General features: G+C 31.9%; 6 protein-coding genes, 1 long non-coding RNA gene and 2 other non-coding genes across 9 annotated transcripts; 5 read left to right on the top strand and 4 right to left on the bottom strand.

Moving 5' to 3' along the window:
- The first annotated feature begins 11,044 nt into the window (after positions 1 to 11,044).
- LOC123662315 lies at positions 11,045 to 16,215 on the top strand. The gene is made up of 4 exons (XM_045597176.1): positions 11,045 to 11,060; positions 13,519 to 13,642; positions 13,979 to 14,036; positions 14,109 to 16,215. The coding sequence occupies exons 1-4, from the start codon at positions 11,045 to 11,047 to the stop codon at positions 15,681 to 15,683; spliced, it is 1,773 nt and encodes a 590-aa protein (XP_045453132.1). The 3' UTR covers positions 15,684 to 16,215.
- Positions 16,216 to 22,066: 5,851 nt separating this feature from the next.
- On the top strand, positions 22,067 to 26,586 carry LOC123661090. Its single transcript, XR_006744290.1, has 3 exons — positions 22,067 to 22,124; positions 24,936 to 25,161; positions 26,245 to 26,586. It is a non-coding gene; the product is annotated as an uncharacterized LOC123661090 (long non-coding RNA).
- A 4,740-nt stretch (positions 26,587 to 31,326) lies between these two features.
- Positions 31,327 to 80,061, bottom strand: LOC123666157 (fizzy-related protein homolog). The gene is made up of 10 exons (XM_045600366.1): positions 79,920 to 80,061; positions 56,740 to 57,017; positions 43,719 to 43,829; positions 42,394 to 42,516; positions 37,497 to 37,631; positions 36,595 to 36,709; positions 35,767 to 35,888; positions 33,188 to 33,356; positions 32,461 to 32,570; positions 31,327 to 32,173 (listed from the first exon to the last, which is right to left on the bottom strand). Exons 1-10 carry the CDS (start codon positions 80,059 to 80,061, stop codon positions 31,997 to 31,999), a joined length of 1,482 nt encoding a protein of 493 aa, XP_045456322.1. The 3' UTR covers positions 31,327 to 31,996.
- Positions 41,764 to 41,837, top strand: Trnai-aau. The gene has a single exon. It is a non-coding gene; the product is annotated as a tRNA-Ile (tRNA).
- Positions 80,062 to 81,194: 1,133 nt separating the features above from the next.
- LOC123666147 (RNA-binding protein 45-like) lies at positions 81,195 to 82,750 on the top strand. The gene has a single exon (XM_045600357.1). It carries the CDS (start codon positions 81,213 to 81,215, stop codon positions 82,635 to 82,637), a length of 1,425 nt encoding a protein of 474 aa, XP_045456313.1. The 5' UTR covers positions 81,195 to 81,212; the 3' UTR covers positions 82,638 to 82,750.
- Positions 82,751 to 82,946: 196 nt separating this feature from the next.
- On the bottom strand, positions 82,947 to 92,167 carry LOC123666138 (histone-lysine N-methyltransferase SMYD3). The gene is made up of 9 exons (XM_045600350.1): positions 91,650 to 92,167; positions 90,157 to 90,241; positions 88,307 to 88,466; positions 86,986 to 87,113; positions 86,477 to 86,653; positions 85,721 to 85,820; positions 84,857 to 85,183; positions 84,171 to 84,333; positions 82,947 to 83,270 (listed from the first exon to the last, which is right to left on the bottom strand). Exons 1-9 carry the CDS (start codon positions 91,775 to 91,777, stop codon positions 83,063 to 83,065), a joined length of 1,476 nt encoding a protein of 491 aa, XP_045456306.1. The 5' UTR covers positions 91,778 to 92,167; the 3' UTR covers positions 82,947 to 83,062.
- Positions 92,168 to 92,579: 412 nt separating this feature from the next.
- LOC123661078 (uncharacterized protein C1orf131 homolog) lies at positions 92,580 to 94,679 on the top strand. The gene is made up of 3 exons (XM_045596089.1): positions 92,580 to 92,917; positions 93,523 to 93,710; positions 94,543 to 94,679. The coding sequence occupies exons 1-3, from the start codon at positions 92,659 to 92,661 to the stop codon at positions 94,603 to 94,605; spliced, it is 510 nt and encodes a 169-aa protein (XP_045452045.1). The 5' UTR covers positions 92,580 to 92,658; the 3' UTR covers positions 94,606 to 94,679.
- A 774-nt stretch (positions 94,680 to 95,453) lies between these two features.
- LOC123666129 lies at positions 95,454 to 143,620 on the bottom strand. Its single transcript, XM_045600338.1, has 3 exons — positions 143,391 to 143,620; positions 128,042 to 128,389; positions 95,454 to 98,828 (listed from the first exon to the last, which is right to left on the bottom strand). Exons 2-3 carry the CDS (start codon positions 128,156 to 128,158, stop codon positions 95,619 to 95,621), a joined length of 3,327 nt encoding a protein of 1,108 aa, XP_045456294.1. The 5' UTR covers positions 128,159 to 128,389; positions 143,391 to 143,620; the 3' UTR covers positions 95,454 to 95,618.
- Positions 104,745 to 104,817, bottom strand: Trnak-cuu. Its single transcript has one exon. It is a non-coding gene; the product is annotated as a tRNA-Lys (tRNA).
- Positions 143,621 to 144,179: the final 559 nt, after the last annotated feature.

The following is a 144,179-nucleotide window of genomic DNA, read 5'->3' as shown; positions in this document are numbered from 1 at the left end:
TTGCCGGGAAATTTTTGTGACACACTGATTTCAACGCGGGCGAAGCCGCGGGCACAGCTAGTTAGTAATATATTTGTGTTGAAGAATCGCTTATTTCTAATCTCTAATAATATTATAAATGTGAATGTAAGTTTGTTTTGTTACGCTTTCACGCGAAAACTACTTAACGGATAATCATGAAACTTTTGTACACATTTTCTTGGACCTATAAGAAGTAACATAGGACACTTTTTTAAAAAATTGCAATGCAAGCGACACCGCGGGTAAAAGCTAGTGAAGAATAAATAAATAAAACAGTTCTACTCTTTCCTGTCACATATCTTTTACCATAATTTATACACACTTGGAAATTGTACAAAATTATTGTGAAGCAACTTTTAATAAGATAAGTAATTTAAATTACATTGCAACGACAGATCTAAATAATCAACGAATATTTTGACCTCTGGTTGTATCTCTACTAATACAATAATTGAGAATTTATTTATTTCATTAAATGCACTTATTTATTTTATTTATTTATTTATAGAACACCAATAAAGTATACAACATATTTCAAGTACATAAACAATAACAGTAAAGTCTGAGTGTAACTTTAATGATAGGTGATAACTACATTAAACTTGACTAACATACACTAATAACATACTTAAATAACATACATATGGCAAGAACCTAAGATAGTATTTTACAATTAAATTAACTAAAATAAAAGATTAAAACAAAAGAAATCAAAGAATTAAAGAGAAGTAATTTGTAATAATTGTGTTTTGCAGCGAAACGAAGAAAAACCGCTTTCAATTATATCGACAAGTAATACAACGTAGGTGAAAAAAAATTGTCGGTTAAATACGCATTATCAAAGATTACTCCAAAAGTTGTTATCAGATCTCAATGAAATGTACATGTGACCACATGATAAACATCGGTTTTCGATTAAATTAAAAATCATCAAAACCGGTACACCCAGTAAAAAGTTATGCGGCTTTTCGAGAGTTTCCCTCGATTTCTCTGGGATCCCATCATCAGATCCTGGTTTCCTTATCATGGTATAAAACTAGGGAACTAAACTAGGGATATTTCCTTTCTAACGAAACAAGAATTAGCAAAATCGGTTCATAAACGACGGAGTTATCCCCGAACATACATTAAAAAAAATACGGTCGAACTGAGTAACCTCCTCCTTTGTTTGAAGTCGGTTAAAAAATACTAAAAACTGATCACTTTGCTAATAAATATAATTTAATCATTATTTTAAATTTAAAATTTGTGTCGTTAGAAATATCTATGTCCAGGTTTTTTGAAATTACACCACATTCGGCCAGGAGTTGGTCCATTAAGATACAGTAAACGATATTAATTTATCTACTAACATTAATAACGATCAAAAGCTATCTCGGAATGTTTGTAAGTTTAGAGGTGAAAATATACTTTTCATTACCAAATTCCGAAGAAACTAGTAAAGTGTATTTATTTACTTTACTAATTCAAAGGTTTAAGTCTTAGTCTACATTTAGCGCTAAACAGTATACTAAAAATGTTTTATTTAGCTGTCCTTACCAAAATCGAAATTATAGATTGTCAGTGTAAACACTGTCTTATCTTAATAATTACTAATTTAAGATACTTATAAATATCAATTGCTAGTAATGTTATAGTTAAAGTACTATTCTTCTTGAAATAGTTTAAGATTTCCTTGTAAGTAGAGTACAGTGTTTCATAATTGAATCATTAATCGTATTTAGCGCGTTGTGGAATGTGTGGTTCCGCTGACGAAATGCGTTGGAACAAAGCTAATTCTGCAAACAGTCACTGTAACGTGACCATAGCACTATTTAGAGCCAAACGAATAGCCATCTTTATAGTTAATATACTTTGGTTATTTGTTATTCTGGACAGTAATTGGGAGGACCGAATTGGCATATTTTCGCTGAAATTCAAACAACGGATATGACAAAATTAGCTACTTTTCAAGAGAGCGAGAGAACTATACTTTTATATAGACACAGTTACTTTGATCGGTACTTAGTTCTTTATTTTAAAAGTTGTTTATTCGGCGTTACTTGTTTCTGATTAGCCACAACTATGCATTTTTCGATTTTTTATCGGATGGTGTCAAATGTTAAAACCAATATCAGATCAATCTGTCATCAGGAAGGGAGTAAAATTCTAAATACTACATTTGACTCAAACAAACAAATAAACTGATCAAGCCAAATAAAACCGTTTAAAAATAAATAAATTTCTAAAACAAAAGTATTTATTTTTTCTATAAAACTTTACGCAATCTGTATTTAGTACTCTATGGTTCTTTGTTTTGTCAGCTTTATCAAATGAGATTAGAGAATATTAAAATTTCAAAAGCCATTATAGATCAATAAACCTATATTGATGGAAAATATATAAAACCAGCTGTGCCCGCGACTTCGTCCGCGTGAAATTAAAAAATAATATTGTTCTATTCGCAGAGATACAAAATAAATAAATTTCTAAAATAAAAGTAGCTTAGTTTATACCTTACTACATCAACTATCTGCCACTGAAAGTCCCGTCAAAATCGGTCCAGCCGTTTCAGAGATTAGCTGGAACAAACAGACAGACAGGCAGACAAAAATTGTAAAAAATGTTATTTTGGTATATGTACCGTGTATACATCCATATGCATTTAGTAAAAAGCGGTTATTTTAATATTACAAAAAGACACTCTAATTTTATTTATTTGTATAGATGAAATATCTACAAATATTCTTAATGATATATATATAACGATGTCCTTGTAAAATATGACTCTATTCATCATTTTCCTGTCATTCCTTTATACCTACTACGTATTCCTTGTCCTTCTCTTTTTATATTAGATATATTTTTGCTACTTTTACCCACAAATCCATTAACTAACATTAAATTCATCACTCAGCATTCATCGTTCCTCAGAAACCAAATATATTGCGACGATAACGCTGTTATTTCCCTCAAAAATAATATCAAACAAAAATCTCCTTGGCCTGACTACAACATTATTGTCTGCAATCAATCTTTCAAAAAGACGTATAGTTCTTCAAGTCATACTGACGGGCGATTCTATGTGTGCATTTTATTTGTATAGATAGAATTAAATGTGTGTGTCATGAGGTACAGTCAACTACTGTCATACAATACTTGTTGTTGTTGGCGCAGTTTGTGGTGGCCCTGCGTTCTACGCAGTGAGTTGCGGGTTCGATTCCAGCCTGAGTCTGGGTGTATACTGTATTTATATATGTATTATTTCTATGTATATTTATCAAAAAAAAATTAGCTATAACAGTTGGATGTTACCTATAATTATAAGCATTAAGTTGCTTTCAGTATGAACAGACGACCGTGTCTATGTTATAAGATATTTATTTATATGTACTGTAATATATTCTTAGACTACTTTTTTACTTTTTTATCGTTTTTTTAAATGCATCAAAATTAGCAAAAGTTAAATTTGAATCTGTGAATATAATTTTACATGCACATTGTTATTAAAATTGTAATATGAATAAGCAAGAAATAAAAGGCTTTTTTATTTTTATTTATTTATTTATTTTATATTCTTAGACAAAACGTGTTACTCGGGTGAGGGCTGCTGCGTAACTATCACATAGAACAAAATTGCCTATTTACAAGTATACACACACATGCATTTCCATTGAGGCAGAGCAAAGCAGGAAATATTCTGCTCAAAATGTGGAACAGTCCGTCTGGTTAAGTACCTCAACTTTACAGAAGAACACAGCTAAATAATACTGCTCCAAAGTGTTGTGTTCCTGTGATAAGATAGTTAGAGCTCCTGGGGAGGGTCGGGATGTGGAGTCGGTAACGCGATTGCGATGCTTTTGGTGTTGCATAGGTTTATAGGCTACGGTAACCACTTACCATAAGATTAGTCGTACGCTTGTTTGCCGACCTCGGCAAAAAAAAAACATGCACATCCTCTACAGTTTTATACTAGCTGTATATGTATGTGTGTGTGTGTGTGTATAAAATCAATAACGAGGTAGAGTTTTATTACGTATTTACAACCATAAACATTTTTTAACATTACCAATACATGTGTACGTAACACGTGAACTGTATTTTCGCATCCCTACATCACAGAAAATCAGTCTGTAAACAATAACCTTCGCGTGTAGTTTATTGGTAGGTACGATTGATTGCCATCTGGACAGTGTTTCCACAGAGTATCTAACATTTAGATATATTATTATCCATATCCTGAATCTGATATGGTATGCTATTTCTTGAATCAATTAAATATAAATTAATGTCACAAATCTAATTAAATAAATCAATGAATCGGAATTATTTCGAAATAAATAAAGTTATTAATACTTAAATATGGACACAAAACATGATTATGAAAACTTATTCTTCTCGTTAGGTATGTTATTATAAACACTATGTTTGGAGTAAATGACCGCTAACTCTTGTACTTCAGATTTCAAAATATGAGATTTTATTATAAAAATCGATTGTAATTTTAAAACTATTACTATACTTTATTAGGACTTTTTAATCGCGTCTGTGTATATTTCTATACTTTATGAACTATATTAAATTTTAATATTCGATTACAAATTCATGTTTATTTCATTTCTATAAATTTTATGCTCTATATAATCGTAAACTGACTGAGGTCGTGACTCATGACGTCTTGCAAAGGTCTTATAATTAAATCTGATCAAGGGTCGCCAACCCCTAAGTAATATCACATATATTTATTGTGCAGTAAAAAATATGCAGAAGCAATGAAATACAATCAAATAACTTTCATAAAAATTAATATAAATACTGAATATTATGAAATTAAAAATATCGTTTGTCCACCAGTCCGATTTTTCTCAAGTTGTTTGACAAAGCCCATATTTTGAGGGTAGTGTGAGATAAATTAGAAATAAGTAAATAAAAACACTCAAAGCCACTGGTCTGATATTAACTTTTGAGTCGAGAGTTCGCAAAACACCCAAACAAAACACAAAAATCTCTATCAATTAAAATGTCTCTATGGTTTATACAAATATACAAATATCTGTCATCAACCCGCGAACGTCAGCGAAACAGCTTAGGCAATTATAAATATAAAACTAAAGTTTAACGACTTTAAAATTTTTATAATTTTAAATTATCTGCGTGATGAAAACGATAATTATTATTTATACTCATTATAATTGGTTTATATGTATTATCATTAAATATTTTACTTGTAATGAAGTTTTTTTCTTGACAAGCAATATACATACATTACGTGTAGTACTTAAGTTTGATGACAACACTAATAACATTAACAAAATGAAAAACAACTTTATTGGAATGGCTGTAATTGTAATTGATTGAACACTTCACAGCACAGTGCTGTGTGGGCTACGGCACAAAAGAATTTAGCCACCCCCTCTCTTCCCGTGGGTGTCGTAAAAGGCGACTAAGGGATTCCAAGGTTCCACTACCATCTTGGAACTTAAGAAGCCGACCGATGGCGGGATAACCATCTAACCGCTGGCTTAGAAACGCACAGGCCGAAGACGGGCAGCAGCGTCTCCGGTGCGACAAAGCCAACCCTGCGGTCACCAACCCGCCTGCCCAGCGTGGTGACTATGGGCAACACACATGAGTTCATGCATTTTTGGCGCGAACTTGTGGAGGCCTATGTCCAGCACTGGACTGCAATAGGCTGGAATGATGAACACTTCAGCGTTTTTATTGATATGTCTCTGAATGCCCACAGAAAATCTTTAACTGGCCTCCATCATAGAAAAACTATTGTCTATAGCCACTAGTGGGTTGTTTTATTTCTGTAATAGCTAAGTAAAATTAGGTTCACCAAAATCTCTTGTTACGCATGTGTTTATTCACGTATTTCTAACACTATTTATTCAGCATCTAATAGTACACTACTAACATGGTCCAGAGTAAACTTCCTCAGAGAGAAAGAATAAAAGAAATAATTAAAATACTTGAAAATGACTTACGAGCAGGTTCAATGACAAAGCGGAGAAGGAACTTTCTCGTTATAACTTCAACAGCACCTTAATGAGGAAACCCTATGAACCTACTTACACTTGCCTTTGACCTTTACTATTGTAATGTAATAGTAAATAAAATACGATTTTATGTTTTTTTTTTTTGATGTATACTTATGATATAAATATCTTTAAATCTATAATTCTTGTATCTTCTTGACTTTCGGCAAATTAAAGAAAGGAATTTAACCCATTTAAATGTGTATCGTGTAGTTATTTAAAATCAAGTTTTTTTGGAGGTGTGATGAACAAGGTGTAAAGTTACTCATCCCCATTGAAAAGGAAAGATCCTCCGACCAGGGTTTCACGGACCTGGTGGGCTACTGCGCCGACGGTTGTAGTCGGCTTCTTGTATATATACTCAATCGCTCTGATAACTTTGATATCGCGATGTAGGATACGTCAGTTCTTAGTTACGTAGTTCGTATGTCACACGATAGATGTCACTACATTTTCTTAAGGATTTTACAACTTTATACCAACATGAAATCCTTAAAAATTTATTATTAGCAGTTATGTGTATATGATAATGTGTATTAAATCGTGTCTACGTTGATGTCGTTTTGCTAACTGAAATTGAAAATCTAACAATAAACATTATAGTGTATAACAAAAAAAGGAAACAATTACCTCCATCTCAAACGATAAGATTTAAAGATGTTAGTTTTGTTTCTTGAATGAGGAAAATCGAAAGCAAGCGTCCCTCTCTTTCCCCGTCCAGAGCCCCTTTCCTCTTCCCCTCATAATTTCAAAGTAAGCCAAGCAAAGACTACGATCATCAATCAATGACATAAAAATATTTAACATAACCACACGTTCTGGTGTTGACGATTAAAATGAGCCTAGGAAAAGCTTAAAAAAATTATATATGTTTTTAATATTTCATTTATGTATAGTTTATAATTAAGCAAAAATACCATTAAACATAAGAATAAAAACAGTTTTGGACTAATCTGACGTTTTTCGTCGTGAAAAATCATTACAAAAGTTGATTAGGGATTCTCCGTTTACCCACTATTATAACTGTAATATACCACAATTACTAATTGTATACAAGATATACAATTTTAATGTTTATATTTATATGTATTCACTTCATTCCTGTAACATCCCACGGCTGGCCATAGGCCTCTTTCTTCGTATTGGTGAAGGAACGGAGCTCACGCTGCTCAGGCACCGCGATACTGCACTGTGGATTGGCGAATATATTCCCGACTATGAGTAACGATCGCTATCAGGTGTCTATGATAACAACTGAGACCGACAGTTTAATTTGCTCAGACACGAAATTCGAAGAAAACTTTAATTGAGTCTACTTAAATACGCCTACGTATTTTAAAAAGTTCGATTGCTACTTACCCGAGAAGTTTCACGTTTAAAATGGTCAATTAGTACGAGTAACATTAATTGATTTAATATACATAAATATTAATGATGAAATTAATACTATGATAAAGAAAGATATAACATTATTAAAATTAAGTAGTAGCCGGTTGTCTGATGATATTGGACTTACAGGATTTGGGTTATGAGAAAGGGCGTTTATCTAAAGACTTATGCATTTAATTATAATAAGTAAGTTAGAAAAATATAGAGAGTGAATCTACTAACTGGTAATTGTAGTTTTAAGTGTTACCATCAAAAAAGAACGATGTCCGTTATATATTCTGCATACTGCTAAGGATTTTTTTTCTAATCTCCAGATTTGATTATAAATTAATTTTGCATCGTTTAATATATATTTTTGAAAACTATTACTTTAATATATGATACGATACGATGATATAATAGAATACGCAGAGATATACCTAACAGTAAACATAGATAGCCACACGAGTCGAATGCTTCTGTTATAAAAGTAAAATAACTCTACTAGTTTTTTTAGTAGCAGCTTACATCGCTGACAATAGTAAAATATAATTGTGTTTGCTCACAAACGGAAAAAACCGACTTCAATTTCATCTACGAGTAATACAACGTAGATCGACGAAAAAATAGTCAAAATCGGTACACCCAGTAAAATTATTGAGAATTTTCGAGAGTTTCCCTCGATTTCTCTGGGATCCCATCATCAGATCCTGGTTTCCTTATCATGGTACCAAACTAAGGATATCCCCTTTCCAACAAAAAAAAGAATTGTCAAAATCGGTACATCCAGTAGAAAGTTATGCGGTATAATACAACGTAGGTAGGAAAAGTAGTTGTTAGATCTCAAATAAATTTAAATGGGACCAATTGACACACACACCACCTTTCGATTAAAAAAAAATTGTTGAAATCGGTCCACCCGGTCAAAAGTTCTGAGGTAAATACATAAAAAAAAACTACAGTCGAATTGAGAACCTCCTCCTTTTTTGGAAGTCGGTTAAAAATAGAGATAGCTTAAGGCTAAAAAGTACAAATGATAAACCCCTCCGAGTAAATAAAATATTTCTTCAATAAAATATTAAATTTGATACAACAATATTTTGTAACTGAAGTAGAATTTCTTTAGAAATGCGACACTAACGATGCGAACATTTCTGTACGGAAAAATGATATTATCATTTTATATTTTATGTCCTTTCGAGAATTCCATTATTGTTAATCTAGTGACATACCTACTACAAAGCTATTCATACTAAATAGTAATACTCGTGCGACTAATTCGCACTAAATAAGAAAAAAATTTACTGACCGTCAATCATGTTGACGTTTTTACAAAATTAAACCCGTCATATATATAATTTTAATAATTAATAAATTTACAAAAACAAAAGTAATAATAATGCCAGATAATTTCGATGCCAGTGGAGCAAGAAATTATCATTAAAATAATATATATTTTATGTGGTGTGATTGTGAGGTTTTTTTTCTAAAAGGCAGGCAAACATCTTGACGACGCTGGCGTTGGCGACAGACATAATTATGTATCGACCATATGGATGTTAGTCGTGGTCTGGGCGTTGTGTTTGTGTATTGTATGTTTCCGGCCCCCCAACATAGGAGAATCCTAACTGGGGGATCCGTTGAGTGTTAAGCGTATAAAAAAAAACATCTTAACCTTAGCGTATATTATATATAATGAATAGTATTTCAAATTTTGTCTCGAATACCCCTTTGCGGACAAATGACAGATTGGTGTCACAAGACGTAATTAAGATCACGAGAAACCTCATTACTTAAATTAACCAAATATGACAGAGATAAAAATTGTAGCCTCTACTCGTATATGAAGGTGGATATTTAATGGATAGAAATACTATAATTTTACAACACTTCAAAATTAATTAATTCTTGGGTTCAATGGCTTTCAGTTCTGTGTGAGATAGAAAAGGCACAAAGGAGAATGATCAGAACATTTCAAAATTACTGATGTAATTGCATGGACCGTTGTCACAGCGTGTCCAGTGGTCGAACTGTCATATTATTTCGGTTTCTTTCTACCCTTCATCTCCTACTTTATGTAACCCGACCGTCAGGATCGCTATTTCTAACATTTATACTTTTTTAACAGTTTGTTTAGTTTCTTTGTTATGTTCAATAAAAATTATTGTTTCGTCAATTTTACATTTTTTAACCCTTAAATTCTGTGTGACCTGCTGTCTGGTTCGGACCACCTCTTTTCTCGTGGGTCTTGTAAGAGGCGACTAAGGGATAACACGCAGTTTCACTGCCACCTTGGAACTTAAAAAGCTGACCGATGGCGGGATAACCATCCAACTGCCACCTTTGAAATTCATAGGCCGAAGACGGGCAGCAGCGTCTTCGGTGCGATAAGGCCAGTACTGCGGTCGCCAACCCGCCTGCCCAGCGTGGTGACTATGGGCAAAACACATGAGTTCACTCCATTTTTGTCGCGAACTTGTGGAGGCCTATGTCCAGCAGTGGAATGCGATAGGCTGAAGTGATTATGATAATGAACCCTTGAATAATAATAAAACTTCTTCATCTTACTCTTCTTCTTATCTATAACACTTTTATATTTTCAAATCTTTAAATTTAATTCATTGTAATAAATCTTTGTGTTAAGTCTCAAGTTTCAGCTTCTGTTTTCTCTCTTTGTTTTAAAGTATCGAGCATTTAGTGTACTAATGACAAAAGCTTACTTACTAAGGATCACGGATTCGATTAATTCTCGGATCAAAATGTTGTTTTTATGAATATCTATATTTATTTTTTCCGATTTAATTATTTTCCTCGTGGCTCATCGAACTTCTTGTATAAAATAACACACAAGCCAAAAAAAGGATTAATAAAAGAGATTCATTAAAAGACAGTCAAATTGCAAAACTCATTAGCTTTTAAAGTCGCCTAAAATATTTTTGATTTCCTATAATGGTATAAACTAATGCTCCTGCACTCCGATCATGTGTTCTACACGTTACACTAAACTTTTAACATCAAAACAAATATTTATTTGAGAAAATGCTATTTCGTAGCCAGTTCTCTAGGGACATAAAGTAAATGTTAATTTAATTTATTACACGTATTGGTATAGTTTTATTTTAATAATCCAAAGGAAAATGATTGAAATATATGTAAGACAGAATACAATTTCCGTTTATGTAATATTTAACTAATTTTAATATTACAATTTTGATCTTAATATCTAATGTAACACATTCTATATTCCGTTGCACTGCATATTTTATCTAAATTAATATCTAAATCGATGACATGGCGTTTGTACATAGCTACTCCATACTTGTACTCCGGAATCGAGTACTGTCTTTATGAATTTTAGAGTAACCCTTGGCTTAGCTAAGATCGGATAAATTGCCTTCGGATTTAAGTATTATAGTTTAAACTTTTAAGCTTAGGCATCAGGTGAAGGAACCGTCTGCTTCATCTTTGCTAAAATTGGCATTTGCAAAGATGAGACTGATATTTGAAAAAGATCTGTGTCAATTTCCTCAAAACTAATTTTGCGCCAGGATTAAAACCTGTTTTTAATCTTGATTTAACATCAAAACATTTAAATATATATTACTGGTAAATATTATTCTTAACACAACATAATCATGGAATGGTGGAATTGTAAGTAATTAAACCCTATCAAAGAGTATAGTGTCATGTCTGTATGCTGCTACACCTCGGCGTAAATTACCTCACTTACCTCGGCGTAAAATTGTGCTTGTGTTTTTCTTTTAGCGTGTACAAACAGCAAGTAGATAGTTACGTTTAGCGTAGGTACTTGTGTGCGTAGGCGCGTTTGTTCATGCTTGCATACGTGTATGATTGCTTCTTTCCTTTTCTTTGTGCGTGTGTGTGTGTGTGTGTGCATGCAGGATTGGGTACGTGCATTTTTAAATATTTATAATGTATGTATACCATGTATACCATAAACCAAACTTTGTCAGAATTAAATAAGAAAAGTATCAGGAAAAATCGATACGACATTAAAATCCGATCTGTTCTTCAGACGCCTACTACTGTTTATCTAACAGGACAACCCCCTTCTCGTTTGTGACGAACTCGAAGACATTATCTTTATTTTTTTCTATTTGTTTGTACTATAGACATGTAAATATTCCACGGGGGGATCAAGAACACCATTGGGCAAGGGTACGATACTAAAAGCTTTTGCGCTTTGTTATAGTTTCGTTAAGGTCGTACATGTTTTAGACATTATTTCTAGATATGATCTCTCAATGTTTTTTTTTTCATTACTGATCCTCTTGTTTATGGTCTGTAATTAATGACTCTAAAAAAAATTATTCACTTACCTTAAGTGCCAAATTAATTTGTAACTATTTTGTGCTAATTTGTGTGTTTATTGAAGAAAATTATTGGCTAGAAAACTATACGCAATTAAAAGTAAAATAAAAGTTAAGTTATCAGTATAAATGTAAGTCTTATATACTAATTAAAATTAAATCAGATTTATACGACATATAAAATTTAATTGATAATAAGTTACAATTTGTTTATTAATTTGTTAGTTACTTATCTAACTAATTTTGTTAAGTATTTACAAAAATTTCCGTAGTCGAAAAAAATTAGATACACGTTTTTTTTTTGCTTTTATTTGCAAACACAAGTTACAAGGTGACTATTTGAAAATATTATAAAATATTAATTGGTAAACATTATTTTAATTAAATTTGTTGACAATACACTTCTTTCTGCCACAAATCACTTCTTATTTTATATATTGAGGTGGTAAGAATGCAATTTTTAAGACAGGAAACAAGACATCACGGTCTGTGAACAAATTTTGCAATTTTTAATTGTGTCGTGAACGTAACTCACCCAAAAACATTACATACAGGCTAACGCAACATCGAATGTTTCGTAATATTCACAGATACAGACATAAATAATATTTATTTAATAAGAAAAATCACTTGCATAAAAAGAGGTGACAGTGATCTCCAAGATAACCTTTAATCAAAAAAAAAAAATGAAAAAGAAAAATAAGCCGAAAAGAAGAAATCTTAATTGATATACATAATTATGTGATGTAATTATAAAATGATAACAAACGGGATGAACGAAAATAGACACTGGAAGAAAATATTTTGTATACATACAAATATATACTCCGAGCGGGAATCGAACCCGTAACCGCTAGTGTTTAGGCGCCTACACAGCACACGCAACACTACACTAGAGTCGTCGGTATTGTTACCACAGTTACCTGATAGCGATTGTTACTCATAGTAAGAAATATAGCCGCCAACTCACAGCGGGCCCCGTGTTGGATCCAGCACTGAACTTTTTCAATCAATCAATCAGTCCATTACTTATAAAATACATATAATTACTGAAAATATATCTGAAAATGTATCAAATTAACCCATGTTAAATGAAGCGATTTAGAAAAAATATTTGGCTTCTAAGCACGGCCAAACTAATAATTTAACGACAATCATAATAGACTACAAATTGTAGTCTACAATCTATAATAATTTAACTTCAATCTATCTTTAGACACCAACTTACCGACACGTGTAATAAATAGTATATTCCTCTTCTAGTGTCTAGAGTCTAATCTAGGTTTAATAAGTTTCAAATTTTCTTCAAACTCACTACCATTTAACTTTTACGCTTTATGGAAGTTATAATGATCTGAATTATTGCCTTACTTCGTGGATGATGTGAATGGACTTCGTGGATGGACTGATTCAAATATATGAAATAACAAATAAAATAGTGGTATCTATGTGATATCCGAAGTTAGTGCCAACTTTCAACTAAGCCCGTAGAATTATACATAATTATTGCTCTTGTCTGTTAGTATGTATTTTATAAAAGTTATATATCCAAGTACATAACTTACTCAGTGTATAAATATTTCCACCACTGCTATTTACACAACTTGAAAAGAAATATAACTAATTCAAAAACATTTTAATTTATTTTTTTAATCTTACTTTTGTATAAACAGATGTATAGTCTAAAAACACAAGTCTCCTTTTAGGCTCCGACTCAATCGTCTGGAATATAAAATTGTTTTAAAGAAATAAGGATAGAATTTCGAATATTATTTCAGGCGCAGCAGACAAAGAAGCAGATGAGGAAGAAGGTAGTGCAGGAACGGGACCCACTGACGATACGGAAGATGACACCGAGCATGGAAAACACATTCTGCCTCTTAGTTCACACGCGACCAGTATGTAAGTAACGAAAATATTCATAGTAATACAAGCTAAGCTGCTGAGTGATATGTTTAGGTAGAAATAGATTTATACTTTGTTAATACTGGGTATATAGATAAATTTAAAGGGCGAAATAAAGTCCGCCAGCTACTATGGAAAGCCCATTAAGTGTATAAGTACTATTAAGTGTATAAGTACTTTATTGATTTTATCGATTTAATAAAAACTTGATTATTTTTTCTTCTTACGTTAAAGATTACGCATATAACAAGATATTATTTAAGAAAATAATTTAAGATTAAAATAACGATAAAAATACGTTAAAGAATAATAGGTTTTTTTTTCAATCTGCAGTGAGGTGTCGGCCAGCATGCAAGACTTCTTTAAAATGTTGGACGAGAAGATTGAAAAGGTATATTTTGACTCTGTTACAACTTTTTTAGACTCAGTATTTCAATTTTTAATCACAATGTATGTGTTTTAGGGAAAAGACTACGATTCATCGAGTGAGTCTGAGGTGCGAATGGAAAAAGAACGAAGGAAAAAATTAATTGATCAGTGGCGATCTGCATCACTATCAACTCAGTCTTCACAATCTCAACCCAGTCCTCCTACTCCAGCGAGAAGAAGAATGCCGAGGCCTATACCACAACCACCAGAACGTCAAAATAGTCCGGGAGCAGTCAAAAGATGTTACAGGCAACAACACGTTCCAGATGGGATGTCTCCACCGCCGAGAAGAGCGCATAGTGCTCAATCCCACCATCCACCAGATGCACGACAAATCAACGGTGACAATTGGCATGATCCAACAAAATCACCAGTCAAGAGACCGCAGAGCGCTGGATCTACATGGAAAAGTAATCCCAAAGTTGCTCCATACAACCAAAAACCCAAAAAGAACGAAGTAAATGAAAACCAAAGAACAAACCAAAAAGACTCAGACACGTCCACTTGTCAGTCAGTTAATATTAGTCAAGACGTATCTCAAATTACTTATAATCCAACATTCCAAACTCATAGTCCTGCACATTCAGCTAAGTCTCAACAACCATACATAGCGCAGATAATAAGTTACCCTTTGTCACAACAAGTTGCTCCTCCATCACCACCAAAATTCATAGCGCCACCGGAGGAGTATCAAGATCCTCAGAATCACGTGACAGATAATAAATATAGTGCAAGCCAAAAGCAGACCCCAAGTCAATCGCCTCAAATGAACCCTCAGTCACACATTTACTACATCCACGGTAACACATCAACGAACGTTTCTAATCAACAAGACTTGGCTCAACAAAGACAACAAACAGCTATCCACCTACAACAGTACGTGGCAATGAAACAAGCCCAGCAGCATATGTTCACATATTTACAAAGGGGACCTCATACCGTTTTCCCTAATGTAGACTATGTTCAAATGCCAACAAATCCTAGAATATACGAGGGAGAAGAATTTACAGCTCAATACGGCCATCCAGCTTTAAGGCCACACAGTGCCCCAACACCAGTAGGAGTCGTAAGGCCGATGCCACTTCCTCCAGCATTCAGTCCATTACCCGAGGGATCGCATATGGTTCAAATGCCCATATGGCCTCATATGCCTCCCGTTGTCTCCACGATGGGTCCCTGGTTACCAGGGCAAGGACACGAACTACAATACTACCCTCAATCTCAATTTATGCCAATGTACAGAGCGACCTCTGCCGGTTCCGCTGGTACACTAACCAGGTATCACAAGAAGGAAACTAGCGACGGTGAAGTCAAGAATGTGTGCCAAAGTATAAACTTAGTGAGGCAGAAACAGATTGGACAGATAGTGTCTTTACCTGGCCAGGAATTGACCGTGTGTAATAACACAAGCGATAGCCCCAGTCCGGCGTCCGTGAGCACTGACAGCGGCGTGTCACCTGGAAACAGTGCTCCTAGTTCTAAGGCGTCCGTCTTTAGCCCATCTCCAGTGACGTCGGACACTTTCGTCGCTGTAGAAAGTAAAACTAAGAAAATAAAGTCTGCACCATTCACGCGATCTCTAAAAAATTCTAAAAGTTTAGATTCTTAGTGCAACTTTGTAATTATGTAGATTTTCTAAGTGTACGTAGATTCTAGTCGGAGTATGTAAATTATAGTGAAATTAGATTCGTATGCTTATCATTGTATAGTTCATTTTTATTCGATCAATGTTAAAGTCGATATCCTCTTACGTTTGTAAGTTTGCGTCAGTATCACTAAATTTTAGACTCGCTCTGTGATTTTCCGTTGAGATATAATTTAAATGTCCACTTGTGATTTTGTCATACCCTAGTAATTTAACTTTGTGCCTTGCAGTCATTGGTTGGTTGAGTGCTCATTTTTGTCTGCTCTAATAAACATTTATTATTGTAAGCAGTAATTTGTAAACACTGATTTCTGCAATGACTGCACCACTTAGTTTAAGAAACGGGTACGTAAGTTTATCATTATTTATTAATTTATTAACAAAATTAATAATAAATTATTCTAAATGTATGTTTAGATAAAGACATGTAAATGGTACCTCCAAGTGCCGAACGCTGCATTTTGAATTATCCATTAATTATAATAATTAAGAAAGAGTGGGTTGTTTTATTTCATTAAAATATGATATTTTCAAACAGTCGTACTGAATAAATTAACATTATGAGCTTTAAAAGTTTTTTTGTCCATTTCAAAGCCTGAATTTCAGAATTACCTATCCAGTTTCAAAAATAATTTTTACTTTAGTAAATCCATTCAACAATTCATATGTAATAAAGTCTACATATCGCCCTACTATATTAATAGGGAACTCAACTCACAGAGGTAGAATGGAACATTTCCAGGAACTTTACGAAACTTTCACTATAGAAAAATAAAAATAAAGATACAGTAACAATGCTTTGTATATTCTGTGATATTTTCATGAGTATATAAAAAGGTAAGTTTATCAAACATTGAACAATTAAATTATAAAATATTTTTTACTCTTTATTCTTGGAAAATAAATAATTAAAATAATTTTTTCTTCAATTAAGTGATCCTTAACTTGAGTGAAACGTAAATAAAGCCCGCCTTTTATCCATTATCAAAGCGAAGGGGAAACTAATTGTTCTAGATCTTTCAAGTTAATTAGATGTTTCCTGAAAAAAACGAAGCACTCTATTAAAATGGAACAACATTTATTCATTTGATACATGAGATGTATATCGTTAAATTTAACTACAACCGTGATAAATTTTAATACTTGTATCTAGAATTCGACTAATACACAGTTTTTTTTTTTTAATGATTTATGGCAAAGATTTTCATATATGGGAGTTCTGAAAGTTTCGTGGGCATGGATCGACTACATTTTTTTTAATTTAAATAGCAGAGCATACAATAATTATTATTATCTATACCTATAACAAATGTATGTATATTAATACATTTGTTACATGAATAATTGCTGAGCTTTTTGTTGTTCTAATTATAACCAACAATGCAATCATAGAGACAACGATTTATAAGTATAATCTTGAAAACGAAAACGTGAATTAATTCTCATTATAAGTTCTTAGGTCGGATACTGACCTATTGTTAGCTTTAAAAGTATAAAATTTAACATTTCGAAAAAGATCTCTTTGATATTAAAGTCCACAAAGTTCTCGAAAATCCAATTTATAAATTTAACTTAAAGGTAGGCGGAGGTAACGCGGGTGTAATTAGACCGGCGATAGTCGCTGCTTGCCATTTGATACGAGGAGTTTCCGAACATTATTTCTAAATTTAACATATAAACCAATGTGTCTGGCGACCAAGAAGGTGCCATAAAATTAATATTGAACCAAATAAAAAGTTGCAATCACTTTATCTTAGGTTTTGTTTTGTTTTAATTTTATATTTTTTTGCGTTTAACTTTAAATGACCCACTGTTGAGTGTTCGACCATTAGTGACATTTATATGAACACGAGCTGACCCCGCAAACGTTATTTTGCCATATATGTTATTAACCCCCTTAATCCCCCCCCCCCCCCTATAACTGAGGGGTATGAAAAATAGATGTTGGCCGATTCTAAGACCTACCCAATAAGCACACGAAATTTCATAAAAATCGGTCTAGCCGTTTCGGAGGAGTATTGTAACACGAGAATTATATACATATATAAGACTAGCTGTTCCCACGAATTCATCCGCGTGGAATTTAACAAAAAAGTTATTGTACTGTTCGCTATGATAAAATAAATAAGTTTCTAAAATAAAAGTATCCTAAGTTATTCCTTATTACATCAGCTATCTGCCAGTGAAAGTCCGGTCAAATTTGGTCCAGCCGTTTCAGAGATTAGCCGGTACAAACAGATATACAGACAGACAGAAAAAAATTGTAAAAAATCTTATTTTGGTATATGTACCATGTATATCCATATACATTTAGTAAAAAGCGTTTATTTTAATGTTACAAATAGACACTCCAAATTTATTTATTTGTATAGATTAATACTTTAAACTTTTTATTACAAATTATATACGTATACGATATATTACGTTAGTACTTAGCAAATTTTAGAAAACTATAATATAAATTACTTATATCAAGTAAATAGTCTTCAACGTAATCTAAACAAACATCTCCGCAGTTTTATTTCGAGGCTGGAATTCATTCGTCTAGGGGCGCGGAGTGGAGGTCATTGAACCCCACCCCCGTCTCAGTTGCGACGGCGTGCTGCGTTTGAATCATTATATAAAATAAAACTTGTGTTGCTATAAAAAAATACGAGATAATTAAAAAAAAATCAAAATTCACTTGAGGTATAATAACTTTTTTGACTAGAATACTCACACAAATGCAACAGTCTTTGTTATTCTTTGATAAATAAGTATTCTAACGTAATTAAAATTAAAGAAAAACCAGATCCCCATAACGTCTATATAATTTTAATATGAAATAGAACAAGCGGTCATTTCTTAGATCACTTTAATGAAATATTGTACGAACTTCTGTGTAAAGATTACTTACCTAAAACTCAGATTCATTATTAACGGTCTAGATATTTTACTAACAAATTTAATTTAGTCATTTCTGACTGATTTTTCCTGCTAGTGGTAAAATTTTTACACATATGTACAATTGTATATAATTCATAAAAATTGCGACAAAAATTTAACGCCAGGAAGTGAAATCAGAAACTGATGATTTATTAGTAAAATTTACCGGTACAAATTTATTCGTTAGGATGGTGATAGCCGAAAGTCCCAATATTGCACGAATGATTTCGTTTCATTTATATATGAATGTATGTATAGTGTCCTTTATAGAATCGTAAACGATGCATTTGATCATCTCATGATCTTCAGCAAAGTGTTATGCATGAACCCATAAAAGTTTCTGAGTTGGTACGGCAAAAAAAAGCGTAGCAACGCGCGCAGGGTACAGCTAGTAATAAATATCTGTAACAAACACATGTGGTCGTCTGTTCCTATGACAAGCAAGTTAATGATCGTGTTATAGGTAGAAGCTGACTGTTATCGCTAAATATATATTTTTGATAGGAATAATACATATATAAATAAATACACCCAAACTCAAGAGCAGGAGCAGTAAGGAAGGCCACTACAAACTGTGCCAACGGGCTATTCTGCCATAAAGTACGAATGGTATTTCCAGTGTCACGGAGAAACACTCACTACATGTCTGTCTTGCCTTTACTGTCAACATAGACAGTCAGTGCAATATAATGACTTCTTATGTTATTTTTTTAATTACGCAAACCACAGAGCTGATTATATTTTAAGCTTTTTTGTAGCTCTCGTTTACTTAAATTAAATTTATATATTTAGAATGTAAATAAATATAAAACTGAAAAAAGGTTTTATGTTTTTTTTTGTTAAAAAAAGAATTTTTTTTTAAAACGAGTCAAGTGATTCAACACAGCTATAGTGAACGCAGCACGAATCGGGTCACCCCGGGGTCAGGTGGCAAGACTTTGACTATCATCGTTCAATTAAAAACTATTAAAATGCAACCTATTAAAACGTTGCTCTTGTAAACCCCACGGCAAGAAAAGGCTTCACTGAATAATTTCTAGAACAGAATATTTTTCTATTGAATAGAAAGTTTTGATGAATTCGTAAATTTTTTAAAATGTAGTTTTTTTAGGTAATTAAATTTAACCTAAATGATATTGATTAATTATCAATTGATTGATTTATTTAGTCTGTAATACTGCAGGCCTTTTGCTCCACAAGAATATGGTCAACGAGAAGGATATTAGCTTAATTCATCTGTTGCTCCACTGCGGGTAAGCAGATGTATTTTCTACTACCACTGATGATCGGTATCAAATATCTATGATAACAACCGAAACCGACAGCTTTACGAGCTCTCCGAAGCACGTTGAGGAGACTCACAAATACAGATTCCACCCCGATTAGGAATCGAACCTGCGACCTATTTAGGTAACACACACGCCACTACACCAGATCAGTTATTGATTAGTAACTTAACCTAATTTTGAAGGCTCATTAATTATTATCAAAGAAAAATCGCATCGTGATCTCAATCCATACGTTGAGGTACCATCAAACATTTATTTCACTACACAAATATTATGAAAAATTAAAATAAGAAAAATGTCGCATTTGCCCAAAAAATTTATTATTGAACACTAAGACAAGACCTAACCATCTGCTACTTTATCTTGTACGCAAAGCCATAAAAAAGCACTTAACAAAGTTAGAAAACTCGAGTCTCCGATAGAATAAATTTGGCCAATTCGTAAAGTTCGTTCGCGATTGGCGAAACAAAATTTACTACGTTTAAAAGAGGACGATTTATGTAGCTTCGTTCTGATTTCGAGTGTGTTTTTAATGGCTTCTTTTTACTTATTTTTTCTATAAAACTTGACGCAATCTGTATATATATATATATATTATTAAGTAAGCCATTATAAAGTAAGTAACCTATTATAGGTATATTAACGGATAATCTATACTAATATTATAAAGAGGTAAAGTTTCTAACTTTGTTTGTTTGTAGGGGGTAATCTTCGCAAATACTGATCCGATCATGAAAATTCTTTCACTAACAGAAAGCTACACTATTCAGGAGTTATAAAGGATATAATTTATTGTCATTGAACAAAAAATTCAGTGAAAAATAATAGTATATGTAAATCAAGTCGGAGATGTGCGAGCGAGATGAAACTCTTTACTATATATTTGCATCACAAAAATAATTAACGCCCAACGAAGTGGGCACGGATCGGCTAGTATATAATATAAAGGAAAGCATTATTATGTATATTTATTATTTTATAAACGACAAAGCAAAATAACAAATCACATATGTATATGTATTTAATTGCGTAAAATTTGCACAACGACAACTATTGCAATCCAACCGGTTAACATGTCTATTGTTATCATTTGTTTCATTTAATGAATTATTTTATTAATAATTCTACATGTTAACGCATTTTATATGAGTATGTAATTATTTTTTAAAGTTTTTTTTTTTATATAAATAGTTTATTAAACATTACATATTTACAATTCACAACTTAAGAACTAAATATTTACAGATAGTTTTGGTATAAATCATGTCCGCGTGGAATTGTGCCAAGAATGCTGGCAGCATTTCCCCGTTGAATCGCTATGCCGATTCTCTGGGCAAAAAATGCACCAGCCCTCTTTTCACCAGTGTGTTTTTTTTAAGTAAAGTCACGTTTATGATATAAAATAATAATGCGCCAGTTTGTTGATTTTTTCGTCTGAGCGTGCTAATCGCACGATCTACTGGTCCAATTCGAAAAATTCTATTTACGTTAGATAGCCTGTTTATTGGAAAAGGTTTAGGCTATAAATCGTCACCCTGTGCCTCACAGGAGCGTTACAATTATCATAAATTTCAGCGTAGGTAATGAAGCATAGGTCGTGTTTTTTTATTAATGTTGTTAATTGTTGATTCAAAAATTATTATGTATTGTTACTATACCTTCATATATATATATATATATATATATATATATATATATATATATATATATATATCTTTTATACATATTTATACCCCTGAGCTAATACAAAACTAGGTGATCTAAAATAATAAAGAGATGTTTTTAAGGGTGCATATTTATGTTGGTTAAGTAATATAATTCGTCACATAAAAGTTTATTATAATATTTATAGATCACCAAATTTTATTAGGGTGATTTCACCACCATGATTACTCTCCTAAAACTTTGATTTGAAATTATCGGCATCGCATTCGAATTCTTATAAGAGAAAGTTCTGACAATGTTCGAACATCCTGTCATTTTGATTTGTCATAAACAGTTCATAAAACTCATATCTTCAATACAAATTCGTAATACTATATTAGTACCGTACAGCGCCATCTATTGAAAGTTTCCTACAATGTCGTCCTCGTCCGCGACAGATTATTTCCGGGGCTTGTCAGCGCGACGCGCAGTACAAATTGCTTCGTCTGCATTAAGCCCTAGACGTAAAATAACGGAAATGAAAATGGTATCTATTGGATTTATTTTATTTAATGATAAAATATACAGTTTCAGTTATTATTATTTTTTTAATGATAGCTAAACAATTGACTTCCGTAGACTTTTTATTTTGTAGAAGTTTTTATTACATAAGTACTTTGTTAGAAAGAATGAAAATTCGTATTCGTAACATAAATAAGAATAAGGATTATAAAGTAAAAATAATTTGTTATAACAAACAAAACGAAAATTGAAAAAATGATTTTGGGTTAAGTAAATACAAAGTACAATATTAAGTTAGTACCTATATTGTTTCTTATACATTTCTTACAATTTGGCAAAGGCGCATTGATTTATAAAAAAACCGGCCAAGTGCGAGTTGGACTTGCGTACCCAGGGTCCGTACAAACAAAAGTATTAAAAATATTTTTATTATATGATGGAACTAAAAATTTACGCTGTTCGCAATTTTTGCTTTATCTGTGCTATAAGACTTTTCCAAAACCAAATTTCAAGATTGTTAGTTCACGAGAAGTACCGCGTAGATTTTGATTCCCTTACGAGTGTCAAAAATTAGTAGCATAAACGGCTGTATCTTTTGATTGCGTTGGCTTAGAAATAATTTTTTTCACAGCTCCAAGGGACAGTAGGCTTGAGTATTCGATATGACCGATTTCTACCGTTCGATAAAGTTTCATACTTCTGAAAATTTATTCAGATTACAATCACAAACATTACAGAATACAATTGCAATTAACCATCATTATCGATATTCATTTATCATTGAATATAATTTTAAATATTGTGAAAATAGGTACTCATTATCGCAATTATCGCGGTTTAATTACCTTTAATAATTCACCCCGAGGCAGATTTTGTCATACGCTAGTGTTATCCACTTTATTTCGGACCGACTTTAAAGAGTCGACATTTTTATTTTATTTTTACGTAGTTATTTGGGGGTAACAGGTGTATACAGGTGTAATCTTTGATAATATTACTTATTATTGTTTATTTAATTACTATCGAATATGTGAAACATATGCCTGAACAAAAATTATCTTATATATATTTATTTATTTCATAAAATAACACTTCTGAGGATTGCTCCGTAAAATAAGCTTCAAGCGTTTTAACGTAATCGATAAAGTTTTTGGAGTTACATACCTAATTGATGTACAAAAAATTATATTTCTCTATATTACTAACATACATTCAACAATCAAACTTACATCTACTATGTGACTCGTATATTTTTTCCACTGACCATCACCACCTTAAGCTGTCGGTCGTGAGATTACAATGTGATTTGAAAGTAGATTGTAATATTTTAATAGTATTTCAATGACCGTTTAATGATGATATTGATATTACTTTTTCACCTCAGATACTAAGTTTTACTATAACTACCTTGCGCTGCTAGAAAATAATGTACCAGTAATTATTTGACGGTATAGATGAATTTATGTTTGAAAGTAGTGTTGACTCTCTGACACGATAATATAGAAAAATATTCCACAGTAGAATTATGTTAATACGATATTTTTATTTTCGTACTATCCGTAATAATTATACTTAAAATATACTTCTATAACTACTAATTTAGTTACAGCTATACATAATTACTGCGCTGTTAATTAAGAATAATAAGTATGATTAAGCAATAGGTATATTGTTACGCTATACCAGTTAGTTAGTTCAAAAGGTTAGTAGTGTATCGTCTTCTGATACTAGTAGTTTGCAAGAACTACCATCCTAGTAATTATTTCTTAACGATATTGTAAAAGACCTGTACAGGTAAGTTAATAAAAGTAATATGAGGAGCTTTTTAGAAACATTAATGTTGTTTATGGCAGATATTTTTATATAGTAGTTAATTGATGTGCTAGCGTTTGTTAGAGGTAAAAAATGTTGGTATAGCTATCGATGTTTATCGTTGTCTGGACGTTTGTGATTGTAATGTATTTGTTTACGAACGCCGGACCAAGAACTATGACCCAGTAGGGTATTAACTGGATGTTGGACAGTTTGAACACCCTCACTTACACAGATTTTTGACACGTTTGTATTTTACGCTTCTTTAAAAGTCGCCTGCATCATATTATCACTTTCAATTTCAAATCATCTAGACATACGATTTCGTCTCGTCTAGCATTTTAACGGACTCTGAAACATATGGAACATATTGGCTGCACGCATCGCAAAAGATGGCAAGTACGTGATGATCAAATCTCCCAGTGTATCTTCAAGATAAAGTGTCAGCTTTTATTAATTATTAGTTATTATCAAAAATCCTATATAAAATTGTAATTTTTTTCTCTTCCAGAAAGAAACCATGCTGTGTATATTAGGGATTATTTTGTCCGCGAGGTTTTTAAATGCTATCAATTTAAAGTCGGATGGGATATTATCCCTTTCACATTACTATATTCCGCAGTATCTGGAAGCTAATCAATCTTTTCCACAAGCGAAATTTTATATACAAAATAACTTGTAAGAAAGCAATATTTATATTTATTTTAAATTTTTTAAACTATTATTTTTATAACGCGCCGCAAGTTTTTACTTAATTTCAATGCCATATTTAATAATAATAATACTCCTTATTTTACACCATTAAAATAAACAACAAAATAAATAAACAAAATAATAACACAAAATGAAAGATGTACAAAGGCGGCCTTATAGCTGAAAGATCTTTTCCAGACAACCTTATATAAGAAGGCTTGTAAAATATTTAATTATTTATTATTATTATTTATAAGAAAGCTGGATGAGGATTGCGGATAGTAGTTTACTAGGCTATTTTCAAAGCAAACAATAAAAAATTTCGTTTCAGACCAAAAAACATAACTGACCCAAGAAATGTAACAAATAGAGAACTTGCCTTTTCAAGCCTCGTAGCAATATTAGGAGGTCTCGTTGAATCCTATACAATCAATCCTAAGCAATACGAACCGACCGACTTAATACATTATTACAACGAAAACGGAAGAAAAGACTATACTCAAGTAGTCGAAGTAACAAATAAATTATTAGAGGAAGCTAGTACCAAAGTTACACCGGTAAGTTAAAGAATAAAAGTTACTGTAAACTAACATTTCTTAAAATATTGTTATACAAAAACAAAATTATATACAATAGTATCTATTATTATTAAATTAGTCTTGTATCTAATTGTTTGTTACTGACAACTTTTTGTCTAGATAATTTATCCTGAATGCCTTAATCCGATCTTGGTCCCAGCCAACAGATAATAAAATAGTTATTATAATATACAAAAACTTTGATCACGATCACAAAATGTATAAAGTATTGTTATGTTTCTGTGGTGTGGTTTCGGGGCTCTAATTGTTGTCTCTTGTTGCTAGGCTACAGTGACCACTTACCATCAGATGGACCGCGCACTTGTTTGATACCCTAGTGGCATATAAAAAGCAGAGTTGCTCTTTTTAAAGTACATAAGCATTTTTCTCGTTATTTTTTTTTTTTTTAATAGAAATCAGCCTTTATTAAAACATATTTCTATAAATAGTGAAGCAATAACGATATGGATTACTGCGGATTAATGACCATTAATCAACGAACAGATACTTATCGGATTTCCAATGTATTTATTATCTAAAATCAAATAGTACTCGTTAGTACGTAAGCCTCAAATTTATTAATCATACTTTAACCACATAATGGCCAGTAATTTTACAACATTGTCACATTCTGTCTTTATTTTTGTCTTTTTATCTTTCAAAAGAAGAAATAATGCTACGCTGCTACGCCGTAGATTAAAGTACATATAGTAGGTATACATATACCTTTATTCAATTAATGGTGCATTCTAATAACTTCATTAAACATGCACACTTCATTACCATCAAGCAAGTAATATTTTTTAAATTAAACAACCTGACGAACGAAGTAGAAGACATTACCTTTGTTTATGTTCTAAAATGCAGATTCAAACAAAAGCGGTCTTATTAGAAAATCAATTATTTACAGAAAATGCCTAACTGACTGTTACATAAATGTTGTCTTATTGAACAATCATACCAGGCAAGTTGTCTAAAACAAATTACTTTGTAACCGTTGCATATTAATTTGGCTCTTTGGGTCATTTTATTTCAAACACCAGACTTAAAATGATTTTACAGATTGTAAACCTCCTGAACTCCCTATGTATTGAAGCAGCATACGGAGGCTGTGACAAAGCTATGGACTCGGCCATTAGATCTAATTACACATACTACATGCCTGCCAGACTCTTTGTACATCTCGGAAGAATATCCAAAAACATCTTAAAAAATCAGATTATACTAGATAAAATGATAAATAATGATGAAGTTGTATCTTATCTATCAGAGCACGCTAATGATAGAGGCATCATGAAACTTATCAAAAAGTTTTCAAAGGCGTATCTTATTATGAAAAGGATGAATACGTATTCGTAGAGGGATATCAATGTTAATAGCACAAAAATAAAATGTTATAATTTAGTTTTTTGTTGTTTTCTTTATAATATTATAATACAGTACCTGGGTGACCGAGCTTAGCTCTGTATTTTCAGTAAATCGTGTTATTTGGAAATAATAATATTTGGGAATATATATATACTAGCTGACCCGGCGAACTTCGTATCGCCTAACAGTGACTTTTAAGTATTATCACAAATCTTTTGTATGGGAGTATAGAAAAGTGTTGTTTTTAGACTTTTTCAGGAAATTTAAATTTTTTTTTTTATAATTTTTCTTTCCGTAAGAACCATCCTCGTACTTCAAGGAATATTTAAAAAAAAGAATTATCGAAATCGGTCCAACCGTTCTCGAGTTTTGCGCTTAGCAACACATTCAGCGACTCATTTTTATATTATAGATATATATCCATTACAAAGTCTTAGGTCAAAACCTCAGGAAATAGCTAGTACTTTAATAAATTCATTAAATTATAGAATTATTGTTAAATTGTGCTTTTAAAAAAATCTCGACGCTTTTCTTTTGATATTATTTATTGATAATCGAAAGCAAAAAATCTTTCGTAACTACTTCTTATTTACAAACTTTACAAAAGCAAGGGTGGAAGACATTATATGGGTAGACGTTATATGCCCTATGTAAAAGACAAAAAACGCGGAAAAATACCCAATGGGCTGTCTTGCTTACAAATCCTTACTTATAAATGTATAAAGCGAGTCATAGTAACATAATAACAGGGTTATTAACGCATAATAGGCAGCGCTTATCTAACAATAGAAATAATAACTTCGAAGCTACATTTTGTAATCATAATAACAACTATAAAAACGTTTAAAGTAACTAATTATTAAAATTATTTTCGGAACAGCAATCACTAGCGGTATAACATTCTTTACGATCTCTTCTCATATCAAATATTACACAAATAAAATCATCAAATCGGTCGAATCGTGTACTGTGTGGTTACGGTACTAAAGAATATAGCCACCCCCCTCTCTTCCCGTGGGTGTCGTAAGAGGCGACTAAGGGATAACACAGTTCCGCTACCACCTTGGAACTTTAAAAGCCGACCTGTGGCGAAATAACCATCCAACTGCTGGCTTTGAAATACACAGGCCGAAGACGGGCAGCAGAGTCTTCGGTGCGACAAAGCCAGTACTGCGGTCACCAACTCGTCTGCCCAGCGTGGTGGCTATGGGCAAAACACATGAGTTCACGTTATTTTTGGCGTAAACTTGTGGAGGCCTATGTCCAGCAGTGGACTGTATAAGCTGTAATGATTATGATGATGATGGTCGAATTTTTTCGTTTGACACAAGATTTTCTCATACAAGATGGACAACTTCTAGGCATAGAACTAGGAACTTTACTCCAGCTGTATAAAAACAAAAAGCTGGTTATCAATAGTTTTTATGAACACGTTATTTGGACATGTTTGAACTGGAAGACGATTCAGTCAAACCATCAATTTTGTGGGAAAATCAGTGGCGTATTTTAAAAGTCAGCGCCCCGGCCCATTTTATTTGGCGCCCCATAAATTAAGGGGAAAAGTAAAAGCAGCGTATGTAATAGGGATGTGTTAATAATCAATTATTTTCGGTGAAATTTTTCGACTAACCTTTTCTTTTAGATGGATATCCGGAATATATTATCACTGACTTTTTAACCGACTTCTAAAAAAGGAGGAGGTTCTCAATTCGACTGTATTTTTTTATGTATGTTACATCAGAACTTTTGACCGTGTGGACCGATTTCGACAATTTTTTTTTTTTATCGAAAGGTGGTGTGTGTAAATTGGTCCCATTTAAATTTATTTGAGATCTAACAACCACTTTTCGAGTTATATCTAATAATGCGTTTTTACTTGACGCTTTTTTCGTCGACCTACGTTGTATTATACCGCATAACTTTCTACTGGATGTAACGATTTTGATAATTCTTTTTTTGTTGGAAAGAAGATATCTCTAGTTTAGTACCATGATAAGGAAACCAGGATCTGATGATGGGATCCCAGAGAAATCGAGGGAAACTCTTGATAATCCGCAATAACTTTTTACTGAGTGTACCGATTTTAATAATTTTTAATTTAATCGAAAGCTGAAGTTTGTCACGTGGTCAGATATAAATTTTATTGAGATCTGACAACTACTTTTTGAGTAATCTTTGATAACGCGTAGTTACGTGACTTACTCGTCGATGTAATTGAAGTCGGTTTTTTTTTTTCGTTTGCGAGCAAACACAATTATTGTTATACATTCTGGTCAAAGTCGATAAATTTTTCACATCCCTAGTACGTATGCTCGGCTTGCGCCGCCCCTCACAGATTGCCGCCAAATCGACGCAGGTTTACAAGTATATACAAATTATATTATTTCAAAAGATTTTTAACAAATTTTTAGTTCAGATCCTTAACAAGTAGGTAAATAGTACAGGAAAAACTTTTCCAAATTTATTCTTACCAAAATAAAATGAAACTACAATTCGTAAATCACACATTTTAATATTCTATTCTACAATACAAGTTACATGAACACTTACAACGTGTGAACAATATCAGTCTGTTTTACATAGGTGCATTTAATATATTATATCTTTCTCTATTCATAAATATTTCTTTTACTTTAATTATAATGGACCTAACTATCTTAAAATATTGATTATTATGATTAATCAGTGCAAAATAACATACGTTAAGCGTTCAAGCTACATCTGTTTATATTTAGACATTTTAAATGGTATTTAGACTATGTATATAATGTGTATGTAACTAGGAATAAAAAAAATACTACGTACTAAGTTAGGTTTCAGTTAGGTCCAAATTACGACACTTAAAAACTAAATATTGGGTCAAGTTAATCGCTTTGAAAAATATTAAATTTTTTTGAAAACCAGGGACTAAGAAAAGACGAGAATTAACGTGAAAAAACAGAATTATTCAGGTTCAGATCTCACAAAAATATATTAGTCAAAGCAAATAAACTTGTTTGCCCAATTGTTGGTAAATGACCCCTAGTAGTGTTAGACACTAAATTTAGAAAAAAACAGATACATGTGTAACACACAATTTCTAAGAATTTTAGGTTAAACGAGCGCGAATCGTTAATATTTGGTGTAGTTCGTATCATTGTTATTACCTAATAAGCATTTTCTATTTCTGTTTGAGACAACTTATTAAAGTATTCCATTATTCGTTACAACTACACAAAACTAATTTTAGTCAAATCAATAGTTTTACATCAAAAAACAGTTCCAAATTATGTTATACAAAATGGGGAAACTGATTCATAACAATATATAACGATATTTTTAAACATGACATTGCCTTGGAAAATAACATGTTTTTTACTATCCATTTACTAAAATATATATGATAGAAACGGTTCAAAATAATACTAAAATAATATAATATATGAATAGTAATCCTATTTATTTATTTTTTTCTTTAAATAATAAATTAAAAGCCCTACTATAATAGGCAGATAGTATCAAGCAAACAGAAAACGAAAATGCTACCACACAAATATACCTACATTGCACAATTTTTAATATGTTAAACATCTAATATAAGTAAAATTTCAACCACCTTATATTTAGAGGGTACCTCGAAAAAATATAAATTTTGCTCGAAGCGGGAGCGCTTCGGTATTTCCCTCTTTCAGCCAAAGTAAATCAGAAAGAGACAAGCTGAATAAAACGAGTCACGTCCCGAGCAAAATACAAATCACTTTTATTAACTTATAACTAGCTGATTTCTACTATAATAATTTTTCACAATTTTCGATGGGAAATAATTAACAGCGTGCTTAGAAGTAAAAACGCTAAACGCTAAGACGCCATGCTGTATAGTTTTGCGTCTAAACAATTCTATCTTTATTAAGCTCATTTAATATTTCACATCTGTCCACTAAAGATTTTTTTTTTTTACTAAATAAATAATTGAAAAATAAATAAAATTTAACAAGTTAATAGTACTCTTCAAAATGAAATAAACACTAAACAAAGGTTGCCATATAATAGTTGATTATGAGATCATTAGAGGTACCTCTAAATTATTATTTTTTTTTTTTTAATTAGCCGTTATTTTATTAACTAATTCAATCTCCTTGCTTGTAGCAGAATTTATGAACAATTATTAAATGCCAATTCAAATGTACTACTCAAGACCGAGTGTTATTATTATAAAGGCAAGGAAATTGAAAATTTTTAAATACCTATACCTGTCAACATAAATAGTGAATCTTTTTATGTATACAGAATAGAACATTCGAAAAATGCTATCTATATATTATAATTCGATAATACCTAACTTAAAATTGTTATATCTTTACAGGTGGTAATTATTTATTATAATAAGTTTTAAGCAGATATATACACAAGAAATTTTAAGGTTTCGAAAAAGTTCAAAGAAAATTCTATAAACTATGCTAAGCAACATCAAAAATGAGTCCAAAAAAATTCATAATACAAGTTAGTCAAAGTAATATTTACATAAATAAGTACAGGCATCTAAATTCGTAGCTGTTACTACAATCCCAGAAATTGACTCAAAAATAAAATCATTAGAAAATATTTGTATGCGTAGATTATACAATATTTTATATTTTTAAAATCTGCAAGTGTAGTGACAGCTAATTATAAAGAAAATATAACAAACATAATTTATATAAACACATTCAGGCTGTGTTTACAATCGTATGTATTTGAAAACTAATATTTAATTTTCTTTCTGTTTTTTCACTTAACACTACCTAATTTTTTTATTTCTATCAACTTATAAACTATATAAAATCTGATTGAATTTTTTTTGACTAGTTTAATTATAATCTTCAATAATCCATTGCCTTTTAAGCTTTATTATAGTGATGAAAATTAAGTATACTTTGTTCGATATTTTTATTCAAAAAATTGCATTTGTTTTGGAAAAAATATAGAATTATAGTATAGTCACCATAATCACATACAAATATAAACACAGCCGATTATAAATGATTAAGAAACAGATATACAATATGTATATTAAATAGACAAACCAATGTACAGTTTTACAAAAACGAAATCACGTAATTATTAGCTTGATTATGTAGTGTGTTATGTACCAATATAATATGACTATGTTTATAGGTCGACGAAAATATGTTCTCTCGACGTATCACTCGTAGTAAATTCATGCATTTTTAAATATTGTTAACACTATACAAAAACAAAAATATATATTCCCAAAGGAAAAAAAATATAAATACATCTAAGAGTTCGCAATCAACACGGCAACTACAAGTTGCCTGCATAGCCATACACACCAAATCAAAAATCACATCCATGATCAACACAAAAGTCGAAACGAAAAATCTAAAAACTTAGTCACTTTTTGACACTGCATCACAGTCACGTGTTGGCATATAGAAACTTTTAAATCACTTTTTGAGCTGGCAACAATTTATCTCAATGCCGTGTACAGGTTCAGGACGCTTTTATTTTCTTTGTGCGACGGAGTTTTCGAGAAAACATTCCAGAATCTTAAAGTTTCGTCTCCAGCCCCTGTGACTATAGCCTCTCCGTCAGGCGACAGAGCCAAGTATAGGACTCTGTACGAATGACCGGTGAGTTTGGCCACCTGTAAAAAAAGATTTTCATTACGTGATAATTTTAAATCAGCATTACTACATTTAACTTTATTTGCGTAGATTACTCGTGTGCCTTTTATGATAGTTCATCTCCAAAATTAAGACAATTTTTTTAAAATAAAAACTTAAGGAAGAAAAGATAACTAACATCAAATAAAAGTCTAAAAATTAAGCCACTCAGTTTGACAAAAACTAAACAAGTATAGATTGTAAAAACTTTTTCCTGTACTGTTAAGTGTATATGTAATGTGGGGTAAGAAGAGAATGAGATTCCTACCTGAGTAAGAGACGGGTATTTCCAAACCAAAATCTGGTTCTGCGAGTAGCCATGAGTTGACACCAGCTCGCTGGAATGTTTCGACCACGCCAAATTGCACACTTGTGAACCTGTAACAAATTTATTTTACATTAATAGTAATACAAAATGCTACGGCAACATAATAAACGACAAAAAAAAAAACATAACATAAAAAGGATAGTGGATAACACTTGAAAGTTATTACACTATACACATCCATAAATTTATAAGCTGTTTGAGTAGGTTTTATCAAAATTAGACTTCACTAACTACTCTACTAGTGCATAAAATGCAGAAAAGTGAAAAAATATCAAATTAGGTTAAATGATTTTTACACTTGATATCATAAAATAAGCGAAATGATAAAATTAAAATGTGTCAAAAGCAATGAAAAACGATTACTGCCTTTGATCAGAGCACGACAGTAGTCTAAGGATCCCCCCCCCCTCCCGCCACAGTTAAGTTAGAGCCCGACTCACCAGTGTCATTCATCAGAGCACGACAATAGTCTAAGGATCCCCCCTCCCGCCACAGTTAAGTCAGAGCCCGACTCACCAGTGTCATTCATCAGAGCACGACAATAGTCTAAGGATCCCCCCCCCCGCCACAGTATAGTCAGAGCCCGACTCACCAGTGTCATTCATCAGAGCACGACAATAGTCTACCCCCCCCCCCCCCCCGTCACAGTTGTCAGAGCCCGACTCACCGGTGTCGACGCACTGCATCGGCTGCGACGTGAGCGTGTTCCAGAAGCGGATGCAGCGGTCGGCCGTGCCGCCGCCCGACGCCAGCAGGCCGTGCTGGTGCGGCGACCACGCGATCGCCTTCACCGCCGCCACGTGCGACGAGTACGTCTGCACCGGCGACGTCGAGTGCTGGAATTTATAATAGACATATATAATATATATCATCTCAGGAAAAGGTACCGGAAAAGAAAAAACGCCTCACACTATATAAACGATAGATATATATATCCCTATATATCCTGTTCAAAACCTGGAACAAGCCACCTGGATAAGGTATCATAAGACATTAAAGCTTATTTATTGAGTTAGGGCACAGCTATTGAGACAAGACACCGCAGAATATATTCTGATAAAAATTTAGAGCAACCCGTCTGGGAAAGTACTTCAACCTCGCAAGAAATCACAGCTAAATACCACTGTTCAGTGTTAATGTAGCGAGTAAGGTGATGAGCTCCTGGGGAGGGTCAGGGGGTAGGGTCGGCCACGCCACTGTGATGCTGCTAGTATTGCAGGTGTCTATAGGCTACAGTAATCGCTTACCATCAGGTTAGCCACAAACTTGTTTGTCAACTTAGTCTAATAAAAAAACAAGCCTTACACTCGACCCCCACTAGGATTTTCAGGGTGCAGAAACATACAATATGCAAGCACAAACACCCAAATCACGGCATATAACTAGGGGAATTACAATTGTTTATAAATGAAATAAAAAAATAATAATGATATACTTATAACAAACTCGAAACGGCACTTTTTAAACTGTTAGTGTTGGGTTACTGTGGTGAGTAAGATAACCAGATATTTTCTAGACAGTTTCATAACGACTTATATTACATATTAAAAATTGTTCAAAAATAGGCAATGTTTTCATTACAGTAATATTTCTGCTCCTATAAGCCGAACCGTAATCTAATATAGCCTATATTATTTTTGAATAATGTAAGTTTTTAGTGGTGAAATAATTATTAAAAATCACACTTCTATTATGTTATTATAGCCGATAAGTGACTTATTACTTATCATACACATTTTTTGTCTACAAATTTCAGCACGCTATCTGAAAATCATCACCATTATGACGTAATTAAAATATTAGTATACCAGTACTAGTAAAAGCAACCATTATGAATTTATCGATCAACAATCTGTCATTGTGATATTGTAAAGATCTGCGAAACCGGGTAGGCATGGACTCTCTTAAAGTTATTAAATTAATTCCAGTTGTCAAGTAGAGTTGAAAAATAACTCAGACATGATTTATAAAAATAAATTTAAGTAAAGAGCTATAAAAATATCCTCCAAAAAAACAAAACTAATTATTAAAAACGCACGCCGCAAAGATTAGTGCAAAAAAGTACTCTTCATGAGCACAAAAACTCGTAAGCATTTTAAGTGCATATTTTTATCGTTAATTTAATTTTTAATTGACCGAACCAAACAAAAATTATTCTGCAATTTCGAGGTAGCGACTTTTATCGAATTTTTTTGTATTTAATTTAACAAGAATTCCGTAATAAGTACCGAATTTCGTACTGGATACGAAAAACTAGTGACATTTATAAAAACTGAATAATCGTTTTTTTTTTTTACAAAAAGACAAAATTAAAATTTCATTAGCAGAATTCGTATTTACGGTTAGTAATTACTGATACATGACTGAAAATAAATACAAAAATATTATTGCTACTTGTACGTATAATATTAAAATAACTAACTCTTTACTAGTCTTCAGGAAACAAGGTCACGATAAAAACAAATACCACAAAGTTATCTAATAACACAATTTACCACAAACTTTATTTCACACGCTTTGTCCTAACATAATATTATAAGTTAATAATATCATAATTAATTACTATCAAGTTAGTATTTCATATACTAACTACTTATTTTAAAATAAAAATCATAATAGAATTTAAAAATCAAAGTCGATAAAAAATACTTAATTGTTTCCGCAAGAAAACAAATGTTTTATCATTTCCGCTTTTATAATTGTTATGAATAAATAACGAGATAGAATCTAGACTAAATTAACAAATACTAGACTATTATGGTTTTATTATATTATTTTATTAAAATGAATATAACATTGATGACAATCCGGCGAACGAAACAGATCGAATGATATCTAAAGGAACGTAACTGAAGTATTTAAAAAAGTTTGGATGGCTCTCCATAATTGTTATTGACGCCAAATAAACTGTCTATATGTTTGTTTATTTTTATCGTACACTACGCTGAAACTACAGATGAATTTTAACTAAATTTGTCATGACATTCGATACTTTTTGGAAATAAATTAAGTTCCCTTAAGGGTATGAAAGTTAAAACGCATAATCACGAATAAAGCCGCAGTTCAAGTTTGTAATTAATAAAATCCGAGAGTTAGATACCTAACTCCGCACTTCCCTTTCATTTCATATAACATTAATGTACATAACGTTCTTTTTTTGCGACTAAATGACTGGCACAATAACTGTATATAGGACCTCCACAAAAATGAAAAAAAAAATGTGCCTATTAAAAATTTAAAACATACCATAGACCACACGAAGAGTTTATTGTCGTTGCCGCCCGACGCTAGCGACTGGCCATCCGGCGACCATTTTAATCCACATACTTCTTGCCTATGCCCTTGTAGAACTCGAGACGATTGCAACGCTAAAAAAAATATTCATTACATTTATTTACAAGTGAAAAATTCTATAACATTTGATGAAATTAAACGTTACTTTAGCTCTTTATGTAACAACATGTAATTTTTTTTCGCACAGCTCAGTATTTGTTAAACATTAAAGATATTAATGTTTTAATAATTCATATGTATTCTTCATGTTATATTTACATCGTAATATTTAAAATGAGTAAAAAGTTTATATTACTAAATAAAAAAAAAAACATTTGGCAGATGCATAAGTGTTAAGATAATTACAGTCGACAAAAAACAGTAATTTAGTATAAAATAATTACAGAATTTTTGTGATAAACTCGTTTTTTTTTTTTTTAATATAAAAAATGTATGTTACTTTATTTAGAATTTATGAAACCATTTACAAATGGTCAGGTAGAAACTATAATTTTATGTAGGTATCTACAGAAAAGTTTGTTTATAATTGGTACACAAAGAAAAAAATCTAATAAAATTCACAAAAACTAAGAAATTTTGGGGATTTCTATGTTCTGATAAAACACATGACGTGTTCATTTCAATTGAATTTTTACATTTTGGTAGGTATGGTGATTCAGTCGATTTTAGCCGTGTGTTTGTGATACTATAGATCATTAGCCATATTATTTTTCGTTTTCAAACGATCGATCACAAACCAATTTTTACAAAAATACTGTAAAATATATATAGAAAACTTACGCGGCGTCCTAGTGTCCCTTTGCCGTATATGTCTATCCCTTGATCCGGAACTCAGTATGTCTCCGTTCCACGCCAGAGCCCCGACACGGGCTATATGTCCTTGCAGTTTCGTTACCTGAGGAACATTATCATATTAATATTCACATAAATTAGTAAAATCCTCGAATTCAACGACTCTTAGTAGAATGAGAATTGTGTTCTCCGTTCTGGGTCCATACATATACAACTATACCAAGACAAATATCTGTACAGTCTAGCACAATAAATAAGCCGTGTGTAAGTAATGTTATCTGTGACCACTACGTCAATCCTTCATAATACATATAAAATATATCTATGTATATATAACAACGGGGACTGACAGTTCTGCGTGCAGTACGTGACACGGTGGGGATACCTGACACGAGTAAGAATTAAAGAATAGTAAAGTATTTTATTGGTAAAAAAATAAATGTACAGTTCACGCTTTTACAATTAAGGTGGTATAAAGAAATGGATTTACAACTATTTATGCTCGCGACATCATCCGCGTGGAATAGTGACTTTACATGTTCAACGTGATTCTTAGCTACCGATTGACATGAAACAAACACTAAATGTTAAGCTAAGTTTGCCACAATATATTAATAAAAACCACATCTAAATCGGATACGCCGTTTCTGAGATTAGCGTGCACAAACAGACAAAAATTCTGACAATCTTTGTTTTTGGTGCTTGTTGCGTTGATAAAGGTCCCCATAATATTTTTTCTCATATATCTTAAATGTACAAACGGCGACCCGTTACATTTTTATTTATATGTATTGATTAAAGTGCACCTGTATCTGAACTAGTTAGATAACTGTATCTAAGAATGAAAGGAAAAACAGATGACTGATAGCGTACAGTCGTCAATACCTTACCTCTTTATTAACAGCGACGTCCCACACACTAATGTGTCCTTTCTGTGTTCCCACAGCAACCAGGTGACCTCTTTCACTCCACGCCACTGAAGTCACCGCGTTACCCTCTGACGATAAATCGCATAGTCGCGTCACCTAGAAATAAATATACAGTTGAACATATATTTTCCATCAAATAACATAGTTTCATAGTGTGCTGTGTGGTTACGGCATTAAGAATATAGCCACCCTCTCTCTTCCCGTGGGTGTCGTAAGAGGCGACTAAGGGATAACACAATTCCACTACCACCTCGGAACTTAATAAGCCGACAGATGGCGGGACAACCATCCAACCGCTGGCTTTGAAATACACAGACCGAAGACGGGCAGCAGCGTTTTCGTTGCGACAAAGCCAGCCCTGCGGTCACCAACCCGCCTACCCAGTGTGGTGGTGCTATGGGCAACACACATGAGTTCACGCATTTTTGGCGCGAACTTGTGGAGGCATATGTCCAGCAGTGGACTGTGATAGGCTGAAGTGTGTACGTAGTTTAATCAAAGGGAGTAAGATAATTATTTGTTCATAAACAAAAAAAAATCTATATCAATTTACATAGATAAGTACTTATTACTAGGGTTAACTCAAAAACGACTTGTCAGATCTAAGAAAATTTAAAATGGAAACGACATGACAAGCACCAGCATTCAGAATCAAAAAGATCTTTTGTAAATGCAACGATAAAGACATTGAGAATCGAGAAATCATTTCGATTGTTATAATTCGAATATGACTATGATCATCGTCCTCCAGACAAATACAAGGAGGCTCAAGATCCACGACAGCGTTTCACACGCTGTAGTCGCGGTGACTAGACACACCAACACCTGTGTCTATTACACCGACGACCGTGACGACGCAATTGGTCGCTTTGTGGCGAGGGCAGCGGAGACGACGGACAAGAAAATCCTTGAGCATAGTCTCAAGATGGCCATTCACACCATAGAGATGCTGCCGTCATTGAGAATGTGCTCAAAATGTTGGAAAATGTAATGATGTGAAGACATCATTGTATTGTAATTATAAATTGTGCATAGATCAAAATGTAATGTATGTAATATAAATAATAAAATTAAATGTAATAGTATAGGTATAGTATAATGTAATTGTAATGATAAGGCTTTATATATGTACCTAATAAGATAGGATTAGTCATATAAAATGGAAGTTAAATGGATAAAAACGATATCTAAGCACACAAAAAAAAAGTACCTAACTACTAACAATAACATAGGTTAAGTGTACATTGTAAGTAGCAAATAAGTGTACATATATTGTAGTTAGCAAATAAGTGTAAATATAATAAAAATAATTACTATATAAAAATATAAAAAAGCAATATGTAGAATAGTCTTGATCAGTGGACTCGCGTTGAGTTTTAGAAATTTTAAGACTAGTTATTAAGGCTTCTAGGATTCTAGAGTTGCGGTGATTATACCGATGCATGTTAATAAAAAAAAAGATATACCTATATATATGGAATAACAAAAGCACGGGCATAATAAGCCTGTGGATATATCACTTAAAAAAAAATATGACTATGATATTGGATAGTATACGAGTACACCTATACATACATATGAATATGAATAATACACAATAGTTCTCTAGAAAATAAATTTAATCATACAATGAATTTTTTCGTTACTTTTTGCAAGCGGTCAATAAAACTAACACTTGGCTTCGTTTTTTATTAACAAATCAATCTAGCTTCAATTTTATAATACAAAAAAAAACCAACCAAAATCATAAGTCATGAATCGCATAATAAAAGTCATTAAAACAGCATAAATAATATAAAATCAACTCGAATCGTGCAAAAAAAAATTAATCAAAAGATCAAATTCGTAGAAATTATCAAAAAATTACGTTATCTGAAATATCTTTATAGTTATATTTTAATTAATATTCGTCAGACTTTTCATGTCGGTCTTATTAATCGAACTAGTTTTTTCTTTTTCTTTCGTCGTCTGGGTCTTAGATGCATTGTATAAAGGTACTTATTCATGATACAACTATCGCATGCGACCAGCTCGGTTTTAATTACAAGAGTTAGAGAGAGAAAGAAACATATACGAAAGAGAAATAAAACACATGATGAGAAATGGATTAATTTAAGTTGTATCTGAAAACTACTATTATTATTCAAAACATTATAATTATTTTAAAAGGATTTTTGTTTTATTCACTAAAAACTATAACAGTTTAATCAAATCAAACACATTCACAATTACCTAGACCTAATTCAGTTATCTAGTCTGTATGATGATGAATGGGAACTTTAAGAGTCATGCTGTTATCAGGGCACGTACGAATTATTATTAAAACGTGGTCATCGGCCTTGTACTCAGCCGATCTAGAACTCGTCTACCCCCGCAGTGATACGTAACGCCCACAAAACCGTCTCGGCTACCGTGTAGGCTCTGAAGAATACTGTTTAAACTTTTTTCTTTCATTGTTTTATTAATAAACAGCCGTTTATTATTTTCAACGACTTACAAAAAGACAAATGTTGATATATATTTTGTGATATTTCGTCACTTTGTAAACTTAAAAAAATCTTTAGATTAACTGATATTTAGAGGATTAGACCAGACCTTATCAAACATTTGACAGAGAGTAGAAACTAGACAAAATTCTACTAAATTTTTTTTATAAAAAAGATAAAGTAGAAACTCTGAGTCAAACAAAATTCTAATTAAAATTTAAACTGAATAAATCATACTACATTGATTAAATATTTCACCACCATACTTAACTGAAACGAATTTCTCTCCTATACTGACATACATATCATATCATCAAATATTATTGAATTACATTTTTTAAGTATCGGTTATCGGTTTATCTATATAAGTCATAAAAACAACCGCTCTGGTGTAGTGCTGCGAGTAGTCGCCTAAAAGACCGACGGTTTGCGGGTGAGACTCCCGCTCAGGATGGATATGTGTATTTTGTACAAATATATTTCTTTCTGATTTGGATGTCTGTCTTTGTGGGTGAATCCAGATTCCACCGTGCCTCCGAGAGCACTTTAAGTCATTGGTCTCGGTTTTTATTATTTACACCTAACAGCGATCATTATTCATAGTAGGGGAACATATCCCCCAACCCGCAGTGGAGCAGCATGGTGGACTAAGCTCCAATTCTTCTCCTACATGGAAAAAGAGGCCTATGCCCAGCAGTGGGATGTTACAGGCTGAATGCCAAATATAAGTCATTGCAGTAATAAAAATAAAACAAAACAAATTAAATACAATCTTCATAGCGGTACATAAAAGAGGCATTTGAGATAGCAATTACACATAAAAGATTTTAGTTATACTTTTTTCTATTTTTCTAATAATTTTCAAAAACACGTGTTCAATAAAAATGTCAGAGAAATCAAGTTTAACTCGTATATTTAGAAATTCATAAAGATCAAATACATTTATTGGTGTAATTATTTAATTAGCGTATACGACCAATCACTGATACTGGTTTTGTAGACAAAAAAAAAACCGTCTGGATAATACAATAACCTGCACCGGTAATGCAACGGACGAAAATCTAGTTTTTAGGGTTCATTGACAAATGAACAAAAAAAAGGCAAAAAAGCGTGTCATTATTTCTAATCAGCCAGTATCCTGGGGAGAAATAATTATTAATATAAGGATTTTGTTTGTAGGTTAGTTTATTCATGTATGAAAAATAAGAAAAACCCTAAATATATGTAAAAGGTACGTACTTCAACTCTATTGACATTAACCATTTTTAAATATCGAATTTTAAATAAGTTTAATAAAAAAAAATTGTTTCCGTTAGACAGCCGAGTAGTTAATTAATAGAGGTTACAATAATAAAAACTTAAACAATAACGTTAGTTTTTTCAATAAATACTATCGACCTATTTTCCTACGTCATTATTTTTTAGAACTTTTAAATTTCAAATTTAAAAAACGAACGAAAATGAAAAAAAAGCAATGCACTCGACTTTCGTACAGGTAATGAGTTCTAAATAAACAACGTCCGCGCATGCGCACGACCCACTCACTCTTGTTAATATTTTTATCACGTCTTCGCGACTCGTAATCCGTCTACCTACATGTCTATACTCGTATAACTTCAGTGCATACTAGACGATATTTATTATTAGAGTGACAACAGGTTTATCAATTTACGAACGTAACTTACGTCATATAAAATATAATGTAGCTGTACATAATAGTAAATTTCGACGATAATGCCAACGGCCCATTAGCTCAGTTGGTTAGAGCGTCGTGCTAATAACGCGAAGGTCGCGGGTTCGATCCCCTCATGGGCCAATGACTTTTTTTGATTGCATGTTAGGTATAAAAACATTTATTTGCATTTGATCTGTTCTTTTGCATAAAAACATAATATTGTGGGTATTAAATCAATTTCAGTGTATTTTTTTTTTTTGCGGCGGCGAGATTTCCGTTTTGTTACTAATACGACGGATGCTATTCTGATATTATTTACTGATTATATTTAGATTATATGATAAAATATTTTTATTTTGTTACTTTTCAAGTTTTGATGACTTGATATTGACTGTTATTTATACATTTTAGTGCATTTCTGTGGCTGGACGACGGGTTCACATTAATCAATTTAATTGTTTATTAATCGTATATAACGTACAAAAATAATAAGCCCGATGATGCAGTTTCCAGTAACCCTGCTTTCTATCCATATTATTGTGGGTTTGGATCCTTCTTCGCGTCTGAGTGCAAAATGTAGGGTCACAGCAAACTGCGCCAAAGGGCTAGTTATGTTTGTACGTTTGTTTATCGAATGATAAATTACAATCTCGTTCGGTGAACGTAAGAACGAGCGATAAGAGTGAACGAAACGTACCTGGCTAGTACAAGCGCTCCACAAGTAAACGCAACTCCCGAGCCCAACGCTCAGTACGTTCTGTGCGGACCAGTCGACCAGGTTCAGGTAGAAGTCGTCTTGTAACTCGGGCGCGTCGAGGACCTACAATTGTAAATATAATTTGATGATGGGTTGACGCTGTCGTTATTGTAACTTGTTATAGGGTTAGTAGGTAGCCATATGAAACCAGTTAGATTATCTGTGCATACTCATGGATTCGTTAAACTATTTATAACTAAAAATTGTAATGACGATATTCTAATACTACTTCAATTATAATAAATTGTGACATATAACGGTAACAGATAAGTTTATAATACTAGCTGTGCTCGGGACTTAGTCCGCGTAGAATTTAACAAAAAAGTTATTGTTCAGTTCGCAGAGTTATAAAATAAATAGATTTCTAAAATAAAAGTAGCCTAAGTTACTCCTTATTACATCAGCTATCTGCCAGTTAAAAGTCCCAAAAGTCAGTCAAAATCGGTCAAGCCGTTTCAGAGATTAGCCGGAACAAACAGATAGGCAGATATATAGACAGACAGACAGACAAACAGATAGACAAAAATTGTAAAAAATGTTATTTTGGTATATGTACCGTGTATACATCCATATGCATTGAGTAAAAGCGGTTAATTTAATATTCCAAACAAACACTCAAATTTTATATATTCGTATAGAATTTTTCTTTTTCCCCACCAAACTATACTTGATCTGTCAGATTATTCTTTTTCACAAACCTTCGAATCCAAAAGTTGTAATTTGTTAGTTGTGGTGAAATAGGCCTATTTTATACATCCTGCAGGTAAACCGTTTGAGTAGCTTATTTCCGAGATAAACTAAATCAGGAACCAGTTAAACATCACCTTAGAAAGTATTTTACTAAATAGTATACAATTATAACATACAAGGTGTTATTAAACTGGCGTCCATCCATTTAACTGTGATATAAGAATCGATATTATAAGCTAAATATGTAACTTACTTGCCCTAACGTTTTTTTTTTTTTTTTAATGATAAAATTAATTATAAATATATTATTATAAAAAAATATCGTCAATTGTACGTTAGTACCGTGTTAATGACCGATTTACTTGAATTTTACAGTTTAGTCGGTTATTTATAGCCAATTTAACCATGTCTTCGTTCTTGTTACGTAGTAATGAGCTGTACTTACTAGAGCTTTTTTTAACTTATATATTCGGCTATGGTATGCTTCCATGGTTTATATGACCCTAATCGAAAGGACGCCAGTTTTATAATACGTTGAATATAGCTAGTATAGTGTTAATAAATATTTAGATTACCTTAAAAGGTATCCTCGAGATTTTTCTCGTCGCTTTTCGTGGTGATCGCAAAAGTTTTTGTGATTTCGCTGAAACCGGCGATAGGCTGTACGGTGAAGGATCGATATTCTCCTGAAACAAGTAACGTCACAAATAAATCTGACTGTCAACAAGACACAGCATAAATAACGCTTTTTAATTGACCCTTAAATACTAAAACCATAAAACCGCACGTATTCGTATGCAAACTTAACATCCTATCAACTTTGTTTCCATAAAATGCAAGAGAACGAGTAAATGTCTTAAATGAAATAACGTTCAATAAACATGACAAAATGGACTCACCTGGATTTAATACTTAAAAATCGTATCGTTTTTTATCAGACATTTACCGCACAGTCCTCTAAACGAATTCACCCAACTTTATACTATTTACATATAAAGTAGAAGGATCGAAACTAAAATATCAAAACGATACGAAGCGTGAGACGCTGTTTGCAATTCAATCAAAATTCGACAACTTGAAAGGCATTAAAATAAATGGACGAGGAAATTAATTAAATTTAAACGAAGTCTTTAACTACTTAGCGAATATCTTTCTAATCAGCGCCAATAAACGTGCAGGCAGACAAAAAAATAATAAAAATAACGTTTATCGCTTGTATTGAAAATACTAAATTGTAAGTGGTATCTTGACATTCTCATTATAGATTTGGATAAACGCATTGAGATACGATGACCGGAATAACAATCTTAGATTTTTGTCTAAATTAAGTTCGCAACTACCAACAAGCAACCGCTGAGATTCCGAGATTGGTAATGGCATACAAAAAACAATCTAAGATTGAAAACCTGGCGTTAGAAGTGGTGCTAAAGTTACAAATGATGTTGCACTCATTAGGCTAACAGGTAATAAAAAAAAACAAATGCTCACGTTGAGAAACAGACAACAGTGTAGAAACAAAAACGTCTGACAAATTGAATCAACTAATTTCAACGCTGCGCTAGTGAGACGTGGTTTAAATGTATTAACAAAAAATACAAAAACATCAGTACGATCTTCATTATTTATGAAATCAGAACTCAAGAAGTTAAGTGTATCATTGTGTGATTACGTAATAGCACCATTACCGACTAACGATAATACGTAAACAGTGGTTGTTAAAGAAATTCTAGAGGCCCATATCGGGGCATTGTCTAGAAACCTCCTGAAGCGAAACGCAAGTCCTTGAAAGGTTCGGCTACCCGTTGCCTTTTGTGCGAATCGTGATAAAAACAAAATCTACTGAAAAAACAAACGTAACGAAATTAAACTCCGTATGTTTGATAGCGTCTCGATTTGTCAGCGATTTTTTTTACAAGAAGCTTTCAATTAATCATCCCAACTCCTATTGATTTTCTTTCGATCGATTTTAATAGTAATATATAGTTCTGTTGCTAGATAGCTTTAGAAATTCCTAGTCCATCTAGTTTTTTTAGCAAAGTAACAAGACAATGCGAGAACATAAATTACACGCTTAAGTTAGAACTCTGAAAATGTAATGTGAAATCTAGCTTGAACAGACATAATAATTCAAAGTTATTTAATGCAAAAAGTGCACATTTCGCGTAAACTCACGGTAATAATGACGACCGTGAACCCGTTTTATTATACCTCCCGAACAATCTAGATGCTTCATAAAACATCAACAATTTCGTGGGATTTAACGTAGGATGCTATTACAATGTGTATTATTTCGAGTGAATAATACTTTGAAAGTTGTATAAAATTAAATTGCGTGGGTGTAAATATTGGAAGTGTGCGGGTAACAGAGTCCGTTCAAAGCATTATATGTGAAAAGGACACGTCCCGTCGACTTTGCATACACATTAATGCGATTCAAATGGAAATATAACTGGGTTGTGACACCCACTTCAAACGAAAACATGAGACGCTGACACGAAAACATGCGACTTGAGCACGCTTACAATAAATATTGTTGATAAAGAAAGCGATTTTACACGTAGTACTACAGATATCGCATCCTTAACCGTTATACCGTCCAAAGTATAAATTATATGATTATTTCAAACTAAATTACATGTGATTTGTAAGATCCAATAGTATTCCAATAAACTATGAATGAAGCGGTAACGGTATAAGATTGAAAGTGCATTGTGTGCATGATGATTAATTTACAACTGCCACTTAAGGAGATATTGACTTAGTAAACGCCCCGCCCCCGAGTGGTCATCGACACACTGGCCTTGGTATGTGGTCGAAAACGAATGCATATCATTATGTTATGTAAGCCAAAATTGCCTGTGGGAAATTGCAACTGGTTTTAAAAATGCTCAAACAGTTCCGTCAGCAAAGATTCACGTGGATAACAAATGCAGAGATGGGCTTTAGGATGACAATGTTTATGAATTTTTTTGTGCTTATTCAAAGTTTTACGACTCGCGCAGATTTCATCTCGTTAGATACGTGAAATTAAACCTTTAATTGGATACGGTGATTTGTTTCAACGAAATCCGTTGATATATAGGTCATTAAATGCAGCACGACGAAAATTTTTCAAAACCATTAAAAATATCATTTGTATAGATAGATATTTAGGCAGCGGACGACTAACGGCCGAACCCAATATTCAATCTAAAGATAGAGATAGGTAGTTATCATCGACTGCTAATAACTAACTATCTATCCTTTGTAGTTGTCCCAATAATTCGCATAGGGGACTACTATCTCCAGTTAGCTGTAGATAGACCGGCTACCTGAGCTCTTCCTTACATTCCAGTATACGCAGCGTCACAGACGGCCTCAGTTATGTTACACAGATGTTTTGTAGTATTTAAATTTGTCATACAAATTTTATTCATATTAAAGTAATCTTGTTTTATAAAAATATGGACAAATTAATTTTTACATAGACTTTTTAATTTATAATAAATGATATTATTTTAATAAGGTAATCCATGGTAAATCTAGTAACGGAACGTTTTAACACGACACGAAAACACGCTACGACGCCATTACGCTTTATTGAATCGTCGTTTCGTTTGTATATTTTTTTTTTTTACAAATCAAAATTCAAATTATACAAATCATTGCAAATTATACAATCATTCACCAATTTTTTTGTTTTATTCACAAGATGAGTAAAGTAAGTATTATTTCACAAGAAACTTATTATTTTTATTCAATTAATTGTTGCAAAAGAGCAATATCACTTGAACTGCTACTTAAACTTGAGTCTGTTATTATTTTTCACTCGAAATTAATTTTATTTTAAACAAAGAAAATACTTTTTCAATTAATAAATCTTAGTTATCCCCCGAAAACTATAGATCGGATATTGTTGTTACTAAAGATAACCAACGCTACTGACAGATAGAACTCTATTATTATTGGGACGCTTACACTGTCATTTTCATACGAACTGTTATCTCTGGTAAGCTATCCTCCCTCTCGTCGATAGACAGCTTTGAAGGATAGGATTGCCTATCGTCGACAAGTTTATTGGGTCAGTAAAATGAATGATAGATAGATATTTCTGTCTCTAGTAGGACATAACCAGAGATAGATTGAATATTGGGTTCGGCCGTAAGCCGGCTTAAAGTATTACCGACATAGCTGACCTCTTCGATAATTTGGAATACTAATGCCATTTTGATTAGACGAATTATATTTTTTTTGCATAAAAGAAAATTACCGTCGAAATGCTTGGAGCATTAATACGTATTTAAAGTCACGTCATGTAGTTATAAAAACAACACACATTTACCTAAGACGCTTACATGTTTTACAGCTCCGACAATTTATCAAGTGCTTCTATTTACGAGGAAAAAGGCAACACAACTAACATCCTGAATTTGATTTCAAAGTGGCCATGATAATTTAGAAATAATAAGATAATTTAAACGTATAAATCAGAAATGGCGTGACGGTAGCCATCATTGTGTGGTATTACGGTAGTAGACAATGTATAGATCGCCCAATTGACTATTTCCTTTATGCACAATGGTCATATTCACAGGGAATAGATGAAGGGACAATAGATTACAAAACGATATACATACCAATATACAATCAATTGCCATCGACCTAATGTAAGTATATTTTAGCCCTAGGATTAACATAACTAATAATAATTTTATCTATTCATATTTGATTGAAAATAAAATTTCAGTTCTTTTTTTTACAAAAACAGTATCATAAAATTTTATTATCAATTTATGCTTTACAGTATCGACATGAACATTTAAATAAAATATGATCACATACTGCGATCAGATTAAAAAAAAGAAACAGCATTTTATGAAATGTCATCAAACTTAGACGGATATAATGCAAACAAAACTTGAATACTTACACGTATAATTTTTATTGCCTATAAATAAAATCGAAAAATCGACGACGCCAAATTTAGTACATTAGATAAAATTGTCTATTCGAAAAATAATACAAAAAACGATTTAAGCGAATTAAGAAGTACAAATTGCAATGTTACGTTAATGACATGACAGCGTCTTAAAAAAAAGGTAAGAGAAAAATTTCAATATAACGCAAACCACAATGATGTAAGATGAATGAGCAATCAGAGTCCAAGTTTATTAACCTCAGACAGCAGACGCATAAAAAGCTAGAAATATACCATGTAGTGACTAGATCTTAGATAACAGATTGATTGGTACTATAAATGAATTGTAGATTTTGTGACCTGGACCGATCCGTAAACAGATCACGTTAGATGCCCAACAATATTAAAATAAGCTACTGTAAGGAAATTCATGGTCTCTTTCAGTTGGTATAATGTGGAGATAATACAAACATAGAACGATTCAAACCCGGAACTTATCCTAAATTTAAAGATGAATTAATGTGTCATTTTAATAGCAAAACAGACGCAACGAATCTGCGCACACAAACAAAACCTATCATTATGACGACAACTGCTAAAAGGATCAAGTAGAGGTAAATTTTGTATAATTTTGCGGTAAGTCAAAACGTACGACTAATTTAAAATTGGTGTCGTGGATTTAACTCAATACGCTGATTCAATTGACTTAACTGTGTAAATAAACGTAACCCTACCGGGCCTCGATCGCAAAAGCCTCTACAAACAATGATTTGTGTACATAGTAAAAAAAAAATTAAGGCCAAGTAGATGCCTCTTGCGAAATTCCCTCGCTTACCGGTAGGTGTTGATTCTGTAAACAAAACCACTAAGCGGACACGCATGGCCACTTACGACCAAACCTATAGCTGATGATACGGGAGCTACGTACGTACATTTAGAAATATTTTAACTCGGCCTAATCGTTTTGGTGCGAAATTTTATATTATATTCATATTATATAGCTAATATATAATAGCGAGACATTGCAAGATACAAACGTGTGGGCGGTAGTAAATATGATTTTGATTCGGCTTTTCATTTCTTTTTTTAGAACCGTATGACAATAGAAGCAAACGAACATCTAGTCTGATACCTAAATTATTAAAGGCCTTTAGGTTCAGATTAAACGTAATACCTAAAGAACGACGAATAAAATATTGTATTGTACGATAGGTCTCCCCGTTGTGCGATGTCAGTCAACGACATTGTCGTATTAGTTAATACAGAACATTATGTATCAGATAACACAGGACATCTGCATGGTGATTAGTGACTTGTAAATGTCGACCAGTGGACTTTCCATCGTTGTTTAGTGCAAAAAACCATAAAGGGGCACTTACGTGTCAGTAAATGACACCGAAAAATTAAGACAACGAGGTTTTGCTTTGCTTAGTACAAAGACCAGTGTATGTATATCAAACAAAAAATATTTTTCAATATAATTAACCTTAAATATCGTCAGAGACATCTTGAAAATTAGAAGCAGCTTAGACAATGGATTTAAACCGTGACTCTGCTTTACCAGACAATCTAAGACATGATCTAGATAGTAAAAACAACAGCAGCTTGCCTATGTTCTCAAAAAACAACAAAGAGAACGATTACTTGGAGCTTGATAAGGAATAGAAAGAAAAAAATGCATTTGTAGAATCAAACGTTGCAAAAAGTTACAATTCATCCCCTGCCAATGACCGTAAGTCTAGAATGAATTTTATAACATGCTACGTGAGTTGCCTTTACTAAAAATCATGACGCTTCATATGATGAACAAATATGAATTATCGCTACAGCACATCACTTACAAGTTTTTATCGGTTACTATAAATATTTTTAAGCAAAGATTTAAATATTTAATATGTATATGAAGATATTTATATAATTACTACATTTAACAGCTATACAGTATACGCTAATTGCATTTAAATTAAATTTTTGATAAACTTTAATTATAGACACAAATTATTCGATCACGTGAGAAGTAGCAGTTATAGATTGCTATCTTTTTTGCGAGGTCTAAAATCAATTTCACTGGGAACATTAAATTCCTTTCCCGTAGGATACGGACCATCAATTAGCAATAGCGTGAACATATTAAATTAAAATCAATTTAAATCGACCAATTGTACGGATTTAAAAATTTACATATAAAAAACAATTCGAACATGGACCACGTTCTACGTAATTTTTGCATCAGTGCAAAAATACGTCACACTGTATATTTCGTGCGTTAAAAATTTTAATCACGACTACATCCCAACTCTTCTTACCGGTGATAAAAACGAATCACCGGCGACTTTAATACAAACGGACCAATGAACCCTAGGATCGCACGCATCATTGAAATGCGCAAGCACAAAATTTGTAAATTGCAAAGCGTCTAGACTTTTATCCGTTCAAGGTCCCGCAGCAAAAAGCATTGGATAAACCGCGACGTGTCAATTCGTCGCGCCTGCACATTACCTAAGACGGTGAGCACTTTAATATAATTGCAGACGGTAACGAAGTAGGCGCACTTAATTGATTCCGTATAATAGCATGAGTTTTCTTTTTCTACATCACTATACTTTTGTCTCATTATAGTGATTATGTTTTACATTTTCAAACAAGTTCATTTACTTGACTCTGAAACTATTTATAATTATAAAAATGGTCTACATCCATGATTTATCGCTAAAATATTCTATTTTTAACTGAGGTGCTTTACCCCGCCAAGATAATATGTCAGGTAGAGAGACATAACAAAAAGCAGGCACGTGGTGATACAAGTTTTTTCAAAGCTTAAGCGCTACCTTGGTTACGCTGAAGAAAAAACATTACGGTTACACACTTTGTAAGTTAACATAGGTACTGACAGGATATAGCAATGTGATCAGACGACACACTTCAAAATCGAAAATGTAAATTTAATTAACGATGATATAAAGATATTTTGAAGGTCAAAATTTTATTGCGGTTCCTTTATTTTGCATCGGTCTTGAATGGCTTTTCGATCAGTATAAATTATTTCGAAACATAGAAGTCACAAGATTAAGAGTTGACGAAAAAAAAAAAAAAACAATTTATCAATCCATGAATAACTGCACGAAAACAAACGTGATATACGACGTGTGTATGATCGGAAAAACTAATAACAAAATACGTAATAAAGATAAGAAGACGTTAAAATGTCTCATTGTTCCATTCGACAAAGGAAAATTTAATGCTGCAAATTTTTGACAATTGTAATGCATGCATCGATATAAAATTCTTCGGTGGCCGAAAATTTACATTCATACAAAGTACCGATTAGAATTTATATGTAGACGCCATCGGAATTGAATCACTGACATTGCATTTTATATGACCGCCGAAATTCGTATTCATTCGCAATGCACGTATAATCCGGTGGGTGGTGCCCATAGAACAAAACTAGAATCTCATGAATATTTTTGATGTTTTTTTTTTTTTTGCGAATGACACACGTTGCCTTATACAGCTGTTACGAATTAAAAAAGGCAATATTAAAAATTAAATTAAAAGATTATGATTATAGACTATTTGTGCTACAGAAGCTTTTTAAAAGGAATTCAGTATAGAAAAAATTTCTTGACTACATACTATACTATAACGCTTAATACAGTAATTAATTACAGGTTTGCTTTTGAGCGCAGTTCAGTAGTTTTAGATTAAGAGGATAAACGAATGATGTAACCGCCCACATTTTTTTTGTACCAGGCGTCTCAAATACCTAGGCGCTGATGTGTTTTATAATTAATTTCGATAATATGTTTTTAAATTAATACATCTGAAAGCATTAGTCGACCTCTCACCTTAGTAAAGAAGATATACTCCGCTTTTTTTGCTATTTTTTTATTTACAAAACAACACGTTGTCAGCAGCGTACGTGAGCAATCTTGGTCAGGTCGTGAACAGCAATCAACACTTCTGACAAATCACTAATGTACATAAATTGAAACGTACAAAAATAATACTAAATATAGTCGTGTAGTTAATCGTAGAGGAAACTAACAATTATTGTTCGTATAGCTCATATAGCAACAGCGCAGTGGAAATTAACGTAAGCATTTTAAAGTATATAGGCGACTTTATAGTTAAATAACTTACTATATTTACTGACGAGGTAAAAAGTCTTGTAAACGGGCTCTTAATAGGTAGTATTTTTTTACTAGTTACATTACTAAACGTTCGTTTTTATTTCTTTTTTCGCAGAAGAAAAATAAGACTCGAAATAAGGTGCGATAATGATAAACGTAAGAGGGATAAAATTAATTAATATTTATTACATACCTAAGAAAAAAATTAGTAATCGACAACCTCTTTAATATTGTGTTTTCTTGTAACCGTTACAAAAGTATATTAAAAATCAAATATTAATAAATTTTAAATACTAAAAATTTTAGTACTACGAAATAGAATAGATTCAACATTTTCTAAGATAAACAATAAAAATACTCTATTAATACAAATAAAAACACTACATATTTACCTATATGCTTGTTTATCCCCTCTGGTGCATTCTTATAATTTCTTCATAAAAAAACTTTGTATCCAGTCTCTAAACTATACACGGTAAGTCTTCGTGTCACTTATATAATTATATAAAAATGAATGTTTGTATGTATGTCCTTTATATAATCGTAAACTAAGTATTTGATCATGCCATGATCTTCAGCAAAGTTTTGTGTATGAACCCACAAAGGTTTCTGAGTTTATACGACCAAAAAGAAAGCAGCAGAAAGCGCAGGGTACAACTAGTTATTAATAAATATTATACTCGACATTATTATAAAAATTACTTATCATTACACATTAATATTATAGACCAAATAACACATTTTTTGTGTTACTTTGTATCATATAGGTACGTAGATTTTTTATACGTTTTTTACAAGCTTTTAAAGTATTTTTTTCGATACATTATCGTTTACTACAAAAATATTTTTACTAAGCAGTTCATTACTTCTCAATTTAATTTGTTTTTATTGGCTTATTATCATTACTTTTTAACCGATTCGTTTCTTATTTATAAAAAAATTATCTACGGTAGAAAAAAATGTACCTAACTTTTGATACATATATAGTTAAATTAAGCAGGTGCAATTTAAAAAAGAATACATGCTAAGCAAATTAAAAAGGACCTCATTTCCTTACTCTACCGAATATGTGTACCTTATATGTTACAGTGTTAAGAGTGTCTCCGAACATGTAACAAATAGCCAGTTTTTGTTATCTAAGTACAAAAGTTAAAAAAGTGAAAAACGAAAACAGACACTCAGTTAAGCAAACAATCACGTCGTGACGGATGTACATAATTATCTTGCACTTGAAACCCATATTTGTATATGAATCGAAAAACGGACACAAAATGCAAATGTTATTATTCTAAAACTTTGACTGTAAAATTTTAATAATTTATTTTAGGTCGTTGTCACCGCTGAGTGATGTCAGTCGGACAGACAAATGACGGGACAAAATAATGCGAGAGAAAAAAAACAATGGCATTGTATCGAAAAAAGATGCACATAAAATTTTATATCGATGATTTGAAAAAAATATATATTTAAATTTACATTTACGTACGAAACTAAGCAAAAAATATATATTGTATTCATTAGCATACACTCATTGTCACTATCGCGCTAAACGCCCCGCACGCGATAATTGACACACAAAGGTATTTTTGCAAGTGGACACTATATGTGTTTCTTTTACCGACTCGTTTACTTAACACTTAAAATACGATGCTGCTATGTTTGTTCGTGATGTGTACATTTTCGCTTACGTCGAATGTGTTGAATATTCAATCATGTAGTTTTTGCATTCGACTATGACGACGTAATATTTATTAGCTCCGAGATGCTCGTATATGTAATTTATTTAAACCTATCCGTTCGGTCGTGCACGAAAATCGCTGAACCGAATATTAAGACTGTGTGTGTGAAGTTTAACTTTTATTCCCAGAACATTAGAAAAATTTGCAGTAAACATAAAATTATCCACACACCGTCTAGTTTTCCGTGAGCTCATTTCTCACGGATCGTACCGTATTGTACGGCTGTATTTAATAAACTTTGTTAGACCAGGAATAGCTTCTTACAAAGTGTTTTACGGCGACACGCCTCCCTTTTCCGTGTATTAATTTAATATCGAATAGAGTTAAACATGCACAAGTTTAAAGCTAGTGTAGTCACAGCGAGCCGGCTCGCATTTGCATAAATAATTACAAGACAAAAAGATACAGTAAACGTGCGCGTTAAGCCTCGCTACCGAGGGGCAAAGTTTATTTTACTAACACACGTTACTTCAAAATGGAGTGATATTCGATAATAAGATCGCTATTACAAAAGATACCGACGCTTTAGTAAGGTAAGCGATTTCATTGTAATATTAACCAGCGTAACACATACTAAGTACACAGAATTTATGATCGACAAGTATTACGTGACGCTTAATTCTTGTGAGGTATTTTCAACTATCCCCAGAATATACAAAAATAGCATATGTTAGTGTTACCGAAAGGTCAAAAAACCTTTAAAGTTATATTCGTGTGGAGGGAGTCTATCCTCGCATTGCCTCGGATCACGTTTAATCCTCCATACTCGTATCTCCGAATACCCAAAAAAGGGCTTTAAATAATACAAAAGGACGACTTATAAACAGAAAATACTAAATATTTTGTCCCTCGGATTTCGTATGGTACTAATCAACATTTACGACATCGTATACCTATAACTTGAGAATGGATCCTAAAAGTTTCGAATTTCACTAACGCTAATACTGAATCAATGGACGTATAAATTACGAATCGCTATCGTGCCTTGTAAAAGGTAAAACATAAATGTGGTTCATGCTGCTTTTCAAGAAACATAACTTTTGCGAAATTTTGATCGCCTCTAAAAAAATAATGATAGAAAATTAATGATCGTCGTATGCCAAATGAAGGTGCAATAAAGATTATTCCCGAGAACTTTTCACATTTTAAGTTTCTTCGAGGCATAACTTAAGAAAAATGCCAAACGACCGCTTGACCTTATAATAAAATCGTGTACCATTATGGTCTAAAAGGCGTATTTGTTTTTTTATTTCATATGAATATTTACCGAAGATACTGTCACAATGAGATCACATCAACATAAGATGGGCAACTTTACGTGCCATAATAGCCAATTTGAATGTATCGGCGAGTTCGCTTCGAAATCGCTTTAAGACTTAAATACAAGGGTCACAAGTAATTCTTAAAAATTAAAAAAAAACATTACTGGGTCAAAGAGGTTATTATGGTCTTTTAAACGGTAACATGAAATTTGTAATTGAAAAAATATTGTTACAAATATGAGTTCAAATACGATTTTAAATTCTCTATATAAATAAAAATGAATATTGTTAAGCGCATAACTCGAGAATGGCTCGACCAATTCGGCTATTTTTTTTTTGTATGTTCCTTTAGGACCACGAAAGGTTTAAATACTAAAAAAAATTAAAAATTATTTAAATAACTTAATTTTTACTATTAACTTTTGACAGAACGAAATCTGTTCAGGCAACTAGTAAGCTACTAAATAACGAATTCCCGCAGACGTTTTATGACAATATCAAAACAAAATGACAGTAAAATAAAACCAGCGAACACGGACAATGATCGCCCATTATTCTTTTCTAAATAACTCATCAAGTTTAAAAGAAAAATAATATTTTTAAATATATCAAGATGATGCGTTCATAAATATCGTCGTGACATCAAAGCATTGGACGATCGCAGTCATCCGCCTAACGAAATTTATGATCCTCACCAATTCATGATCTGCATAAAAGCATAAATCAAAAAGTGCACAAAAAAATCTTACGTTTCGAATACTGTTAAAAAATCGTGCAAATCACTAATTACCCCTTTATTCTTTAATAACCTTTATTGATGGCGAATAAAAGTTTCGTTGCAATTAGACACAGCTGAATATGCAGATATCACATATTGATATTGCTTTTTAGAGAGACGGTACTAATTAAATGTGCCATATTTTTTTTTATTGTAAGGTGCCGTATTTCTTCAGTATCAATTATATCGAAAATCAATAAAATGACACTTATATTCTCAATTATCGAAAAATAATGTGATATTTTTACAATCACAATTAATTAATATCTTAAAGCATCAGACATCAAAATAAAAAGTATTAGTCGAGACTTCCATTTAGTTGGCAATTCTTATTTATGTGACGAAAAATTTAATCGCTTTAAAGTTTTACTGAAACGGAATCCGAATACCGATCGAACGGAGTCTTCTTTATGACAGTAAGATTGTAAAATATACGAGCATCAGAGACACAATATCAAAGACATTAGAAGGGCGGCTCAAGAGTGAAAATAAATAGTATCTTAAATCACGAGCCTAATTAAATAAAAAAATTTAGGAGAGGATATAATGTAAGCAATTTAATCGCTGAGCATATTTTTAACAAGTCCAAATATTCTAAGTATAGATACTTGGTTGATCGGCTTACCTGAACCTGTTGAATTTCGACCGAGAAGGGCATTTCGTATGCGATTTGATCGCGGTGTATTTATGAAACACGAGTATAAATAATACATTATTAATTAATTAATTAATTAATTAATTAATTCATTATCTTTTTCTTAGATTTGACTAAATATTAAAAGCTTACCTCAGCATTGTGTACGGGTGCTCGGAATCTGAACACCGGAGGGGAGTAAGCTAAGGCAGCTCGAGCCGCTGAAGCGAGTTGGACAGCGCCCAGGGCGGCTCTATTGCTTTCGCCACAGTTCGTCGGTGGACCTCGTAATTCTTCGATTTGTGCTCCAAGCAGTTCGTTCCTTAATAGACATCCATATGCGAGATGATCTCGACCACCTCCTGCACCGTCATTGCTACCGTCGCTACGAGGTTTCTTTGCTGGCTGATTTTCTGTACCACGGCGAATTGCTGGAAATGTGAAATATAAAGTAAATTACATGGAAAACAAAATAAATTTAAAGCTAAAACATTTTATGATTCCATTAAAACAATGGGCAGTAAAAATTATATTCTGAAGCACTCAACGCCGCGTGCAATGTTTAATTACTTAGATAATATTTTCGAAATCAACGTGAGAATGTTAAAGCTTCTTTTAGCGGAAAGTACAATACAAAGAGCTCTCAATGAACGATAAATTATTTTATATTACTGAAACACACGTCCGCATTTTTGACAACAGCTCCAAAGGCTATCTGGTATATTTTTGTTTTGTTGGTTTTTCGTTCGGATAAAAAGTGCCGCACCAAGAAGCATTTTAATTTGCGGTGTGAATATACTTTCATACTTCATACAGAATTTCTTTCAAATTTTGCCGATTCGAAAACTTTCTTTAATTCAATTATTTGCCTCAAGTTCACGAAATATGCTAAATTAACCACCAATTTTTTAATTGCATTAAATTGGTTTTTTTTTTCACGAAAGCATATTTTAAATTTTTATCCTCTTTACAATTCCTGGCAATGGCGTATTTTTTTTAATATATAGCCGAGCGCTTGACTGCGATCTCACTTGATGGTAAGGGAAGATGCAGCCTAAGATGGCGCGCGTTTACCTAAAAGATGCCTATACATTCTTGATTTAAAGACGCCCAAGTTATAGATAATTGGAGAAACGGAAGCTGGAACGGCAATCAAAAGGACTCATATTGCATACACAAAACCTCCAAGGAAAATTCTATTAATAATGAGCGTTAAAAGAAAATCCATAAAATTAACCAGTTAATGCTTCCCCTAGCCAACAAATGGTGGGTATTATCTGTTGCGCCGGTAACTAATCCATAAATAGCTGTATGCGCACGCGCCCACCGTGCTCTGTCAGAGCCATATGGGCGCGTTCGAGTGATTCATTACTGAAATAATTCCGAATATTTGGACATTTCAACTAAATCTAATTTATTATTAGTTTTCTTTAGATTTACGAGGCGTCGAGACATCTCATTTAAAATGTTTTCCTTTTTTTATCGAGTTTATTGATCTGTAATTAAACATAGTGTCATTAAAAACAAATAATTATAAAACTAAAAGAACAACAGTTTAGAAATACTCGAAAACTTAATTTACTTACCTGGTAAATTAATAATTAAGACTCAAATAAAGACAATGGATAACATCTTATGATAATAATAACCCAAACCTGTTACGCTTATGGAATAACATAACGAAACGAATTAAACAAAATTTTTATAAAAAAGACATTCGGGTATAGGAAAATAAAATTATATTAAAAGTAAAAAACTAGCAATTATTTTTCAATAGTTAATAAATACTCAGTAGCGGTGTTGAAAAAATAAATTAACTTTATTACAATAGTATTAATATCGGTTCAATAGTTATCGAGGTGGGACTGCTTAATTTAATTCAATAACTAAGTACATATCGACAAAAATATCATATTAGCTCTTGTTCAGTGAACCAAATTTTAATTAATACTTTCAAATATCAAAGAATTTATATATTATGTCTTTATATACAAAACTTTTCCTGTACGTTCGTCTTGGGCGCGACAAAGCCAGCGCTGCGGTAACCAACACGCCTGCCCAGCGTAGTACCTATGGTCAACACACATGAGTTCACGCCACTTTTGGCGGGAACTTGTGGAGGCCTATGTCCAGCAGTGGACTGCGTTAGGTTGAAGTGATGGTATACGAAACTAAATAAAAACCATTACAATTAACTTATAATTGAATATTAGTCAAAAGTGAAAGTAGTCTAAAGTCAAAAAATATAACTAAATTTTTAAGTTTTCATATAAAAGTTTTCAAGATATCTACAATAAGTTTGATAGCCACGTATATAATAAAAGAGCGAAATAACATTTCTAATTTTTCCAGTCTAATTAAAATACGAACTTCAACAAACAAAAAAACTTTGGTTTTATTTGTTACAAATAGAAACTGGATACAAACAAACTGTGTAATAAATCTACACGTAAAAAGCAAAATCAAATAAAGATGGACTATTGAGATCTTCCATTAACAAACGTATTTATAGGATTTAGCGAAAAAATACACAAAGTGACGAAACGTGCGAGACTTAGCAGTAATGATCAATTTTAGTTCGATAACTAAGACTTAAAACATGTTCCAGATTAGCAACTACCCGGGAGAGAATACCTACCAAAAATATTTTTCTCCATAAAGTCGGACTGCTTCAGTTAGTACATTTATGATTCATTTTGTTCGTCAACTGTTATAAATAAGAATAATAAGGAAATAGCCGTCTTAATTGCAGCTAAATTTTGCATATAAATTGTACATTAAATAAATCATAATAAACAATTTTAAATTTGGGAATAATGCGGTTTTATTATATGAAATATTACTAGGTAAAACACTCAAATTTTTATAAATAAATCGAATTATTAAAAAATTAAAATAATTTTCATTTCATTTCATTTTTCAATCAAATAGGCTTCAAAAGCAGTTTGGAATCATAATTTTTTTAACCGACTTCAAATAAAGGAGGTTACTCAATTCGACCGTGTGTATGTATATATATATATATATATGTATGTTCGGGGATAACTCCGTCGTTTATGAACTGATTTTGATCATTCTTTATTTGTTGGAAAGGAGATATCCCTAGTTTGGCACCGTGATAAGGAAACCAGGATCTGATGATGGGATCCCAGAGAAATCGATGGAAACTCTCAAAAATCCGCATAACTTTTTACTGGGTGTACCGATTTTGATGATTTTTAATTTAATCGAAAGCCGATGTTTATCATGTGGTCACACTTAAATTTCATCGAGATCTGATTCCAACTTCTGGAATAATCTTTGATAATGCGTATTTACTTGACTATTTTTTCGTCTACCTGCGTTGTATTACTTGTCGATACAATAGAAGTCGGTTTTTCTTCGTTTGCCTGCAAACACAATTATACAAATAAAAAATTGACATACTGACATTGTGTTTGCTCGCAAACGAAAAATTTGACTTCAATTACATCGTCAAGTAACACAACGTATGTAGACGAAAATATAGTCAAGTAAAACGCGTTATCAAAGATTACTCGAAAAATAGTCATCATATCTCGATCAAATTTAAACAGGACTACAAGACAAGCATTAGCTTTCGATTTAAACAAGAATTATCAAAATCTACCGGTACACCCAGTGCAAAGTTATGAGGTATATCAACAACAAATACAAATACAAATACTCTTTATTGTACACTATCAGAGAAAAAAATTTACACCACAAGAACAACGTATGTCGACGAAAAAATAATCAAGTGAATTGGATATAACTCGAAAAGTAGATCTCAATTAAATTTAATGAGATTTAGTGTTGAAAGATAACTACTGTCATCCCAAGAAATATGCACAAGTTACAAAAACATTAGTAATACATGAATTCTAAAATGCTTGCAAAAATAAATAAGACTATTTCTCACAATGAGAACGCAAAACTGCAGGCGATTCGATACAGTTAGTTACGAATAACTTGTCTGCAGTGATTCATAGTTCAATCGAAAACAAACAACGAATGACAAAGACGACAAACACCACTTACAGGAACTAAATTTTCTAGAAGACAATTCTAATAAATTTATTGTCATATTAAGAAAGAAATCAGAATCAGTTTAATAGCCCCATACATTGTTTTTTTATTTAAAAGTTAAAATTGAAAAGTTGACTTACTTCTTATTTAAACAAGAAAGTATCTTGCAGCAATAAAGCAATGATATATAGTAGAAAAAATATAATCACACCTTATCGTGCAATTGCAAGTTTAAATTAAAATGGAAGATACATAAAATAGAAATAAATTAAACTAAACTACTAGATTGTATAAGTTCCTTTGCAGATCTCGTTATAGTGATTGCACTTGGTCTTAGCTTGCAGGTACCACGCTGTGTTGCACTGGCCGAGACCACTTATCTTCTATTAGATATTCATAAACTATACCTATACTTTTAATATAAATAAGTCGGTCGTGTTGTCAGATGTAATAAATGTTAATCGACCAGTCATGCTTCTTAGAACTTTCAATTAAAATTTCCTTACACAATCGTTGTTATATTTTCTACTTGCAAATCTTTTACTACCGTTATTAAACGTTATACGTGACACACAATAAAACTAAAGAAAAGAAGTATTTTTCTTCAATGTATTTCTAATATTGCCTTAATCAGCGCTCCAGCATAAACTAAATGAATGTGAATAGACGGTCAATCCAGGTTCATTGCTCTCAACACCGGACGTCGGAACTTCGGAAATGCGAACCGAAATTGCATTTAAATGTTAAGCGACAACGCAACAGACCTCAGTCAAAAGCCAATCTAATATAAAAGTACAATCACACAATTTCCTTCCTGAGCAGCGCCCATACAAGGCGCGTCGACGTTACACTTTGTACGTTTTTGGCCGAGTACGTGACAAACCAACAGACAATTAATTCAGACCAACGCCAAATTCGTCGACATCCTATCGGATGCGAATGTACGCTGAATTGTGATGGTTTTAAAGGTTACTATCCTGGGTCCATCTGTGAGTTTAATTGTCTAATTCTAACCGCCTTCCACAAGGCCTCCACCTACAATGCTACCCACATCCAATTTAGTGGCGAATTGGTCCAAATTTCGATACCTACCTATATGGTTTAACAACGTTCAAATAATTTGAAATAAACCGACTTGATCAACTTGGTAATATTTTTAAATAATCGACTAAGTGTGAGTTTAGAAGATCGATCAGAAAATAATCGAAATTACACGTTTCTTGTATACACGTGTAACTTATCACTTTATTTCATTTTTATTATTTTTCAATACAGCTCTATAGTAATACATATTCAGAGAAAATTTTAGGTGTAGCTGCAACAGGGCTAAATAAATATATTTCTAGTCTTCCATCCATGTATAAATATATTTAGCTCTGTTGCAGACTGACGGATGGAAGACATAAAAAATAGTCGTTAAACTATCTAGTCTTAAACACGTATTATACCATTTTAATCATTATATTATATCAAATAAAAAAAAACATAAACGATGAAATAATATGAGTACCTTAATGTGTTTTATGATACGATTAAATATAAAAGTTCCCACACAATCAAAGTGCAATGAGGATATATTTTATTATAATAATGTTTGTAGGAAATAACATGCAGTCAGGAATCGGTGAACGTACGTAAATAGATACAACAAACACGTGACCACAAAAAGGTTTAGGAGGTATGTGATAAGGCAAAGCTACTTAAACGCATTATCTATTGAATTCACAAAAAAAGTGTGTCAGTCACTTCGCTTATCGTTTTCTGTAACAGGTGAAATATGTTACGTGGTTATAGAGTGAATGTTTTACGATGTTGGTAAAATTTAACATGAAACAATACTATTGTTTGAACATAGAACGAAGTTTGTTTAAACATCGTATTACTATAGCTCGATATGTGCTTTTAGCTGCAACTAGGTGCGTTTACTCTGAACATTGACTATAGTTTTCTGGAATCGAGGACAATCCTATAAAAACTACTAATACATAAATAATACAGTAATAAGTACAATAAATACTTTTATTTAAATAGCTCTGGCATTAAAACAAATAAAAATATTTTAAAAGAAAATCGATGATATAAATAACGCTACGCTGTAAATAATTACTTTCTTTTCAAGGGCTCTTTGAACTTTGTTTAATATAAATAAGATAACTAATTGGTTCATTCGCCCCGCTCCTGGACGCTGGCGGATGCAAATGGACGAATGTTTACTTTAAGTGGCTTCGAGATTAGGGATGTCTGTCACAACTCACGGGAAAGGCACTAATTAAAAATGCAAGCGAAAAGATATTGCTTTGAAAACTGCACGCAATTTCCTCGATGTCTTCAACTTTCTTTGAAAATCAACTCTTACTTTTGCTGCAACTTTGAAGGGAAATATATTTATAATTTATACAGAGTTTAAAGCTGTGTTGATTTATTAAAACGCTCTAGCTAACATCAGCGTATATCCTTTCAATTTGAAATATTCATTTCACCTTTACATAGTATGTTTATTGAGGAAGGTTACAGGTCATAAAAGTCATAGCGACGCAGTAACCAATAGCGTCAACCAATCTAACACGTCCAGTATATTAATGAACAGGTTACAAACGCGAGTTTAATTAAGAATCAAGATTTACAATCAGGAAATGAAATTATAGAGTTGATATTACAATGTCCAGTATTTTACAAACTTCATTGTAACCCGACAACTGACATTAGGTACACAACTACACGACCTAGATTCTAAATTGCAATACGCCTTTAAAATACTCGGTGTAGGTATGTGTATGCACTTGCATTTAATGAAGGAATTGCACGATCAATGCGTTGTATTTCTAGAACCAATAACAAAACATCAAATATTTAACTTCTAAATTCACTGTAAAGTTTAAGATCTTTTTAATATTTCAAGAAAAATAATTTTGCCTCTAGAATATTCTACGTCAGGAAAACTAATCCTTGACTAAGAGTTTAAAGATATTGCGTTTTACTTTATTATAGTTTCTAAGCACTTACTCTAGGTATTCTCGCATATACTATCTTAAAAACCTATTATCGTTAATATCTTTACGGGTTCCGCATTGTAGTGTACATTTTACGGCTGTCTTTAAATAAGTTATTGCGCTTCACAGAGAGTAAGACGCTTTTGTCATAAAATACAGTATTATATTTCAGACTCGATGTTCCTTAATTGCATTATCTAATTTAAATTTACTATCTAATTTCATTTAATATTGAAACAAAAAACAGTCAATATATTTACATTATTGCTTGGACAATTTAACGTTTACCAAACAAAATAACTAAACATTTTATAAATAAACTTTAAAAATATCACCTCCCTTTTTCATTCAGTGATTTTTAAACGAATCCAGAGATTGTAAAAATTACGCCAATCGGAAAGCTCGTAATCAGTCTAACTCGTTATCAAACCTTTAAACGTAAGCCGCTATTTATTCTGCTTACCAAATATAAACGCTTAAAAGGTTTGCGAACCGATGATCAACCTTAGTCCTTTATCATTAGCAGTATTAATTGCTTCTGCAGAGCTCTGACTGAATTAAAAGTACATGTTTGATGTATGCAATGTCATTACTTTTTAAATATGAAGTAGAAACTTATTTTGATATGCGTTAAACATACATATGTAATACTAGCAGTGCCCACGACTTCATCCTCGTGGAATTTAACAAACAAGTTATTGTTCAGTTCACTGAGTTAGAAAATAAATAAATTTCTAAAATAAAAGTAGCCAAGTTACTTCTTATTTCAACTATCTGCCAGTGAAAGTCCCGTCAAAATCTGTCCAGCCGTTTCAGAGATTAGCTGGAACTAACAGACAGACAGACAGACAAAAATAGTAAAAAATGTTACTTTGGTATATGTACCGTATATAAATCCATATGCATTTAGTAAAAACCGTTTATTATTAATATTACAAACAGACACTCCAATTTTATTTCTTTGCATAGATAAACCTCAATATAAAGCGCAATCCTTTGCTAAGAAAAAGGAATGCATCCTACCACGCTAGTTCCACCTAAACATCTATCTTGCTATAAAAGCTAGCTCAAGTGCTAGGTCACTAACGGTATTCAAAGCATAGAGCGCATTGCAAGAGACTCGGTGATGCATCTTGAATCGTCGTGCATTCCCTGAGGGAAAGTTCCTTAACCTTAGTTATCAGACTATTAGGACCACTCGGCTACAGTAGTTCCGATTGTTTTTAAAATGCATTTCTTATCGTTTCAACCAACTTAATCGGGTGACCGGAGCATACAAGCGTGTTGTTGAGGTTCAACAATGGTATTTTGAGAAACGCTTGACTCACTCAACTTTAAATTAAATAACTTCAAACTGTCTTATAAACTAAAATATACTAGAAAATACGATAATGATTAAGTTATTACGTAATACTGTCATGCTATAAGTATGGCGTCTCGCGTTGGCTATTACTTTGTAATTTTCCCTTCACAGCCGTGTTAATACATAAAATAAGAATCGTACAAGTATGACGTGATTACGTACTTATACAAAATAGATTTAGGAGGTCGCTGACTTACACAAACTTAAAAAAAAACACATAAAAAACATCGTGCATCAGGTTACAGGCATACAGGTTAAAGTTGATTTTCGTGCAATAATTAACGAATTTAAAATATTTATAATAAATTAAGTAAACGATATATCGTACGTAGATTTGCATAAATTATTATTAAATGCTTACTCGAATTAAATATCAAAAAAACTTACAGTAAATTTTCATGTAGGTTACTTAGTGTGTATTTACATTACAAAACGACCAAAAATTAATAATAAGGACTTTAATGAAAATGATTTTAATGATTTAAATTTAATCTTGGAGCTGTCCACAAAGATTCAATTCAATGTACAATTGAAATCCTCGATACGATCTGGATCTTATTAATTAAGGAAACCTGTAGGGCGAAATTTTTAAGACTATGAAAAAGAGTAATCATTAAAATAAAAATGTCTTTTAAGTAAGCGACGTAGAGGTCGTGGCTACACATAATTTGGTAAGAAAAAATAACAACATTGCAAACTAAAATAATTGAACAAAAAGAACCATTTCGAAATTCCCTCATGCACTGCACAAAGTATGAATAAACATTTGCGAGTGCCTGATGTGTATCACACGTTATCGCATGCAGTTTGCCGAATAAACAAGTCTTTTGCGGATCCGAGTTGATGAACCACCTCCGAAATATAAATTCTTTACGACAAATGTACTTTAAGCGACAGAAATTAATCTCTACTCTCGAATAACAACTAAAAACAGATTTTTAAAACTGTCCGCCCATTGTACTTCACTGTCTGTAACTATCTTTGTGCTTTGTTTGTAATATATTTGTGGTGTAAAATAAAGTATAAAATAAATAAATAAAAATAAAAAATAAAACTGTATCGATAAAGGAATGTATTTTTTCTAAGAACACAAAATAAATCTATACTAATATTATAAAACAGAAGAGTTTATTTGTTTAAAACGCGTTATTCTTAGCAACTACTAGTTCGAGTACAAAATTCCTTTTCGTGTTGGATAGTCCATTTACCTAAGAAGGCTATTTAATATTTTAGAACGTTTTTTCCTCTAATTAACGCAAGGCAAATCGCGGGCACAGCTAGTATATATAATAAATATGCCTTTCTGAATATTATTTCATAAATATTTTTTTTTAATATATAAACTCTCCTTAAAAATTAAACTCGGGAATGAAAACGTTTAAAAGCCTTCAAAATGAACGGGCGTAACTCGCGGTACGGCGACGTGAAAAACGGAAAATATAGGGGGACCTAAATACAGTCCGTTGAACTTTCACTATTGTCTGGCTTAGCTAATAATTTACCACATTTTAAAGCCGAATTAACCTGCTCGTTAACTATTTTTTAATAACACCAACGCTTTTCAACTTTACAAACGGTAAAAAAGCTCTCTATATATGTATGTACAATGTAAATATACATACGTGTATGTATGGTAGAGGTACAAGAAAATTAAAAAAAAGGAACACAAAATTTGTTATTATAATGAGAATCAATATAACACAGCAATAAAAGACATTCACAATAAACACACAGAACTAATGTAAACGCATTTGAACACATCAAATGAACAAATAAATCGAGCCGGTGTTGCAGATAGTGTTTGTGTAAATGAATTCGTCGTCACGGTATTAGGCATTCAGTAAAATGTAATTTCGTGAGTGCATTGAACCAAAAACGCGGTTGATTATTATTTAAGACATAGTCGACGTCGTGATCGATACGCAAACTTTGTGCTTAGAAAAGCTTTTTGCCCATTTTAAGGCAATAATAAAAAAACAAACACTAAGTTTTTTTCAACGTTGATTACCGAGACGATGACAAACATCATATATCATATATTAGCGATGCCTAGGCAAAGCGTTTATAATCATGACAGAAACAACTTTAAACTTGTCAAAGTTCATCGAGCATTAGCTATGGATGATGATGTCAGACAGGTAATGCCTAAGTCGACGTCTATTGATTGCCCAACATTGTTTTCAATCGGCCTAGATTCGGTACGTTGACAACTGATTTATGCTCATACTCAATTGTCAAAAGCGTAGACTATAGAAAAAAGTGTGGCATTACATACGATGCAAAGATTATTGACATCAATATCATCTATCATCCGGTTATGTAACTATGTACCACGAAGACACAAGTCGTGTCAACCAAACGTGTACACTATGCGCGTTGCACTTTTTGCTATCAAATTTACATTGAAGCAAAAAAAGTTACAGGAAAAGAACTAGTTAAAATACAGGTAGTACAACATTTATATATTTATTTCATCAATATTGTTATAAAACAGCTTCTGTTTTAGGGAATTCGTAACTACTGATATTTGGATTTCGAGATCCAATTGTGCGATGGCCTCGCAAAGAGGCCTCTTCTGTTTACTATTTAAATATAGCTACATGAGTTATTGTGTACTTTTGTACACTGACAGTTAGGTGCAAAGTCTGCCATAATTGTGCTTGTCGCCAAATGCTAATCTTAAGGCCTTATAAAAGTACCGCTCAACCGCTTCGGTGACTTAACTTCTCTGTGTATATTTACTGTAATGATATTCACTGCTATATACGCTTCAGTGACTCTAAGTCCGTTCCTCTCGCCTAACTTACCTAAAAATCACGCTTATTAACTTTAGAAAGTAACTCAAATGTATTTAAATTATTATCTTATTATAATTAACCAACCCGCACTTCGTAAGTTGTGCAGTACCAGCGTGGTCATAGCGTAAATGAGATTTTTAATTATCTGTAAAGATTAGACTAGTTCGTAGTTATTTGATAGCTATACATTCCATGAATCGCCGTATCTTGATCTGATTGTACAAACAAAAAAGTGGTCATACAAATGAATTAAAAAACCTACTAACGCATTCCAAACAAGGTACGAAATTATAGGTAACTCTACATTTAGACATCCAAAGTAAATAATTGCAATACACTGTAGTGATGACATGATAAAACAAATGATTCATACATTTATATTCGCATTTTCATTGTAAGCCAAACAGCTGATCTAAGTGGGGAGTCAAGGTGAAGGCTGGTCAACCGAAAAAGCCTGTCGCAACATGTAAGACGAGTATCGAATAAAAAAAAAAAAAAACAAAAATCAAAAAAGGTATGTAATGTTGAACGAATGACATCACGAACCAGCTGATTGATGCAGGCACGTCTGTTACGAATTATCTGAAACTTAAGTGATTACATAACAGAGTTGAACCTCCCAACTTTTTATTATCACATTATCTCATTGACTTGACTTCATTTTTTTCTCTTCTTTCTCTTTAAGCTCTTACCGCATTTTGCAGTGAGTAAGTCTTAAAAAACCAAAGTCTCAAAAGAGTCATTGCGCAACATTGTCGGAAAAATTATCGAACTCAACACGTGGTTAGTAAAATAAAGAAGCATGTTGACTCAGCTGATCGGAGCGTTGAACTTCGCTGAACAGGTAAAAACGTTTTGTTTTATACTGAAAATTCCACGATACTTATTAAAATGCACGAGCCCAATCACTGATTCACACGGTCAGCTGATTGCTCTTGATACTTCGAGACCAGGGCATAAATTTGGGTTTTTAGTTTATTCGTTTTAGCTAATGTGTTCAAACTTACGGGTGCACTAACACGCTCATTTAAAATGGCAATTTAGCTAAATAAATCTAATGATAAGTAACTTTAGAACGTTCATTAAACTTTTTTGGCACTGCTTGTGAAGATAAATTTATTTGAAAATCTAAACCATAGGAAGACATACAGATATGTGTGAGCGGTGAAATAACATATTTTGGACATATCCGCTTAGGTGCTAATTGTAAAAAATTTGAATCGATTTATCGTTTGAAAATTGTGTAACCTTTTTTTATGTTGCTAATAACAATCAAATAATATGATCTATACGTTAAAATAAACAGTTTGATTTTTTTCTGGTCACTTACCAGCTTCTACAACCGGGGCCTCTCCAAGAATTTAACGGCGTAAGTGTTAAACAAACACTAGATAAAATAACATGACATCAGCCTCTCAGCTGATCACAACTTGAAGGCTGGTCATGAAAAATCGTAGGTAAAGTGGACTGCCCTATACTGGCCCCAAGTGTACAATTTAGTATGGTATGCAAGCAAAATGAGCTTAATGGTTATGACGGTGTACATTAATGTAAGGTATGTTAATTTTACTCTAATTATGCAAAAATTACTGCAGCAATGACTACGCTCGTATTTTTCATATTTCTTTAGCCTTACAAGTACGTTTATTTGTTCTGCGTTACATGTGATGTATGTCATCGAAGCGGGAGAGAAAATTGCAACCACTTTCTACGCAAGTGCTAGGACAACTATTATTGAAACTTATTAATACTAAAACGGCGTAGAAAAATAATAAATATCTGTAAGAATAAAGCTTATCAACATACTGTTTTCTACACTTCAGCCTATCACAGTCCACTGCTGGACATCGACAGTCCTGTGACTGCCTAGTAAAGGTAGGACGTGGTCCGACGATGAAATTTTTTTTAAAGATACATACACTCAATTATACAAACACTTACGCTCATACATGCACACCATATATACACACATACTTACATTACATTACGTACACAAATACATTTGTATAATAGTCTCCTATTCATAGTATTTATCTGTGACACTAAATAATCCAATGAAGGTGTAATTATATTATAATGAACATATTTGCAAAAAAAGTAGGTATATTTTTTCTATTTATATTTATAAATAAAAACTAATTTATTTAATAATAACACAGACTGATCAACCTAAAATTATTTGAAATAAAAATGCAGACATATCAATATCATAAGTTTATCGATAAATTATAGCACATAAAATGCATTATAGAAAAAATTTGACTATATAATGCGATCGTTATGTAGCGGAAAGAATGACTATGTTACCACTTCGACAAGGTTTATCTATACAAGCACTTGACTCAACGTATATAAATAAAAGAAATTCGCAAAAACGAAATACTTCACAAGGATTATAACTGGTATAAAATAATATAAATATCTTTAAAGTATCACATTTATGTATTATAAGTGTTAATTTGTCAATTTATATGCACCAATATATAACACAAAGATGTCGGTAAATATTTATTCAGCTGCACGAATATCATTTGACAAGTGCAATATTGACTTATACGAAAATGGCAAAAACAAATTATGCCGGCAGCTTTTAATGTGTAATGTGTAATTGAATGAGGTATTTAACGTCTCATTTTTTATTTATTTAATAATTATTACTGTGATTTTATAACAATATAATTCAATTAAGTTATGTGGTATAATCCTCGTTAACGATACGATTATCTCGTTTAAGACCATTTATTTCGTATTTTTGTAGGTATATTTATCTTAGCGGGGGTGCTAAAATTGTTTTCACTTCTAGGAACTTAAACGTCACGCGGCATAAAATATGGCTGGTTCGTTACCCGTCCGCCTGTATCCTTTTGTCAATGGGTCATTTCTTGTGAAAGACTCATTACTGGAATAGGAAAATACATTTTCAAACCACGTTATATAGCCATCATAAAATCGAAAATTAAAAAATGTTATTTCATGTGTATTAATACTATTTTATTTCTAATATTTGACGCAAGAGACTGGATAACAGAGTAAACAACTTTGTGTGTTGTTTTTAACTAGATCGAAAGAAGAGTACCACCTTCCGGTTTAACTCTACTTGCACTTAGCTATTACATAAAACTTCAAGTGTTATATAAAACAATAATTCACTATTCACACAAAAAATATCGTATATTAATATAGATATTTATACATTTGAGATATTACACGCAATATTATTACAAATATACAACTTTACGCACACTCCGTAATCGTCCGATAACGATGGCTTATCAAAAGTCAAGCAATTTGTTCAGAATGTTACTGGGACGAGTCTATATAAAAAAGGATTTATCGTACCATTTAACGACAGGTTACACAAGATATCTAGAATTTTTGTTACATTACTGTGATGATAAGAAAATTCGATGCTTTACGGGATATCGTAATTGCAGTCAACAAGATTGGTAGAGGTCAGGATTTCAACGATGCGTAGGTATTTTTAAATGAGAGTATCGAAAACAAAATTTGACCGAGTGCATATTTCTTTAACACATTCAAGTGTTCTTTTTGTATTATCAGCAAAAATGTTAATAATTTTAACCATCCAAACAGTAAACGATATTAATTTTTGCTTGGTATTTCACTTTTTTTTTTTTAATTTTTTCCTATACCATGCTTTCTATGTACATTATATGAACATTTTTGATGATGGGACAAATAATTTTTATTTAATTCTACATATTGATATTACTATTTTATTTCTTTGTAAATCCCCGAAAATATAATATTATTTCTTCGCATATTGGCGAATAATAATTATTGCACTTACGATAAAAACTTTATAAAAATTGCAACAACTTACATAAATTGCACGTTGTCAAATTTGCAATGTATTCAAAAGGCATAAAGGAAACCAGAAAATAAATGCACCCTTTAAGTACAGGTTAATCAATTACGGACCAAATGAATTCTTTCATATACAAAAAACTACACGTAACACCAACAGCAACAAAAGTACGAATATAAATATTAGAATCTGGTTTCAATGAACTACGAAGTAAAAGCGAGCAAAAAGGGACCTCTTTCCACGCTTGGCACAGCTAGAGATTCCAAGACTACCTTCAAATCGGGTTCAGTCACCTTAGATGCTCCCGGAATGGAGCTCACATTTTGCTGCCTCCATAAATACGAAATAAAATAACTATTTCATAGTATAATTTGAACGTATTAAAAGAAAGAAATGAGAACCAGGATTGCATTCATATAAATAATTTAGAACTCGATCTTTTGATAATTAAGTATTACATCAAACATGCCTTTTTGTACTATACAATAATTATGATCATTTCTTAACAAAATCTTCGCAAATCATACTATTTCGTTTGAAACCCTTATACGAATAAGTTCTAATTGGGAAAACGTATGCTCAATCTATAAGCAACATATTACGGAGAAAGCGGCCAATGCACTCCTCCGTTGATCGGATTTATTTCAAAACTCTTTAGATACTTTTCAAGTTACACCGACTAAAGTTTGCGATACTCATTACATGGAAACTGGACTAGTTTTCAACGCTCTTACCAACATCAATATTTGTTAAAATGATTTCAATTATACGGAACTAATAGGTAAGACCGATTTCAAAGGTTATTATGAAGCTTGACTCATAATTGAATTACGATTGACAACGCTATTTGACCCTGGAACCCGTGACTGGTAATGGTACTTAATTACCATATTAATAGGGGATGCATTAACGACGTACGCTCGAAGCGACAGGTCAAAAACATCACCAGAATTTTATTTTACCCATAATGTATTCGTTTACCTTTGCAAAAACCTATAACAAATAAATTTTTATAAAGATACATCTTATTAACTTGAATTTATTATTAGGGTACAATTAAATTAACTAAAAAAAAAATACATTGAATATTTAAAAGTATCGTACTTGGAAAATAAAATGTTGAAACTTGAAAGAGAGAGAAAAAACACAAAACAAACACTAAAGTGCCAATTAAAGCTAAGTACCATTTTAGAAAGACTGTTTATCAGTTTGTTTTAAATAAACACAATTAATAAATCAGAGATAGATTTTCATAGCGGAACAAGGCAGGGGGGGGCTAACAAGTCGGGTTACCTTATTAAAGATAGCCGTCTCGGTCGAGATCCTGCGAGCTAGACTCTGTTGTACCTAGGGCGTCGCCCTTTCGCCACGTTCTACGGTCCATGGATTTTGTACTTATATACATAGCTTAAGCACGACGATAGAACAGATTTGATGTTTTATTTGGTCTCACTGCTCTGTGGCTTGAACAATGAGAGAGAACATTTCCTTATATAGAAAGTATTGCGAAGTGTTAGGTGTTTATCGCTTGGTTGCTGCGCAAATATTAAACGAAATAAAGAATTACAATATTTCATAATAGAGCCTGTAACATCCCACAGCTGGGCATAGGCCTCTTCCTCCATGTAGGAGAGGGATTACAGGTCAATCCACCACGCTGCACCTACAATTATATATTGTAATATTTAAAATATTGAATAAAGACTAATACCCAAGCTTTTTATAAAGACTTACGATAAATTGTCACACGGTCAAAGTCACGTTTTTCTAATAAACTTTTTAGGAAACTTTTAGTCTCAAAGAATTTTAGACAGTTCGATAATAGTAATTCTAATAAAAAATACTTCAAATATTTACTTTACTAGAGATTTACTTTATTACATACTTTAAATTCGAATTTAAATCCAACGCTGGCATGGTAAATTTGAATAAAAAATAGAACAGTCTCTAGTTTGCGTAACGCCGAATCGAATTAAAGGTTAAACAGAAACGGGATATTTACTTAGATGATCGACAAAAGCGTGATTTTGTAATTTTAATGACGAAAGTAGCTTCCCGATTTACAAAAGAACTGTGGTCGAGCAAGTTTAAATTAAAATAAATTTCCTATCAGACCGCTTACGAACTAGCCCTGAGCCCTCGATGCGAGTGAACTTCATGCTTGACTGCCTATTCTACTAAATCTCATATAGCACGCGAAGAAAATACTAGAATAGAAAATGTTAACAAAAAAAAAAATACGTAGCAACCATAATTTTGAAATATTAATGACTTCCTTTAGCTTTACTGTTTTTTTTTTCTTTTTTTTTAAATTATACATTTTTTGGCGCGTTAGAGAAAAATTATGAGAGTAAATTTTTACGATGCACGCGCACACTATCACGAAAAAAACCGACACCCTGAAGTTAGCTAGTCAACAAAGAGGAAGTTAGCTAGACAATGAAGTATAGCTTCTTACGTGCTTACATAAGTACACACACTTTTTTTGTAATTATAATTAAATACGAATTACATACTGATGAAATATTAATAGTATTTTTCCCCATAAATTATTTAAACACTTTTTTTATTATTATGAAAGCGATTACGAACGTCTGACGCAGTTTTAAGAATAACTAAGAAATCATAAGGTAACTATTATTATATTATTTATAATTTAAAGTTGAATATTTAAGTCAATTCACGGAACGTAAGTATTTGACTTTAGACCAACATTTTCATAACTTTCACGAAAGCTACGAAGCCAGTTACTTTATGCATAAAAGTACACAACTCATACGAATTCAGTTGCAAAAAGTAAAACTCGTCTTTTGCTTTTTTTTTTAGTATTTTTTAAAGATTGTCCATGATAGTCAATGAAACTACTTTTTCGGATTTTATCGAGGTTTATTAAGTTTTTTAGATGCCCGACGTTTCGGATACTTTACAGCTACCATGGTCACGAGAGATCCAAAAAAGGGAGGGATCTGAAAAACTGTTTCATTATAATGAGTGATATTCGCGTAAACATTAGAAAAGAAAATCATAACTCCTAAAACATAAAAAATCGCAAGACATACGTGGATACCCCACAACATACAGGACCTAATTTTTTTTGTGACGTCAATTGACTGGCCACCTCTATGTGTATTTATTACATTTGCAATACGCTATAATGAAGGATATTAAGTGTGATTAGAATTTTTTTGTCAAAAAAATTTCGATGTACCTTCTTTCAAAAAACCAACATACTTTATTGTGCAGGTTAGCTCACGATGTTTTTATTTGCCTCTGAGTAATCGTAAATATATACAAAATATAACAGTACAACGCTTCAGTTAAGAGGCATGTTTTCTGAGCTTTAAACTTGAGTTGAATTGATTGATTTGAGTAAACATTGCTTTTGAGTTAAAAAAGAATACGTGTATACAAGCACATAAGAGTTTTGGTATCTTTTTTTATTAATTTAAAAAAAAAAATTTTATTAATAGGCCTGGAGCCGGGCTATGCTTTGCAATATTTTTAATTTTGCCAAACATTTATAGTAGACAGCAGTAGGCATGATACCTACTAGACTGTAAAGGTTTTTTTTAAAGGTTGCCATATAAAATATTACCTACTAGACTATAAAGGTTTTTTTTCTAAAAAAGAGATAATAAACGCTCCACATTAAATACTATTACGAAATCTGTAATTATTTAACACCAACATACGGGTGTAGTTTGTAATGAAGGAGGACAATGAAAATCATAAAGCACAAACAATTACAGCCACTAATAATAAGAATTATTTTTGCTAGTATAAATTAATTCGTTCCACACTGTACCTTGTTTGGCGAAGTGTGACGTAGTATTTCTGTATTAATTGCAAATGGCGTATTGTTCTTCAGAAACCTTGATTTAAGTAGAATTTTTAACTCTACGTGTAACAAGGTGTAGGGCATCGACCTTGAAAATTAATTATACATAGTACGTAGCTTCGGCGAGCTAATTATGTTTACGGCGGTCTAATTAAGCTAGTTTACTCCTTTCTACACAGGAGATAAAACCTAACATGCAGTTTCATAAATATAATTATTTTTTATCTTGATAAATGAGGAAAATTTTCATATTAAGTAATTATTTAACATTGTGCAATTTAAACTTATCGTTGTTCATATTAAAGCATATTTTGATAAGTTTTGGAGAAACCATTATGACAAATCTTTAAGTAAAATAAAACTAAAAAGATCGTTTCTGAACATATTTTTCGAGTACGTCATTCAATAATAAAAATTATTTAAAAAATACAACATAACTCATTTATGATTTTTGAAGATCCAGCGAAATTGTAATTTCTACCTTTAAAATTAAACTACATTAACACATAGATAAAGATTATTTTATCTATACTAATATTATGAACAGGAAATATTTGATTTTGTTTGTTTGCATTGATTAGGCTCTGAAACTACTACACCGATTTGAAAAATTCTTTCACTGTTGGGAAGCTACACTATCCGCGGTTGATATAGGTCATAGGCTATATTATATTTAAAAAAAATAGGGGGGAAAATTATTTTGAAATTTTTGTAAAATACCCGTGCGAATCCGGGTCGGAATGCTAGTTGGGAATATATTCAACTGCAACTGCACAAAAAAATGGAGCAGCCCGACTAGGGTAGAGCCTCGACCTTACAGAAGATCACAAGTAAATAATCTTGCTTTCAAGCAGTGTTGTGTTTGCAGACGCCAATAAGCTACCATAATCGCTTACCATCGGGTGAGCCGTACGCTTGTTTGCCGACTTAATTATATAAAAATTATTATTATTATCGGTTGAATCTTATGAAGACAACGAAATACTAAGACATACTACTATACGGATTTAGAATATCATAAGTAGACACTTAATTCGTACACGGATAGCAAGGCAGGAACGTGTTAAAACTTCATACAATATACATATCATCATCATCATCATCATCATCATTTGCAGTCCACTGCTGGACATAGGCTTGTACAAGTTCGCGCAAAAAATGGCGCGAACTCATGCGTGTTGCCCATAGTCACCACGCTGGGCAAGCGGGTTGGTAACCGCAGGTCTGGCTTTGTCACGCCGAAGACGCTGCTGTCTTCGGCCTGTGTATTTCAAAGCCCAGGAATTGGATGGTTATCCCGCCATCGGCCGGCTTTATAAGTTCCAAGGTGGTAGAGGAACTGTGTTATCCCTTAGTCGCCTTTTACGACACCCACGGGAAGGCAGGGGCTGGCTATATTCTTTAATGCCGTAGCCACACAGTACAATATACGTGTAGTTAGATATTACCGCCAACAGCAGTAGCTAGCAAATAATATATAATTGTGTTTGCTTGCAAACGAAAAAAAAAAACCGACTTCAATTACATCGACGAGTAATACAGCATAGATCGACGAAATAATAGTCAAGTAATAACGCGTTATCAAAGATTACTCAAAAATTGTTATCAGATCTCGATAAAATTTCAATGTGACCACATGATAAACATCAGCTTTCGATAAAATTAAAATTTATCAAAATCGGTACACCTAGTAAAAAGTTATTGCGGATTTCCGAGAGTTTCCCCCGATTTCTCTGGAATCCTATCATCAGATCCTGGTTTCCTTATCATGGTACCAAACTAGGGATATCTTCTTTCCATCAAAAAAAGAATTATCAAAATCGGTACATCCAGTAGAAAGTTATGCGGTATAATACAACGTAGGTCGACGAAAAAAGCGTCAAGTAAAAACGCATTATTAGATATAACTCGAAAAGTGGTTGTTAAATCTCAAATAAATTTAAATGGGACCAATTGGCACACACCATCTTTCGATTAAAAGAAAATTTGTCGAAATCGCTCCACCCAGTCAAAAGTTCTGATGTAACATACATAAAAAAAAAAAAAAAATACAGTCGAATTGAGAACCTCCTCCTTTTTTGGAAGTCGGTTAAAAATACACATAAGTAACATTAACTTAAAGACAATTACGGGAGCCAGAATCTAACATTCATTTCTCATCACAAAACCTATTATTATACCGACACTCACGATTTTAGTCGAATCATTGTCATTATTTTATATAACCGTGTACAACGTAGATTATAGAGTTATTATAATGCTTTTGTTTTATTTTTTTGGACAGTTACTGCGAATATGAGCCACTAAGTATTAAATTTAATAATAAAACATATTTGGTGGATTTGTACGACGCCAAGACGATCCATTTCACAATAAACTCGTATACCTATATAATATAGACAATACATAATTAATTGCATACATTAAACAGAACCATGCAGAATTGGTTATATGACGTCACAGTAAATTCAATATGGCCGCCGAATAGACTAAAAAATATTTTTTTTTCATTTCAACCAAATAAATATAATTTCATTTATGAAATAAATTAAGTAATACGTAAATAATACTATAAATGCACTTTGATTCTGAGAAGTGACATATATCACTACCACAATTTTTTTGATATTTTTTACCATCCTCAAGTTCAAAAATAATATGAATTATGATTCTCCTAAAGTTATACTACGAAAATCTGTACCATATGTGCAGTTGTTATCTACGTTTTATCACGGCAAATAAGGTGAAAATGTTAAAACAATTTCAAGATGATAAAAATGCAAATATATAAAATAATTCATTAAATAATATTTAAATTGTGCCATATATGTTTGCATGTTTTAATAATATAAATTAAATTTCCTAATTGTACAAAGTACATTGAGATTTAATGTTGATTTTGTTTTAGTTTTTTTTTTTTCTTTTTACTATGATACATCATACAAACATTTACGTTACGTATATCACCGTGAAAAATGCAGTATTATAACTGCAGTGAAGCACGGTGCATTCTTCTTTGTAGTAGAAGAGGTCCTTGCCCAGCATTGCAAATTAATTGATTGATTGGATAATGATTTACTTGCAACTGCATTGTTAGTTGCAATCGATAAATGGAGATTTACACACAGACTACAGTATAATAATATCAAATAAGTTAGAACACTTCAAAAAATATCATATATGTTTCAGTATATCACAAATAAAAAAAATAACAATAAAACTGTAATAAGAAAGTCTACTGTAAAACTTTAAATATTCAACTACTTTATTTTGGCTTAACAGAACCTGCTATGACCAATAAGCAGTTTGATTCACGTATAAAACATTTTTGAAAGTAATAATGTATTCAAAATTAAAAAAAAAAATTCTTAAATAGCACATTCCTATACACATAAAATAATAAGTTTATGCTTATAAATCATTCGATTTTAAGCATGTGATTCATACGCAAAACTATAGTTTTTTGAAATACAGTAACGGGGCTTAAGTTGCATTTCTTAAAGATATGTAACAAATGAAAACTGATATTAGAGGTCAAATAAATAATAAAAGTTTAAATATCTTGACCTTAGACCAATTTGATCCTAACCCTCTATAATTAAGTTACATACTCTACATATATGTTTACGTAAGATACGATCAGCGCTGTGATTTTGATAGGGAAATAATGTTAGCGTTCTTGACACAATTCTTCGCCAAAATGATTAGTACAACAATTAAACTTTGACTCGTAAATATTTACGTAGTTTTATCATATTTAAAAAATATATAGTATTTTTTATTGTAAATTACAAAATTAGATTATATTAATATTTGATGGTGAGACAAAATCAAAAACTAAATTTACATTTTTCACGTAGACTTTAAAAGCATTTTTAAATTGTCATTTTACAAATTATAATTATATTTGTTTAATTTCATTAATTGTATAATTAGAACAAATATAAATATAATATTTATATTAGAACTATTAAGGTTTTATAATTTCATGAACGATTGCGACTTTGAATGGAGTGAGAATGATACTAAGAAATTGCAATTCTCGGCTGCACTTAGGTTACATGCAAGTCTTTCTGCTATACATAATTATGTCAGCAAGGTTTTGCACTTGTACATATATCTTATGATATATGTAACAATAAATTGTTACACTTTCTATATACCAATTTTTTTTTTATACAAACTGGTATGAACCTATTACACTCTAATGTAATATTTAACAAAATTCTTATATTATACACTTTTTAGATTACAAAAGTGACCTAGATAGTGCTTTATTATAACTTTAGTATAATGTAAAAACATAAATTGCTTGTAAAGTATAACTTGAAGTATACTTTTGTTAGAATTAGGTATTAAGTAAGTAGAACTTGAATTAAATGAAAACTTAACTTCTTTGATAACGCTATTTGAAAATCTACACTCGAGCTCTAAAAAATCTAGATAGACTGTAGTTTTTAAATAAATATTACACTTGTGTAAAACTCACCTTGAAAACTAGTCTGCCAGTTATTTTCTAATCTGCAAGGAATAAATCTGTCCATAGGCTCTGGCCGGACCAGCACAGACTGTTTCCTGCTTATAGGACTGCATTGCTGAAGAAGTCTTCTTTCATAAGATTCACTAAACATTTTCAAAGTCTTTCACTCTGTTGAGGTAAAACTGTTCTAATTTTCAATTCCTGGAGATATATTGTGGAAGAGTATGGACTAGAATATTTTCCAGAAACGGGTAGATTACTAGCCGGTCATGTTATCGTTTTTATAAACGGTGTATCGCACCGGTGTATGCAATGTTTTTAATAAGTAACCCGATGTGCAGCGAGAAGACTAGTGATCCCCTCGCCTGCTAACAATCATTTGAAAATTCGAATGCATCTTCATACTACATGTTCGATAGCGCCACTGTTTATCAATATACCTACACGAATTATTTGACAAAATTATCACAAAACTGTTCTTTATCAATAATAATTGCGATTTAATGTTTCAGAATAAATGTATACATGTACAATATATCCAAAATTTAGTTTATTCAAATACTATTAAAAAATCGAAAACCTTTTTTGTTTCTGGCATAAATAAATTTTGTGTTGCCATAGTGAAATTGATCTACACTTTTGAATTGAAACGGTTTTGCACAATAGTGTTGTACCAAAATGTTATTAACCAAATTAATACAAATAAATAAAATTGGAGTGTCTGTTTGTAATATTAAAATAACCGATTTTTACTAAATGCATATGGATGTTTACACGGAATATATACCAAAATAACATTTTTTACAATTTTGGTCTCTGTCTGTCTATTTTTTCCAGCTAATCTCTGAAACGGCTGGACCGATTTTTGACGGAACTTTCATTGGCAGATAGCTGATATAATGAGGAGTAACTTAGGCTATTATTATTTTAGAAATTTATTTATTTTATAACTCTGCAAACTGATCTGAACCTATATTAAATACACAATAAATTTTCTTATACTAATTTGAAGCAATAATAATTAAACAACTAATAAAAAATTATTAACATTATTAATTATTTGTTTAAATATTATAAATAATTTAAAATATCTAAATTATTTACACTCGCCAATTACCATTTTGCATTTTGTAGCTATATTCATATCTTCTTTACCTCTATATAATCTTTGGTCATTGATCTTATTTGGTAGGAAAAATGAGGGATTGATTTATTATCTTGTTATTTTAATAACAAAATAAAGTATCCAATACAATTGTGTTGTAGTTATTGTTAAGTCTTGGAATTGGTTATTTATTTAAAATGGAAAATCAACGAATATATCCACGTAACGACGAGAGAGATCGTGAAGATACTCCAATATATTCAAGATTATTTATTGTATGCGATCGTGGATTAAAAGAAGAACAATTTAGAAATGCGTTTTCAGAATTCGGCTGTGTAGAAGATGTCCGTATACCACGCGATCATAAAACAGGCGAACCAAAGGGAGTTGTTTTCGTAAAATTTTCAAAAACTTCCGAAGCAGCTAAAGCTTTGGAAGCTATGAACTCCAAAGTCATTACTAATTCTAGTCGGCCGCTTAAAGTTATGGTTGCAGCTAATAGATCAGAAATTCAATCGGAAGATTGGAGTAATGATAAATATAGACGACTATTTTTACATGTTCCGAAAAGTGCGACCGAGGATTCATTAGAAGAGCATTTTAAACAATTCGGTCATGTCGAAGATGTTTTAATACAAAGGGATAGACAAACGGGAGAATCTAAAGGTTTAGCATACATAAAGTATCGCAAATTTTCTGAAGCGGCTATTGCATATGAAGAATGTGAGAGGAAATACAGAGCAATATTCGCTAAGACAAAGGCTTATAATAAACGCTCTGCGACAAGTTTCGAAAATAACATAAACCATCTCGCAAATTCGTCAGTCAGTCAAAAAAATTCACTCATGTCTATGATGAATGTCACTCCAAGAGGTTTTACACGACTCAACTTTAGATGCAGTCCATATTTAACTCAAATGCATGTAGACACATTATTCGATATAATACCAGGTTTGGTCGATTGCAAGTACTTTGTTGACTTGATGAGAAATGTCGGCAAAGGTTTTGTGCAATATTCAAATCCAATTTCAGCTTCCTATGCTTTTGAAAAATTGAATGAATTTGAATATCCACCAGGTCAAAAAATCTTTATCAAACCTACAAACACAGATTTCGACCCTCATGAGAATGAAAACCTTAATATACCAAATGCAGTTAATAATTTAAGGAATGCAATTGCATCCACTTCTAATTCATCTTCCCCTGATCTTGCTCAGCTAGCAGAAGCTATTGCAGAAGCGTCAAAATTGATTAAAATAGCTACTGCTGGAGTATCTGACGATAATATACCTAATAGTGATGATCTAAATTATTGCAGTGTTAAGCTACCACCCCCACAACCTCTTGCGGATATTGATAGCCCTGTAGCTAAAAGATGTTTCTTAGTTTGCAAACCTCAGCCTCCTCCATTAACAGTTCTAAGAGATATATTCTGTAGATTCGGCAATCTTATCAATGTTTATACATTACCAAACAAAACTGTAGGTTACGCTCGGTACTCTGTTAGTGAATCTGCAGATGAAGCCATAAGAGTTTTACACGGAGCTGAAGTGTGTGGAATCCGGATGAAAGTAATCGAGGCAGATGCAGAAGCCCCCGCCAAAAGAATAAGATTGGACTGACTTACAAAGGACAGACAGGACATTGGTTTTAAGACAAATTTGAAACATTGACAGACAGTTTCTCTATAAATGTACCATGTAGCGCAAACATTTAATAAACTTTTAACTTATAACAGACAATTATTCTTTGAAGATGCTTTAAAACCATCTACTACATTTTTGACATTTTTAAGATATTCTAAATTAGTAGATGTTTTTAAAGTTATACTGTGTCCCTTACAAAGCATACAAATTAAGCTCCATTACAAACAAAAATTGCACAGACAGGAAAATGACACAGAAAACCATGTCATAATAATACTGACAAACTATATTACTATATTTTTATTTTGAAAGTACTATTTTATTATTGCTCACACAGCCTTATTTATTCCTAGTGACAAAATAATTGACAATTTGCATCTATCATAGATTATACCTATGTTCTATGGTGATTCAATCATTGCTTGATCAATGTATGGCAGTAAATGTTCCTTGTATAATGGGTGTCTTTCTCCATATGCTATTTTTATTATTTTCTCTGCTAGTTTAAATTGATTGAATGCACCTTGATTGTTCATTTTGTATAACAAAATTTTTCCATACTTCATGTGTAGTAACCCTAACAGAGGGTGATATTGTCCATAATAAAACCTGAAAAAAGAAACTAAATTTTATACACTTGTCCAAATTATATTAAAAGTATTACATACGGATATAGGTAGAAGATAATATTATGAAATTGGTATGTATTTGAGGAATGTATTTTTTAACCGACTTCCAAAAAAGGAGGAGGTTCTCATCAGAACTTTTGACCGGGTAGACCGATTTCGACAAATTTTGTTTTAATCGAAAAGTGTTGTGTGCCAATTGGTTCCATTTAAATTTATTTGAGATCTAACAACAACTTTTTGAGTTATATAAATAATACGTTTTTACTTGACTATTTTCGTCGACCTACGTTGTATTATACAGCATAACTTTCTACTGGATGTACCGATTTTGATAATTCTTTTTTTGTTGGAAACAAGATATTCTTAGTTTAGTACCATGATAAGGAAACTATAATCTGATGATGTAATCCCAGAGAAATCGAGGGAAACTCTTGAAAATCCGCAATAACTTTTTACTGGGTGTACCGATTTTAATAATTTTTAATTTAATCGAAAGCTGATGTTTGTCATGTGGTCACATATAAATTTTATTGAGATCTGATAACTACTTTTTAAGTAATCTTTGATAACGCGTAATTTTACGCTATTTTTTCGTCGATCTACGTTGTATTACTCGTCAATGTAATTAAAGTCGGTTTTTTTTTTCGTTTGCGAGCAAACACAATTATTTTTTTACATTTCTTATGCAGTAAAAATATAGTCCCAAGTATTTTCAATATATTTGCAATTAATTCATTGAAATGATAATTTTTTAGTACTATTTCAACAATATCATAGTTACTTTATTTGAAAAAAATTGAATATCAGAGAACCATGAGAACAGTGAAACGAAATAGATAATTGATTATAATTATGATATTGATTTTAAAAAATTTCTTACCTAAAACAAGGTATAAGCTTTTCAGCATAAACACAAGCCTGCTCCCACAACTGGACCTGTATGAGCGCATCAAAAGCATTGTCTAATGTTTGGGAATACATAACATTCAATGGATGTAGAACACCTTCTTGTTTCTCCAAGCAATACTTGCAAATATCGACATCTGTCACTTTATATTAAAGAATTTTAAATTGTAAAACACTAATAAAATTTTCCATGCACAAGGCTGAGAATTTAGTACTTACAGTTCGATTTAAAGATTTAAGATAACAATAATTTTATTTGTTTACACATAATTATGTCTAAGTCCAGAGGTGGCTCGTGACATTTTTTGATTTCACAAAAAAATATACGAAAAACTGTTCAGTATTTAATATAAAGAAATATAGAATTTAAAATTACACAGGTAATTTTATTTGGAGTGAGAGTGCACTGCACCAGCGTTCTTTAGGACGAGCTGCCTCTGTCTAAGTATATTAAAGAAGTTTGAAATTAAAGTTCTTTGCAAATGAAATTTTTTTGTATCTAGAACAGCACAATATGAGTGGTTTACAACAACTATCATTCAAATAGGTGACATTGTAAAAAACCATCTCTGTACTCTCCTCTACTGCATTTATTATGCCCTGTCTGATACCCAAAGGTTTTCTAGAAGAGATCATTCTTATATTATTTTAAAAGGATACACGCTACAGATGTTTCTTTCATATTCTGTAAATGCACTTCACTAGATTTCATTGCATCGACAAACAGCTCAATTTGGCTGTCTGTAAATTTTGTACAACACTCATCACAATGAAGCCCATCTTTTTGGACACCATTTGTGTAACTTAATTCTTCACTACCATTTGCAATACTATTTTCGGAATCTCCATTCTCTATTGATACTTTTTTAACTTTACGTTCAGATTTTTTAACAAGAATACAATTTTCTTTCCAAGTAATATTTACTGGATTATCACAATCGGTGTTCGGACATTTGGCAGCGTGGACGTATTTAATTTGATTTTCATCTGAAATTTACAGTTTAGTATTATACACGCAAGGTATATATTAATTTCTATAACTATACATTTTAACAGCAATGAGAGCAGTGAAATTTGAAGTATAATTAATTCAGTTATCAATGTTGAAAATTGCTATAACTTAAAATGCAAATTAATAAAACACTTTTTTTTTATCTTTACATTTATAAGTGGCATCATGCACAATTACCTGTTTTCTTAAACAAATAATAAAATGTTTTAAACTGTCGATTTTTTTGCCACATACTAGTACATGACTTGTGTCATATAATATACGTATTTCATTACACAACTTAAGCAAAGATCTTAAGAACGACAGATGACCGTTTGCAAAACATACGTTTTTTAATATACGAACCAGTACTTAAATATTACTGTACACTAGTATAGTGTACCTTGTCTATAAACAAAAATTTCACATTCAACATTGGCAACTGTATAGATAGACAAGACTTAAGCGCAGAAAAACCAGCCATCAACTATTGGCTTAGGAAGTAAATTAGTATGCACATCTAAAGCCTTTACCCATGCACCTGTCACACTCGCACAGGAAATAGTAGTTTTCCAATAGTTCCATTTGTCTTTCATACGGCGTCTTCATTAAATCTATATATGAGATTCTTATCTAGAAACACAGAAAAAATTTACGATAGCATTGGTAAGGATTTGTAAGGAAATGAATTGGCCTATATGATAATTGTCAATATATTTTTTACTAGCGACCCGCCCCGACTTCGCACAGGTGCAATGTTGATACTAAATATACTACAGAATGTCTTTATTTATAGTGTGAAGCTAGCTTATGACATGGTTATTAACATAATAACAACAACATTCAAATATGCGTCGTTAGATTACACGTTGTTACAGAATGCGTTGAAGAAATAAAGGTTCACTGCTCGTTACCCGTAGGTGAGCGTGATAATATGTAGCCTATATGTTGATCCGACTTCTTAATATTATTCGTGCCAAATTTGAAGTAAATCCATGCAGTACTTTTTGAGTTTATCCCGGACATACATACAGACAAAAATTCTAAAAACTATATTTTTGGCTTCAGTATCGATTGTAGATCACACCCCAAGTATTCTTTTAAAAAAATATTCAATGTACAGTTTTGACTTTCCTACCATTTTATTAAATGTATAGATTAGCTCAATAAGATTTCTCATCAACAGTCTCCTATAAGACGAAACGAACTTCCTTCCATAAAATTTAAAATAGGTATAAACTTTTCCACTAAAAAAAAAATAAAAAACACCAATATTTTTAATTTTTTACCTGTTTCCAGTCTAAACAAGGCATGTCCTTTATGGCTCTAATATTAAGAGTTTTGCCATCAAAGGTTGCCACAGCATTAGGATTGCAACTGTGGTCTATGATTGATGAAGCCAAATAAATGCCAGTCCCGATTGAATTCATGTCCATATCTAATATAGTAAAACTGTTAATTACCATCTGAAATCGTAATGATGAAATCTTTACTACTGTTTTAAAATAAGCTGTAGAGATCTATTACGTAAAATGAAAACTATTAGAGCTACAGGTGATTTTTTTTAATATTTCACAGCTAATTTTCTAATTTTAACCTATTACAGCCAGTAATCTATTTTAACAAACTGATTTACTAAAAATGTTAGGCTTTATGCTGAGCAGACTCTTTATAAAGACAAAACCTGTGTCAGAGGTCTGGAAAACACACATATTTCACAAAAGCCCAGAACCTGAATCATCTGTATGTCCTTTATAAACATTTGTAAATTATATGTTATATTATTGATAAAAATTACCCTTCCATATATTCCCATTAGATCCACAGTGTTTGGTAAGGATATGTCTTTTAGAAATTCAAACAGCACAACACACAGTGTCGTAAAATGATCCATTCTCTTTTTATCAGCTTTTAAATCCGTGTAATCTGTAAGACACATTTTTTTAATATTGATTAATTAATCAATCAATAATATTTTTTGTAAAACTCCACGCGGACGAAGTCGCGGGCACGGCAAGTAATATAATTATTTAGGTATAAAATTGCAATATATGTGACGTCACATTAGATGACGTGTTTATGTCACAGATGGTTACATTTATGTGGCAGGATATCTAAAATAAAAAAAGGATAAGAGAGGGGTAAAAAATCGTGAAATTCGTGTCCCGTAATTTTTTGATGGTTCCTTAGTTACTTTTTATATAACTATGCAATTAAAAAAAAACTGACCGATTTTGAACCATTTTTGTTGATTTAAAATTAAAAAAAAGAGTTTTCCTTTTTTCATCATCATCATCATCATCATCATTTCAGCCTATCACAGTCCACTGCTGGACATAGGCGTCCACAAGTTTGCGCCAATAATGGCATATTTTAAAACCAGCAGTTGGATGGTTATCCCGCCATCGATCGGCTTTTTAAGTTCCAAGGTAGTAATGGAACTGCGTTATCCCTTAGTCGCCTCTTACGACACCCACGGGAAGAGATGGGGTGGCTATATTCTTTACTGCCGTAGCCAGACAACAAACATTGAGTAAAAAGCGGTTATTTTAATATTACAAACAGACACTCCAATTTTATTTATTTGTATAGATTTTTAACCGACTTCAAAACAATGAGAAGTTTCTCAATTCGTCTATATATTTTTCTTACGTATGTCACTTCAGAACTTTTTAACTTTTTACTGGGTGGATCGACTTCGGTGTGATTCGTCATGTGGTCCCATTTAAATTGAATTGAGATGTGACAAGTACTTTACACTTATATCTAATAATGCGGATTCACTTGACTATTTTTTTCGTCGAACTACGTTGTATTTATACAGCATAACTTTTCACTGGGTGTATCGATTTTGATGATTCTTGTTTTAATCGAAAGCTGATGCCATGAAGATTGTCGTGAAGTCTCATTTAAATTTTATCGAGATCTGACGACTACTTTTTGGCTAATCTTTGACAACGCGTATTTACTTGATTATTATTTGTCAACGTAATTGAATTCGGTTTTTTTTTCTTCGTTTGCTATTTTTTTAAAATACTTGTATGTGCTCACACACAAGTATTTTTAAACATTTTATTTGCAGAACGTACATTATTACTAAAGTAAAATACAAAACTTACGTGACATAAGATCCTTCCACATCCTGAATGACGTAGCGGAGTAAAATGCTTTATATGTGGTGCCATCACTTCTTTTAATACGGTTTATTATTCTTGCGAGCATTCGAGCTGCATCTGGAATTATCTTCGGCGAAACCCTTTTTAAGTTCGCACATTCCCACTACAAATTAATAAAATATACGTTTAGGTAAAAAAAAATTTTGTCATTAGTTTTAGTCAAAATAATCGCAATTATATATATATTCTTTTACTACATAAAGGCTTTTGTCCAATTAAAACAGTAAAGATATCACTATAAATAATTGTTTTATTCCTATTACCCAAAGGTTGTCTGGAAGAAATCGCTCTTTTAGCGATAAGACCGCCTTTGTACATCTTCCTCTAATTGTACTACTTTTGTTTGTATCTCTTAATGGTGTGCAATAAAGAATATTATTATTATTATATTATCTAATTTATATTGTGTCTTATAAACTTTCCGAGACACGTACACACGTACATATGTGTTAAAAACATAAGTTATATTACTTGTGATTAGTAAAATGGTTTAAAATTATAAATGCATAGCAAAGATAACATAAAATAAATTGCATGAGGAATTCTAAACATTTTTGAATATCATATCAAAAATTGACCGCTCCAGCGGGATTCGAACCCGCGTCTCCGACTGACCGTGTCGGCCGTGTCTAAAAGTCTAGCGGGTACATCGTTCCATAGCTTAATTGGCTAGAGCGCCGACAAGGTCAGTCGGAGACGCGGGTTCGAATCCCGCTGGAGCGGTCAATTTTTGATATGATATTCAAAAATGTTTAGAATTCCTAATATGTGGGTAACACAAAAATAAAATCGTACAAATTGCATGAGATGATAATCGAAAACGAAGATTTATAGGTCAAGCTTCATAGCTTGCTTTTGGATGCTTTCGGCCTTGAAAGGAATTTGACTGAACAAATTAACTTCAATAAGTTTTTCTTTAATTTTTTTTTAAGTTAAGTATAATCTTGATCTAGATGAGATATTGTTAATTACAATATATGCTGCTATATTTATTGTCATGATTGCTACAACTTTTTAAATGACTACGGCAAAGCCAAAAGGATTATAATTTTAGCAGTCTATGTAGGTTCTGTTCCCCCCTCCATCACATCTCCCGACGCGTAAGACGCGTCTTAATTTTCTGCTGGTTATAGGCTTAAAGCTATATGGTTTCGCATTATATTGAATTGGCGTAAAGCATAAAGTGACGTACTAATTATTATTTTTCAAAGTCGGGCTTTAGTTTTTTTTTTTTTTTTTGTTTATTCTTACTCTTGTAAAGGGTAAGATAATGAGAGGTCTATGACAACACCTTGTTATCTAGTGATTAACTATCAATAATACTAATAATAATCTGTTTCTTCAGTTGTGTAATAGTTATCTTTTTACTGTAGTTTAAACACATCACACAAAATGGCAATGAGCCATAATATTTACATCTGTTTTGTTTCAAGAAAATTTATAGCCACTTTTGCCATTCGTATAGATCTATAATAAGTAAATAAGATTAGTTATACTGTCTGTGAATGTAATTTTTGATAAGGTATTCTTCTAAAGTTCATCAGTTAGATCTCTATAAGAATTATTCATTTGGAAAATTCAAATTTCGAGCCTGCTCTGTGTTGAGTTATATATTAATTAAATATTCAGTCCATAAATAACAGTTCTGTCAGTATCTTAATCTGGGATTTGCTTTGTTCTGTGGTATCAGTATCCTAATCTGGGTTTTATTTATATAAATACACTTTAAATTTCGAAATGATGTATATCATATATATTTGTATGCATTAGAAAAATTAAATCAACAGTGATACCTTATGATCATCCCAAGCATCTCTCTGACAAACACGTCCACAATAATGCACAAATTGACAACCAGAACATTTGAGCACCTTACATCTGAAATTAAGAGAGAAGAACTTTTTAGCCACTTCTTTCCATGGATTCACCGTGCGGGTGCCGGGTCCATCGTAATCGTAATATAATAAATTTTAAGTACATATAGTATATAGCGTGGGTTGTTCTCTAGCTCGCTGGACTGATAATCTACGTAAGATTGCCTGTGTAGGCTGGATTGAGGATAACAGGGATGTCTGGTGGGAACTTGAGGAGGCCTATGTTCAGCAGTGAACTGTAATAGGCTGAATTGACTGATGTAATGATCTAAATGTATGTAAGGTAGTGTATGTGTTATTGAGATAGGGCCCATCATCAACAACATCAAACACATCACTTCATCCATCAAACATCCTGCTAAAAATTTGGAGCAGCACAATGGGGAAGTATCAACATAAAATAAATAATAATGCTTGCTATCAAGTTGTGTTTTGTTATAATGGTAGGGTCGCCAGAGCTTATGAGTAGTTGGGGTTAGGATCAGCAAGGCATTTCCAATAATAGTGGTATTGAAGGTGTCCATAGGCTGAGGTAAGCAATTACCATCAGGCAGACCTCAGATTGCCACCTTTTTAGTATGAAAAACATCACGTAACTACTAGGTTTTAGCTACACTTTTAAGTGAGCTATGTTGGACCAATAAGACAGTTTGGTTCAACTATGAATTTTTTTAAAGAGTAGGTATCAAGATTATACTAAATACAAAAAAAAACTAACACAATGATTACAGTTTTAGAATTTTTTTTTGAATAAAAATTTAGTATAGTACCCGGCAGTAAAAATTGCACATTGGCCAGTTTTTCTTCGAATGGCGTTGTCTTTGTTGCACGTGGGTGAGTAAATACAAACCTGCAACTAGCCAGTGTACTATAAATATTTACTGCCGGGTATAGTAAGTTTTGATTAATTAAATAACTTTACGTAGATTATAAAAATATACATGATTCAGCCTGTAGCATTCCAAGGCTGAGCATAGGCATTTATCTCTATGTTGGAGAAGGATTGGATCGCAGGTATGAGTAACAATTCCTATCAGGTATTTAAGATAACATCTGGGACCAGCAGTTTAACGTTTTCGCTGATGCACGGTGGGAAGATTATGTGGTGAGGTGAGAATATTTGTACAAATACAAATATCCTTTCCAAGCGAAAATCGAACCCGCAAACCATCGGTATTTTAGGAGACTACACTCACCACTACACCAGAGGGATTGTATAATACATACATATGTAGGATAAATTCTTACTAGGAACATTTTATAACTATATTACATAATTTTTGCATATCAAAAACAACAATTATTGCACAACTTAGTTCTTTTTCAATAAGATAGTAATTATTGATTGAAAAAATGAAGAAGGCTATAATCGAAAATTAAACAATTTTCTTTAATAAATTAAAAAAACTTACCTTTTCAGACAGTTATCGCATCTTATACCATTTTCTTTAGAAGATAAAACAAACGCAAAGGGCTGCTCTGATATAATAAGATCGCCCGCTTTAATTGCTGTGTAACATTGATTGAACTTATTCTTCATATTTTTAATTTATTACTTTATGTTCAGGTAAAATTTTATTTCTCTTACAACTATATAAGACACTGAGATCCTATCTTATTACCTAATATCTAGAAGATGAACGATATTTAACGCGGAATGTAAATACGAAAGCGGTGAAGTATTACGTACGAAAGCTGAAAATATTAGCTTCTATACCTGCAGCTCTAAATATACGCATGCGAAAGCTGTTACATTATTTTTAGTAAGGAGGCTAGCACGTCCGTAACAACAAATATCACAGTGAAAAATAAACAAAAAACATCCTAATTTTAGCTTTCAGGTGTGCCAAAATCATTTTTATTTTGATTTACTGGTGAGTTCAATTGCATGGAAACAGTCTGTCACTTCTGTCAGTTTTCTAAAAATATAGTCTATGATTGTGTCAATTTTCTTGATCGGAACCCATGATCGGAACCTCGGATTAAAATTCTTAGTCCGAGATCGGAACCAATGTTATTCAAGCAACTAAAAGTTGTTAAATTATATTTAATTTTCATAAGCAATATTCATATTAAACTAAACATATGAATATTATTCTGTTGTTAAAATTATGATTTCCTAACCTACAACTTTGATCTCTACCTTTTAGAGGTTACGAAAGCAAGTTAGATACAGCGTATTTGCGTTTACACTTTACACGTTATAAAATACGTTTGGGACGTATAATGATAACGGTATAACCGATAACGTTTAGTTTCTGGCTGTATAGTGTAATACCTTTGTTAACCAACAATTTTAACTTTTTTTTTCATATCATTCTATATCATTACTATGATCTGTGCAGTATTCAGTTGTCAATATTGAATAAGTTTCTTGAATAATTAAAATAATATTGAATTGAATTAAAGTAAAAATAAATTATGTCAATAGTGTTAACAAAAGCAGCACTTGCATTGAAAAATGCCGAAAGTAATTTTCAAGTTGTTAAGTTTGAAGCCCACAAACCTAAAAAGAAAAGAAATTCTAAAGTCGAGAACGTGGAAGAATCTGAATCAACAGGACCTGTGAAAAAAGATTTAGATTTAAAAAAAATTAGACACGAAATTGTTAAATTTGGAATGTCTGGTTTTGATGCTACAAAAAAGCAGGAAGCTAAAATAGCTTTAGCTGTTAGTTTAGGTTAGTAGGTGTTATTGTGTGTCTGGGTATTAAAGCACACATATTTAACGCTACAGCCTGTAATATCCCACAGCTCATAGGCCTCATTCCCCATGTTGATGAAGAATCAGAGCTTAATCCACCACGCTGATCCAATGCGGGTTGGCGAATATATTACGTACTATGAGTTACAATCGTTGTCAGATGTACATGATAACAACCGGGACTGATGGCTTAACGTGCTCTCCGAGGTACGGTAGCGAGACCCACAAGGACTGCACAAACACCCAGACCACGGAAAACATCTGTATGGCTAATACAAATGTTTGTCATCTAAGTCGATCGACCTGCAATTGCCAGTGCAACAGCCACAAACCAGTGCTGTGACCGTTGCGCTAACGTGGCGACAGATATTTAACAATAACTGTTTAGATATGTATATTAAATCAAATTTTGAGCTGCTACTATATCATATTTTATGCTCAAAAGTTGTTTGTGTCTAGTGAACTGGTCGCATTGGTACTTTTTTCTTCATATTTTATTACTATTTATTTGTAATTTATAATGTGATTACTTATAGAGAATATTGTTATAATTAATAATTAATTTACTATATAATATTTCAGGAGCAAAACCACCTAAACGTGAGTACATAAATTGTAAAGAGCTGATGCAAAAACGGAAAAAAGAAAAACAAAAACTGAATGAAGAAAAGAAGATGATGATATCAAAGAGTATTCTTAACACGGGAATTAAGAAGAAAAAGAAGGGAGTAAACAATGATGTGGGACATCTATTAAGCAGTTATGGAAAGGTATTAAAATAATGATATTTCTTATTTTTGATATATGCACGTAGTGGTGTGCTAGATAGTTGAAAAAGTAAATCCATAGATGGAGATTATTATGGTCCAGATCATATTATCATAACTTGTGCATCAACTTGGAGCTATAGTTGATGCTTCAATAAGTATAGTAAACATAAAATATTAGATATAACCCTTACTATGGGTCCTTAGTCAATTCAATATCAAAATTGACTATTGTAATTGGTTTTAACAGTATTTTATAACCAAAAATGAATGAAGATAGATATCTTTGTATATTGGCAGATTCAGAATATTACTATTTTGCCACAAAAATCTATGTAGTGTTTAAAATTTTGACATGAAAACATCTAATAAATCGATAACGCCAGCAGCATGCATGAAAAAGGATGACTCATTGTAGTGTTACGCTCAGCGGAAGAGAGATAGATGCGGTGCAAGTCGTATCTATGTTCCTCTCGATTGGCGTATACATCCGAGGATATGTTTTGTTATGGTGTTGTCATGTTAAACTATCGTCCGTTAACCAACTTTACAGATAACCAATTTTTTTTAAATAATATTTCATGTGATTGTAAAATGGTTTATATGGTGGTAATTATTTTATCATAAGCAGTACGGTGTTAGTGTTTAATGTATAAGTTAGTAGTTTATTTTCTCTTGATGGAATGTATTTTTTTGTTTGAGATTACATTATAAAGGTTCATACTCTGTTGGTTTGAATTTAAACATCTAATTAAGATCAATTTTTTGTTTCTTTATTACAGCTGTAACTGATTTTTCGTAACAATTTTATCTAATTCTCATTATAACATTGCAGATACAGAAAAAAGATTTGAAAAAAGACAACAATAAAGGTACCGGAAAGAAGAAAAAGAAATAGAAGTGATTTTTTTTTATTGCTGTAAACGTTTTTCAGCTTAATGTAAATACTTTTTAAAATAATTATAAAGTTCGAAAATCAGTTCTTGTTTATTTTGCGTAAGCCTATTCTCAAACCATTTTTAATTATAGAAAGAATGTAATGTCATAAAATATAGGAGTGATAAATTGGAGCAATTCTCTCAGGTATGATTTTTGTTTTAAATCATCTCATTTTCTGAACATTCAGAGGTAATTATTGTTTCAACAAGATAAATAATGTAAATTCATAGAAAACTCATGAAAAAATTTAAGTGTATCAGTTAAAGGTCATTGAACTAATATATCTTATCTTTAGATTCAAAGGTAATTCTTGTTGAAATTCATAGAAAACTTTTATATGAAAAAATTACAGTGAGTATGGGTTTAATGACATTGAACTGCATTTTGTGTTACATGCTAAAACTTTGAGGCAGTAAAGATCACCAATATCTTTATGTATAAATGTTATGTATAATTTAAATTACATCTTATACAATTTTGGTTTATTATTTTATGTAATAAGATACAATTCAGTATGTATTGAGGACTTTGTCTGCTTTAAATATTATCTTTATTCATCGTGCCCCAATTCATTAAAATATCTGACTGCTAGTTAAACTGCCATCAAAATAAGGTCAGTAGCATAAGTAGTTACCAAATGCAACATTTTTTTTTTCCATTTGTATTAATTTAATAAAAAATACTTTTCTTTGGACGCAATCAATGTAATTTTAGTTATTTGCATAAACTAGAGTGACTAGCCATCTAATCTTTTTAATATTACCTGGAAATTATATTTAAATGTTATAAGCAATTAAAACAATTATCTATTTAATTGATATTATATATTTCTAACTAATAGTAAGTACAATTATGATATTTACAGCACAAGTTTTGAACATAAATTAAGTAATATTATGCAGGCAAGTTCATTTTTACAATAAATAAAATAAAAAATAAAATTATAACCATAAAGTATAAAATAGTATTATGTTACACATAAGGTTCAAAATATTTAATAGCAGTCGTCATAGGTTTTTCGTTGATTTTGTTCGTTGCGATGGGATTCTTGACTCTCATCTTTATATCTTTAGGTTTCAACATGCTCTTGTGATTGGCACTTGGAGGCCTTAACCCTAGATAATTCTTACTCGGAGTAAATATAGATTTAGAACTAAGGCCAGATGACTCTAAGAAGAAATCAAATGATCCTTTGTTCTTATTGTAATTAACTTCAGCATTATTATTTATAACCAACCTTGGTTCACATTTAACTGTGTTGTATGACCCACTGTTGCTTCCAGACGAGTTGCTGGATTCAATGTCAGAATTTCTTACAGATTCTGTCTCAACGTTTTCTATATTAGATAAGAGATCAGGTTTGTTAGATAGCTTAGCATTTTTTGGTAACCCCTTGCTTACATTTTCATTGCAGTCACGAAATGGCTCAATTTTTTCATTGTCGGCAGTATTATGCTGGTCATTTGTTTCAGGTACAGTGGTATGATGCTCAGTTGCTACGTCAGTCACAGAACCGTCACTGCTCCCAGAGCTAATGCGGTATTCCTCTGCGTTCATACTACCGAGTTCGTCATCTATTTTAAACTCTTCAAAGTTTTGCGACAGATCAAATTTGTCTATCTCATCAAAATAATCACTTTTACGCGGATCTGTGCTATTTTTCCCCGGTACTTGATTAAATTGATTGTCCAACTCGGTCAAATTAATCTGTTTTCCACTTGTCTTAGCACCTTTATTAATTTCTGAGAGAATTGACGATACTGTATTACCCATTTGTATTGAACCACGAGGGTCTAATTTTGCCTGCATCGCGTGTATGTTAAAGTTTGCCAAGTAATTTTTAGTTGTTTGATTAACAGTTCGGTGGTCCTCATTTGGCTTATCGTCTTCATCTGGAATAATAATTTCAGTGACATGTGGAAGTTTTGGTATATCTTTGTCACTTATTTTATTTTGAATTCTAGGCAAAGATATCACTTTAGCAATACTATCTTTTTGAGCCGTGGTATGAATTGGGTACTGCTCATTATGAATTTCTACAGTTGGCTGCGTGAGTAACAACTCCCTTTTACCATTACTGACTACTGGAACATTTATCTCTGAAATGGAACAGTAGTCCGGTTCTACATTTTTTAATGTGGCCACTTGCCCCACGATTCTCGTCTTAACATCTGCAACCCGTTGATTAGCCGCAACGGCTTCAGAGTCTAAAGGCTCCATCGCTGATCTAACAGAGTTTTCAGCTTTCCATTTGGCTGATAGGTTCTTTGGCTTAGGTGGCAGTGCAGGTGGAGTTCGTGGCACTTTTCTTTTATTGAATATTTTCATAGAACCTAAATTATTATCCATCTTATTTTCCATTGTGTTCATTAAGTTACGACTTTCAATGTTTGCAGCAATATTCTTTACAATAGAACCCTTTATTTTCGGAATAGTAATTTTATCAGAGCTTATCGCTACTCGTGGCGGGGGTACAGATTTTTGCTCAGCATTTTTAGTTATTATGGGTTCATACTCGTTACTATAAATACTCTGTATCTCGTATTGGAAACCTTGAGCGGTGTTAGGTACTTCGTAACTGTGTTCAGAAGCTGTTTCTAAACTAAACTTAACTATTTTGTTGGCCCTCTTATCTGATCTTGGTAAGGTGTGATTAGCGCCCGGAGGAACTCTTATTTTGTCGTCATATGAAATGCTATTTAGTGTAGAGAACTGAACACGTTTTGTAGCTGCTTTTGGACTTGGGCTAGGTGTTTCACTTGATTTTGAATTATCATTACTACTGTCATCTAAAGAGTTTTGGAGTAGAATTTGATTCACGCACTCCAATACTGGATTGTTTTTGTAAATTTCGTTTGGTGGAGTATCATCTGCATCACTAGTGCTAGCGTACCAATTTTCGCTTACGTCTGTATTAACAATGTCTTTATTATTATTTGTATTTTGATCCTTTTCATCGAAACTGGAATTGAAGCTATCATTATTTTTCATTAAATTATTACAAAGAACTTCGTTTTTAGCGGACACAACCTCCGCATTTAGAATTCCACTTTTTAAGCCGGCCATTATAAGATTATCGGTGGATTTCGATTTGGCGTTTTGTAATGGAATTCTTTGGTTTAGGCAATCGATTTCCTGTTCAGGGTCACTAACGTTGCAATACCAAGGTTTTTCATCTCCTTCATCGCTTAATACTTTATTCAAGAAAAGTTGTCGATTAGCCTTTATTTCATCAGATGCCTGCCTTTTGATACCATGTAATCTCTCCATTTTAGTTGAATACGTTTTGTCAGAATCACTTTGAGTATTTTCATTTTCTTTTTTTGCTGCCTCACCGATTAATTGATCTATTTTTAAAGATGCCTTTCGTATATCATTTGCTATTTGGTTAGCTGTGAGGTCCGTGTCATCGTGATTTACTTGATAGTTCATACTGATACATTCTTCGGTACTACTGCTGTTAACTTGATTGCTGTACACTTTTTTCTGTCCTGTTTCGGTGTTCTTTCCGTTATTCTTTCTGCTAGAATATTTTCTAGATCTTCTAAAAACGTCTCTTCGAACGAAAGCTTGTTTATTTTTTATGAAAGTACCTTTACTACATACACTTGTAGTGTTGCCCTCCTCACTGGAACTAGAGTTTCCATAAACTATATCATTCTTGGGTAGTTGAAAACTTTTACTTAACCTTGTATTTTTTTGAAACGCTGACGGTGATTTCCTTTCACGGTAGCTGCAGCTCCGCACAAAACTATTTTGAAATCTAGAATCTGTGCTTTCTAAACTTTGAAATTCTGGGTCAGTCTCAATATTTGTTTGTTCACTTGTAAATCCGAGAAGTTGCTGACAATTGCTGCAATATGACTTCCGAGCTTTTAGTTTAACGATTTCTTCTTGTTGGGCTTTTATAATTTTATCTTTTTGCAACAGTGAAACATTAATTTGTTTCTGCTCCCTACTCAGACGAGACTCTAGTAAAACTAATGAACGAATAACTATTGCCAGCTGATCCTGTCTTAGACGTCTCTCCTGAATAGCTTCCTTGTCACGGGCGGCGAGAGCTTGGCTAGCTTCTACGAGCTGATGTCTTTGTTTCAAAACGGACTCCGACTGTTGTTGTAGCGCACTCCTGACGGCGTCCAGCTCCCGCCTCAGCTCCATCGCTTCTGAGCTGCTATCCATCTGAAAACAAAAGAAAATGCGATTAATGAAACTATTCAATCCTCAAACAGGAAAGGACACAGACATCTTAATGTCATCGGGATAAAGATCGGCATTTAAGCCTAAGAAAGACATTTCAATAGAGGGCTTACAACAGTTGTTCAAATGTCAAGACCGAGAGTCGCACGTTTTCATCAAAATAACGTTAATAGCGTGTGTATTATAGTGTATGTCGTACGTAAGTGTGATATTGTTTTAAGCGTTCTGCAGACGTTCTGCTTATATTGATGGACCGAACAAAGTCCGTAACGAATTCGATAAGGAGGTCAACGGTATCAGGAAACTGTTATCGAAAGCGGAATAAGCACTTATTTCACGAATCAACGACTGAGATATATAAACTATAGTTTATCTAATTTACTTTGATCAAATAGATATTAAGAGTAAGTAAATTTAACGCTAGCGTTTTAATTACTATGTTTTAAAATTGAGAAACGTTATTAAAAATTCAGAGAAACTTTTACTTCAACTGTGTTCAAAAATCTCTACGACTAATGAAGTAAACTGAAAAAAACCTTGGTCTATAAAAATGGATTTAAAAATAATTATGTGTGAAGTAACGCACGTCAAATTGTTGATTTATCTTAAATTTAACTCTACTACATAATTATAGGTTTTGCCAATTTAGAGATTTTGATTTCATTGATAATAATTTTAATATATAAAATCTAATGTTTGCGTTATAATAAAGCAGTAAATACGTATATTCCGATATTTAAAGATAAGTTTAACAATTAATCAAGCCTTATTACACAATAAAATTCAAAGAAAATCAATATAAAATCTACATCGATGACACAAAGTTAAAGAGAAGTTGGTTTATCTAAGCGTTTAAAAGAACAATCTCAAAATCCATTAGATCGACTTAAATTTTTGCGTTAGTTTATTGGGTTAGTTGAGGCTATAAAACAAGCTGTAAAACAAGGCAGTAACCATAAAAGTCAACCTTGTTCTCATTTACATCATAATAAAGTTATTCAATTAAACGAATATTTTAGTTCTTGATTATTGCCCTTTGAACGATTGCTATACTCGTATAGTTTTTAAAAGAAATGTGCATCGTAATGTTATTATTATATCCAATAGTTTACGTATTCAGCACTTCAGCCGTGTCATAATACAAGTTATAAACAAATATTACATAAATTTAAGCAATAAAAAAACTTCTAATTAACTTTGGACTATATTTTTGTTACATTATAAACAATTAATATGTTAATGAAATTGTTAATATACAAAAGTACGAATTACGTTTCAAATAGAGTCAGTTTTATAATAATGATAAAATTGATTTTTTATAAAAATCAAAATCAAAAATAACTATTCAAATAGGCTTCAAAAGCACTTTCGAATCATCATTTTACAAATTTTAATTTTAAAAGTGAAGCTACCACCGATTCGGAATGTAGATTCTGCAGAAAAGAATAGGCAAGAAACTCCGCAGTTACTCTTTTGAAAAATAATATATAAACTGTGTTTAAAGAATAATAGAGGAGAGCAAAGGATTACTGTATATTCTAATGCGGTCAAGCTGTGATATGCTGTCGTTTTTGCTGAATACCTGAAACTATAACTATAAGAATTAATTTGATTTATTATTTGGACTTCGATTCGATTTCAGTTGACTGCAAACGGTGTCACTAGTTCCAGGCGGTGCCAGGTGCGGTGGTCAAAAATCATAATAAAAAAAAAGAAAAAAATATTTATCAAAAAATCATTTTGATATATAATGGGACCTTTATATACATGTCAATTTTCATAAAAATAATGGATATAACTTAATAATACTTATTTAAAATATAATACGTACTCTGTATATAATACGAGATCGCAGTCGGAAACGTAGGTCTGACCTACAATTATTAAATTACTCATAAATAAAAAAGTAGTATTGTCTGTAATTTCTCTTAATCAAGCCTTTTGTTCTTATGTTAACACCCGCCCACTGCGTCGGGAAAAGTTATAATAAAAATGAAAGTAGTCCTTCCATATTCGGTTAGTGCCACCATATAATCAAGATGAAGAAGAACTTTTTAAATTTTATCGATTTAATACCATAAAGTTATTAAAAAGCTACCTTTATTAATTCCTAGTTATAAAATACCAACACCTTTTGCGTAATTTTGCCAAAAGATACATATACAGTCGCTAACACTTACATAGGAACTGATATAAAATCACGCTCAACTGAATATCACGAACAATAAAAAAAATATATATTTTAAATTTATAATTTTTATTTCATTTTATATAACTAGATCGGCAAACAAGCACGGCTCACTTGATGGTAAGCGATTACCGTAGCTTATAGACATTTGCAACACCAAAAGCATCGCAAGCGCGTAGTCGACCCCATCCCCAATACCCCCAGGAGCTCTGGTCACATTACCGACCAACAGGAACACAACACTGCTTGAAAACAGTGTTATTTAGCTGTGATCTTCTGTATGGTACTACTACCCCAGTCAGGCAGGTTCAAATTTTCAGCAAGAAATTTCCTGCTGTGTCTCCTACCTCAGTTACGATTGAAATACTGATGTACAGCAGATAATGTGCGACTAAGTAGACGCACCCACGAGCAACGTTGAAACCTAAGGAATCCGCCAATTTAAATAATAACAAATCTATTTCATTATTACCATAAATTATACATTTTCAATATTCATACCACTTAATCTTACGCTTAACTAAGCATAAATTATTATGTTACAATAGCAACTATTAGTGCTCACATGTTTTATTACTCTGTGGAACAAACTTTCTTTTATTATCTCGAACCTTGAATATTCATTGGAGTCCGAGAGACGCATATCATTTGTGTAATTGTACTTTTTTTAAGTTTTATTAACACGAACTATCCTTATATATATACATATATATATCAAATGGGAGCTGATTTAGAAGTTGTGTCTTCTTTACAACAATTACATCATTACAGCCTATACAGTCCACTGCTGGACATAGGCCTCCACAAGTTTACGTCAAAAATAACGTGAACTCATGTGTTTTGCCCATAGTCACCACGCTGGGCAGGCGGGTTGGTGACCGCAGTACTGGCTTTGTCGCACCAAAGACGCTGCTGCCCGTCTTCGGCCTGTGTATTTCAAAGCCAGCAGTTGGATGGTTATCCCGCCATCGGTCGGCTTCTTAAGTTCCAAGATGGTTGTGGAACCTTGTTATCCCTTAGTCGCCTCTTACGACACCCACGGGAAGAGAGGGGGTGGCTAAATTCTTTAGTGCCGTAGCCACACAGCACACTTACATACTTATAATAAACTATCTATCTAGCAACAGCAGATCTCTGAGAGTCATCTTCTAGATTCAATTATTAATTTTTGGTCTGTGATATGCTTCCTATGACTGCACTTGATAACTCAGTGAATATAACAAAGAATCAAAGCGCGTCGAGAATAATTGGAGTGAATGATTTTACTTTCATGATAATTTTTTTAATAAATTGTTACTAAAGAAGAAAAATAAAATGCGCTCTTAACTATTGAAACTATTCTGATATAAAACCTTATAGCTTATAAACCATTTATAAAATAAAAATTTGCCTTCTAGCTATTTTTGTTGCAACTATGAAGGTGTCTTTCAAATGGTATAGCCTAATATTTTGGATTGCTATTTGTTTAATACGACAAATTAAAAATATCGGATTACATGCAATAGCAATTGCAGACAAAAAATAAAACAAATTTAAGGGCGTGATCAACGCTTCGCATTCGCATGCGTTTCACTTTAATATGATGTCAAGTTATTATAAAAGTAGATGATGCGAGGTACAACAATGAAGAGATTACGTATGCATTAACTGAACTAATCTTATCTTTTAGTTATCTCACACGCTAATTCAAATTACAATAACTTTTGACAAAGTAATTCTTATTAGGGCTAAACCTATTAATTAAATGATTTACGAATTTATTCCTTTTTAATATAAACTTTGGCATTTATAAATCAACCAGGTAGGTTTGAAAATTTATACAAATAATACGAATTCAATTCCTACTATGTGACATATTTATGATTTTTAATTTGTCTACCGTAATTTCAAATTGTATTTTATCGTTTCGATAAGGTTTTGTTTATAATCTTACAACTATCCGTTCTGAAAATTCCAAATAAAAAACGATGATTTGTATGGGAAGTTATTGTAAACTATTGTGTGTTTGAAACAGGGATTCCAAAGTTTTCATACAATTTATATCTGTTTTTATCTGGGCTATCTGGATTTCAGATAGATCGGGTCTTTTATTTGGAATTTTCAACAGTGTTAAAAGATATTCACAATCTTTATCTAATCGATATTTTTTATACATGTAAGGTACGATGTTATATTTCAGTAGCTAGGAAGTTCCTTCAGGAGTCAAATGACATCGTCAGCGAATGTAATCCTGTATGGAACCTTCATAGAGGACAGTGCTTCACACTTATTAAAAGGTTAGCGAGATCGTGTTTCACCGCAGTCTATTGTTTTTCTTCCTTATCGGTTATATATGTTAAATTTTATGTATTATTATTAATCAGTACATGTAGAAACTACGATTGACTAAGCATTTAGTATAGTAATTTTTACTGAGAACGCAACTTCGGTTATGTGGATCTTTGGTTTGGTTTGGTATGGTGTCACTCATGATAACGTAGCATTCCACTGGTAAAATAATTTTCAAAATCACCCGATTTTTTTTAAAAGTTGTTCATTACAGTCAAACAAATAGCCAAATACGTAATTCCTCTTTAAATTATATTGCATAGACCATAATAAGTACAGCTTAAAGAGCCTAACGTATTACTGTCAATCTCCACATAACAAATATTTTTAGCAGTCACGCGACTTAAAGAATAAAGAAAAACTACGAATACTTATAACCCTACTAAGATCTATTTAGGTCAATTCTGTATCTTACAAGAATACTGAGGGAAGTTCAATATACCTACAAATAACTGTGAAATTAGATTAACCTTATTGAGTGTCGTGTCGGCACGTGTCAAAACTAAAACAGTCGAAGCCTTAGTCACATAACGCTAGATTTAGTGCATACCTTTTCACGTTAGTCTACTCAAGAGAAAGTATAAGGCACGGAGGCGTTTTAAAACAACATTCCTAATAGTTTAATCTTGTTGATAGTTATTATGGAATTTGGCAATGTAATAAAAATAATTATATATATATATATTGTATATATATTCTTAGTTCTATTTTCTTGTTTTAAGAATATAAAAATAATCATATTGATTACAACTTATAGATGGCAGTTGTAAGATATCTCGACGTTTGTAGAACAGATAAAGATGTCTTGTTTTATAAAAATAAAAAAAAATCATTCCAAAATCGTAAATATTATATTCCAAAATATATATAAAAAATAAACTTAATTGAAAAAAAAAAGTATAAAACATTAAATTTTACAAGACAATAACTTTTAGTCTTAAAAATATCTTAAATATCTTTAAATATATTATGATCTTTTATAATTTAATTATGCTCATGATGGGTGGTAGATATTTTCAATTATGTATATGGCGACCACACCCGACTTTCTCAGAAGGAGGTTAAGTAATAGACCATAACTGTCCACTCGTGATGAATGCTAATTCATTTATTATGATGCATTATACCTTTTAGTTTTATAAATATTTATATTCTGTTTGAAATGTTGGTAATTTATTAAATTTCATAATTAAAATTTTAATATTATATTTTTTAATTATAAATTTCCACAAATAATATTTCAATACATATAAACATCTGTATTCGATTTATTTATTTTATTAAATAAGACCTTACTTTTACTGTAGACAAATATGACAAAAAGTTCTAAAAATAAACAAAAAAGTTAATAAAAAAATAAAAACAAAATTAAAAAAGGATTTCGCCCAACGTGGGGCTCGAACCCACGACCCTGAGATTAAGAGTCTCATGCTCTACCGACTGAGCTAGCCGGGCTGTTACGTTAATTGTGAAATAGTGGTTTAATTGCAAAATTAGTTAAATAATATATATTTACGTTTTCGTTTTAGTAGTTTGTGTTTTAATAATGAGCTCGACTTGTATAATCTATTCAATTCACCAATTCAATTACCTACAATATCTATACCAGCGAATATTTCGCGATTCCGCCTGCGTGTCCGTGTCGTGTTGTATTCTCATAACAATAACGAAAATAAGTATTTTTTTTTGTAACTTAATAAATATAAATTAATAATTTTTTGGCCCCCGGTATGCAAAAAAATATGACGAGTAAAATCTACTGAACGAATGTAATGTAGTTACGTTTATCGTAACGCCATGTATAGTTATCCGAATTCATAAGGTTTTCGATAGACGACCACGTTTTTTAATATCTATCTATCGCCAATATAGATGGCACTATTTGATTCGTTTTTTTACCATTTGATAGGGTATTAATCGTTTTCTTAAGACTAGTAAGCCTTTTTTATGCCTATTAGACAATCGATCTGAAGGAATAAACTCCAGTCGTGCGTCGGAGCTTACACACACACTTTTTTTGTTAATTTTGTTACCAAATGACCCTTTTCAAGATTACCGCTATCCCTTCCGACCTGACAAACAAACTTTTGCATTCACAAGTATCACATTTACATGACGTTATACTGTAAGTTAAATACCTGATACTACACAGAACTGTGTGTGTGTGTGTGTGCGTGTGTGTGTGTGCGTGTGTGTGTGTGTATGTGTGTGTTTGCGCATAGACATCAAAATGTATTTCAAAGATCACTACCGTAAATATTGTTGCAATAAATGAGATATCAAAATATACCTACTAGCGACATCTATAGTACCTACCTAAACTAAACTTTTTGTAGTGTCATTGTAAGAAAATATATTTAATCTACACTGAATAGCCGACATGCTTGCATTTTAGATATTATAGTTCAAAAAGCAAAATTCTATACGAGCATGTGTGGCCTTTGAAACATGCTCGTGCCCCGAGTTCCTCGTACGAACCGGTCGCTGCGAAAGCTTTCAAGGTTGACTGGAGCTTTCTTCTAACACAAGAATGCGTCCGCGCATCTAACGTAAAGAAACGCAGATAGCATCATCTAATTGCAAGTCTTGCAATGTTTTGTGTAGGAAAAAGTGGAATATGTTTGTTTTCCTTAAGTTTGGAATTTTTATTTTTATTTTATTTTCTTATATCGTAGCTGACCCGACTGTATACTAGCTGTCCTGTAAACTGTTAATCGTGCGAAGTTACGCGTGAATAAAAATTCTGGATAGGGACACCTTAATCATCCAGTGCCAGTGGTAGAAATAATAAAATATACTTTACGTCATTTTCATTTTATAATTTTTATCTATTATCCCAACGAACAATAATCTAAGATATCTTGAAATTGTGGCTTGTGTAATATTTGCTCAAGTCCTAAGGAAAGTGTAGTGGGTTACTTGGTTTACGATTGAGGAGACGGAAATGGTAAACCTACTTCAGTCACATACAAATAATAATATGATTGTCTATGATTTGACACAATTTATGGTTGTAGCACTCGCAGCAAATACTTGTTGTGTTGCGAGGTCGATCGCCGCTCATAACAATTTTTTTCAGATGTTTGATATGGTCCGTACATTCCTCCGGTAACGTAAGTAAGTCATGTAAGTCATATATGTAGTAGAAAAATAATATATTTTGCAAGTAATTTATTATTTCACTACATACTGGCCGGAAGGTATTTAGTTATTTTTTTAATTTCAACTCACAATAGGTAAACGATATTGACGCATCTTTGAATCACTTAAATAAAGTAAGAAGAGTAACACAATAATATAAACTGTTTCATAAAAAATGTACGTCTTAATAAAAAAAAAAAATATCGTCATAAAAAATTTTCGTATCAATAGAAACAACACCTATAGATCGAAAAAAAAAAATCCCGACGTATATCCCAATAAATAATAATTCTGTCGCAAGAGGAATTATTGATATAATTCCTCTTGCGACACAATAAAGGAAACACATTACTATGTTAAAAGTGAAACAAACCAAGGCGACATACGAAGGTGAGCATCGAATCTGCGGACTAGTGCCCGTGAACGATAGTTCGGTGACTCAGCGTGACACGTGTCCCGCAGCGAGGCCGAGACAGAAATAATCTCAGGCTGTGCATTGTCAATAACAAATCGACAATAATTCATGTACTGCCTTCCACTGTCTAAAAAGATGTAATCAAATTGATAGGTCAATTTTAACTTTTTTTTATGAAACATATTTTAATTATTTTTTATTAGTTCTTCTTATAATACGATAGCTTAAAAGTATAGTGTTAGGGACATTTTTTTAGGGATTTCACTTGAACGTAATAAAATAAATTCTTCATTACTTAACGTAGCATAAACAGAAAATGTTTTAGAAAAAAATTAAAAATATCAGATATCGTATTCTACAGAACTCCAAGAAAGTATACATTTTAGAAAAACGCTTAAAAACACTATTTAAATAAAAAATTCACCAATAAGAGCACTGTAATATACTCGTATAAAAATGTCAATGAATAAAATATAGAAATTAATATGCAGGTGAAGGAACGAGGATGTCTGAAATTAAAAATATGTAAATAATACACGATTTCCTTGAAGACATAACAGCATATTAAGAACATTCTACAAGCTTATTGGATTTGTGATACTCTTAATATTCCTTATAATCCTTATACATCTTATTATTACATATCTTTAAAATAATAATTTCGATAAAAGCTTTTAAAGTTGAAATACAAACTTGTTTTATTGTCTGTTGATCTTTATCTTAACTTCGCAACCTTTTAGAGCGAATCAGTAACACATTCATTTTAAATAATTTTAATGATTGTGAGTGATTTATATAACATTTTTAAGATAAAAATCAAGTGCGATACGTTTCATTAGTATAATATATTTTGGGAATCCCAAAAAGTTCAAAGTTATGCCAATAGGTTTGTATCGAGCTTAGAACTCTCAAACACGGATACAAAAAATAAATAAAATATTCAGTTAATGTATTATAATTATGGTTGGTTATAAACCGTTTTGTCACGGATATGAAATACGAGCTAACCAAAAATGTGACACTAGTTGATCGTGTTGTGATATTTTTATTTATTTTTCATTTACGGTACTATATTACTCAATGTGTTTCATTTCGTGAACAGTGCAAGAAAATTTAAATAAGCGTTAAGTTATAAGTTTAATTACTTTTAAATAATTACAATTAAATTAATAATAATCTAATATTGTTAAAAATGACGTAGAAGCGTGAGAAACCACGAAGGAGAAGTTGAACCGAGAACTTGAGGTTAATAAGCCTATGTATAAAACTTAAAAGTATGTGATGTCTTATAATACATCGCAATTTTTAAAGTTTTACATATTTAAAAATGTTAGATTTATTTGAATAATGTTTTATAGCATAGGACCTTTAAACAAAGCAAAAACTTTCAGATTTATAATGTTAACTTAGTTTTATTTAAAACTGATGCTTCGTTTGAAAGTGAACGCAAAAGGCGAAGCATGGCAATAAAATATGTTCATAATAAACAATTAACAAAAGCGATACCGCGCTGAAATCCAAGGCGATCTGGTTGAGACCACACATGATTGTTGCTGTATAGCTTAAAAGGTGAAACGACGACTTGTGGTTTAGGGCACGTTCAGATAATAATATAATAATCTATATTTGTATAGCTTTATATCATATTTTTATGTTAGTATATAATATCGTTTGTACTTTAGTATTATTAGTTTAGAAACACAGTGCACTGTTAAACTGTTCATTGTTTTTGCTGCACTGTTTATCACATAAATTGTATCTTTTTTTTCTTCTGTAAATAAATAAATAAAAAAATAAAAATAATAGATGACGACATTGTTACGGATATAGCATTTTAAAACATATATTAGTAATAAAAGATAATGTACCTATTTAAAAAAACTTATAAATGAGAAAATTTGTATCTTACGAAAGGAACCATTGGCTTAGTTATGTAGTCTGTATTAGAATTATTTACTGTTTACATCTCTGCTAAGCTTACAATAACGAAAAGGAACGTTCTTGACCTACATATTGTATTTAGATGTAAGCAGTAAGACGGACTAATTCTTATTTACTATTACAATTACTGCATTTTTCATGGTCTATGGCAATTATTTGTATGATGTAAACACAGGTGTCATATGTAGATTTCGAAATAGGTGAAATAAACAACATGTTAATAACAAAATATAATAAACGACACTTCGGCAATTTATTGTTTACAATTAAAATTCTTATCGATATTAAATTTTTATAAGTATTTTCATTTGGCAATTTGTTTATTTGTAAAAACCGTTTATTTTACGCAAACGACAAAATTAGAATACAAACTAACACAATTAATTTATTCGTCGGTAAAACACCGATCGATAGATTTTACATATTTCTCTTGTATGCCCCTAGAGTGGGTAACAAGCGTGCAATCTGCCTGCTTACTCCCGTTATCAGCACCCAGTCAAACCCAGGAGTTGGCTACCTTACTATTTTTTTCTTTTTTTCGACAAAACATCTAGTTCGGCAAAAAAGCGTACGGCTCACCTAAAGGTGAGTGATTACCGTAGCTTATAGATGCCTGCAACACCAGAAGCATCGCAGGTGCGGCGCCGATCCTACTCTTTGTCCCCCCGGGACTCTAGTCACCTTACTCATCACAGGAATACAACACTGCTTGAAAGCTGTATTAATATTTAGCTGTGATCTTTCTGTAAAGTCTCTACTTGCCCAGTCGGGCTTCTCCAGACTTTAAGCAAGACATTTCCTGCTGTGCTCTACCTTAGTACCATCTGTAGTTGCCATCATCGTTCAGTTTTTTTTTTGACAATCACCTTACTGATTATCGTCATGTGTATGATGCTTTATTACAATTTTATACGGTAAAAGGAAAATTAATCTTATCCAAGGTCGCAATAAAAGGATGTGCTGTGTATATTATCTGATTTCTTTTTAGTTTCTAAGAAACGCACAGTCATAGTGTCATTGACATATTACAAGGTCATATTTACTTGTACCTTTTTGTTCTGTGCTTCAATTGTATCTTAATATAAACAATGGTAATCGGTTTTGTAAACTTCCTTGTATAAAAATAAATTTGATTGAGCTTAGTAAATAACGTTATGACGACGCGTTGGCGCAACGGTCACAGGTTGGTCGGTTGCGGGTTCGATCCCCGCACATGGCAAACATTTGTATTGGCCACACATGTTTGCCGTGGTCTGGGTGTTTGAGGCTTTGAGCAGTCCTTGTGGGTCTTCCCACCGTGCCTCAGAGAGCACATGAAGCCGTCGGTCCCGGTTGTTATCATGTACACCTGATAGCGATCGTTACTCATGGAAGGGAATATATCCGCCAACCCGCATGGGAGCAGCGTTTTGGATTAAGCTCTGATCCTTCTCCTACATCATAAAAAGTTAATAATAATAAGAGTATTGTTACAAAAACTTACTACGTCTTATTAGTTAAACAATAACTAGAATAACGGGTAAATTCACAAACTCTCAAACACAACAAACACACTCATCTTCTAAGCGTGTTAGAAGGTTTTATTTTGAGAGTATATACATAGAAAATATATACGCATGTACCTAATTACCTATATCAATGTTTTATTAATCTCAAAATGACTTTGCTGTATACAACTGGAACATTACAAGAATAATATACCATAATCGAAGTTTAAACCAGAAGCCGGCACCGTCATCAACTTGTAACACTTCTATCGCTGTTCATAAAGATGCGAGCATTATCAAATCCATTATACCATTTTAAGGTTAAATGTCAGTGGGTCGAAGAAAATAGGAAAGGGCTCGACGAATGTAGGCGTCGGATATCGCCATTATGAACTTTTATTAGGTGAAAAGCTGTTAATCATTTTGAAAAGATTCTCTAAAGAATGTAGATGAGATATGCGTGAAAATGTTAATCGGATTTAAATAACTTAATTTAGAATGAAACTCGAAAGTTACGAGGTCGATGTTGCTATTAATATCTGTAGAATTGTTATATTGTTAAGGGCCCGTTCCACCGGTTGTTTATAGGCTAGATATATGACGTGTACAAATCCAACAGACAAAAGTTATGTCGTAAGTTTATTCTGTTTCCTCTAAAACTCCACTTTGTTAACTATATATTACACACTTATAGTTTATATAGATGAGTGCAGAAAGCCAATTTTTTTTAAAATTATACATTGAATAAATAAATAAAAATTACTCACACTTTCATGTATTTGACACACACGCATAAATATATACTCTTTAGTTCAAACTTATAATTTAATAACACAAACTTATAATGTTCAAACTTATAATTTAAATTAATTATGGTCGAATTTCGACCACTGGGCGACCACTAGTATATACTCGTAATTAATTATGAACTGTAAAATCAAAAGTTGTAGTTTATTAATTTAGGTGAAGTATGTACTTTATTAACCTGCAACTTAGCTAGTGAAACAAGCCCTAAGTGTACTAGTGTAAGAGTTGTTTGTTTTAACCGATGAAATAAAAATAAAAAAATAAAAATTCAAAGGTTATAATACTTAATAAAAAATGTTACTGAGTAAAGAATAAAAAAACTTTAGGTTTTAAAAATTTACGCTATCTATTAACTATGTCAATAAGTATCAAATCATGTTTATTTTGTATTTTTATAAATCTAAATAGTCATTAATAGGAAACTTGATTGATAAAAGAGATTCGATATGTTGATTGATAAATGCGGATATACTCCAAACGATTTCCGATCCATTGAACCGACTGTTCAAAATGTAAAGTATTTCAGTTACTAGTAAAATCAACTTTCTCGAGACCGACGTATGACGGAGAGATTTATCGACAACTCACGAATATCGATCGTGGAAAGTCGATTAATTATATCGACCTCATTTATAAAAAAAAAAAAAAAATATCATGCGTAATTAATTGTATCAATGAAAGTATGTATCTATTGGTATTGATTAAAATTTTATAGTAAGAGTGAATGCCATTCCAATGGGCATCTTCTAGGCTTATGCACCCCAAATCCCCAACTTACACCGCATATTTCAAATTAAGAAATGGGTTTATTGAAGTGGCCTTCAAAAGCACTTTGTTGTACATGCACATGTTGCACATGTTTTATAAATTCACGGTATCTTTCAAATAAAAAAAGTTCTTCATACGATTAGGCTTCAAAAACCTTTTGCATCGTCATTTTACAAAGTATAATGTCTATAAAAAAAAATAATTATTTATAGTTAATGTGAATTTATGACTAGTACGTCAGTCAAGTGAATCTTTGTGATCATTTAACTTGAGATTTGTCTTTTGTCGGTGGAGTTCCGTCATTTTTTTTTCTATATTCTATAAGGTGATTGACATCCCTATTAAACACAACAAAAAAGAAATTAAATACAGTATTTTCGGCCTATCACGTCTACAAAGATATTAGGTACCACAAATTAAACAATTTTTATGGATTGGGTCACTTCCGCTCAACGAGGAATCTTTTATGCTTTTAAAATATTTTTTATTCAAGATAAGTGTGACGACTTTCTACATTACAAATATTATTGACTTGCACATACATGCCTGACTAAACATTCTTACAAACACATACAAAAATTTATGAAAAAATTAATTCACTCAAGTCATCGACCTCTTCAACTGCGATTAAATCCTTCGACAAAAGTAAATGGAATAAATGACATTTAAATCTCAACGGGGTATTAATTTAATAACGAACTCCTTTGATCTCCATTGTGCATTAGCTTATAACTTTACGTAATGATAAGGAAAGTTCCTTGAACATTTTGTTACATTTTTTTAATATGATTACTTTCCAGCCATTCGTTTTACGTTAAATTATGTAAGGTACAATACCGTTATGTTGTAAAGACGGAAGGTTGAACATTATGCAGCGTTAATCGAGTTAGATATTGTTAAGCTCTTAACTAATTCGTTGTATGAATGCGATTCATGTCAAAGTAACAAGCTACAAGTACGGAGTCTCAACTTTGAAATTAAAATTAATAAATGATTTAGTAAAAAATTTGAATATAATGATTACCTACACGTTTGTTACAAATTTCATTCAAAAGGTTTACAACGCTTTGGTAATCTTTAATTTGTTGGTAACAATATTTCGTAAAACTTTAACAATTATAATCATGTAAATAATGAAAAGGATTCGTTAAAGTTCAACAACTATTAAACATCACATAATTACTAATAATCATGTGCCGTTGCACAGATCGCAGGAATGTTAATAAAATCGAATTTGTGATAAAAAATTAAAGGTCAGATAGGCACGCGCCGTGCGAACCGTTCAACGGAACGAGCAAGGGTTTGCTTTTTACTAAGAAAATAATGAGTACGTTGAACGTTAGTAAAATCAATTGTTGCCAAGGAATCCGAGGTGCAACACAAGCGGTACGTTAGAAGGGGACTTAATTAGTGGATGTAAACGGTTTATATTCTTCGTATACGTTAGTTGTTTTATATTGTTTTGATTAAAAATATCTTGTAACATAGTTTTTCTATGACAAGTGTCTAAAGTGAGTATTCCTTTTATCCCCCCCCCCACCTTTCTCTGTATTTATTGTCTAGGTTGGGTAAACAGCTACGTCACCGTCCTACGAAGTATTAAGTGAAACAGACTAGTCAAAACACAAAGATTAACATTTGACAAGCAATTTTATCATTAAATTATTTCTTTTCACTACTTGAATTCTTTGAAGATTCGAGCGCCACTATGTTCCATGTGCTCTTTACACGTGTTGTCATTGATTCCGTTTCATAATGTTTTGTGTGCAATATACTCTCACAAATATGTGATTTCTTATAAAAATATTTAAAAAACCAATGTTATATTCATTGCTATGATTCTGACTTTTTTTCTTAATTAGTAACTATAACAATATAACTAAAAATATTTTCGTAAACCCGCACTGCACTCGAGTCAAAAAAAAGAGAGAAAAAATAGTTTTAAAATATTATGACAGAAACTTGAACATAATTAATTTGATAATATATTAACAGTTGCATAACATTTTCGGCTACTGAACTTTTTAATTATAAGACAGCTTTAAAACAAGATTAATTGGATTGTGTATAAACAAAATACATAAAATAAATTAATATCACAGAAACACCGAGATAGTATAAGTCACGTGTAATACAGTGTTCCGTATTCCAATTTTTTAATATTTTTAATTTTTAGAAATGTCCCTAAATGTTTAGAATTTTTCTCTAACACCTTAATCAAAAAAATAAAAAAAAAAATCCTCTGTTAAGTACACAGTTCATTTTAATAGTTTTAATTACCTTTGGCAATTTTTTTCAATTTTCGAATTTCAAAGAGAAACTATTTAAAATATATTTTAATACCATCATTACATACAATATAATCGTTAAATTTGGAGCAAATTGGCAACGTCAAAGGGAAAAAACCCACCTGTAAGAATTTCGTTTCTTATTCGAATGGACGGAATCCTAAAAACCCATAAACTTCAAAACTGCAAATTAAAAAACTGGTGATGTATTAGTCTTAAAAGACTATGAATATAGATGATATGATTTAATTATATTATAATCATTACGTTTCTCGACCTGCGATTAATAGCAATTAATAAAAGTGTTTTATAACAAATGATTTATCTGTTCTACGATATTTTACATAACTTCGCTAAGATTTATCACGACAAAATATCGGCATGGCAAACTTTCTTTTTATTTATTAGTGCGAATTTTAAAACGATTTTTTTTTTATTATGAAATCAAGTCAAATTAATAAAATTTATTTTTTACAACGGGCCACTTAAAAATAATAAACTACGAGTATATCGAAAACTTTTAAGAAAATCATCAAATGTTACATTGTAACATATAACAGCTTTCACGTACGGCTTTGGCAGCTTTAGTCTTATTTAATAAGCATAAAATAACATGAAAAATAAAACTGTTATTCCTTTAAGAAATCAATAACAAAATTTTATCTGAAAAACTATGCGTCACCTTCGTCGTATAGAATGAAATGATGTATTAGGTATATTTGAATTTTACCAGTTAATTGAAGACAGTACCTACTAATAGTAAGAAGATTATACTTCATTAATTAGATAATAATATACTAAAACGTGACTTCTAAGACTTCTAACGTCTAGACAGTTGTATTATGAATCGATCGAACAAAAGACCACACGTTAAAAGGGCAAAAAATTAATGTAAATTATAATAACCTTCTTGTGTATTCTTGTGTATTGTGTATATTTGTTGTATAAATATCGTTTTTTTATCGGATCATATTTCAATCGTTTTAAAGTCGATCGAGAAATAATACGTGTGGTTTCCTATATTAACCGAACTGACCGCAGTGTTTATCGGTTAACACGTTTACGTATTAATACCCATTTTGGAAATAAGCACCTAATGAAGATATGATAATATCTATCTATCTATTGTCTAAACATATACTCGTAAATATAATATAATAAAGCTTAGTAATCTCTAGTCTGTATACTGATGAAAATTATTATAAATTATAAAACACTACTCTATAAATAATAGAATTGAGTAACGGATATTTAATTAAAACTAAAGAGGTTAAATATATAAACGAATTTTCGAGAAAAAATGCAATACCTACATTAAAATTATTTATTTTTTATACTTCTTATGGCACGTTAGGGAAAAATTATGAGAGTAAATTTTTATGATGCGCGCTTACACCGTCAAAAAAAACCGACACCCTGAAGTCAGCTAGTCAACGTAGAAGTTAGCAACGTGAAGTTAGCTAGCCAATTAAGTATAACTTTTTACGTGTGTACATAAGTACACACACACTTTTTTTTTAAATACATCCCGATAGTTACTCCTGCTGTCCTGTACATATATTTCCATATCACAATACACACATAATTATTACAATTTAGTTTAATCTTAAGTATTTATTATAATTATACGTTAAGCCTATAATTAAACAGTTGAAATGTAACATTTATTGTTCTCGTTCTTCGTTGGTTGTTGCTACAACATGCGTTCGATTAAGAAATAGGTAGTTTACAGGAAACGTGCTATCTGTTCCCGTCACGCTACTTGTTGCGTTATGTTGCTAGATAGTATTTGGAGATTAAGTTGTACCTTAAACGGTTGTGTCGAAGATTACCAAATATTTATTTTAAATAATGATATAAGGTTTTAAATTTTTACGGTAAATATGAATATTTACGATTCTATAGAATTTACCGCGATTGTCATTTTGAAACTTTCCGATATCTATAAAAATAAATAAAATTGTAGTGTCTGTTTGTAATATTAAAACAACCGCTTTTTATAAATACATATGGATGTATACACCATACACATCCAAAATAACATTTTTTGCAATTTTTGTCTGTCTGTTTATGCCGGCTAATCTCTGGAACGGCTGGATCGATTTTGACGGGACTTTTACTGGGAGATAGCTGATGTAATAAGGAGTAGCTCAGGCTAGTTTTATTTTGTAAATTTATTCTTTTTATAACTCTGCAAACTGAACAATAACTTTTTTGTTAAACTTCACGCGAACGAAGTCGCGGGCACAGCTAGTTTATTAATAACTATACAACTTGTTAAGAATATTTAGTCCGGGATTTATTTCCCTTGAACTGTTTTACTATTGCCTAATATTGATTTTATTACTACTTTTTCTACTTTTGTTTACAGATTTATCACGTGACAATGCAAGTATACTCTGGATACCACATTTTTATGTCAATTTGTGTATAGAAAAATATAACCGCTATTGATTCTTCGACAATAGTTTGTTTGTTTTTTTAATTTTGCTCCAATTTTTTTATTAAGAGATTGTAATAAAACATCGTAATTTAACAAAATTTATCTGAAATGAGATTGAAGCAGACAGTTTCATCTTTACGTAAGCGCGTCGCAACCGGGTAAATATGCGTGAGCACGCAACCTAACCGTTACAAAGATGTTTATGAAGAAATTTAATTGTAAATTATTTTATTTCGTGTATATATTTACATTATTAACATGTATTAGAAACGTAAATAATAGTTAATGGCCAATAAATTATAGACAATAAACAAAAAACATTAAACACACAATATGTGTTATAGTAGAGTAATAAATTGTGTTTGCTCGCAAACGGAACAAAAGCCGACTTCGACATCGACAAGTAATACAACGTAAGTAGACGAAAAAAATAGTTAAGTAAATACGCGTTATCAAAAATTACATAAAAAGAAATCATCAGATCTCGATCAAATTTAATTGGGATCATTTGACAACCACCATCTTTCGATTAAAAAAAGAATCATCGAAATTGGTCCACCCAGTAACATACATAATGAGAAAAATACAGTCGAATTGAAAACTTCCTCCTTTTTTGGAAGTCCGTTGAAAACAAAGAAATCTATTGAGATTAAAATATATGAAAATAAAAATCAAAATAATGTACAAAAGCCGGTTTTAAGGCTAAGAGATCGATCTTTCTCACAACCTCTAGATAAGGAATACGAGATAACTATGTATGTATATAAGACATTTATTGTATGCACTAGATAAGTGGATGTATTATTTTATAATAAATTTAAAAATATATTTATTTATTTTTTTGGAAAATATTGCATGGCTTATGTATGTACTATGTAGGAATGTTTTAGCTATAGAAGTTAGTGGTGCGTAGTGAATAATCAAAATTACAATCTTACGTGATCTGATATGACGCAGATGAAATTGTTGGCTACTGAACCTACGACAAAATTGTTTCCGTAGATAATTAAATGAGGTTATGATGTTATATGTCATGGGAGTCAAATACAATAGGGTACTTCTAGTTATACCTACTTATAAACACTCTCACTCTCGCTTCAGCCTGTAATATCCCACTACTGGGCATAGGCCTCTTTCCCCATGTAGGAGAAGGATCAGAGCTTAATCCAGCACACTGCTCCAATTCGCGTTGGCGGATAAATTCCCTACTATGAGTAACGATAGCTATCAGGTGATTATAAAAACTATTTGAACCCAATATTTTATAAGTTTACTAGTCTGTCCTTGTCTTGATTCCTAACTCTAGGAAAAAGAAGTATAACAGGTGAATCAAAAAACTGTCCAATGTTTTGCAGTGAGACTGACTTACAATATATTTTTTTATAATACAAACAAAAAATACGAATATCTCTAAATATTTAAACACAAGGTTACTGAATCTAGATTCGAGAATAAGCATATAAAGCATTAGTGATTCATTTTATGGTATTTCGTCTTTACTTTAGGAAAATTTTGCAAAGAATTGTGCGTATTCTACAGAAATTCTAAGTCATTTTTGTAAAATAGTTACACTGGAATCATAACAATAAGTTATTTTTCAGATGTGTCATTGTTTTGGAACCTAATATCATATTGACAAAGCTCTAATAAACTTTATAAACTTTCTCGTTCATAGAAAAAGGATGCAAAATGACAACTATAATGATAATATTTACTTTTCATTTTCAATCAAATTTACTACTCCTTATTTTTCACTAGCGTAGCGTTAAATTAAAACGTAGTGTGAGTTAACAACAAAATGAATGTAATAACAAACAGTAATAAAATATAACTACGAAATAAGAATGACTCACGTATTCAGAAGTAATTAGGTTTACCAATACTAGCCGTAAAGACTCTACTTATCTTCATAGAACAGTTACTTTTCAGTAGTCCAAACGTTAGACTTCTGTAGAACACATCTGACGTCATAAGTATCGTTATGTTATCTTATGTTTAATAGTTTAAAAAAGGCAGTCTGTAATTAGTAATTATTGTAATTTTTACTAGGTTTTGGTTTGTAACAATTCTTAAAATTAAATAAAGTGACAAAAATTCTGTTTCGAATCGAAGGGCATTGGCGCAAAAGCAGACAATTCTTTATAATTATATTTCTTATTAACATAGTTGTAAAATGACAGATGTGCAAATATGATTAATTATTACCTTGGCCAAATTTATAAAAAAAAAATTGTGTTAAATGTCATTTATGAGCAATATACCGTACATCTCTACATTTTACTATTTCTATGCATATTGAATTCGCTTAATTATATATTATTATAGTTTAACTAGTAGTCAGCGTTAGTGCCACATAGTGTTGATTAGCAAACAAAAGGGTTTAACTACCTAACCCATTTTAACCGACTTCAAAACAGGGAGGGAGTCTCAGTTAGATTGTATTTTTATGTGTTACATAAATTAAGCGTACCGAATTCGATTATTATTTTTTTAACGATAATTAGCGCTTGTCACATGGCTCCATTAAAATTTAGTTGAGATCTGAGTACTTTTTGAGTAAACAACAAAAACTCTAGTAATGCATATTTCACTTCAGCCTAATACAGTCCACTGCCGGACTTAGGCCTCCAAAAGTTCGCGCCAAAAATGGCGTGAACTCATGTGTGTTGTCCATAGTCACCTCGATGGGCAGGCGGGTTGGGCTATTGCGTATTTACTTATTATTACTGTTTATTTTTTCGTCTATCGACGTTGTAATGTAAAATAATACTCGATCGGTCGATGTTATTGAACTCAGTTTGTTTTTCGTTTGCGAGCAAACACAACTGCATTATATTTATAAAATTTAACCTTATAATGCCGCTTTATCTCGGTCCTTTGTCGTTATATTTATATTATAAATCAACAAGCTAAATTGAACCATAAAACCATGTGATCTAAAGTATACATATTTACAACAAAACGTTACTTTTTCATACATTTAAACCAATAAAGCCATCACGATATGACATGCTCTGACTCGTGACCGTCCTCACGTTGGCAAATCCGTTTGGGTCATGAGAGAAACCTCAATAATACACGTGAAAGTAAGCCTTTATAAACAAACAAGCTTAGGATTATTAGTTGACACAATTTCACAAACACAACTACTTAGTTTTTTTACACAGACAACAGAAAAGGCGTGTTTTCTGTGTTCGAATTTCTTTTTTTAATATAAAGCTACTATTATTGAGATAATCGTAGAAAAATACTGTCCGTTGAAATGGTGCGTTCTCTAATAATATAAAATCTTTATACCAAAGTCGTCTCTCACGATTTCTCCCGGACTGACTTTCAGTGTTTGTCAATTTGATTCAAATTTATTTGTATAAGATGGTTAGAAATAATAACAGATATTATAAAAAAAATCATGAGAAAAATAGATTACTAAAAATTAAAAGGAAAAAATTAAACAATTGTAGGGTACACTAATCTTATTATTACGTATTGAATCGCATTTATGTAGAGTCCTTTATATAACGTAACAAATACGTAATATCTATAGACTTACACCGATATTAAATACTAGTTTCTGCCCGCGACTTCGTCCGCGTGGAATAGGAACAATTCTATCATACATGATTTTTGCGAAACTTTAACTGTTTACGCAGCGCACGCAGTGGAAGCTCTCAAAAGGAAAAAAAAACCGATTTTGAAACATTTTTCATTGGTGCTCCGCTCCTATTAGTCTTAGCGTGAAGATATATAGCCTATAGCCTTCCTCGATAAATGGGCTATCTAACACTGAAAGAATATTTCAAATCGGACCACTAGTTTCTGAGATTAGCGCGTTCAAACAAACAAACTCTTCAGCTTTATAATATTACTAGAGATAAGACATAGAACATTACAAATTAAAAAGATTATTTCTAAGCACAATGTCATGTTAGCACATACTAATTATGGAATATTTATGAGTGTCGCATGTTTTTATTCGTAAAATAACTATTGTATCGTCATCGTTCCAGTCATCTGACATTATTACGAACAAAAGGCAACGCTTCAGTTAACCGACACGAGACAAGTGACGATTGTTAAACGTTCCATCAATCTTTAGTTTCATCCGCCCCTTTCTAATCGTGTATGACATTTTAGAGAACAAAACTCAGGTACATAATCTATTCTAGTCGTATATGGTGTAAATATTTCTTTTGTTTGTTTGTTCGATTTTAATAATTGGACATTAGAAAGCTAGATTAAATATTTGAGAATTAATAAAGTAGTTATTAGTAATACAGGTGAAACCGCAAAGATCGTATTGTCGTATTGGGTCGTATCATAAAATTTAAAGCAAGACAAAACTTAAACCTAATATTCTTAAGCATAATTACATTTGCATGATGAATTATTTAATAGGTTACAAAAAAAATAAAAACGTGTTTGCTTTAGACCACACGACTGAAGTAAAACTTCTTAAGCAATAGGCCTGCACTGTGTCTTAGATATACGAAACGTAACTGGCTATGAAAGGTTGAGAGAAAGAAAATACATATACAATACTTACACCTCTCTCTCTCTCTTACTCCGTTCGCCTTTTCCGATCACACTTTCCGTAACGTTCTCGTCACACATTCACCAGCTTACTCTCCAAGTCAAGCGTGCGTAAAGAATTTTTACTTCAAAGATATAAGTGGAATGGTACCATTTCTGTTTTAAAAATATTTTTGAACTAAAAAGATCATCCATATTTTTCGCTACGGACTTTAGACACGGCCCGCTTTGTCGGAATGAGTACGAACGGTACAATACGTTCAAAAACTAGAAACATCGAAATTGTTTAAAATCGTATTGTCTCGTCTTATTGTATTTTAATTGAAGATGTTTCATGACGACTAAAATAAGAAATCTCTTACATGAAGGTACACTAGAGATCATGAAGGTACACTATGGACAATATAATATGTATACGTAATAGTGTAAAATAAAACTTTTTATATGTACCTAAGTTTCCTAAGTGTTAAATGTCAAGGTAAGGTTGGGAATAGTAAGGAGTGCATATTTAAGGAAGGTTTAAGGACTTAAATATCTTGCTTTGACTAACCCCAGTAGGTAGTGTAAAAGTAAGTAAAACTTCGTAGATATTTTAGATATGTACAAAACTCTAAATAAGTATTACACGATTATACATATTTACAATATAAATTTGACAAAAATTGTATAGTGTAATCATGTAAAATTATTTATATTCGCAAATAGAATCTTATAGTTGTTGTTTATAAATTATAATGAAACAGGTCCTAATGGTCTATTCTACCTCCCGTTGACAAAGACTATTTGTAACTTATTTGCAGGATAAAATGTATCCAAAACTGGTGAAACCGTCACTAAGTGGCAGAAAACAACGATTTTGTTTCTTTATTCCCGTGTATAATACCGTAAAGCACCGTCTAAAATAAATTCTAGATTTTTCAATCATTAGCATACTAGGTCACAAATATATACATTTTGAAGGCCAAATTGAAAACAAATGTTTTTAAAAAGTCGGTTTCCGTGTTTTGTGTCGAAAAACAGTTAAAGGTGAATTTTTACTGTGTCAATTAATATTAACCATGGATTTACAATATTTTGCATAATAACTCGATATATTAAACGGTAAAATATCAAAGCGGTCACTGTTTTGTGTTGTCAAGCGCTTAAAATGCTTCTTTTATTGTGAACATTATTAGAATTAATTTAATTCTGTGTTAAATTCATATTAATTGTAGACGTGACGCTTTATTTAAAAGTTAAGAATTAATTAAAATTTAAATTAAGAATAAGATTATTATTGTAATAATAATTAATATAAAAATAACAGTTAGAAAGAAGTCTTAACTGAGGTAAGGCACAGTAGGAATTTCCTGCTCAAAATATGGAGTAGCCTGACGAGCCTCGACCTTACAGAAGATCACAGCTAAATAATACTGTTTTCAAGCAGTATTGTGTTCCTGTTGGTGAGTAAGGTGACCAGAGCTCCTGGGGATTGGGGATTGGGTCGGCATCGCGCTTGCGATGTGTCTGGTGTTGCAGACGTCTATAAGCTACGGCAATCTCTTACCATCAGGTGAGCCGTACGCTTGTTTACGCCGATCTAGTGATATAAAAAAAGGCAATGTCCTTCCGTGACCATAACGTCTCCGAAAAGTCCCGTTTAAATTAAAGTTAAAAAATGATACATTGCACCATCGTAGTTCAGTAAAATAATGTCTTGTCATAAAAAAAGTTAATATAGTTCATGCTCATAAATAAAACAGACTATTTGTTAGCATAAATCTAAAAAAAAAACATAAAAACGTAATCAGGAAATAATAAAATGCAACGTTTAAACAAAGTATATATGCAATATAATTGTAAAGACTTACGCGGAGATGTAAATTAAAGAATACATTACACGAACCGGTACGAAGGATCGAAATCTAGCCGATGTTTCTTTTGGCTTGTATAACGAGTTTCGACCGACTGAATTTTTCGAGCGGAAAATTATATGGTCGTTTCAAATCGCAATCTTATTGGGCCGTGTGTGGAACATATGCAAATTTGTGTTAAATTGTTTTGAAATCAACGAATCTTCGAACTAGATCTTGTAGCGTACGTGTATTGTTTAGGATAGATAAGATTCTCTTTATGATTTTTCATGATGACAAGTAATGTTTTACTAGCTTCTAATTTCTATACTTATATCTATAAGTTGACGTTTATTAGTAGTTATTGTTGTAATAAATATTAGCGTGATGCTTAAAAGCCAATTTATTTACTCTCTGTGTACTGTATTAGATAACATTTTATTATCGGATTGTTCATTGTCGAGATATGCGCAATGAAAATTCTTCACTTATTAATCGCAATCTCATTCATATACCTATTTATGAAGGATATATATTTTAATTCTAGTAACAAAAAGAACTTATTTGATAGGATTCTTATAAAAATATTGTTATAAACATTAGCAGGCCATAAAAAAAACGTTAATGGCAATATGGAATCCAGGAAATACCCGCAGACAAAAGAAATGCGTCCTGTCTGTTACAATACGGGCGCAATAATTATCAAGAATAAAGATAGTAAAAAGTGATAATAAAAGAAACACGTGTATTTGTTATGCAACGTTATATGGTGTTATAACAATAGATAAAGAAATAATAAACACTCCCTTAACTTAACAATAGACAAGAGATAAACAAAACAGTTAAATCAAAAAAAGCATTTGTCAAAGCTGCTATCAGAGCAGTTAAAAAGATTGAGAGCGACGACAAAGGTAACGACGAAGCCGTGGGTCGAGCACTAGGAAAAAAAGGAAAAGTTGATAAGGGCTGCGTGTCCGTCGTGTTGATTAGTTAACAACACACGTGACAAGGATTTACGAGCTTACAGGCTGATAATTCATTTATGTAGGCGTTTCATTATTGTAATTTATTGTATCAACGCAACGTAAATAATTTAGATGTTACAACGTCCGCTGAGGTTTATTTTATCGGAAGTTGAAGCACGTTCGATATTGCCTAGACTTCTAAATAATATATTATTGATCTTTGGAAAAGATTTGTCAATATCTATGAACTGATATAAAATCATTTGAAACATTTTAAAGTATGATTTAAAGTGATCGATTAAGTTAACAACGCTTTTAAATATAAATCAACAACTATGAATACAGAATAACCTATCAAAGAAGTAACATTGGGGAGAAAGCGTTGCATTTATAAATTAATGTAAGTAAAAAGTCATGAATACCTTAAACAGATAAGGTGCATGTGATGAACAGTAATGGCCAAGCATGACAACCTCGCGGGGTCACGATGATGAAAGTGTTGATAATGTTCGAGATATGGGTATGGTGTATTCGAGGCGCACCTTATCTTGTGACCAAAGATGTAACTTGAAAGTTACGAATTTATTGGTATTCTACTTTCATATATAAATATCAATTTTTTAATTTAAAAGATAGCTTTAAGCTATATGAATCCGTTAACAAAATGAAAAACGTAAAACATCTAGAGCTACTTTTCCTTGATCGTTAGAAATTTAATTCCAAACAGAGAAACTATGAGTAATCGTAGTAATGCGAACTCTTTGAGAAACATTAAACAATGAACATAGTTACGACAAGTTACAAACATTTCTGGGCAAAAATTTCCAAAGAGCGAATGAGATGCATTTCGTTGATGTAACGATTCACACAAGGCATGCTTCGAAAAAGAATCGTGCATTCGCGCACGCGCAGATCAAGGACGATCACGCGATGTATAGAACGTGTCATTACAATTAAGACGCTTATTAAATGTAGAATAAAATAAGATTACAACCATTCAAATCAGTTTTGGTACAAAACTGGCTGAATTTTGAAAACGATTATTTTATATAATTTAAATACTTGACCTCCATAGTTAAATACATCGCTTTCTATTTCTAATGCATAAATTTTTCTCAAATATTTGCTCTTATTATTTGCTGTTTCTATGTGTTTATTTAGAACTAGTAGAATATAAATTGGCGACAACAGAAAATGTATTTGATAACACATACCTCTTTTAAGCATTTTATCTGCGAGATAACGCTATGAAAGCTGTTATCAATATTGATAAAACAATCAATAAATTGATAGCATTCATGCGATCAATTGAAGTAACGAAGATACCAAAAACTTTAATGTACGTAAACATTTTTAGATCATAGGTTGACTTAGTGGTGTCGGATGACTATAAAATAAAAGGAGCGTAAATACACACTCCGATAAACAAGCGAAATGAATATGAGGTCGTGACGAAAGCGGCTAAGCTAAACAATTGTCTATTTGGTTTAAGTATACATAATAAAGGAGTGCGGTGAGAAATGTTCTCACAGGAAATCTTTTCAGACGTCCAATATGGTACTTGTTGGCGGTGATCTATTTTAAAATAAACATAAAAGATTATCTTTTAAAGAAAAACTATTTATCAATTTTTTGTTTTACGCTGCTTGGTATCATTTAAAACTTTCATTGCGTTATAAACAATAGACAGACTGACTGACATATTTGTAGCTCGTCTCATTTCACTCATGGCGAAAGTTATCAGTCGACATTTACAATTAACATCAGACGTAACATCATTATAATTAATTACGAAGCTTAACAAGTTTCATTCGCAAATTCTAAAGACTTGATCTACAACTAACAATAGAATCACACAGACATTTATCTAAAAACCTTCTAATTTACCGAATTTCGAGAAAAAAAATATAACAACACTAAACTATTACCGTTATTTGTAGCATGTTTTACTATTCAGTTTTCTAAGTCAATTAAATAGGACTGAAAGACACACAAAGAAAGCGATAAATACAAGTTTAAATTTGTCTAAAGAATTTATACGAATCAACGATTCCAATCAGATAGTAAAGAGGTATCGATTCATTTTGATACAATGTCAAAATCAATAACGATAATGTTACATTCGTGAAAGTGCAAGAACATTAGATCGTCACGTGCGATAGCTAAGACAATGCCGGCCTTGGTATCTGGCACGTTAAAGATGATACTCGCAGCGGCCGAGGCAATCTTGGTATGCAACAATAACGAGACATTAAACTTAACGAGACGTTTAATCCATTAATCATGTTTAAAAATATCAATAACAATTATGTTTAACGTTGATGTGCTTAGCAACATTACGTTTAAACAATATTTTAATAGAGGTAAACCAAACTAATATTTGGGCTCTTGCGCTGGCGGTTGCGGGTTCGATCCCCGCACGTGACAGACATTTGTATTACCAATACAGATATTTGTCGTGGTCTGGGTGCTTGTGCAGTCCCTGTGGGTCTCCCCACCGTGCCTCGGAAAGTACGTTAAGCCGTCGGTCCTGGTTGTTATCATGTACACCTGATAGCAATCGTTACTCATAGTAGGGAATATATCCGCCAATCCACATCGGAGCAACGTGGTGGATTAAGCTCTGATCCTTTTCCTATATGTGGAGAGGCCCAGCAGTGTAATATAACAAGCTGAAAAAAAATTAACAATCTAATCTGCCTAATATTGTTAGCAGATCTCAAAAGACCTGCCCTATGTCTATTTGCAGAAATAAATCCGAACAAAAGTAACAAGATTATTTTCTGACTAAAATTAAGTTTAGAAACTAAAAAACTAAAACGATAAAATTTTCCAATGAAGTTGCTATTTTACTATAAATAAATATATGAATATAGTATTTACGACTACTGTGTAAATAATAATTCGTTGGTCAGACAGAATCGTGATGTCTTCCTCACTGTTTATCGTTTTTAAAAAGCATTAGTCACGATATACGACAAAAAGTTCAATGTGGTGTGCCGTGTGAATTCCTAAACATATAATAGTATTTGTAAATAATAAATCTGTTTATATTAGGTGTAATTCACAAGTTCACGAGTCATATGTTTATCAACCATTTGCTACTGTTATCACGTAATAGTCTGTTAAATTTTACCTTAATATTACAAAATTGTAGTAAAGGAGTCATTTTGAAAATAAATTTAAAAAATGCTTCAATTTATATATCGAGTACCTTTTGGCTATAACTCTATACTAGTTATTGAAATAAAATAAGCCATTGCAGACGTTAAAATTTAAGCCATGTTATTGGTACAAGTGATTGCGCCCGTTGAATCGTTAAAGTTGATTGTCCATTATCCAATAAATAAGATTAATATATACATATCCGTGGTGTTGCAATGCAGCTGTCCAGAGTGGCAGATGACATACAACTTTCTCTTGAATGCCTGAACTCGCAACCCGGACGCTCGGCTTTTTGCATTGTTTCAGTTAATACAATATTGTTATTATCGTATGAAATTGAAAGTAATTGTAAGTATACGCGAAGGAAAATCGAAAGCGTAATTGTTCAGCTACTTAAATCGTCGTAATGAAGATTATCGTTTTTATCACGTACAGCATTGCTTCTCTTAATTGAGATAAAAAGTCTATGATATTTATTACATAGCATTCAAATAATATTTGGCAAATATTATTTATTGCACACCTGGTCTTTCAAGTGCAATAAGCACGCACTTAGTAGTAGATTATAATTAAAAATAAAGCTGGTCAAATATGCGTGTTGATTTACTAATTTATAAAGTGTTATGTACAACTACCGTTTCCGTTTAACAATTAAAATTGTTCACCCACTCTTCTATTATGAGTTATGCAACAATCTTGACCAGTTCTCACTGCGTGCTCTACATTAGGACAAGTTGTAACAGGATATAAAGTTTTACATTCATGTCATTTGTATTTGAGAATAAGCGGACCTGGGAAATTTTTACAAACTTTAGTGTGATTTTGCCGCCGTTATTAGTTTCCGTTTCCGTTTATTATTGGTTTCGAAGTAAAAGATTTAGTTTTAGAAGTACTCACTCTCTCACATGGCGGTGGCATCGGTGAGTCCACTTCGGTGTAGATGCATAAAGTTGATTTTCTCGACAGCGAGTCGCTGGCGAGACTGCTGGAACTCGAGCCCGTTGAGAACTTCATTCTTGCACCAAAAAAACGACTAGGCACTTTTTGATCAAGTGACCTCCAACTGCACTTCCATGTGGTGTTGCCGGCACATCACACAAGTGTCAGTCACTAGATCGCACCAGCACGCGTCTCGCTCGTTATCGAACTTCGGCACAAGTGACAGAGGCGAGTCTTCAAAGTCAACTGAAGAAATTTTCTTGCGTTTTCAATACCCAATCGGAATTCCCAAATGACTCGATTACCCTGAAACGAAGAAATCAATTCTTTAATGAATCGACCCGAATGAAGCGTATGGATGCCTCTTACAATTAATGAATTATTAAGTAGTGTTTTGTTCGCAGCCGTCATGTTAACGGCTGTGACCGGGAATATATTTGTGATTTGTACTTTTTGTAATGACACGATCATTATTTTCTCTTTTCTGTTTAAGAAATCTAATACAGTAAACATAAACGCCTACAAAGGTTTTGTTCTGATCGCGTTCGAAAATTGCGTTGAAAATGTTGAAATACATCAACGACTTAGCAATTTAGATAAGCCGATCGACATTCTGATAGACGGATCGAATCCATTAACGGTTGATAGATGGGCGATAGCGATAATGTATGCAATTTACTATCCTAGATACCTGGTGTGATTTATTAAGTTATAGTTATGTTACGCGGAATTAAAATTGAAGTACGCGATTGTCTCAATCAGTAATGATATATTTTGAAAGACAAATCAGTTCAGAAAAAAATTACAAATTTTTTATATATAAAGTCTTTGTTATTGTATATGTATAGCCAACAAAATAATGTCAGTAAAATACAAATATTAATTTTCTGTACTTATTTAGGTACACAAAAACACATCTTGTAAATATTAAAGCAGTTTGTTCACAGCACGATCTCATATGAAACGGAGTTCGGTGTAATCTTATGGTTATAAGATTACACCGAACTCCGTGTTCGCGTTTACCGTAATGTGTTTACCATATTAAGTAAAACTTACCATAAATGCAAATTTACTTTCCAAAAAGGTGTTATATTTTGGATTACATCGTGACTCAGTACCTCGTATACTTATTCAAAACGTATAAATATAAACCTTATGAATATTTATCCTTAGATTTAAATTTATTCTACATCAACTGCACTTAGGATTACAGCAATAATATTAGCCGAGTGTAATAAATATAATTGTTGCTTGAAATATATAAGGTTTAATGCTTTTAATTACTGGCAATGTTACTTAGTCGTGGCGTAACGCTTACAATTAAAAAAAAAATCAATTTTAATGGTAAGAAACATTCTTCGTTTAAAGTAATGAACAAAATTATATTTTTCTGATAAATATTTTGATAATTATATTAATATTAGTTTAGTAACAATAATATATAACTATTGAAACAAAAGAAGTTGTTAATTATGAGCGGTGTCCTTCGAACAACAAAGGAAAACAGTGGGTAACGCATGAGAAAATGTGCTATTACGACAGTCAAGCAATTCATAACCAGAGCCTAGTCATAAAAGCTTAAATAAAAATAGCTAACTACTTAGTAAGACAACAAACAGTTGGTTAATAAAGACAATTAGCGTTTATAAGCGAAAAGGGTAAAGCCCTCGTACCAATAAAGAAAATATAACTGCTTACATAAGACATATAATGATGTGCCTCAATGACAATTATGACCTTTATCCAGTAATAAATACTTGTAACGAATTTTGTTGTACTTTTATTGCAATTAAAGCAATAATAAAAACATTTCGAGTAGTTAATACTGTCAAAGACACCGAAGTACCACCTATCCGATGTACAGCTCGTAACTAAGTATATATTGATGGGCAGTTTATATAAATATGATAATATCCCACTTTTCTTTCAGGAAAAGCAATATGACACGCAAACATACATTCTGAATCTATGATTAGTGATTACTAGGCAGAAGGGGCGCAGGAAACGTTGCACCTTATGCGTAAAACACATTGACCGACTGTCCGGCATGTTTCAATGATTTCAATTACGTGAATAGGATATTAATTTACATCTACTTTCAAACGACTATTTTCAGTTCTATTCCGTTGAACATCGAGAAAATTTATTCAACGTTGTGAAATATTTATGCTAAAAAAATTTACCTACAAATAATTATGTTAGGCGTGAAGCTGTAGGTCCACAGTGGCGTGATCGTCCTCTTTACTAAAAAGCGTAACTGATCAGTTGGAACAGCACGCACCGTCCTCAATTAATGACTTTTTAACACGCAAACGTGTGAAAGAAATCTATACTAACGGTTTTTTAAATGTATTAAATAAATTGTAAATTCTAATCATTAAGTATTTGCTTCAAATAATCTTGTTAAGAACTCACCACTAATTAAATCGGATTTAATGTATGTACATCATATTTCACTATGAATATTGTAACTAAAATTGTAAGATGGTCATGGATTTAATGAATTTTTATGTGTGGGTTTATAAAGGTTACCAAAACTCAAACGTGAATTATGTTGAAAATTGTGTTTAAATTGAAACGTTTAATGAGCTGTAATTTTCTTAGTTCAGAAATCATATACTCACTACTAAAAATAAAAATCACGTCAGCGCTGATAAGACCTGCATAATCCTTTTCATAAGCAATCGTTAAATGCACGTAGAATGAGAGCACGTAGCACACAAGACTCGTGTAATTAGGAAAATCTTCGCAACGAGTGAATAGAATTTATTCAGTTGTCTATTTTGCCTTTACAAAGCATCATACCTAAAGATTAAGGGTTCAATGACCTGCGTCTAAGATCAGGTGCGAGGCAAAAAATCTCACTTCCGCATTATTTTTGTCCATAAACAATAATTACGTTTAGTAAACTGGTTCGTTTTGCTTCAGAAAATGTTTGTAAGAAAAAAATATTGTTTATTGTATCGAATAACAAAATTGATTTTACAATTTCATAGGAATTTGCGTCCTTTGTGTCTGACTGTCATACATTCTTTTGTGCAATATCGATTGATGTCAATTGAGGGTATACAAAGAATACTTGAAATTTTGGTGTTACTGATTCTGATCTACATACAGCGATCTGCAAACTCTTACTAATCATATATATTTTTTTCTTTTTCACATACTACAGGCAATATATTAACAATGTTAATAGCAGTGCGTGGGTGGTCGTAGATTAAGATCTTCTCTAAGATAAAAAAAGCAAAGGATCATATATATAAAGTAATTGTCCAACCTCAACAGGTTGGTCTAGATCGATAAGAAGGGACAGTTTTCCGTTTTTGCAACATTGTAGGCCCCTTTTTTGCTCTGCTTGTAGCGTCGTCGTCAAGATTTATTAAGTCGCTCGATTATTTATTTTTTAATAGACCTACCGTTTATAAGTATTCCATGTCAACTACATTACAGTTGTATAGACATTATTTGCAGTCGATCATAATATCACAACGAAAACCTACTTAGATGTCTAAGTCATGATTATTGTTAGACTTACTGTTGTAACAATAATAAAGTTAAAGTGATCCAAGATTGGAATTTTTCGTGTGAATTCATACAAACGTAGCCTAAGTTATTTTTAATAATATACCGTATTGTATTTTTTATGGACCATATCTTTCTAATTACGCACATTGTTTAACTTAAGGTCACAAACATCCTTGAGCGTGTCATATATTTATTATAAGAATTTTGGTACACATTATCTGACCGCCTTGCTTAAATGGTTTGGTCACGATTTAGCCTTTATAGAGTCCAACTTTTAAAATTTATTTAATTTGAACTTAGCTTTAATAGGATTAATATGGCTTGAATAAATCCGTAACGATATTTTTTTTTTGAAAAATCTATAGACCCAAAGATTTTTTTAAAACAAAATTACTTCCTTATTTTGGCTTCTTATGAAAAGAAACTAGTTGTTAAATAAAAAGTACAAACTAAAATTAATACTATTATATTAACTCAAAGCAGAAGCGTTATTTTAAAATTTTAGTATTTTGATGATACTGCGTTAAGTATATGTGTGTACCGTACAGATATTAGCTGTACAAAAATATTAAAATATGTATAATTAAAATTTAATTAAAATTATTAGAGATACGACGTAAGGAAAATGCTTCGAGTAAAAACCAGTTTCGATACTCTGGTCCGTCTACCTGTGATGACTGTTACATTCCGTACATTTTTAAACCTTCTTGAACCGGCCAAGACATGCTGTTATGTAATTCAACAAAAGCTATAGACATTTCTTTTTATTGAGCCTTTTAAGGATCGAAAGTTACACTTGTGTGGTAAGCCGCAAACGTCTGAACCTGAACACAATTAAATATTATAATGGAAAATGTAATAAATTTATATAACACTTTTACTAATGCATGTAAATAAAAATGAATCTAAATGTGGAACATTGAACCCACAACAAACGTCTAAAACGTCTGAACCAATTTGACTAACTTTTAAAATTTCCAACATATAAGAGGTCAGCAGGAAACACAGCATGAAATATATTGGTCAAAATCTGGAGCAGCCCGACTGGGTAAGTACCTCGACCTTACAGAAGGTGACAGTTAAATAATACTGCTTTCAAGCAGTGTTGCGTTCCTGTGGCGAGTAAGGGGACCAGAGCTCTTGTGGATTAGGGATAGGGTCGCCAACACGCTTGCTATGCTTCTGGTGTTGCAGGCTGTTTTCATCAGGTGAATGTTGTATAGAAAAATACTTTGAGGAAAAATTAAGAATTTAGAAATGAAAAATTAAGAAATTTGCGCAGAAAGTTTGAAAATTTCAGAAAATATAACGAATATTTAAACTATTAAGTATTTGACAGTTCGGGACACAGAATAACGTCTATCGAGTCAACTCGTTAACAAATATTTATAAAACTTTCATACATTTAGAACATTATATTTTCGAATAAAATAACACAGTAAATGCACGCTTTATCGCGACAACGGAAGTTTGAAACTGGAAGAGTGACAGGCGCGTGCCGATCTATAAATTTATTACGAGTACGCTTGCTTGAATGTTACTGTAAATATTTTGTAACCACAAACACCTAGAATTGATAAACGAATGCAATAACTATCATAAATAATTGTTTATAATATATCATTCAATACTAAACGCGATTTTCGTTGTCTTTACTTTGTTTGGATTCATTGACTATTCAAAATTTTATCAAATGGACTTCTTACCTGTGAAGTGTACAATATAAATTAAATTAACATAAATATTTTCGTTTCATAGTTTTGACGGTATTATTTCAGTAACATCAACAATTATAAGATTTATAATGAGGATTTTCGAGGTCGTTATTTCTAAAATCTTTAATAGTACGTTCAATCGGGCTTGATATTGACGAATGTACATTTATATTACTATAAAGTAAAAAAAAATTGCTTGATAATATTAATAACTAGTAGCTTTGTACGAATTGTTTTTTTTTAAGTAAACAAAAATAGATGTCTTTGTAAATAATAATAAATTATGACGATTTTTAAGTAATTTATATTTGTGTGAAGTATAAAAAACAAGTCATCTCATTGCGATACCTCATAGGATCACTAAATTCCGTTATTCCATCTAATTTATCGCTTATGTCAACCGGTTTACAGTTTAAAAAGATTTTCTAGAAAGTTATTAAGAGAAAACGTTAAAATAGTTATTACTCGAAATAATTTTATATTTTTTCTGGAAACATTTACTTAAAAGATTCAATTCTCTGAGGTTATTGTTGGTAACATTAAAGCCGGACCTTTCTTATATAGCGGCGCAATGCACCCATTACCTCCTACCTATAAGCCAACCGGATATCCATACTAGTAGAAACGGGTCACGCGTTGTACTTGCTTATGGTAACCACTGTTACTATGGTCAGCAATAAAAATAACTTCACACTGACTAATATACTAGAAACATTCTTGCCGTTAATAAAATCAGGACACAAGTTAGGGATCAGTTCCTGTGATTTTTCTAGCTGAAGTAATTTTCTAGAATTTTGACAAATTATGTTTATTGTTAACAACCTCTCTGGTGTAGTGGTGCGTTTAGCTACCTAAAACATCGAGGGTTTGCGGTTTCGGTTCCCGCTCAGGACGGGTAGTTGTATTTGTACAAATATTTCTTTCTCGTTTGGATGTCTGTTCTTGGGGGTCACCCCACCGTATCTCGGACAGCACGTTAAGCCGTGGGTCCCGGTTATTTTCATAAATACCTGATAGCGATGCTTACTCCTACTGCATAGGGAATATATCCGCCAACATGCAGCAGAGCAGCTTAAGCTCCAATCCTTCTCCTATATGGAGAAAGAGGCCTATGTTACAGGCTCAATCGTGATCGATGTTTATAAAGTGTATGGCATAATTCTACGTTTTATCGTCTACGTCGTCGATTTTTCATCACGATTTATTATAAACCTTTTTTTAATTGACTTATTTTGTTAACTCTACATAAACTCGATACGACGAACGTGATTAATTTTATAGCCGTTTAAATCCAGATTTCTTGAACACAAGACATGTGTAAACCATTGATAACTGAAACAAGTTCAATACCTGTCAAACCGGAAAAAAATATTCTCAGAGTCTGGAATTACTGAAATGTTTCATAGTTACGAAACATGTGTTTATTAAAAAAAAAATTAACATTTCGTAAAGGATAACGTGTCTGACGAGAACGAAACGTTTATTAAAACAAACAACAAAGACAAATTAAAAATTAACCATTTAAAGATTGAGCAATTTCATTATAATTCCATACTTGGTCGCGATTCCATAAAAAGTTTCATAAAGTTGGGCAAACGATTAAATTTTGATTACATCACACATACCTTTGGTAATGCTGACGTAAACTTTAATTGCTCGACACGTGAACGATTAACCAAATATTTGTTATGATTGTTATGTTCTGGGTACGTCATCAGCGCGTGCCGTAGAACAGTCTTGTGCATTGTTTGCTAAAACTATTGCGTATATGATCAAATCGTTTTATTATTTAGTATGTTTGAACAGAGAAGACTTTTTATTGCACAACACAATGGATATTTACAAAGTACATAGAAAGTAAATAGTGCCGACGCCTTATCACTAAGAATTTTTTCCTGTATTAATTATTCTTTGTTTAACGGCTTCAGTCGTGCCAATTTGAAACCAATGAGAGTTTCAACATACCTTTTTGTAAAAGGCGATAAAATGTAAGAAAAAAAGGAAGAGTAAAGATTACACAAAAGGCATACATATAAAATTCACCTCAGTCAGCTCAGCCTATTGCAGTCCACTGCTGGGCATAGACCTCCCCAAGTTCGCGCCAAAATCCCGGTTTTCCGCAATCCTCATCCAGCCTACACCGGCAATCTTACGTAGATCGTCGGTCCAACCCCCATGAGTTCGAATTTAAAATTCAGTTATATACAAATAATTACTGTTTCATTATTTTATGTTGGAACTATAATTACCCTACACAGGTAGGTACATCAGTTACATAGCTACTTAACAATCAACACAATATGTATATATCAATACAAATGAAATCGGCCGGTCGGGATCGACCGAGAAGACCACGGTTCAAATTCCCATGTCTCCAGATCGATTATATTTTTCCTTTTTTTTCTAATTTCACTCATGATTTTTTATTTAAATAACCAGTTCATATTTTTTATTATTTCGGTAAAATCGGAAAATATTATTCACACTTTATCAATATGTAATTCATATTGAAATATGATTTCCAGAAACAAGATTTACTAAAAATACCGAGCTAGGCTCAGCTAGAGCCCTGCTAGCTAGGTTCTCTAGGTATGTTAATACGTGAAGCAAAAACTTTGTACCCTTTTTTTACGAAAATTGCGCGGACGGAGGAGTGTGAAATTTCGCACAATTATAGTATATATAGAGAAGGAGTGTAGAATGCGAATATTTTTTTTAAATTATGCATATATATTAAATTAATTTAAAAAAAATTACCCATACTACCCGTATTAGACACACGCGCATATTATATTATTTTGTTGATTGTCAAAGTCTGTAGTCGAATTTTGAAAGTAGTTGAAATTTAAAAAAAAGGTTATTAATTTTCATTATTATTTGGTTTTTTTTTAATTTGAATTTTTAATTATGGTCGATTTTTGACCACTGGGCGACCAACGAACGACCTGTAAAGATAAATGTGCCCAAAAGTATGTATTATTTATTGAGTTAAAATTATATTTCAAATTTTAATTTATATTTATTTATCATCTTTCAGATCTTTGTTTAAAAATTTAAGATATATAATAAATAAGTAACGAAGTCACTTTTTGATTTACAATATTTAATCTTTAAGAAGAAAATTGTAAATTCAGCATCGTGGGAACTTTTAATTGTTATTACAATTTTTATCGTAAAATGTTGACATTTACACAGATTTATTACTTTTATATTCGTATCGCGAGCAATAATATCATAACAATAACTATTACATTTTTATTTATTTGATTTTTACTAAAACAATTAACGAGACTTTTTGTTAACGGATAATACGTAATAAAAACAAATTTTATTATGTTCAATAGTTGTAGTTAATTCGGATATGCATTAATTGGTTATACGCTCGCTTACGTTTCCTAGATCTTGTTTTTATGTAATGATAATTTTGTTTGCTCGTAAATGAAAAAGACCGACTTCCATTTTAATCGGCAAGTAATACAACGAGGTAGACGAAAACATCATCAATTATATAGGTACGTATTATTACAGATAAATCAAAATAAAAAGCACAACTTTTCTATCAAAATCGAAACAGAGGAAAAAAATGAGAACCTTTTTTTTTTAGGTGGTAAAAAGTAACTTGCTATCTTTCTGTTTGATAGTTTACAGAATGCAGTAAACCTTGTCGATTTTGTTGTTTACTGTAAAATAATACGCCCAGTAAGCCTGACAAGTACGAGTAAATTAAATTAGAGCGCCAGTTGCGACGCGGACAGGCCAAGGGCTACTATATATTATCATTATTTATTTTCGGCTTGTTCCGAAGCCTATTAAGGGAGCCGGCTACATTTGCCAGGTGAACAAGTTTTAACGATTACTGCAATTTTAACCTTGCCGATTCGCACGTTTTTTCTCGCTAAAAACTTTTTGTAGTTTCTAAACGTTTATTTAAAAAGCAATTTACGCGAACACTCGAAATTCTTTTTTTAATTTATTGGATAATTATACGTAAATCAATTTTTCACCGTTACATAAATATAATAACTGATAGTACCAACCAAATTGTTTTGTAATCAAGAGGGTAAATGACTTTCATTTCTTGTCAAAATCAACTCGTGTTGGGATCGGGAACTTTGGCATTGATTCGACGTAATTATTTTATTAAAATCTGTCGCAAATGAATACAAAAAAGGAAAATGAATTGTATTACTCAATATTTTTATTTATTTGATATTAATAGACACTTCAAAGTTCTGTACCGAAACACTCCGATTATTTATTTGTATAGCCTTGTCAAACCACCAACCAGTAACCACCCAACAAATTATTTGCCTTTAAGGGACAGCGTTAATTCGAAGTGAATATACTTCGTGAACTTATGTGGAGTATATTTAAGATTTGTTTCGCAACCCACCGCGATCGTGATCGATTGGACCGTGAAAAGTAAGGTATTAGCTTTTAAGCTGACCCAATTGTAGTCATGTGTCGACATATTTTGAAGCAATTTAAAAGTACTGTGTAATCTAATAACAAAGAAGACTCGTCTACAAATTATTAAATCAAGAAATGTATCAATTTTCTCAACAAAAATAATTGGTCTTTTATGTAGAAATGTCAATTTATTAATCGATAAGTGTACCATTAACAAGAGCTAAGTAAACGTCAACTTGTACCGACCTTGCTTCCCACTATCTGTTGGAAATTCGTTGGCCAACCCATTGTGACCGATACTGATCTACAAATCGAGGAATTTGTTACTGTAATGCGCCTATTGAAGTCATTATGGAGTAGAATGTATCTTGACATGTATCTGTCAATTATAATATGCAAGAATTGAGTACCAAATACGATGCCTTTGATTGTTTCAAAACAAAAATCAGCTCGTTTTTGTAATCAAGTTATCCTTGGTTTTAAAGGTTATATTTATTATAGATAAGAGGTAACATTTGGGACTAGATTGAAAATTAAATCGTAATACATGTTTAAATTTTTTTAATAAAAATGTATTTATGTTAAAGAGTCTACTGCATTCTTGCGCAGTTACCCAACTGTCCTCATACTAACGTCATTACATATCATCTGAGCAAATAAAGAGAGCCGATACATTATTTTGAACCATTACAAATTTTCTTTGTACCTATTCCTGCGAAGGGAATTCCATTTGTTCAATGACATGACGATATTTTGAGAAAAAATTTAAAGCGTTGAAATTTATGAAAGGGATACAAAAAGTTGTATTGTTTATAATTTAAAAGGCCTTAAAAATACTGTGTTTGGGTTAACCCACACTTTTTTTTCTCTACTCGAAGGGTCAAAAATGGTTTTGAAGATTTTGTTGTAACATACATTGCCATGCCCATTAAGTGCAACTCATGGTACCTTAACACACGTTTCAACACATGCAAATTTTATGATATTATTATATATAAATACGTATATTAAATTATATATAAACACGTGTAGACTATTTATATTTTAACAAAAATCAAGCGCTATGTATTTGTTTATTAAGACTCGTGTTAATTTATACAGCGCTTTTCTGTTGACTAGTGACCTAAGCTAAAACAGACAAAGGACCAAGGAGTTCATTAACTTTAGCTGGAATAAACCGCAGTAATATTTAATAGGCGAAACGGGTTTGTTTGTAAACAATTGATTTTCTATTGTTTTATTACTCTGCGAAGAAATAGTACTCGCTAGTACCCAGTGAACACGAATAGCAATGAATGAAATATTTCCGTTTGAAATTCAAAACCTTGCGCTTGTTCTATATTCAATAGTGAATTCAATATACAACAGGATGTATTAATAAAAGGCGTCGAGTTTACTAGAATACGTGACATGTGCATTTTTTTTATTTACTGCAGTATTTGTGACGGTTACAATATTATGCAAACGATTTATTTTCAATGCTTTAATATCGTCCTTGTATATTCTTGTCATTTAAATTGAATTTTTTTTTTATTTTCGTTAGAGCTAACGAAATGTCAAAATCATAAATAATAAAACATGAATGAGTTCTTTTGTTTTTTTTTTTTGGTTTGTTTTAAGAAGTGATTGGAAAAGAATGCCTATACTATCAATTTTGAGGTTTAAAGCGATAAAAAGACGGGAAAGGTCGCACGTCTTTAGGGTTTCCTGGAAAGATAACGTGTGATAAAGGTAAAAAAAAAATCAAAACAATGCCTCCAATGTCACAAGACATTTCCGGTGACAAATAATAATGTGTTATATTTATTTCATTGACATTCAAGCCTTTTACTGTGAAAATATTTGAATAAACAATACAGACGATAATTATCACGAAATGAGAATCTTCTATCATTAAACATAATAATATAATAATTAAAATATAAGATGATACAAAGATATCTAAATTCCGATGTAGGTCAGAAGAAAACGACAATAGCGATAAAATAAAACTGACACTATCTTCATTCTCAACACAAAAGGTGAAAAAATCCACGTTATAATGTTAATTTTCACGCATGAAAAATATGCTCGTGTACTAGAAATTTACATAGTAATTACCCTCAGTTTGAGTCATGAATGTAAGTTCGTTGATGTTCTCATTACCCATCTATATAAAGACGTGCTGTGTGGCTACGGCACTAAAGAATTTAGCCACCCCCTCTCTTCCCGTGGGTGTCGTAAGAGGCGACTAAGGGATAACAAGGTTCCACAACCACCTTGGAACTTAAGAAGCCGACCGATGGCGGGATAACCATCCAACTGCTGGCTTTGAAATAGACAGGCCGAAGACGGGCAGCAGCGTCTTCGGTGCGACAAAGCCAGTACTGCAGTCACCAACCCGCCTGCCCAGCGTGGTGACTATGGGCAAAACACATGAGTTCACGTTATTTTTGGCGTAAACTTGTGGAGGCCTATGTCCAGCAGTGGACTGTATAGGCTGTAATAATAATAATAAAAATAAAAAAATAAAGACGTGAAATGATCGATACATGATGTGTCTGTTGTTACTTTTTATTTATTATCCCCTAATGTATACGCCTCATATTTATGATGTCATATTTATGATATCATATCATCACTCGAAAACATTTTTCAAATAATTCTTGTGGTGTCAATATGTATTAGTTCAAATGTTGACCTCAGTTTGTTATATTCATTTTAAGATAAATTTAAACAATTGCTGCTCATGATGCGGTCAAGAATAAACCTGTCAAACGAGTTACGTGTATATCTGCTATCACTTCCAATGATTGCTGGTTATTATTTTAATGGTTCTCGCAGCCGTGCGTAATTTCAACTTTATATATTTGTTCCTTTTCTCTTCTATATTTAATAATGAAATATTAGACGCGATAATATGCAATTTTAAGGTCAATGGTGTCAACATTATCATTTTCTACAGCATTTCGCCGTTTGCTCTTTATAGACGCTTTAAGCATTTCAAAGTTTAAGACATCTAATTATAGATACTTTAAAGACTTAATTATCCACGGCTGCGTCCGTTGATTATTATTTTGACCGCAATATACTTGATCAATAAACATTAACTTAGAACATTCTCAGTAGAAACTCAATATCTCTGACGCTTGACATGGTAACACTAAATCAATAGGATATGATATTATATGTATTGATAGAATTATAAGCTGAATGAAAGTTTCTTCAAATCGAAAATTTTGTAAATAAGTAGGTGTTATATTTCGCACATGAACATAGTATTAAATCTCAAGTCATCACTAGCAGGTGTTCTGGTGAAATGTCCAAGTACGAGAAGCGTCACGCATCGGAGAAAGTGTACTACAAAACGTACCTGTGACTGGTCTTCAATTGGGTTACGACCTCGAAATTCAACGGCCACGGGCCTTCTTTTTTCGTATCGCGAACCGACTCTTCGGAACCGGTTAAGATCGTCCCATACTGGACACGGAGCTATATAAATCACGCCACGGTTTCCGTAAAACCGTCTATTCGAGAGCGATTGTAAAAGTGTTACTAAGTAAATTTGATGTTTGAAGTTCAAATAGGCTTTCGACATGTATGTATTTCTAAACATATTAAATGAGTTACTTATTTTCTATGACAAATCAATATAAATACATATGAATTACCCAAATGGATAATTAGATAACTCTATTTTTAGTTCGTTAATGTAAAACAATGTCTATATAAATTAAATTAAAACTTTAAATATTTAAGAAGAGAATACGGTGGTACGAAGTTCTTCCGAGGCCGCTAGTTTCATATAATAATTTTGGCCTAATTGCTTTTATTTTTACTGTCATTAATAACCAGATGATGTATAAGCGTTTATATTTTTACTTTGACCTCTAAAATTATATCGCAATTATCAAAGTGCAAACATCTACCCGTATTTATTAACTCATAATGATTAGATACGTACCTACCTATTTTGTGTTAGGTAAGTTAATAAGGTTAAGTTTTCATACTTTTCATGTTAAATATTTTTTTTAAATAACTTTTTTAATGGCTCAATTTATCTTATAAGTATAATGCCTGACAGTATGTTTCTATTGTTCAATATCAGTTTAAAAATTTTGCGGAATAAGATCGGACGCGTCTTTTTCTAGAAAATATTTTTGTGTCTTAAATATTTCATTGCGTAAATTGCTTTTATTTTCAAAACGAAAAAAAAAATATCTTCTTTATATGGTAGCTGACTTTAATAATAATTGGTCAATCGTTGCTACATTCAAAACTTTATCTAAAACGCTATTTTGCAAGTTGTTTAAAAGTTATATTAATGGTTGATATAGGTATTAAGAGCTTTTAAAATTTGCGATGATTTTTCAAGGTATCGGATAATGTATGCGTCTTTTATTATGATTGTCTGTTATACTTCTAATTTCCGTCGTGTTTCTACATTTTCAAACTTTAAAATGTAAATATTCGTTTTATTTACTTTTTAGTCACTAATTATTTTTGTTATATAAATTATTGACTTTTTCTATACATACAATTAAATACAAAGGAGTCGCTAAAAGTGTTGCAAAGCTCTAAACTCAAAAACGATTTGGCTAATTTTATTATTAGGTCCTCTAAGTACTTTGTAGAAGGTTCTTGTGGATACAATTAAAAAGCACAGACTAAAATTTTAGAAAACGTAAACATTAATAATCTTCACGTATTTGATAGTTTACAAGAGAGGACAACATCTTAGGCTGTATGAATTATAGTCCTTTGCCTTTCCCTATTGGGGGATACATTTTAAAACAACAACAACAACAGGAAAACGTCAGGTCATTCGGTCATATTTATATGTTAATAAAAAAAGAAAAATTTCATTTAATTTACCAACACATAATGAAGATAAAAACATTTTTGTACATATCTGATTTGATAATGGAAACAATTACAAAGCCCTTGTGACGATTTCTGATAAATTTGCGATATATGTAAGAGTAAAGACCTGTCTTATTTTATTAAAATATTATTGTAATATGTACATTTTTTCTACAAAATAGTAGTGATCTTTTCTGTTTATAAATACATAATTTGATTTCTATGCATTGTTTTCATAACACATCACATTAATTTACTTATTTATTTTACATTGACTATATTATTAATGGTCCGCGGGTCTAACGTCCCTTGTTACTTGTTACTGTAAAAATGTTTTGTTAACCGTCTTCAAAAAAGGAGGGGATTATCAACTCAATTGTACTTTTTTTACTAGATTTACTGTACACAATTCTTATAAACTTTTTCTCAATACTATAGTTGTATATTAGGTATATACCTATAAATTATAATTGATATATACGAATTATCAATACGAATGATCAATACGAATTGACAATATAAAGTATTGTTTAGCTTGTTAGTGGAAAAAAACCAAAAAAAATTGATATTAATTTAAAACTTAGCTATATTAATAATTTTACTAAAAATGAACATTATTTTGAAACTGATAAATCTTTTAATTTCAATGTAAAATTTTATTATAAAAAAATCACGTCAGTCTATTTGTTAAACGGTAAACAAAGTTCAAAGCATAATATTATAATAAATATAATAATACAACTAAAAATAAAATACATATAAGTAAGTAAATAAATCGAAAAGATAATTAAATCAGAAATATAAGTTATTCTTACCTTGAATGTTTCGGTAATCCGCGCATAAAAATGCTGACTTTGAGGACACAATATATTAAAAAGCACATCAACTATAGTAACAGCACTACACGCAAAGTACCAAGGTTCCAAGAGGACAGTTTGCATAGGCTAAAAAAACAAAAATACTCAAAAAGTATTGAAAAGCCGCACCGAACAAAAAAAAGTTAGGTTCAACATTCTTTATGGAATGCCTGCATTCGCCGATGTCTCGAACGTCCAAAGATTATTATACCTGTTTCTTCAAATAAAAACTTATTAAAATCTGCACCACACAATTTACGAATTGAAAGAAAAAAAGCCCCGTAACTAAAAGTTAAAAAAAGTTTGTTTCATCGTTTACTATCTGTCATTTTACGGAGCGCACCGATACGCGCGACTATACTGCTCTGCAGCTCTAACCAATATGGCGCCGACGAACGCAAGCCGCGTAACGAACGAACGGAGAAGGGTGATTGGTGAACGAAAACAAAATTGAATGAGTACAATAAATTATTGTGCCTTTATTTTTATATTACGTGATTGTTAATATTTTTTCATTAAATTTTTTATTGATATACATATACAATTTACAGATACGAATAATAACATTACAAAAACCAAAAAAATGGTCCATAATGCAATTATTTTTATTTTTAAAAACAAATTTTATTTTGGGTTATTGACTTTTAACATCATTAAGTTCATTACTTTTATAATTAACAAAACAATTGTAACGAATCTGCAATAAATTAAGTAATAAAATATAAATTACGTAGAGCATTATTTTTT

The sequence above is a fragment of the Melitaea cinxia genome, chromosome 2 (genome assembly GCF_905220565.1).
Source record: "Melitaea cinxia chromosome 2, ilMelCinx1.1, whole genome shotgun sequence".
Lineage (NCBI taxonomy): Eukaryota > Metazoa > Arthropoda > Insecta > Lepidoptera > Nymphalidae > Melitaea > Melitaea cinxia.
This window is presented reverse-complemented; position numbering and strand designations above follow the sequence as displayed.

Bases quoted from the DNA above. Each gene is read 5' to 3' on its own strand.
- LOC123662315 (XM_045597176.1), top strand. The intron at 13,643-13,978 runs GTAAGTAACGAA...TTCAATCTGCAG, and splicing joins AGTTCACACGCGACCAGTAT to TGAGGTGTCGGCCAGCATGC. The intron at 14,037-14,108 runs GTATATTTTGAC...TATGTGTTTTAG, and splicing joins TGGACGAGAAGATTGAAAAG to GGAAAAGACTACGATTCATC.
- LOC123666157 (XM_045600366.1), bottom strand. From the start codon at position 80,061: ATGTTTAGTGAATCTTATGAAAGAAGACTTCTTCAGCAATGCAGTCCT. The intron at 43,830-56,739 runs GTAAGCTTTTAA...TACTTGTTTCAG, and splicing joins CACCCGTACACAATGCTGAG to GAGAATATCGATCCTTCACC. The intron at 32,571-33,187 runs GTGAGTCGGGCT...AATTTGTTACAG, and splicing joins GATGCAGTGCGTCGACACCG to GTTCACAAGTGTGCAATTTG.
- LOC123666147 (XM_045600357.1), top strand. From the start codon at position 81,213: ATGGAAAATCAACGAATATATCCACGTAACGACGAGAGAGATCGTGAA.
- LOC123666138 (XM_045600350.1), bottom strand. From the start codon at position 91,777: ATGAAGAATAAGTTCAATCAATGTTACACAGCAATTAAAGCGGGCGAT. The intron at 85,821-86,476 runs GTAAAAAATTAA...CTGTGTTTCTAG, and splicing joins CTTGTTTAGACTGGAAACAG to ATAAGAATCTCATATATAGA. The intron at 84,334-84,856 runs GTATCCTTTTAA...ATAAAGTGACAG, and splicing joins GAAAGAAACATCTGTAGCGT to ATGTCGATATTTGCAAGTAT.
- LOC123661078 (XM_045596089.1), top strand. From the start codon at position 92,659: ATGTCAATAGTGTTAACAAAAGCAGCACTTGCATTGAAAAATGCCGAA. The intron at 92,918-93,522 runs GTTAGTAGGTGT...ATAATATTTCAG, and splicing joins AGCTTTAGCTGTTAGTTTAG to GAGCAAAACCACCTAAACGT. The intron at 93,711-94,542 runs GTATTAAAATAA...ATAACATTGCAG, and splicing joins TATTAAGCAGTTATGGAAAG to ATACAGAAAAAAGATTTGAA.
- LOC123666129 (XM_045600338.1), bottom strand. From the start codon at position 128,158: ATGAAGTTCTCAACGGGCTCGAGTTCCAGCAGTCTCGCCAGCGACTCG. The intron at 98,829-128,041 runs GTGAGTACTTCT...TTTTGTTTTCAG, and splicing joins TGCCACCGCCATGTGAGAGA to ATGGATAGCAGCTCAGAAGC.